Source organism: Phocoena phocoena, chromosome 12 (genome assembly GCF_963924675.1).
Source record: "Phocoena phocoena chromosome 12, mPhoPho1.1, whole genome shotgun sequence".
Lineage (NCBI taxonomy): Eukaryota > Metazoa > Chordata > Mammalia > Artiodactyla > Phocoenidae > Phocoena > Phocoena phocoena.
The window spans coordinates 34,589,862-34,734,040 of NC_089230.1; the positions used below are offsets into that span (position 1 = coordinate 34,589,862).

Genomic DNA, 144,179 nt, shown 5'->3' on the forward strand with positions numbered 1-144,179 from the left:
TGGAGGGGAGCATTTATGACAGATGCTGGATTTGACTGGACCTAAGCACATAGGTCATGTTAAGTGAAAGACAACTTTGTTGGCAAAGGCATGACAAATGGAATTCCTGAGGCCTCCACTGGAATTTGGAAAACAGTGAGTGGACCAGGTTGCCTGGAGGGGTGGCTTCAGGAGAGACTGGAATAATAAGGCTAAAATGTTTATACTTTATTAAGTAAACCAATGGGTACTAATGAAAATTTTGAAAGAAGCCAGTGACATTTTATCTTTGAAGAAAATGACAGTAGGCTTCAATAAAGTATATGAGTAAAAAACGTTCTTTATATTTTTAAGAAATTTCTTCTAGGAACTCGGGACTGCCATATTATGCCAGAATATATTTTCGGACCACTAAACTTGGCAAAAATGTTATAGGTATCAACTGTCAAAATCCCTTCCCAGATGCTCCTATTGTATTTGATAGTAGCTGAAGGATATCCGTTCATGTCAACTGTCTCTTTGTAGAAATGCCCCAAGATTCTGAGGACCATTTTTCTGGTTAAGAAACTTAGGTCATTGTTATCTTAATAAATAGACTTTGTTTTCAGGGACTTTGAACATACTCTGAGGCAGTGTTGATTCTCAATCCTTGAGATTCCAGGAAACTGGGAAGAGGCATGGCAGAGAGGAAGTGAATGGCACAACAGTGACATGGGTTTGGAGTCTACTGGGTGAGGCTTTAAGACAGCCAATAGATTCCAGTCTGGGGTTAGGGGACATTGCTTCTTTGTCTTTCTTTTCCAGGTCAGAGCTGACTAGCTTCCATCTTGCAATAGAATAAAGGTGTATAGCACTGGTTCTTTCTCAAACACAACTTTGTCCCTCTTCTAAAACTCTTTGTCAGTGAAGCACAGGGAGAATCTATGAGTCTGAAGGATTCACTAAAATTCTTCTTATGAATACTATGCCTGTTAATTTTATAACACTATATGGAAACAAGACACACCAGGATGGATAAGATTAATTAGCGTTCTGAAAATGTTCTCAATGCTTAAATAATTGGAGATAAAAGTTGAAGCAACATAATGGAAAGTTATTCTTTCACTTATTCTTTTTCTTCTATTCTCTGATTCCACATATCTTGATATTTTAAAAACATGCAAGATTTATTTGTTCTTATGTATGTCTTGAATAGCTTGGTATAATTGATACCCATGGAATATGATTATAATTTTTATGGCATTATTTGACTCTCAGAATTAAAAGACAGTCATCACTGAACCATAAATATGAATTAACCTATATTTTATTAAGCCTCTGCACACATCACCATTTTAGACATCATAGTAACCTGGGCCTTTGCCCTCGAGTATTAAAACATGGTTATAGAGAAAAACATACATGCTTTGAAGCATTTCCAAAGTTAGCAGTCAGTAAGCATAAAACAATACTGTAATAGCACAAATTAAATGCGTACACGTAGAAATGACAGACTAGACAGAGTAAGAATATTTCTGACAAACTAGACAGATTTGAGTAATAGTATTTCTGACCACATATGGTGCCTCTGTCCCACTCAGCAGATGGAGACTTGAAATTTCAAGTTCCCAGGATTTGCCAAACCCCATTCTATGACCTACATAAAATAGGTCATCTTTGTTCCATCTGATTAAAACCCTGATGACATTGCCAGTCCTGAATATAAAACAAGAATGAAGCTTCTAACACTGTAACCCAAAATATGCAGGGGGATGAAGAAATTCCTCTAGATTCATAGAAATCCATAAGAAGATTAGAGGTCATTTTAATAAGGTAGAAGACCCAAAGAAATGCTGTGCACGATATTCAGAGAATAAAAGATCTCATTTGTTTGGTTCAACAAATATTTATCAAGCACCTTTACGTATTAGGCATTGTTGTGGGTCTGGGTGAATACAAGCTGATAAAATCCCTTCCCTTGGCGCTTACAGTTTAATGAAGGAAGAAAAACCAAGAAAAAACATACAGAGAAAAGATTTTGGATGCCAGATGGGAAGTAAGATGTTGGGAAATGAACTAGAAAGAAGACAGAATGTGCTGGAATGGGGATTCAATTTAAACAGAGTGATTAATGAGGGCTCATTGGGAAGAGGATATTTGAGCCAGGATCATAAGAAGGCGAGGGAGTGAACTCTGTAGGTATCTGGGGGAAATGTGTTCTAGGGAGAAGGAATAACGAGACCAAATGTCCTGAGCCAGCGGAGTGTCTGGTGAGTGAGAGACCCAGTAAAGAGGCCAGTGTGGCTGGAGAAGAGCGAGCAAGAGAGAGAAAAATAGAAGAGACTGGAAGGGTCATGGGGAGCCAGGTTGTGTAAGGCCGGCTGAGATGTTTTAAAGGCTTACACTTCCACTCCAAGCAAAATAGAAAGCCCTGGCAGGACTTTAAGCAAAGGAACGACATGATCTTACACATGTTTTAAAAGCATGGCTCTGATGCTGTGTTGAGAATTTAAAAGAAAAATCTAAACAAATAATGCTCCGTTGCCTTGAAAACAAGGAGTCCATAGAAGTATCTATCAATCGAAAAAAGAAATGCCTTGTCCTTTGTACAAAGATGTGGATCCTTTGTTTGGGCATTTGGCAGAAAAATGGTGGTAGAGTTGGAGCTGATGCATCCACCCTGTCTAAGCCTGTCACTCTCCTGCCCAGTGCACACAGAGGAGCCAGCTGGCCAGGATTAGGTGCTTCCTCCCACACAGGGAATGAAGGAAGGCGTGGGCCTTGGGAGCTTATCATTGGCAAGTGCAAAGTGAACGAACTCTCTCTCTCCTCCTGTTCCTACTAAGATGAAAATCAGCTTAATCTCAAGAGCAAATAAACAGCATTTTTACTGATAAAAATAAGGTTTCTTTACTTCAATTACTTTCTCGAAAAATATATGCAGCACACAATCCTCAGAGTAAAATGCAAAATCCCAAACCTGACATCCAAGGCCTCATCACCACAGCCCTGCTCTGTCTCCCATCTTCTATTTTTTCTGAACACACACAGTGAGCATTAGCCAAACCAAACAGCCATTTTCTGCGCCTTTGCTCATGTTATTTGCTCTGGCTGAAAAGCTTCCCCAACTCCCACTTCTCCTGATCCAAAATGAAGCTACAAAATGAAGTTGAAAGAGCAAGAACTTAAAATGAGGAGCCTGGGTGACTAAATATTAAACTTTGACCCCCGTCTCTTAAACTTCCTCAGCCCATTTCCTTATTTGCCTCACATAGTGTGTTATATGCCAACTAGATGATATATGTGAAAGTCCTTATAGATTACAAAATAAAAACATCACATGAATTTATTTAGTCAATAAATATTTATTTCATTGAAGGGGACAGATTGAAGAGAATAGAGGGAATGTAGGAAGAATTTAGGAATAAGAAAGCTCAGTGATAAGTGCTGTCACAGAGGGGGTCTACGGCTGCCTAAGGATGTTCTCCTCCACTGCACCTAGTCATATGGTGGAGAGAAAATAGTCAGTCCCACCCTTAACCCTCATGGGGCCTGGGGCAATTGTACAAAATGGAAACCCATATTCTATGTGTCACATACCTTCATAACAACAAAATTGCAAAATACCTGTAAAACTATGGTTTTCATATAACTTGAAAATCTGAGAAACACCAAAGTTGGCTGAATTCAATTACTGTTACACATGTCCAGGATTCTATTTATAGACTGGTGGTGTGATGAGTAATAAAACAAAGGCAAGCATAATTAATGAATAACTTAATATATTCCATTAAATTTATTTTTCTTGTCTTCATTTTGAGAAAACCACTAATGCTGTGCTAGAAGTATAAAATACACACAGAATTTGAAGACTTGCTACCCCAGAAAAAGAATGTAAAATATCTCATTAATTTTTGTATTGATTAAATATTGATACAATATTTTGTAAAAATTGGATTAAGTAAAACACTATTGAAATTAAAAAAAATATATATATATAGTACGTATTGACTTTCAAATGTTTTTGATAAAACTAGGCACTGAGCAGTCTAACACTAATTTGGGATAAGTCCCCTTTCATTTTATTTCTGAGGCAGGGAAGATGATAGTGATCGTTGCTCCTTCAATCCTTTCCTTGAACAGACATAAGAAGAACACGGCAGGAACAGGGCTGGAGCTCAAGAACCTGACTCAGCCCAAGTCCACCTTTGGCCATGCTATGCCCTGTTACAAGAGAGTAACTCTGAGCCTGATTATTAGTGCAGAGGGAAGGTAGAGAGGACTGAATAATATCGGCTCTGTGAACAGGAAGAATCTGTAGCACCTGGAGGACGGCATGCTCTCACAGCTCCCAGAAAACCATACCCAGAAAACCCTCCTTCCTCACCGAAACTTGAAATCCTGGAAAGAATTTCTTTCTAAAGTCACAGGAGGAAAGGGATAGCATCCAAACTACCTCCCAGAAAACTGTATTTCATGTTTTATGTAAGTCAAAGAGTATCTGTGAAATCAAGGACTTAGGAAGTTCCCAGAAATAACCTTGAAATTGAAAAGTAGTTGTAAGTGACTTATAGTCTGTCAGATGGGTTTTGCATCTTTAAGCTGTGTTGATATTTGCCTTTTTTCATTACTTATTCGACAAATATTCACTGGTCTTTTTCTTCTGGTTAGCTCACAGTGAAAAACGAAAACAAGAAACTTTCTAATTTTTGGACTCATATCTTTTTACAGCATAATTTAAAAATAATTCTTCTAATTAAACATTTCTCAAAGAGGTGATATTTGAATGAGCACGTTGTAAGCTTTGAACATGGAGAATATTTACTCTGCTTTTTCTTCCAGTCCAACAGAGCAATTTTGAAAACTGTGCTAAAAGCATTTACTTACAAGATCATATCTGGGCCAAAGATACTTGATAATTTTCAAACTGGCTGCAAGAGAGGAATGAGATTAAGAAGACAGGCCATTCTGCATATTATCAAAAGGAGGGAAGGGATCAGGGGCACCTACCAATCATTTTCACTAAAGTATTGTAAATCTAAATTTTCCACATTCCTGAGACATAGTTTTATTATTGTAAAGGTTATCTTACATATGAAAAAATATACCTTTTTATAGATTAATTAATTTTTGTTATATAAACAATAAAACCATGTATTCGAAGGGCGTAAATAATTATACTACAGTGCTACTGGTATGTGTGTTCATGTGATGAGGTGTGTTCTTCCCTTGTTCCTCTGCTTTCTGAATTTTAGACTTTCTTCTATGATTTAAATAACACATATTAGGAGGACGGGGAGGTTCTCGCACCTAGCCATGACATTCACCTAGGAAAATCTGATTTATATCAACTTGTTGGTTTCTTTTCTCTCATCTACTGAGCAAGCTAGAGGAAATCCTACACCTCTGAAAGTTAGTATGTCGCCACAAGGGGCAACCGTCAAGCTTATCAGGGCCTCAGTGCCTGCCGCTCTTTTATTTTTCCCAAGCCATCTCTCTCCTACTGCCTTATGGGTATTTCAGTCCTACATTTTTCCAAAACCCTCTATTTCATATTCCTTCCTTATTTTCAACAGTTTATCTTATTTTTAACTGAAAGAAAAGAAAGATAGAAATCATTCTGCAAGAACAGTGTCACCTTTCTCCACATCACACCATCACTCCCTCCTCCTTTCAAAGGTTGGGTCTTTCTCCTGGTGCTCTAAAAACAATCTCTCGGGCTTCCCTGGTGGTGCAGTGGTTGAGAGTCTGCCTGCCGATGCAGGGGACATGGGTTCGTGCCCCGGTCCGGGAAGATCCCACGTGCCGCGGAGCAGCTGGGCCCGTGAGCCATGGCCGCTGAGCCTGCGCGTCCGGAGCCTGTGCTCCGCAACAGGAGAGGCCATAACAGTGAGAGGCCCGCGTACCACAAAAAAGTAAAAAATAAAAACAATCTCTTTTTCAGTCTCTAACCTGTTCTTGACAAGGGAGACGGTAGAGGTTATACTCTCTGCTTGAAAGTTCATTGTTAGCAAATCCAACTGTGAGGAAATCTAGGGTCATCTGTTCCCAGACATGAGTAGTACCTGCAGTAAACAGTTACTGGATCAGGAAAGGGTCTCAATAGGTACAGTACCTTCGTGTTATTCCTTAATTTATTTAACAAATGTCGAATGTCCTCAAAAATGTTTACAGTCAAGAGGGAGGAAACATATTAAGCCAGTAGTTGCACAGATCATTAATTATATTCTATTAAATGCTCTGAAGGAAAGATACAGGATGTTGAGAGTATATAACAGGGGACCTTGCCTAAACTACGGCATTAGAAAAGCCTTCCCTGAGAAAATGTCAGTTAATTGAGAGGTGGAGGATAAGTAGGAGTTAGTTAAACAAGCTGTTGGGGAAAGGGCCTTGTAGGCAAAGTGATCATAAAGCCTGGCATGAAACCTGAAAGCTATGAAAATTGAAAGTAGGTCAGTGTGGCTAGAGTTTATTGACCAAGGAGAAGAAAGGGTCAAGAAGGAGCTTCATAGGTATGCTGGGACCAGATCTTGGAGGGGCCTGGTCTTATCCTATGATCTTATCCTGCGGGAGCAATGGAAAGCCACTGAAGGATTTAAATCGATTGGCCTTATTTGCATTGTTTTTAAATGTAGATTTCAGATTTTTTGTTACCAGCACCAACTAAAACACTACTATTTTAACCCATAAAATGCATATTAAATTCCAAGAATACATTACTATTGGGTTTTTCTTTCTGGTTATCTAAATCCCACACCATTGAATGCACAGCTCACCTTTACTTCCATGAAGCCTTCTTTGAGCATTTCAGGGCTCAGTGATTTACAATTTTGTGAGTTCTTAGAGCCATTGCAGCCTTGTCGTTCCCTGTCGGAACATTAGCTTCGGGAGGACAGGGATTACTATCTGCTGACTTTACTGGTCTATCCCTATCACATAAAATAGGACCTGGCCATAGCTGGTACTCAGTAAATATTTGTTAAATGAAAGAATGTACTGCCCTCAGTAAGGTTTTGGGATTCAGGATTTGTAGTAGTCGTTTTGGAATTGTTATATTAATTTATTATTAAGCCTACTTTGCCTGAAAAAAAAAATTCTGGCAAAATACAGCAAATATACATATTTGTTTAAGGTATATATGTTGAGATCTTCATAAATGTCCTGCTTCACATATAGTTTATATATAATATAGTAAATTATACATATGTATTAAATATATATTTATGCAAAGCAGAACATTTTTAAATATACAAACTCATAGATTTGAAGGAAATGCCGAACAATCAGATTCCAAGGAATATAGGAAGCAGGGTAACTCTGGGGATCTCAGCCATGGAAACTCTCAGGTGGTCTTTTTAGGGCCCCGCCTTCTGTGTTTGTGTGGCTTCACTTCAGATTGAGATTTTTAGGAGATGACAATGAGCACAGATTGGAATACATGCATTGCTTGCACTCTACCCCTTTGAATCTGGGATGAGGGAGGGACAACTTCCAAAAGGAAAAGTGAGGTGCTCTTAACAGGCACCAGAACAGCTGACAAGGGAACATCTGCAATAAATAACAGATGTCCAACACACAGTTGTCCCTCCATATCCACAGGTTCCACATCCTCTGATTCAACCAAACACAGATCAAAAATATTCAGAAAAAAAATTCCAGAAAATTTCCAAAAGCAAAACTTGAAATTGCCCACATGCTGGCAACTGTTTAACTAGCATTTGCATTGTATTATAAGTAATCTAGGGATGATTTAACACGTACAGGAGAATGTACATGAGATATACGCAAATACTATGTCATTTTATATAGGGAACTTGAGTATCCTCAAATTTTGGTATCTGTGGGCCCGGGGTGGGGTGGGGAAGGAGGGTGGTAGGTCCTGGAACCAACTCCCCACAGAAACTGCAGAACAACTGTGCTCACTTTACCATGATGCAGTGTCTCTTCCTTTCATTAAATGCTATAATAGACAACAAGGTATAGGTACAAAGAGGCTTCAGTTCTTGAAAACTTAGAACAGTATGGAAGTATTATCTGTATTTATCTAAAAGAATAATTATTTATAATTAATAATTTATTTATAATTTTATATGATTCATATTAAAATGTAGACCAATGTGATGAATTCTAAAAGTGGCCACAAACTCTTTCTCTCCCTGAACCCATGTCTTTACAAGTTGACTTTACAGGTCCTCCCATTAATAGGTGGAATCTTTTCACCTTTGATTTGGACATTAGCAAAGGAGACACGAGCGGCAGAAGCTTGACAAGCAGTTGCAGATTGGAGCTTGACCATGTGAACAAGCACACATGGCTAGTCAAGACAAGGATGACAGATCGCATAAAGAAGACACAAGCCATACCAGCTGAGGCCTCCCAGACCAACCGCCAGCCAACCTGGGCTGACCGCAGACACACGGCTGACTGCAGACACATCAGAAAAGACCTACAGACTCAGACCAGTGGAGCCCAGGCCAAACAAAATTTCATGAGCCAAATAAATGTTTGTTGCTTCATGGAGCTAAGTTTTGGTGTAGTGTGCCATGAGGCGAAATCCAACATATATAATCGGTAAATTAACATTTTAAGCATAAGAAATAAAAATGAAAAAAGCAAGTCAAGCAAATTCAACCATAACCATGTATGTTGTCTCTCTTCCACGTTTGATCTGATAAGTGTTCTTTAAGACAAGATAGTATGTGAAAGTAAGCCAATTCCGAATTAACCTCTTAATCGCCTTTCGTGATTCATTCTCTTAGTAGGAACCATACTTTAGATTTCAGGTACTCCGATTCTTTTGTTCTCAGAGTAACTCGTACCTGTTTGATTCTAGATTTTGTTGTTGGTTGATGTGTCTCTTTTGTTTTAATTTACAAAATTAAAAAAAAAAAGAAGCTTCTCTTCCTCGCCGATGTTTAAAAAACATTTTACAGAGCTTCTTCTCACAGTTCTTTCTTGGATGAAGTCTACCATCTGAAAAAAAAGAAAGCAACTTTTCTCTTTCTGGCTCTCCTTTGCCTTTCACCTTTAATAGTGATGTTCTCTGATGATATTCTTGGTTGTTTTCAATGAATTTCACAGATGAGCACTCCCAGTCCCACTCAGAGTTCATTACAGCCCATGGAAATTTCTTTCCTCTTATAACACCTCATCTTTCTTCAGATTGTGAATGAAAATTAGCAAGACACATAACAAAGTTAACATTGAATACAGAAATTGAAGACAGAAGTCCCGCAGATCTAAGTTCAAACACCACCTTTGTCACTTAAAGACCTATGGCACATTATTTACATTTCCATTCTTCATTTTTCTCATTTGCAAAATGGAAGTAAGTTATAATTTATAGGATTTTTAAGAATAAATGAGTATTTATAAAAGTATTTTGATAGTGCTTGATGTAATAAAAATTCTCAGTAGAGGTGTTTTACTATGGTTTCATATGTTTAGTATTTGTCCAAGTGCATTGTTTCCAAAGTTATTTATTGACAATCCAGAGAAGATGAAGACAAGCCTATAACGTTAACATGAAGAAGAAGGAACAATTCAAAATATTCAGAACACTTTTATTAGTTTATCTCACCTAAACTTCACATAATCCTATGAAATGGTTACTGTCATCACCCACTTAATAGATTTGTAGAGTGAAATCTGTGAGTGTTAGTGTCCTTTGTAAATTCACAGAGTTTGAAGTGGTCACCACTCAAATAGAGACCCATTTGGCTCCCAGTCTCATGCTTTCTGACAACGGCATGCTGGCATACCCTCTGCTATCACAGAACAAGTGTCTCACATGTTGGGAGTAATCTTCAGGAAGGCAATGCTGAAAACCACTGTATACGCAGTCAGTCAAGCCTTGCTCAACTTTTAATTCAACTGATGAAATGGAAACTTTGGGTCTTCTATCCCCAAAGTTGCTGATGCCACATCAAAAGCTTAGAAAAAACCTTCAGAAGTTATCTAATATTTCTCATATCATATACTATCATACCATATCATATTCTTCCCTTTAGAAATATTGATTAAAATACTAAAAATGAAAAAAAATAATAGGATAATTCTTTGTCTTTGCTGTCTCTCAAACAGGTCCAGAAATATAAAAAAGCTTCTAGAAGCAAAAGTAGTACTCACAGGGTTTCCCTGGTGGCACAGTGGTTGCGAGTCCACCTGCCGATGCAGGGGACACGGGTTCGTGCCCCGGTCCGGGAAGATCCCACATGCCGCGGAGCGGCTGGGCCCGTGAGCCATGGCCGCTGAGCCTGCGCGTCCGGAGTCTGTGCTCTGCAACGGGAGAGGCCACAACAGTGAGAGGCCCGCGTACCGCCCCCCGCCAAAAAAAAAAAAAAACAGTACTCACAGAAAAGCCCAAGAACACTAATTTCAAAATTCTTCCTTTGTCTGCTGTAAGGTTTTATTCAGATGTGCATCCCACATTATATAAGTTGCATTACTTAAAGTACTAGCGTATGATCTCTATAACTTGCGTAATGCACTAAAGAAATGAAATGGGTCAGATTGCAATTTCATTTCATTGTGCAATAGCTTGTCTTAGAATCAGGGTCTATTACTCTATTCCCAAACTTACCCCATCTTTGTATTCTAATGTTACTTAACTGAGATATTTTTGATCGATGAATATACAGTATTTCATTTTGAGAAGCAGAAAGTCATTATTGGATCATGTGATAAAAAGATCATATTAAGAAAAATAACAGGTGGTGCTTCAAATTGTTTAAAAATTAGTCATGAAAGCAAATTTTTACTGCTGACAGTTTTGGCAGAATGCAAAGAGCTGCATCACCAGAACTGATAGATGTACCGAGCTAACGAGCAACAGATGTCGGGCAGAGAAACATAGATTCCACAGTTGCTCCCATCATTTGAGCAGTACTTAATTGTGTGATTAGCACCTCCAGTCCTTGTTAACATGCCCTAGAGGCCAAGGAAACTATTCTAATCCAGCATGATATTCTCTGATTTACAAGTCTATCAGAGATTTCTTAGTGTTGATATTTTTAATCCACAGAAGTGTGATTATATTTTTAAATGAGCTGTACATTTATTAGAAAGAGAACATTTTTAATATTCTTCCTAGCAAGAAATAATGAGGAATAGATCCAGAATGCCAGAGTAAATCTTTGGTTTATGTTTTGAATGTTAAAAAGTAAAATGTTTTAAATGGCGCCATAAAGCTGATAAAATAAGATGACTGATTCCAGAGTTGGGGCAAGGAAGGTACAAGATAAGCCTGGAACACATTGTTGTGCCAGAAATTAAGGAAGTACTCATCAGAAAGGAAACAAAACAAAAGAGAACAAAACAAAAAAACCCCACAATGGGGGCATAAATAAGTAATACAGAAGACAGCCTGAAGTGTCTCCACTTTGGCAATCTGAGACATTTTAATTATTCAAATACATAAAGGTGGTAATATCATCAAATAAAATAGGAATCCATGAGTCCACATTACAGATAGATAAATAGAGGAGAGGCAAAGCCCTTACTTAGAGTAGAATGACAACTAATACACGTGGAACGAGCACTGGAGTTGTGAAATCATTTTGCCTCCATTATAGTAAATATTGATTTGGGGAAGAATAGTCAATAGATGGATATGAAGGCAGGGGCTAGGGTTAAGTTTGATGAGTTTGTTGAATAGCAGAATTGTTTTAACCCCATAGACTATTTATCAGGATACAGTGGAGAAGCCAGACAACATACTGACCAGTGATCAAAATTAACATCACCAAGAAAGGGTTGGTGGATATCATGTGACTCCAGATATGACACCCTAAAAAGAACACAACATCACTTTTGTAGCATTCTGGCCAGGAAGGCACTACCTGTATCTAACTATGAAAAAAACATCAGACAAATAAATATTCAGGAATATTCTATGAAATAACTTGATCATAGTCTCCAAAATATCAACCTCATAGGCTGGTGAACTATTTCAGATGATTGAATACAGAGACGTGACAACTTCCTGCAATGTGTGAGCCTAGACTAGTTTTATACGGAAAAAAAAGACTACATAAACATTATGATAAAATTGTCCAAATGGTAATATAAATTGTTGATTTGATAAAGCTATTGTATCAGTGCTAAACTTACTGAGTGCAATATTGCGGTAGTGTAAGTTATTCAAAATTTTCTTGTAAAGTTCCTGTAATTTGAAACTATTTTAAAATAAAAAGTTTGAAAAAAGAAAACATATAAGAAATGTGTTATATTATTCTATTCCAATAGTTCATAGTACTTTATAATAGATTACTTCATGTAGATACATACATAAAACAAACATATTTACACCAAATTAGCAGAAAAGCAAATTTGTGATGTAAATCAGTTAACTTTTTAATATATATAATGGATTTATCTCCCCCATCACGATCTAATTTATTTTTTTTAACATCTTTATTGGAGTATAATTGCTTTACAATGGTATGTTAGTTTCTGCTGTATAACAAAGTGAAGCAGCTATACATATACATATATCCCCATATTCCCTCCCTCTTGCATCTCCCTCCCACCCTCCCTATCCCACCCCTCTAGGTGGTCACACAGCACCCAGCTGATCTCCCTGTGCGATGCAGCTGCTTCCCATTAGCTATCTACTTTACATTGGCAGTGTATATATGTCCATGCTACTCTTTCACTTCATCCCAGCTTACCTTTCCCCCTCCCCGTGTCCTCAAGTCCATTCTCTACGTCTGTCTTTATTTCTGTCCTACCCTTAGATTCTTCAGAACCATTTTTTTTTTTTTAGATTCCATATATGTGTGTTAGCATACGGTATTTGTTTTTCTCTTTCTGACTTACTTCACTCTGTATAACAGACTCTAGGTCCATCTACCTCACTACAAATAACTCAATTTCGTTTCTTTTTATGGCTGAGTAATATTCCATTGTATATATGTGCCACATCTTCTTTATCCATTCATCTGTCAATGGACACTTAGGTTGCTTCCATGTCCTGGCTGTTGTACATAGTGCTGCAATGAACATTGTGGTACATGACTCTTTGAATTATGGTTTTCTCGGGGTATATGCCCAGCAGTGGAATTGCTGGGCCATATGGTAGTTCTATTTTTAGTTTTTTAAGGAAGCTCCCTACTGTTCTCCATAGTGGCTGTATCAATTTACATTCCCACCAACAGTGCAAGAGGGTCTAATTTATTTTCAATATGTACATTACAACTTTGTTCTGGTCCTATCCATCTGCATCCATTCTAATTTCAATTATTTTAGTAACTAGCATTGCAAGTTATCTGTGTTACTGTTTCAATTAATTAAAAAATAGATAATACTGGAAAGCTGGACCACACTTCTATTTAAGCCCCCTGGGTTAATTAAATAAGTGCAGTAGAAATATGGTCCAGTTTTCCAATATTATTATCAATAGCAGGAAATAAAGTCTTTTTTTTTAAGCTAGTAGCTGTCACTATATTTACCTATTCTTTTATTTCCTGATTATTGAGAACAAAGCAAGACCATCTATACTAGTGAAAACTTTTCTTAACTACTGGAAAGGCAGAATAATAATTGTTCTACAAGTGACCTCAGGGTTTTATACAGTCTCAGATGTCCGAAACTGAACTCTATGCTATGTTCTTAGACTTGTTTAACACATTTCTACTATATGCAGTATTTATTCTATTTCCTGAGCTAGAAAACTTGGAGCTTATTTATCCAACATCCATCCAGTCAAATCTCTTGGTTACATCAGATGTATCTCTTTATTCTGCCCACATGAAACTGCTCATCATTTCCCAAACATCACAAGTTCCTGTTAGAACTTTGTGCTTTTGTACATGCTGTTACTTGCAAGGAAGTATTGTTCTTTCTGTCTGCCCAACTTTTCTCATCCTTCGTGTTCTGTCTCAAATGTCCCCAAGCATACTAAGCAACACCCTCCCCTGAGCTCCAGTAGCAATTCTATCATTTTTGTGGTATTCTGGTATTTTAATTTGTCTGTTTACAGGCCTGTCTGACACAGGAGACTATGAAATCCTTCAGAATAAGGAACATCTCTTATACATCTTTATATCTCAGTCAGGATGTGGAATGTGCATCGTAAAAAGCAAGTATTCAATAAATGTGGAATGGATGAATGTAAGAATAAATAAAAAACAAATGGATATATAGCAACAGAATGAAATTAAAAAGCTAACATCTCTGGGGGAAGCAGGGAAGAGGTAAGACTTTTCAGGAAATAAAGAGCTAGGAATGTTCAGTCATTTGAATTTACAGAATATCAATATACATATGTGTCTGGTCATATGTATATTGCATTTTTTTGAATGGAAGTTCTCTGGGGTCCAAAAGAAGAGTTCTTAGATAACTTGGAAACGACTCAAAGCAATGGCAGAAAAAAAGGGCTGAGAGTCTTGGTTCACGACAAGGTGAAATCTGCCAATCATGTCCGGGCAGGAGCAGGAAAGGCCTTCCTCTCAAAGATGACACCCCTCTTGCACAGCAAATCGCTGTGAGCTGTCTTTTGGCCTGTGACGATTCTTAGTCTTCATGCATTTTTATGGTTCAAGTCATCTGTCTTTATCATTCTTTGTCTACTACTCTGAGTCATGTACCTAAGAACTACATGGCCTTGTTCTGTATAAAACCCTACCACTTCACCTTGGTTCATGGGATAGTCTTGTAACTCACCAACACCTGGCCTGGCCTCAGCTTCCTCCTATCCAAATAAGGGAGAGGAACTCTAATAGTCCAGAAGCTTCCTTCTAGGTCTAAAATTGTGTGATTCTAATGATAATATCAGGTTATACTAGTAACACAGGTTATCTGGTATGTTGCCAGCTGAAAATCACTAGTCCATCCCATGGGTGAAGGCTCTGAGGTTGAGAGTGACATAATAACTCAAGGAGACTTTTGCAGTGGTTGAGCTGAGAGAAGCCACCCTCCTAGTGAGCCACCTGGCCTAGGTAGGCAGCTGCGTCACCAACAGTGTGCTGAGCTTTAACTACAGAAGACTAGCCTCTCAGATGTCCTTGAGTCCACGTGGTGAGCAGAGCTAAAAATCCTAAATAGCTCCTGGGTCTCCTAGGCTCTGTTTTTGTAGATGTAAAAATAGAAGAACATTGTGTATTAGGTCTTTTATAAACCATAAACTGGAAATACCAAAACACATGCTTCCACTGTAGAGATGGGGTAGGAGTTTGTCATCCACCTGGCCTGAGGGAGGCAACAGGATAATTGATATGCCCGTTATTTATAGCCGGGCCATAATACCATGTTGGTCATTTTAGTTGTATAAGAAAAGAATGTTTTTAAATTCCTGAATAAGTCCTGGACCATATTTAAATGATATCACGCATCCAAATAAGAAAAGCAATCTTTGTGTGATAAATGAGTGGGAAAATGAATGAACGCCTATCAGCTTGATGTTGTACAGGCAAAATAGCTTATAATGTGACGGAATATTACAGATCCACACAGATCATTCTTGACATTACACAGATGTGGCCTCAGGCTTTGTCAGAGGCAAACCGCTCAGAAAATTATGAGCTTTGGGAGACAGGGTGGTGAATGTGTTGTCTGAGCTGGTCGCATTGTTTATACATACCCTATTGTTATGAAGTTTTCATTTAGCTTACGTCAGGCAGCCACACTTGTCCTGCCAAGTGCACGATGACTCCAAGATATTGCATTCTTAGTCATGGAAATAGCTACAGCATTGCAAAAATGCATGATACTCTCTACCCCACACTATAGTTAGTGTCTTCTGGTCTTATTCAGTCACGTTAAAGTGCCCAGAGTTTTCTTGGCCTCATAAACTGTGTGTTCTCATCCAGACACAATTTCTGGCTTGTCTCTGTCCTCTTCTCACAAAAGGTACTCTGAGTTCATTTATTTTATTAGTTCTAGTAAAGAATAGAATATCAAAATCTGTCTGATATGCTGAATTAAATTCTAAGGGCAGTGTTATTAGTACATTTTTATGTAATGGAAATATTAAATAAATTAGGATGCCATATATCTCTTTCTTCAACATCTTTAAAAAACTGGTTGAAGTTTTCTTCTTTATTTTTATTAACTTATGCCACTGATGGCTTCAAAATGCAGCTCTTAAAAATATTGCTTCATTAATTTGCATTTATCTCATATAGGGAATTACCAGTGAATTGGTAACTTATGAACCCTGGAGATTCATTTTAAGTGAGTTTTTTAGATTTTGAAAGAAACTAAAACCAGAACTAAGACAGAAATCTTGTAAGAAAAGCATATGATAGAAAGACCATGATTTTAAAACCAGACATCTCTAGCTTTGAATTCTAAGTTTGCTGCTTACTAGTTCTGTGCAATGGGAAGAATTGAATGTCTGTTTCCTCACCTTTGAAATAAGAAAATACTTCGGGAAATATCTTTTTGAAAATTGAATGTGATAACCTGTCCAGCCCCTAGCACAGTGAGTCACAGACTAGCCACCAGTAAATGTTAGTTCCCCATCTACTACTCCTTCCTTCTTAGTAACATTAGATTTTATTAAGAAAAAAAAAACCCTTCTATCCCTTTAAATTCTACATGCAGTAGCATATTAATTGTTTCTAGACTGTACCTATTATTTTATTCAGCTCCAAAATGCTTCACAGAAGAAATTGGTTTGGAGTAGGTACTAAGCAGTCGCGTCTAGAGAACACTGGGTCACGATGCTGTGGAGAACTTGCTCTGTACCAGTTCATAAATGGAGATGAAGCTAGGGGTTCTTATAGTTGCACAGTCCCGATGTGCAGCTGTACAATAAGAAGAATGAGTTACAATCTCTCTACTGAAAATATTCTCAGAGGCTTTCCCTAAAAAGTTGCCGTTGTTATGGTTTCTGGCCAACAGCTCTGTGAAGCCATTTTCTTATGATTTAATTACCTTATTAAGTGAGAATCTCTTTCAAAAGCTATTCATTCAACCTTCCATACAATGTGTTCTTTATACAATTCTGCTCTCAATCCAGCTCTGACCTGGGGATGATAGAATATGAAGGATATTCTTTGTCGACACAGATATACTCAGCTCTACAGGGAAAGATTAGTGACCATTTGGATAGAGTGTGTAGGTAGTGGTAGGAAGAGAGACTATTCCTGCTTCTTCTGCTGTTACCACTATTGCTTTTTTGGGGGGGCCTCATCTTGCAGCGTGTGGGATCTTAGTGTCCGGACCAGGGATCGAATATGCACTCCCTGCAGTGGAAGCGCAGAGTCATAACCACTGGACCGCCAGGGAAGTCCCTGTTACCACTATTCTTTTTTTTTTTTTTTTTTTTTTTTTTTTTTTTTTTTTTTTTTGTTACCACTATTCTTGATGCAAGTCATGCCCAGCTGATGCGGTAATTCATTAACTCAATCCAGGAAGCAAGAGCTCTCTCTGCACTTCACAATCAAACGCCCAAACTTTCTGATTGTCTCCTGAATAACAGGGGGAGCTCTAACTCATCTCAGCTAAATTCTCTTGAAAATATATTTATGTCTATTAAATGAGGATAGAAAATAAAATTTTGTAAATCCAAAAATATGTATATGTGATATAAAACATATATGGAAATATGGTGATTTCAGTTTTCTGTCAAATCATAACTAACCTGTACCTAAGGAATAGGACATGCTAAAAAAATTAAGGTAATTATTGATATTTAATTTAATAAGGGTAAAATGTTGAAAATGTTTCCTGCCTTTGAGTGATGTATCTTGAGATATTTTTTAATGTGTGAGCATTATATGCAAGATAATAGTTCCTTGCTCTTGGTAAGTGGACTGATGCAATGCTGAGTTAAATAGACTAGTAAGCCCAGATTAGATAAAGTCTATGTTAGTGACGCTGTACGTTGTCCTGAGGGGAACAGAGAGCCTTTGGAGACACAACTAAGTATCACAGTGTAGATCTGACATGACAGATCTGATATCTGACTATTTCAACAAGGGATAATCAGTTCTGTAGACATTCCCAACGTTTCTGTTATTTTATACATAAAATAAAATGCATAAAATCTGATTGGTCCAACCTAGTTCATATGCCTGTACTGTAGATACAAAGGAGTTTGTGGGTGTGAATTTTCTGACTTCTACCTTCAGAAGGCAGGACTCATAGTGTGAGGAATTACAAAAATAAACGGAGGTATTCAAAGGAGTTGGCCAACTACAGATGACGAATGTCCACTCAAGAGCAGATTTGGAGAAGAAAATAGGTGAAGTAGATTTTCAAGGCAAGATGAAATTTCATCTGGAAATATTACATTTAAATGTTGGGGCAAACAGACAGGAAGACATATTTAATAGGCTCTTTGGAGCTAAGGTGAGATGTCTGAACTACAAGTACAGAGGTGAGAATATTTATAAATAATCTACAAATGTTGAAGATAAAATGTTGCAGGTAAAACTGCCTAGAAAGAGATGGTATTTAAAAAAAGGGAGCAGGGTGAAGGTGGGGAGAACTAGTAATGGAGCCTTGTGGAAGAGTTACACCCAAAAGAAATTTAGCAATTAGTAAGGACAGTTTCACAACGGGGAGAATAGAACCCAACTTCCATTGGAAGGATATAGGGAATATTAGGAAGTAAGGAGTTCTGAAAGGAAGAAGAGATAAAGTTTCACACTACCCCTGATTGAGGAATTTTTCTGACCCTCAACACGACGCAGACGAAAGGACTTGGGTATTAGCTGAGTGGTCACTAGCTGGCTCACTGCACTATCTAGAATGACAGCACAGGCAAAGGTCTTTACAGCAGATTCAAAGAATTCACACCCCATGGTCCACTTGGGTTTAATCTAGTAACAGACATGAGTCCTGTGTTCTACACAAAGTTGTTGTCTTTATTATTTTCTTCTCTTCAAGTATTCTTTTTTGATGTGAATTACACTAGCCTGTAAAAAAAAAAAAAAAGAATTGACTGAATGAACTGAGTTCTAAAGAACGCAACTGCTATTAAGGAGAAGACACAGTAAACTCTGCAAGCTTATGCTGCATCCTGATTCCAAAATAAATGGTATCAGAAAGTAAAGCCTCAGTAACAAAGTCCTTGAATGTGGCTAATTAATAGATCCTTCTGGGGGGGTTAGGAGTGAGAGTGCTGGTGCCCTTTACTTTTACTCTGCTGTTTCAACCCCTACTAGCTTATCGGTTTATCTGCCTCTTTGCTACATGCATTTCTAGTAGCATTGGTACTTTTGGCACTTACGGCACTTTCTGTGGTTAAATAAAACCCACCTTTCTCAGGGAACCAACCCCAACACCAGGAAGTAAGGGTTCCTAAGGACCCTTATCTGTGGAAAATATCATTGTCAACATAGCCATAGCTATTTGATCCAAGGATGGATTCCAGAGCTATCTGGAATGTCCTGTAAAACCTGACTTTTTATTTTTTTCCTTTTTTTTAATACAACTGCCTGAGTTAAGCTTGGATTGCTGAGGCATCCACTTTAAAGAGGCACCCACTTCAAAGATGGTTTTCTAGAATAAATTTGCCAGCCATAGGACTAGATAAAGAGCCAGGTCACCTTCTTCCACTGAGACCCCTTTGTTTTAGAGACCTTTGTTGATTTCAATAACTGACCAGTTGGACCACTTGTTTTTTCTCTTCCCAAACTTTAAATTCCAGCTCCTATACTTTAAATTCACCAAGAAAGAGTAGAGTGCACCCCTGAAACCCTAGGCCCCCATCCTTGACTCCAGTGAAGGCAGAACTCCAGGCCTGTTCTCTCTCTCTCTCTCCCCCCGCCCCCAAACAACCTCACCATTAGGCCCCAGGTGTGCCATGTGCTTTCCAGGACCTGTGGGTAATAAACCTTTTTTCTTTTTTTTTCAAAGTTTCCTGATGGTTATTGCTGAAAGGCATCTTGCAATAATAATAAGAACCACAGGGCTGATCCAGCCACAACATTGGTTATTGACAGGCTGGGATCGGCACAAAACAACTGGTCAATCAGAAGAAAGATTAGAGAGCCTGGGAGTTAGTTGAGCTGAGTTCTTTAAACGGCAGGGAGAATCTGGACCACAATGTTTACAGTCTCCTGCTACTGGGTTTCTGGATCTGCCTTCTTCCTTCCTTTCTTGCATCTTCATTTTTCTTTTGATTTTGTGAGATATGTCTGTCTTCCAACAAATTCCCTGTTTTTGTTTACGCTAGTCAGAATTGGTTCCTACTGCTCCCAACCAAAAGAATGTAATGAATGCTCTTAAAATAGAGATGCCTTGAAATTAAAGAAAGGCACATTCCTAGGAGATTGCATGGAAGAATTGGCATTCTCTGGTTTTCAGTGGAAGCTTGTGCCAGTGATTGTGTGCTGCCCCATCAGAGCACCTAACCATACACTATACTTGGATTGTCTGCTTCATTGTCAGATTCCCCACTAGACTGTAAGCTTCACAAAGGAAGGGAACATTAGTCATCTGCACATTAATGAATCCCATGCACTTAGCACAGGACCTGACATTTCATAGTCGTGCCAATATTATTGAGTGAAACACTTAATGAGCTAGGCACCTTATCATCCTTGCCATGGTTCATCTGGCAAAACTGGCTAAGTTCATTTTTTATTACCACCATATAATTGTTAATACTATGTTCTTTTATTGCAGGGCTTCCGTTTCTATTGGCATACAGGTTTCTTCTTCTACTAAATCTTAAACCTAGGTCAATTCCTTTGTTTTATAGAGCTATGTTCATCCTCAACTCATGAGTGTAAGATCATGACTTTACTCAGAAACTGAGTTTCAAACATGAAAAATGATGAAGATGAAGCGCTGACTAACAAAAAAATAACAAAAATGTACTTGCAACGAACTACAAACAGCTGACCCAACAGATTATTCTTTCTGATCCGTTCATTCATGTAAGAAAGAAGAGAGGTCCCTCTCCATCTGATTCTCTTGTTCAGTGGAAAGTCAGTCATCTGTTGGTGGGCTGGTGGGCATCTAGTGAAGCTAATGCAGTTTACAAAGCATTAGAAGTAGAAACCTCACATCCTGGGCTTAGCTGAAAGGAGTGAGGGAGGTTATTGTCTGGTAAGTGATCTGAGTCTAGATCAAAACAGCTGCAGAGCAACTAGATCCTGCCTATTTACAAAATTTTCCTTCCTTCCAGGATATAACATGTATAAACATCTGACCTAAGAGTTAGGGTTCCGAACGTGGGTGCTGGTAAATGTTTTACAACTGGTTTTCTGTGGGGGAAAAGTAAACAAAAAACGTGGTGATTGTAGCGTTTGCTGATTTCCACGGTGTACATTGCTTCTAACATGGCCAATTTCCAGGTACCAGTGTGATATCAAGTAGCTCACAAAATTCCTGAATATTTATCAGTTGACTCTCATGAGCTGGTATAGGTAAACTCCAACACACCACTAATCCTCGTCCTTGGAGGGTGTTTATCACACACCTCAGTCCGTTATGGTGTTTGGTTTCATTAACTGACACATGCATACTTATATTCATTTACTAAACTAACACTTATGAAGACATTGTGCAGAAGACATCTAACACAAGACATTGTGACAGAAATGGGAGATACAAAGACTAACTCTACTCTCTAAGGGTTAATAGTTTAACAGAGACAAATTTTTTAACAATAACAGGTAATATTAGAGGTATGTACAGGCTATATGGGGCCACAAACAAGAAAGTACTTAAATCTATGTGAGGAGGCAAAGGAAAATAATATTAACTATTTAGTCATTTAATGAGCATTCTTTTAGCAATGATTATTACCAGGAACTGCTAAGCATTTGATCATACAAAGGCAAATTAGATACTTCTAGAGAGGGCTTCACATTATAGCAGGAAAAATAAGTAAATAAATGACCATAATCTGGTATAAGTACAATTATGGAAGTGGATATTAGAAGCAGTGATGGCATATAAAAAGCATAAGGTCCACACAGCTTGGTATAACCCACAAGACCTCAGTCACGGGGCCCCTTTGTGTCTCTCCACACTCATTTCTGACATGCCGTGTAATCCATGCTCTGCTCTAACAGCGTCTTGAAACTCCTTTAAAATGCCCATTTCTTGCCACTGAAACTCGGGCTTTCCTCTTCTGGATTCAAGTGGTACTGAATATTTCCATATCACTTTTTTGAAGGGAAACATACTAGAAGAGTCTTTGTCTATCTTTCTGTCAGACATTCTTCTTTGCTTTGCTTTTTGAAAAATGTCATATTAATTTATATACTTTTCACATAATAAAACTTACCATTTTATTAGTTCAGCAAGCCTTTTGCATTCCAGACCATCTAAGATGAGCTTACTTCTTCTGAAGTGTGTCTTTAAATGCTGCTTTATGGTGGACTCTGGGAAGGTAGTAAACTCAGTTTTTTACTTGTAACTATTTTTATTTTCCTTTCATTTTAAAAGGTTTTGCTAAACATGCAATTCTAAGTTGAGAGTTATTTTCTCTCAATAATTTGAAGATGTTATTCCGCTCTCTTCTAGATTTCATTGCTGCTGTTGAAAAGTTTGCTGTAATCCTCTTATTGTTGTTACTCCTCTGTAGTTTGGATTGGAAAGAATAACAATGGGTCTGGAAGCCATTCCTTGCTCCACAAGGACACCAGAGGCAAGCTTGACCCTGAGCAGAACTCCTTGCAAATGTTAACTGGTGGAATTTTCTAAGAAATACATGAGGGTTATGCAGGGGTTTCGATGTGCTGATTACAGAGCTAGGAATGCTTTTAGCATGGTGAATCTGTTCCATGCAGACTGGTCACTGTAAATAACCTGCAATTTATATACTGCCATTGCACTGAAGAATGGAAGGTGTGCACAGTGGCTTTCCTGTGCTACCTTGGCCCATACTCAGTTCTCAACACTCTAAAAGCAGCCACATACTGGTGAGGGAAAGGGATTCTGAAAATGGGGTCTGACAGTTGGGGGTCTCCTGGATATTGATGCTGAATACACTTCAGTGTTTTGTGTGAGTCTGTTGAACAGTTTGAGTCTGTGATTATGCACAGGTATCTGTTCTTCCTCTTCAACTAACTTAAGAACTGCCCCCGACTTTGGTGTTATGCAGTTTCACAATGGTTCGCTATGTATGCATTTATTTTTTATAAATTACAGTATCTCTTGAATTGTTTTTTTTGCTTCCAGGATCTGTAGATTCATATTTTTCAATAGTTCTGGAATGTTTTCAGTCGTTATCTCATTGAACATTGTTATCCCTCCAGTCTATCAAATCTATCTTTTCTAGCTCTTCAATTAGATGAAAGTTAGACATTTTCATGCATTTCTTTTAAAAACTCTTTATTTGTTTTCCCTTTATCCTATAGTCCATAATTTTTTTTTCAGTTCTAAATTCCATTTAAGTAATTCTCTTCTAATTTACTGTTTAACTATCCATTTCGGTTTTGTTTTAACAAATACATTTTTTTGCTTCTGAAAGCTTCACTTACCTCTGTTTTCCAAATATTGTTTATTCTTGATAGATTTTTATTGCTTGCTTATCTTGTGTAATAATAAGCTATGTTCTTAAATTTTTATCAGTGTGATTTCTCATAGTTAGCTGTATTTGTGATGAGAAATGTGAAATACCAACACTTGAAGTATAGCATAAAAATCACCCCAAATTGACTGTGATTCGACACTTATCACAAGATTATTTGGGATATCTGAAATTGCAAAGGGAGTGTAGTGGACCTGCTCATTTTCCAAATCCTCTAATATCTCTAGTCTGCATCTATATTATAAATTAGCCCTCAGTGAAACAATAACAGTGTTATATTTCTATCATTTATTTATCACTTTCTACATCCTATATATTGATTCAAAGCTATTTTACAAGATACGTGCTGGTATTATTCTTATTTTACATATGCGAAAACTCAAACTTAATGTGTGTAACAGTTATACAACTAGCAGGACCCAAGATTCAAATTCAGGATTGCTCAACTCGAAATTCCAAAAGGATTTGAACAAAGCATGAAATTATTTACCAAAATAGTACCTAATTTCCCTTACATAACAACTGACTTGAAAATTTCTCTTTAAATGCAGCGTAAGAAAAAGATTGTCACTATAATCCAAATGACATGCTTTCTGCTATAGGATCACTAGAATTATAACACCTCTTCTGATTTCCTCTGTATCTTATCTGTCAGAAGTCTCAAAGTAAAACAGAATATCTACCTGCCATAATAAATTATAGTCAGATGCCTGGTAATAAATATCAATTTGCTTTTGTCAAGTGTTTTTTGCACTGTTTTAATTCTTTTACTTTTATATTTCCTTTAACTTTTAAAGAGTTTCAAATATTTTTATAATGTAGGCAAGATATCTTTAAAAACTCAAATTAATGTGCTTTGCATGAGAAATATTCATTGCCTCAACATTAATGGCAAGTTCAGTTTAGTTCAGTCAAAATTATTATTGTTTCAGAAGCCATCTTCAGCCTTAGTTGACTATAACAGTGGCTCAGTCTTTGAGGAGTTTGCAGACAACTTATGTGGTCAACTTACTTCCCAACAGAAGTGTGGTTTATTGTGTTTCTCTTAGGCTCAGACATTAAACATTACAGGTAGCAAGGAAACTTCTTTTCACCACCTACCATCCCCCCTGTATTTCCACAGTTATATGTATCCACCCTTGAAAAATTAGACCCAAAGTGTGTGCATTACCATCTTTTATTTAATCTTTGTTGAAAAATATTCTCAAATGTTGCCAAAAGCCAAGAAAGAAAATTATGGTTTTTGTTGTTGTCATTATTATCCCATTTGTAATCTTTTATCTTGATAACATTTCAACCCTTTGATCATTGCAAAATGTACATATTTTAGAATGAACTAAAATTATTTATTTCTAGATCACTAGTATTTGTTAAAGGCCTATTGTATCCATATTTGTACTAGATATTATGAAATTTAATAAAGCAATAAATAGATAAGTTCAAAACAATACAGATGAAAAGTATACTAAAATAAACAACCTGAATATAATTCTAAAGGTGAAGTTATATGATATAAGCAAGATAGAGAGGTATGTTTCTGGACACATCAAGTCAAATGTTAATGGATAACTTGGCATTAGTCAGACAGTGTAGCATTTTAATTGATAGTAAAAAGATGGGAGACTTCTCTGGTTGGGAGAACAGGATGAACAGAGAATATAAAGGGGAGAGAGAAGAAAGAGAGTAGTCTCTCTGAGAAGTATATCAGGGTACAAGGAATCACAGGCCATTGTAAGCCAGGCAAGGGGGAGGCAGAGTGGACAGGAGCACAGCACAGTGGGTAATAGCCCCAGTTCTACAGCTATGTAACTTGAGATAGAGTCTCGGAGGCTGATGAACAGAGGACTTAAACTTTAGGCTGGCACTTCTGAAAGATCATAAAGGATAATATTTCAATTAATTAAATTTCAAAGTGGGTGGTAGTTATATTTTGTTTGTCTTGCCATCTTTTAAAATATAAATTGCTACATTCACCTAAACAAAAACAGTTGGTGATCAATTTAAAGACAGATGGCACAAATATTTTTCCCTACAAGTATGGCTTTTTTCCAGTTGTGATATTTTCTTCCCTGAAATTCAATTTTTAAAGATCTCAAAGGAAGCATTTCTAAAATATAAATGATGACTGCAGTAGAGAAAAAAAAAAGCATACTGATTACTGAACTCAATTATAGCAAATGAGTTCCAGTGGGATATGGCTTGTGTGTCCAAATGTGTTCTAGCCATGAGGTCAAGAGGCCATGACCTCAAAGCCACCCTTACTTGTCTGAAGAGTCAGTGGCTGCCTAGGAAATGTTCCTTCAGGGATAACAGGAAAGGTACCTGTCACTCAAAACAACTCCCCTGTCTATAGACTGACTTCTGATGTCTTTTCATTCTCTCTAAAAAGAGGACTTTTAAGTGAAGATACTCTGCAATATAAGGAGTTGGTTTACATTTGCTTGAAGATATAAATGAATGAGGTTGATTCAGTCATGCCAGTCTCATGAATACTCACTTTTGATCTAATGAGATAATTTGACCACATATCACAGCTCTCTTTGCCCAGGGTAAGTTTGCATAGTATATCTATATACTCTGTACAGTGTGGAATAGCAGTAAACACTCTGGATCACTTATTTACTTATCTAAATGACTTATTGAAGATACATTAGCAAATGCAGCTTCAGATTTTCCTACCACCCAAAACAACAGAATCTGTGTTTTGAGTAAAATTTAAATTGTAACCCAAGGCCTTCAAACTTAAAAAAAAAAACAAATTTCCAGTTCTAAAGAGTATAGTCTCTGATCTTTAATAAGCACTATTTCTTAGATATCAAGGACTTCGTGCTATTTTAGGAAGAGAAAATGTCATATGAGAAAGAATCTAAAATGGATTTACTTTTAGATTCTATGTCTATTGCTGCAAAAGACAGTTACAGTTGGCATCTAAAAACCACACAGCTTTCAAACAGATACCATCTGGAACTGTGAGTAGTCTCCTCCAGGCAAAAGAAATGAGGGGATAATTCAACAGAAACAGCAGAATGAGGACATGGGAAGTTATTAAAACAATAACACGTGCATGTCCATCAATTTGGCAACTATCTTAGTGTCTTGTTACAACACAATTCTAGTGTGTATTTTATGAGCAACACCTGTACTTTAAGTATTACAGGTTGCAAACATGAGTTTCTGTTTTTAAAATTGAAGTAAACGCACCCAGAAATTACAGAAATGAGACAAACATGATCATGTACTGCTGGTGGAAGAGTAAATTGGTCTAACCTTTCTAGAAAACAGATTGGAATCAAATATCAAATGCCTTTAAAACTTATTCATGACATTTTAACACTTCTAGCAATCTATCTAAGGAATTTGTCAGTGATCTTTTAAAAAGGGAATATGACGTTTTGCACAGTACCCTTCTTAAGAGCAAAAATTAACTCTACAACAAGGGAATGGTTAAACAAATCATGCCATTTCCACATTATGTAATATTGTGGAGCCCATAACCATGTTTTGAAAACTTAGTATTATTTTTAAAGGTTTATGATTTAATGTTAATTTTTTTGCAATTTCATAAGTAAAATTTTACATATGTGACCATTAAAATTTGTAAAAAAGAAAGTAAACCAAATGATAATATTTCAGTTCTTTATATTTTCCACTGCCAGACAACAATAGCTGTAATATTCAATGGGGGGTCAGTCTTAATCCTGCTTATTTAAGTCACATAGAACAAATGTATTTCAACTTCTTCACCTTTCAAATATTCGAAACTAGGTAGAGAGAGCTGTCAGATGATCTGTCTACTCCTTCTCAATCCTGACAAAATGTCACAACTTCTCCACGTTAACTATTCCTGATACTATCAAAGATTTCCTACATGATATTTTCTATTTATTTACTCAATTCTATTTATATACAATGCTTTCTATCTGCTGGTTACTGTTCTGTGTGCTTTACAATGGTGAGTTAAAGTGGCCTTCAAGGTATTTTCTGATCTAGGTTATCTAGAAGTTTGTGTTCTAATTGTGTTCTAAATTCAGGAGCCAACAAAGAAATAAGACCTTGGGACTATTCCAGGTGGAGAGTTAAACTGAGTCTTGCCCTCCCACTCCTGCACAAAGTTGTGATCTTTGAAGGGCTGTGCCTTCTGAAAAATGATAAATGAGGCAAAATCTATACAACCAGAAAATGTGTCTGACTTAACTTGAGCTATGAGTGAGGAAAGAAATCTCCCTTGAGAATTTGTAAACACAGGCATAGTTCAAGCAGTCTTAGGGTTTTATTTTAAACCTCCTGGGTGGTTAAGTGCCAAGCTGAGAAATATACTTGCACTGGTCCTCATTGGCAGAGCCCTGGGTGTCTGGCAGAACATACTCCCTAAGGGCATAAATTTAATCCAGATTTGTGGATTAAACCTTGGATTCTCAGAAATCCAAAAGTCAAGCAGATAAAGTCAGGATAACATGACCTCACACCTCATAATTACAAAACTCTCGAAGTTAAAACAGTTTTTGTTTTAAATTTTTTAAAATTGGGGTATAGTTGCTTTTACAATTTTGTTTTAGTTTCTGCTGTACAATAACGTGAATCAGCTATATGTATACATGTATCCCCTCCCTCTTCGACCTCCCTCCCCCACCCATCCCACCCATCTAGGTCATCACAGAGCACCGAGCTGAGTTCCCGGTGCTATACAGCAGGTTCCCACTAGCTGCCTATTTTACACATGGTAGTGTATTTATGTCAAACTCAATCTCCCAATTCATCCTACCCTCCCCTTCCCCCCTTGTGTCCACACGTCCGTTCTCTACCTCTGCATCTTTATTCCTGCCCGACAAACAGGTTCATCTGTACCATTTTTCTAGATTCCATATATATGTGTTAGCATAAGGTATTTATTTTTCTCCTTCTGGCTTACTTCACTCTGTATAACAGACTCTAGGTCTATCCACATCTCTACAAATGACCCAATTTTGTTCCTTTTTATGGCTGAGTAATATTCCATTATATATATGTACCACATCTTCTTTATCCATTCATCTGTCGATGGACATTTAGGTTGCTTCCATGTCCCGGCCATTGTAAATAGTGCTGCAGTGAACATTGCAGTACATGTGACTTTTTGAATTATGGTTTTCTCAGCATATATGCCCTGTAGTGGGATTGCTGGGTGATACGGTAGTTCTATTTTTAGTTTTCTAAGGAATCTCCACACTGTTCTCCACAGTAGCTATGTCAATTTACATTCCCACCACCAGTGCAAGAGGGTTCCCTTTTCTCCACATCCTCTCCAGCATTTATTGTTTGTAGATTTTTTAATGATGGCCATTCTTACTGGTGTGAGGTGATATAAAAGTGTTTTAAATGCTTGAAGAAGTAGTAAGAAATTAAAACTGAGCAATTAACCAGGTATTATGCTTCTGACTATGGGCAGATGTGAAAAGTAAGCAAATAGAAGTTATAGAAAAAAATTTAATATGTATGTATATAGTGTTCCAGAAGAAAGGAACAAATAGATGAAAAAGGGCAATGTTTGAAGAGATAATAGTCAATAAATTTTTATAATTGATGAAAGACAAATCCACATAATTAGAATAAATAAAGAAAAGTTCTTCCATAACTTATCACAGTAAAAATAAAAAACAGCAAAGACAAAGAGATGATCTTTAAAGCAGTCAGAGGAAAAAGATTGCCTACAAAGAAATAACAGTTAGACTCAATGCAGACTTCTCAGTCTCAACAATGGAAAACAGAAATGTTTCAAAGTACTGATACAGATAAATTTCAGCCCGTAATTATATACACAGATGAATTATTATTCAAGAATGTGAAAAAATAAAAACGTTTCAGAATAACAACCAAAATAGGTTCATTCTCTTCCAACAAATCCTCAACAAAGGAAATTCCAAACTATATTTCAGAAAAAAGGAAAATGATTCCAGATAAGAGAAGGAATAATGATCAAGAAACTGATAAAAATAAAAAAGTGGTAAATCTTTCTTAAAGGACTGTATAAAATAATAATAATATCAATGTCTAACTCCAAGAACAAAAAAAGAAAATATAAAAAAAATTGGACAATTACATAGTAAGATAGAGTTCATCAGAGCTATATATTATATTTATTATAATTTTCAAAGGAAAAACCAAGATAAATAGAATTTATAATTTACAAGTCAGTGGGAGAAAAAACAACAACAACAATAGAAGTTTTTAAAAAAACTCCAGTAATCCAAAAGAAATTCAGAAGAAGAGGAGAACCTAAAAATCATGATATACAGAAAGCTTAAAATAAGAAAAATTTAATATGAAAACCAGTGAAGGACAGAATAAGAAAGAAAATCTGTCTTTTCCCAAGTCATAGATACAAAAACTTCTGTAGTAGTATCAGGAAACTGAATTAACAGTGTATTTAAAAATAATACATCCTGATCAAATTGGATTGATCCCAGGTAAGAATGCAAGAATACTTTAGCATTTGAAAGCTTATTAATAGAGTTCATCACATTAATATATTGAAGGAAAAAAATCATCTGATCATCTCATTAAATGGAGAAAAAAACATTAATAATAAAATTCATAATTTCTATCACAACAATTCGTAAGGAAATTAGGAATAGAAGAAAAATTCTTTCCTGATAAACAGAACCTATCATAAACTTGCAGACACTTACTATACCTGATGGTGAAATGTCAGCTTAATGCACATTAAAATTGAGACAACAATGCTCATATCATCAACATATTGGATGTCATAAAGAAAGCTGGAGCAGTACAGTTAGAAAAAGAAAAGAAAAAAGAGAAACTAATCAAGTAGTCATTATTTTAAAATGTGTTTGTAAAAAAATGTATAGAAAAGTATCTGATTTAATAAGATTAAAAACAGCAGCTGGATATAAGAATATATATATATATATATATATATATATATATATATATCTCCAGAAAAAAGACAACTAGAAAAGATAATTTTAAAGATATAGCATTCATAACAGCAACAAAACATAAAAATAGCAAGGAGGAATAAACCTAATAATATAAATGTATAACCTTAGTGGAGAAAATATGAACGCTTTGCTGGAAGATATTAAAAAGATAAATCAAGGACCTGAAGGAAAGACTCCTATATAGCAAAGCTGTTTATATAATCATATCTTAACCTGTAAATTTAATGTGAACTCCTTTCAAAATCCCACACAAGTTTGTTATGCAATTTGACAAACTGGTTTGAAAATGCAGATGTATCAGCTAATGGCCACGAACAGGCCAGATGATTATGAAAATGAAGAACAAGATAGAAGGACTTGCCTAGTTATATACCAATGCTTATTGCAAAGCAATAATAATTGAGACAATACTGTGTTGGCTCAGAAGAGGATCAAAGGAACAAAACAGTAAGCATAGAAAGAGAACCACACACAAACAAACTTCATATATGACAAGTGGCATTGCTAATCAGTGGTGAAAATGTGGACAATTCAATAAATGGTTAAATAATTGGTTATAACCATGGAAAATAAATTATATCTATAAGTCACACCATACATAAAACTCAATATCAAATTAAAGTCTTAAAGACGGTAAGCAGAAGCATAAGACTTTTGAATGATAAGGGAGCACCGTATGACTTTGGGACAGACAAGCATCAATAAAGAAGTTTAACATCCTTAAGGAGTTGAAAATTAACCCTAATACAGGAGGAAGACTTGCAGCATAAGAGGAGTCCGGCTCCTGGGTAAAACTCTTTGTGTGATGTTTCAAGCCTGACCACAGGCCGCATGGAGACAACTGCCCTCCCCACCTCAGATCTGGCACACAGCACTCCCTCTGCAGCTTCTCAAGGGAGTCGCAGTCAAGGACTCAGGCTCCTCTGGCAGGTGGTGCTCTCCACACGAGCCTTCATTCCCAAGCCTCTTTATCTGAGGCTTTGGGTGGGCTCTTCTTCAGGCACCTCTGCTGGGACCTCATTATCAGGGGGAGGAAGGGGAAGCATTGAAGACACTTTCCACCAGCCTGACTCAGTTACTCTGTACATTTCCACTCCTAGCCCTTCCCCCTTGCTCTCTCCTCATCGCAAGTTTCGTAAAACCTCCAGAGCCTTTTGCTGGGAATATTTAAATATTCCCAATTATCCTAAATTTTGGTTGATGAAATATGGGCATGATATTTGGAGATAGTAAAAGTGGGACCATTCTAATCAGCTTTCACTTGCCTCAGTGTTATAGAAAATGAGATGCTAAAATTTCAACCTAAAGTGCCAAGTAATAGGTTGATATGGTGTTTTAAAGATTCAGCTACTCATTTGTGAATGATGTTATTTTCAAAGTTTGAATCCTTCATAATGTGTGAATGATTATGGCAAAAAGTTGTTCAATTACATGGAGTTTTGATTCCTTCACAGCAATATTAATAAAGTTCTATGAAAGAATGGATATTTTTAGAAAATATATTCTGTGGAAAAATATAAAAAGAATGAGTACAAAGTAAAAGAAAGAAAGCAAGTCTGATGAGAAAGTATAAAACAAGATAATCTAAATATAATCAAAATCTCACTAATAACAATAAATGTCAATACATTAAGCCTTTCCCCAGCAAAAATTGTGCTATCTGTTTAAATTTATACACAACCTAACAGAAATAATATAATAGATGGATATAATTTTTAAAACTGATGTGATATTACAATTAGCAAGGAGAAAGGAATTCAAGGAAATTGCATTTAATGGAATTAAGCCAGTCATTTTATATTAATAAAATTCACAATAAACTCTGTGTATGTATGTGTGTGTGTGTGTGTGTGTGTGTGTGTGTGCGCTTGTGTGTTGAGAAATCTATATGTACCAAAATATTGCATCAAAATATATGATATCAAAACTATCTCAGTTGAAAGGAAAAAAAATTTCCAAACATAATAGTAATAGACAATATAAATGTAGCTTTCAGTCCATGATAAAGTAGGCAGAAATTATGATGAAGGTAATCTGATAATGTAATTAATAAAATATATTAATTTTTCTAAACTTGTGCCCTACAAACAAGACAACTTATTTCTTAAAAATCATGGAGAATTTACAAAAATTGAGTATTTATCAGGCCACAAAGGAAGCTCAAATTACAAAAAACATAAATGGCATAGGACATATTCTCTGAAAACAATGCATTGAAAACAATGATTTAAACCAATGCAATAGTAAAAGGATAAACAGCAACAAAAATCAATCACTTAAAAATTTAAAACTCAGAGGATTCATCATATTTTCATCCAAGAAGAAATCAAACCTGTATTTTATTTAAACTGTAATTTTACTTATGGGGTTTCCCTTGTATGTTATTTGTTGCTTTTCCCTTGCTGCTTTTAACATTTTCTCTTTGAATTTAATTTTTGATAGTTTGATTAATATGTATCTTGGCATGTTTCTCCTTGGATTTATCCTGTATGGGACTCTCTGTGCTTCCTGGACTTGATTGACTATTTCCTTTGCCATTTTAGGGAAGTTTTCAACTATAATCTCTTCAAATATTTTCTCAGACCCTTTCTTTTTCTCTTCTTCTGGGACCCCTATAATTCAAGTGTTGTTGCATTTAATGTTGTCTCAGAGATCTCTGAGACTGTCCTCAATTCTTTTCACTCTTTATTCTGCTCTGTGACAGTTATTTCCACTATTTTATCTTCCCGGTCACTTATCTGTTCTTCTGCCTCAGTCATTCTGCTATTGATTCCTTACAGAGAATTTTTAATTTCATTTATTGTGTTGTTCATCATTGTTTGTTTGGTCTTTAGTTCTTCTAGGTCCTTGTTTAACGTTTCTTGTATTTTCTCCATTCTATTTCCAAGATTTTGGATCATCTCTACTATCACTACTCTGAATTCATTTTCAGGTAGACTGCCTATTTCCTCCTCATTTGTTTGGTCTGGTGGGTTTTTACCTTGCTCCTTTATCTGCTGCATATGTCTCTGTCTTCTCATTTTGTTTGGGGTCTCCTTTTCACAGGCTGCAGGTTCGTAGTTCCTGTTATTTTTGGTGTCTGCCCCCAGTAGGTGAGATTGGCTCAGTGGGTTGTGTAGGCTTCCTTGTGCAGGGGACTGGTGCCAGTGTTCTGGTTGGTGGGGCTGTATCTTGTCCTTCTGGTGGGCAGTGCCACATCCACTGGTGTGTTTTGGAGTGTCTGTGGACTTATTATGACTTTAGGCAGCCTCTCTGCTAATGGGTGGGGTTGTATTCCTATCTTGCTAGTTGTTTGGCATGTGGCATCCAGCACTGGAACTTGCTGGCCATTGGGTGGAGCTGGGTCTTAGTGTTGAGATGAATTTCTCTGGGAGAGTTCTTGCCGACTGATATTACATGGGGCTGGGAGGGTTCTGGTGGTCCAGTATCCTGGACTCAGCCCTCCCACCTCGGAGTCTCAGGCCTGACACCCATCTGGATCACCAAGACCCTGCCAGCCACATGGCTCAGAAGAAATGGAAGACAGAGAGAAAACAAAAACAGAAACAAAAAACAGATTAAAAAAAAAAAAACGGAGAGAAACCTAGGATAAATGGTAAAAGCAAACCTATACAGACAAAATCACACAAAGAAGCATACACATACACTCTCACAAAAAGATAAAAAGGAAAAAATATATATATATAAAAACGAGGGCTTCCCTGGTAACTCAGGGGTTTAGAGTCTGCCTGCCGATGCAGGGGACACGGGATTGTGTCCCGGTCCAGGAAGATCCCACATGCCACAGAGCGGCTGGGCCCGTGAGCCATGGCTGCTGAGCCTGCGCATCCGGAGCCTGTGCTCCGCAACGGGAGAGGCCACAACAGTGAGAGCCCCGCGTACAGCAAAAAAAAAAAAAAAAAAAAAAAAGGAAGAGAGCAACCAAACCAATAAACAAATCCACCAATGATAATAAGCACTAAATACTACACTAAGATAAACATAAACCTGAAACAAATTAGACACAGAAAGCAAACTCCAAGTCTACAGTTGCTCCCAAAGTCCACCACCTGAATTTTGGGAACATTTGTTGTCTATTCGGTGTTCTTCAGATGCAGGGTTTATCAAGTTGACTGTGGGGATTTAATCTGCTGCTCCTGAGGCTGCACGGAGAAATTTCCCTTTCTCTTCTTTGTTCACACAGCTCCTGGGGTTCAGCTTTGGTTTGGGCCCTGACTCTGCATGTAGACTGCCCTCAGGAGTCTGTTCCCTGCCCAGAGAGGAGGGGGTTAATTCAGAAACGATTAGGGCTCTCTTGCTCACTCAGGCCACGGGATTGGTAGTCAGAATTGGAATGTGGGGAGAGCCTGAGGCAGCAGAGGCTGGCGTGATGTTGCAACAGCTCGAGGCGTGCCGTGTGTTTTCCCAGGGAACATGAGCCTGTATCATGGGACCCTGGCAGTGGCGTGTTGCACAGGCTCCCAGTGAGGTGTGGATAGTGACCTGCACTTGCACACAGGATTCTTGGTGGCAGCAGCAGCAGTGTTAGTGGTTCATGACTGTCCCTGGGGTCTGAGCTGATAGCTGCCGCTCACACCCATCTCTGGAGCTCACTTAGGCAGTGCTCTGTCTTCTGTGGGCACACTGGAAAGGAATACCCTCTCCTCGCACACCCTGAAACAAAGGTCTCTTGCCTCTCCAGCAGGTCCAGACTTTTTCCTGGACTCCTTCCCAGCTAGCTGTGGTGCACTAGTCCCCTTCAGGTTGTCTTCATGCAGCCAACCTCTTTCCTCTCCCTGGGGTCTGACCTCCGAAGCCCGAGCCTCAGCTTGTAGCCCCCACCTGCCCCAGCCAGTGAGCATACAAGCCTCTCAGGCTGGTGAGTGCTGGTTGGCACCCATCCTTTGTGCGGGAATCTCTCCACTTTGCCCTCTGCACTTCTGTTGCTGCGCTCTCCTCTGTGACGCCAAAGCTTCCCCCCCCAACCCCCATCCCCCCCAGTGAGGGAGCTCCCTAGTGTGTGGAAACTTTTCCTCCTTCACAGGTCCCTCCCAGAGGTGCAGGTCCTGTCCTTATTCTTTTGTCTCTGTTTTTTCTTTTTTCTTTTGCCCTACCCAGGTATGTGGGGATTTTCTTGCCTTTTGGGAAGGCTGAGGTCTTCTGCCAGCGTTCAGTATGTGTGTAGGAGTTGTTCCACATGTAGATGTATTTCTGATGTATTTATCAGGAGGAAGGTGATCTCCACGTCTTACTCCTCCGCCATCTTGAAGGTCTCTCCTCAGAAAAATGTTGTCTTCATTCTTTTTTCTGTTCCATGATAGTGAATTTCACCATTCTGTCTTCCAGTTCACTTATCCGTTCTTCTGCCTCAGTTATTCTGCTATTGATTCTTTCTAGTGTATTTTTCATTTCAGTTATTATATTGTTCATCACTGTTGTTTTGTTCTTTAATTCTTCTAGGTCTTTTTTAAGCATTTCATGCATCTTCTCGACCTTTGCCTCCATTCTTTTTCCGAGGTCCTGGATCATCTTCACTGTCATTATTCTGAATTCTTTTTCTGGAAGGTTGCCTATCTCCACTTCAATTAGTTGTTTTTCTGAGGTTTTATCTTGTTCCTTCATCAGGTACATAGTCCTCTGCCTCTTCATTTTGTCTGTCTTTCTGTGAATGTGGTTTTCATTCCACAGCCTGCAGGATTGTAGTTCTTCTTGTTTCTGCTGTCTGCCCTCTGGTGCACGAGGCTATCTAAGAGGCTTGTGCAAGCTTCCTGATGGGAGGGACTAGTGGTGGGTAGAGCTGGGTGTTGCTCTGGTGGGCAGAGCTCAGTAAAACTTTAATCTGCTTGTCTGCTGATGGGTGGGGCTGAGTTCCCTCCCTGTTGGTTGTTTGGCCTGAGGCAGCCCAGCACTGGAGCCTGCCTGGGCTCTTTGGTGGGGTTAATGGTGGACTCCAAGAGGGCTCACGCCAAGGAGTCCTTCCCAGAATTTCTGCTGTCAGTTTCCTTGTCCCTGCAGTGAGCCACAGCCACCCTCCACCTCTACAGGAGACCCTCCAACACTAGCAGGTAGGTCTGGTTCAGTCTCCTATGGGATCACTGCTCCTTCCCCTGGGTCCTGATGCGCACACTACTTTGTGTGTGCCCTCCAAGAGTGGAGTCTCTGTCCCCTGCAGTCCTGTCGAAGTCCTGTATTCAAATCCCACTAGCCTTCAAATTCTGATTCTCTGGGAATTCCCCCTCCCATTGCCAGACCCCCAGGTTGGGAAGCTTGACATGGGGCTCAGAACCTTCACTCCAGTGGGTAGACTTGTGTGGAATAAGTGTTGTCCAGTCTGTGAGTCACCCACCCAGCAGTTATGGGATTTGATTTATTGTGATTGTGCCCCTCCTACTGTCTCATTGCGGTTTCTCCTTTGTCTTTGGATGTGGGGTATCTTTTTTGGTGAGCTCCAGTGTCTTCCTCTCAATGAATGTTCAGCAGTTAGTAAACGTACATCCTTCTACTCTGCCATCTTGAACCACTCTCTCGATATGCCTGTATTTTACATTTAGACAATAGTTGGAAGTTCTCTTTACCTCTCCCTAAGTTGAGCATAAGAACACCAAGAGTAGCATTTCAGACATATCACTGACATAAGAGAATTTGAATTCCAGAGGGATATTTAACGTGCAATTTCTTTACACAAAGATCATTTTCAGCTCGTTGTTTTTGACATTGACCAAATGAGTTTTGCTTACTTTGAGTACTGCTTCACTTTCTGCCACTTAATTTTTGCAGCAACTGGGTTACTTTCTCTAAATCATGGCAAGAAAAAGACTGACTGACAACTACTTTCCTCCTCCCACCATGATCGCCTCCTGCTGTTCTCATAAAGAAGGAAAAGAAGGGAGGATAGAAGGTCCTCCAAAAATGTCAGGAGGATACATAGTGATCTCTGCTGAGATGAAAACAGATCTGAAAAATCCACAAGCACTGTCCAAACTGCGACTTCTGCAGAACTCATGACTTTGCACTCTGACCAAGTAAAACATATTTAAGATTTCTGAAATTTCAAAATAAATTCTCCCCTCTTTCCTACTAAAGTTGGTAAATAGTAATATTGTTTCAAACTATTTGAATCACTGGTATGACTCATTCAAATCCAAATTATTTGACAGGTAAAAAATGACAGGAAGAAACCAGTTCCATGTTAAAATAAAACTAGTGCAGTGCTCACTGGGTTTTCTTCTGGTTCTATAAAGCTACATCCTTAAGCTTTCTCTCTCTCAGCTTCTCAAGTGAGTTTCATAAAGCTTTTCCTTTGGTACATTCAAACAGTCCACTCTTATTTTAATTATGGTAGATGTTACTTGATTTTTGTGTGTGAGTTGACTTTGCTAGGTGCTTGAAAGACATGAGGAAGTGTCAGCAAGTATAGAACAAGAAGAACTTTGCTTTGTCTGTTATTTTACCTCATTTTTCCAAGGCAAGAATAAGAAATGAGGAGGTGACGGAGATAGTTTGAGGAGAGAAAAACAACTGCGCATCTTATTCATCCCTTCGTTCATTCAAAAATAATTATCCGGCACCTCTCATATGGTAATCATGGCAATTCAGAGCTAAAGGAGATAGTAATGGTCTCTGTCCTCATGAAACTTAGAGTTTGGCTAAGAAGACATTTATTAAATATATATTCACATGCACACTGAGCCTTAGAATAAAGTATAAAGTATACTGGGTGTGTGTGAGGAGCAAATCATGAAAACAAAAACCACTGAGTATTTAAAACAGCAGAAATTTATTGCAAAGGAATGGTGACACAGGTGATGAAAAACTGAGAAGTCCAACAGAGGACCCTGAGGCTATCTAGAGGCTGGCAACAATAGGAACCCATTATCTCCTCACTTCAGTCTGAAAGGACAAAAGGCAGAGGTGGCATTATGAGAGCACAGGGGCCAGGGTCACCTGGTGGGAACTGGAGCCACGTTAGGAAACACAACTTCCATCAATTATGACACCACGGGCCAGGAGATGTGGAAACGCTGTGGCTTTCCTTTTCCTCCCACCTTTCAGTTTCTCTACAGTAGTCATCATTGGCAGTAAACAAACTGGCATGGGAGTTTATCTTTTTGCTAAATAGAAAAGACCAAGAAGGAGATTTGAGGACAAATTGACCCAGGACCTGCACAGAGAATATAGAGAATTAGAAATATCTAACGTAGTACTGGGGATATCAGCTTTGAACCCTCTACTCACTTCCTACCTCTATCAGCCTGGCTATGTAGCCACACAATCAGAAATGTTCACTGCCAGTCTTAAAATACTCTTCCTTCTACTTACTCAGACATAGATCTGAGGAAAGGAGAAAAAGGAGGTGGAGGAAGCTCTAAAAATGGTATAAGAGACCAAATGGAGGGGGAGTTTTATATATATGCAGCTCAGTATAGATACAAAGGAGAAACGTAATCATTACTGAAGCACTATAAAGAAAACCCTCCGCAAGATTTAGGTTCAAATTATATCTTTTGCAATTACAAGCCATGAGCTCTTCGGCAGTTTATTTAACCAATTTGACCTCAGTTTCTTCATCTATAAAATGAAGTTAATAATATCAATACTTACCTTGAGTGGTTGCTGCAAGGATTTCCATGTATCAGACGTAGGGGTGGCAAGCTGGTTGGGGGTCGGAGAATGAGAGCTAAACTCATGTTTGCACAGAAAGCAGCAATTGCCCACTTTGGTACTGCCACCAATTAGTTAATGCCATGTTAATCTCTTGGATACATAGTAGGTGCTCAATAAAAAGTTACTTTTATTATGTTTATAAATCATTAAGTAAAACTTTGTGTGTAGTTTATTCATTTGGGATTCAGGTAGGTGTTGAAAGGAAAATTATTTATTTTCTCATCTCAATCTTCGTGTTCATCTTTTTACAGCCATTTGGAATAAACCGATGTAGAAACTTCTATAGAAAGAAACCCCTATTTCTTCTTTCAATGTCATCTCCTTCTCCTCCTATACACCTGCAACCGTGTCTATCTTGTTCACTATTTGATCTCCAGTGCCCAGAACAAGGCCTCTTAGGACGTGAAAGGTCCTGAAGTCATGTTGCTATGCAGGCTCCACTTTAGTAATTGATTGCTTAACTGGTAATTCTGAAATAATTAGGTTGTTGAAAGCAACCACTGAAATTTAAAGATCACTTCCCGACATGCCTTCACAGTTTGAAGACTGAACCTACTGTTTCCATATCGGAGCAAATGCTTTATGGGAGCCGACTATAAAATTCAAAAAGTTATTATTCCAATTAGTAAATCTTAAAACAATGGTTGAAATTAAAGAATTTATTCTTGGTTGAATTTCTTCTGTGTGAATCAGAAAGACTAATGTTGTGGGTAATACTAAATAAGACGGATTATGTCTCTGTGTCAAATATCAAAATAATTTTGATATGTGATGCATAATTTTCTGAATCTTTTTGCAACATCTCCTGGTTATGAAACATCCCAACATCCCACATCATCTCCTTTCACACCTTTAATACTAGGCTGAGAACTTTCTTTTTCCTTTCATCTCCTGCTGTTATATATGTATATAAATGACTCATCAGAAAGTCTAGCCTCATAATTTCTCAAGCTCCATATTTCCGAAACCTTTTATCTCCACTTCATTTCAGTCAGTCTTACAGCTCTGAATTGCTCCCCTTCGAAGATTAAATCTCAAGACTCCACTTCTATCTAATCCTTTCCTCCTGCTCTGTTTCCTCTCATATTTGTTGCATTTACTCTTCAGGAAGACCTCTGGTGTCCTTTCCCCTTCTGTATCTTTTCAGTACATTAGAGCTCCTTTTGGCTTCTCTTACTTTTCTATTTAGCCTAATTCCATGCTTGCACATCTCAACTCTGCCCTTCTTTCCCAGCACTTTTGAGTCCCTAGACTCTAACCTTCCACCAACTTACAAAATCAGGTCATAAACCTTGGTAACTGCTACACTCATCCCCTTCTTTTCCTTAGAATGCCTAATGTTCCTGTATGTCAAGTATGATCCTGAATCATATGAATTCTTGCAATTTTTACCTCAATTCCAGGAATATTTTGCTGTTTTTTTTAAATTTATTTTTTATTTGTTTATTTTGGCCGTGTGGTGTGGCATGCAGGATCTTAGCATGTGGGATCTCAGTTCCCTGACCAGGGATCGAACCCGTGCCCCCTGCATTGGGAGCACGGAGTCTTAACCACTGGACCACCAGAGAAGTCCCCCAGAAATCTTTTTTTTTTTTTTTTTTGTGGTACGCGGGTCCCTCATTGTTGCTGCCTCTCCCGTTGCGGAGCACAGGCTCCGGACGCGCAGGCTCAGTGGCCATGGCTCATGGGCCCAGCTGCTCCACGGCATGTGGGATCTTCCCGGACCAGGGCACGAACCCGTGTCCCTTGCATCGGCAGGCGGACGCACAACCACTGCGCCACCAGGGAAGCCCCCAGAAATCTTTTAATTCATTTCTTGTGGATTCAGAATCATATTTCCTAAGGAGACCTTAAAGAGTATTTTTCTCTCCCCCCTTGTCTCCCAGTCCCACCACGGCCTTGTTCAGTCTCAATGGAAACTTTTTCTCATTTAATTTCTATGGTCTTGAACCAATAAGTTTAGGCTATTAATCACTGGGACATCTTTACGAAGGAGACACATTTACATGCACCTCTCCCAATTGTGCCGTATACAAGGGTAGTCAGAATGCAAGGTGGTGGGCGAAGGGAAGAGAGGGGCACAGGCTGGTTTGTTTGAAAAACTCCCTAGTGTAGGAGGCACTATCAATATCCATAATTTCCATGCATACCATGATTGCTTCCAACATCTTGGGCTGCCTGAACTCACTTTGCTGGAGATCACAGCAGGCCAGAAGCGCCGGGAAAATGACTCGCTGGCGTGGGAAAACATATACTCCAGCTCTCAACATTCCCTGGATGGGACAATTTTGCACACGTGTTTTACACTGTCTTCTAGAGCTTCCTGGGGATTAGGCTCCATTTCCCCCACTGTGGTATCATGCTTAATTACTCCTCCTTCAATTCTCTGTATCACCTCACCTGTGTTCCTGGCTACTTTCAATAAACTGCTTGCGTGTGAATCCTTGGATTAAGGTATGCTTCTGATGAAGGCAAAAGAAGACGCTAGGAAATTCTAAAGTGCATACTCTTTTGGGAATCAGTGCCTTAGTGAGAAGATCAAACCCAGCTCTCATCAATTTATTTCATCTTTCCTGTTTTTCATCTCAAGACACATTGCCACACCACTCCCCTCATCAAAAAATATTCAGTAACCTCCCCAATTAACTTTTCCACTCTTGTTGACTTGGGAGAAAAGCTATCTTTTCTCCTTGTCAAGCCATGTTACTTCTTATCTACTTTCAACACTAAAATCCACTATTAAGAGATTGCTTTTATTTTAAAAAAAAAACCAAAAAGAAACCTCTCCACCCTTGTACTTCTTGTCTATGATTTTATAGCTACCCTACCTTGCATCAAAACATCTAAAAGAGTAGTTGCTAGCCAGTCTTTGCCTTCACTTCATTACCATCCTTTGAGTTTTTAATCATTTGCACTGCTTCTTCCCACCTTAATTAAAGCTGCTCTCTCAAAGGTGACCTATTTCAGGAGTCCCACCTCTGGAATGGCAGCACGAGGAGTTCCATGGACCCAGTCCCCAACCAAATAAGCATAAATTGTAAAACTTATTTTTAAAAAACATGACGTTTTAATGTATATGGAAATTGGCTTAAGGACATACAACAAACATTTATTCAAGAAAATCTACTAAAACTCAGTAAGAACAGTGAGAATCTGGACCATTTGAATCACAACCTGTCCCTTGCTCCACATCAGCATGAAAGAAAGTTCATTCCAGACAAGTGCAACCAAGAACATAGGGTTCCGTCTCCTCTTAAGTGCTGTGCAAGGGACAGGCTGCCAGTGTTTATCAAATACCCCAGCTACATTTTGCAGAGGCTAAATTCCAGGTGACTGCAGTAGAGGTCAGAGGCTCTCTTCTTTCACCCAGCCTCAATTCATAGGCCAGAGGCTCTACCACAAGTGCGGTAGGCTGAGAAGACTGGGCCCTTGATTTCTCTCATGCTAGCTGATTTCGAGGTGGAGGTTTCACTATAGGAGAGGCAAGCCAAGAGGACCAGAGGCTACTGCCTACACTTAGCGCCTTCCTCCTGAGGGAAAGATACCATACATAGAGAAGTCAGAGATTTTTTTTCCTCAGGAGGACAGATAGGCCTTTAGAACAGAAATTTCTGAAGCTCTACCAGATGAGCTAACTTTATATGAAATAGAGTGTGGGAAAGGTCAAACCTAAGGGTGCTCTTAGAAACAATGGAGCTGTTTGTTGGGAGTGAGAATGCCAAGCTAAAAGGCTGGCCAGCAAGTTTGCTAGAGGGAAACAGGGAAAGAGATGCCCAAGAAAATCACTCCTGGAGTCAGAGCAATCTTCATACACTGGCTTCAGACACTACCCCTAAAATGAGGCCCAAATTTAGTTGCATCTAACTGTGGAGCAATTTATGCCCAAGGGCACTATAAAACAATACAGCAGATCAGCCAGAAATTGAAGGAGTCTAACATCTGGGTGTGATCAGGGAAAGAGACAAAGAAAGCCCTGCTAAAACCACTATCATCTCAGCAACGTTTGCAGTACTCTCTTAGGAGCAACGTCAGAGCCTTCAAACTAAGATAGCAGCACCAGTAGCTAAAGAAAGAGACAAGCAAACAATGATAAGCACCAAATGGGTGGGGGAGAATCATATGCAGAGTTACTACAATATATTATCTAAAATGTAAAGTTAAAAAAAAAGGAGACACACAAGAAATTGGAAACGGTGACACATACAGTTTTTTTTTTTTAAAGCAGGCAATAGAAACTTTATTTGAGGGGGCCCAGATGTTGACCATAGCAGACTTCAAAGCAGCTCTCACAAATATCTTCAAAGAATCAAAGGAAATCATGCTTAAAGAATTAAAGGAAGGTACAATGATAACGCCTCACCAAAGAGAGAATATCAAAAAGGAGAAATTACAAAAAAGAAACAAATAGAAATTCTAACATTGAAAATACAATAACCAAAAAAAGAAAAATCACTACAGGGCTCAACCGCTGGCATTGAACTGAATGAACCGCAGAACTGAACTGGCAGAAGAAAAAATTAGCAAATATAAAGAAAGGTTGATAGAGAGTATACAATCCAAAAAAACAGAGAGGACAAAAAGAATGAAGGAAAAATGAACAGAGCCTAAGAGAAACGCATAACATCACTAAGCTCACCAACATACACGTAATAGGATTACCAGAGCAGAGAAGGGAGAGAGAAAAAAACAAGCAAACGAAACTGCAAAAACTTATTCAAAGAAATCATGAAAATTTCTCATATTTGATAAAAAACATTAATCTACACATCCAAGAGGCTCAACAAACTACAAGTAGGAAAAACACAAAGAGAGCTACCCAGCAACATGATAGTTAAATGTTCAAAGACATTTTTGTCTAAAGACATCTTTGTCTAAAGAGAAAAATTTGAAAGCAGCACAATGGAGCTGTAATAAAGACAATGTCAGGTAAACAAAAACTGAAAAAAATTCATTGTAAGTGAATCCAACTAACAAGAAATACTAGGAGAACCTCTTCAGGCTGAAAGCAAGTGACCTCAGACAGTAGCTGGAAACCATATGAAAAAAAGAAAAAAGATACTGATAAAATAATTATGTAATGATAAAACATTGAATATGTATTGTTTCTCCTTTCTTCTCTTAGTTGATTTAAAAAGCAATTATGTAAAACAGCATGTATAGAAGTAGGTCTATACCATAAAGAAATGTAATGTATTTGCCAATAATAGCACAGAGGAGATTGGTGGGAGCAAAGCTGTATTGGAATAAGGCTATGATACTAGATGGTAACTCAAATCTTAAAGAGAACCATAAATGATAAATAAGGTTAATATAATAAATGCTATAAATATACATTTGCTCTTTTCTTCTCTCAGTTTTTTTAAAAGATATACAACTATATAAATTAACACTTATAACAATGTACTGTGCAGTTTGTAACATTTATAAATGCAGTATGTATAATAATAATGGAACCAAAAGGCAGAAAAAAGAACTCTATAGGAGTAACATTTCTATATGTTACTGGAATTAAGTTGGTATAAATCTGAAGTAGACTCTGATAAGGTAAGATGTATATGGCAAACCCCAGAACAACCACTAAGAAAATAACCCCCAAATAATGAAAAAACTGTAAAAGGAAAAAAAAATGTAACAAGAGAAAACAATCATTAATGCAAAACTAAGAAGTGAAGGAAAAATAAAGGAAAGAAAGAAATGAGACAGAAAAAAAAAGGTAAAATGGCAGGTGTAAATCAACTATATTAATAATAACATTAAATGTGAGTGAATTAAAAAATCCAATAAAAAGACAGAGATTGTGACACTGGTTAAAAAAAACAAGAACCAAGTATATGTTGTGAGAGTGGACAAATTTGTGTTTATAGATACAAATAGGTTGAAGGTAATAAGATGGAAAAATATATATCATGTAAATAGTAACAATAAGAAAGCTGGAATGTGTATGCTGATATAAAGCAAATTGGACTTTTAAAAAATGTTACAAGAGACAAACAGGGACTTTAAAAATGATAACAGTGTCACCCTTAGGAAGATAAAACATTCATAACCACACGTTTACCTAAAGTTAGAGCCACAAAATACAGGAAGAATTTACAAAATTGAAGGGAGAAACAGACTTAGAAAAACACAATTCAACAGCAACAGTTGAAGGTGTCATTAACCTATTTCCTTCCCCCCCCAACTTCATGGAAGTATAATTGACAAATAAAATTGTATATACTTAATGTATACAATGTGATGTTTTAATATATGTATACATTGTGTTATGATTACCACAATCAAGCTAATTAACATCCATCACTTCACATTTACCGTGTGTGTGTGTGTGTGTGTGTGTGTGTGTGTGTGTGTGTGGTGAGAACATTTAAGATCTACTCTCTTAGCAAATTTCAAGTATACAATACAGTATTACTAGCCATAGTCATCATGTTATACATTAGATCTCCAGGATTTATTCATCCTATGTAATTTAAATTTTGTACCTTTTGACCAATATCTCCCCATTTTCCCCATCCCCCAGCCCCTTGTAACCAGCTTTCTGATCTCAGTTTCTATGACTTTGGCTTTTTTTCTATGACTTTGGCTTTTTTAGATTTCACAAATAAGTGATATCATACAGTATTTATCTTTCTCTGACTTATTTCACTTACTGTAATGCCCTCAGGATCCATTCATATTGTAGCAAATGGCAGGACTTCCCTTCTTTCTTATGGCTGAATAATATTCCTTTATATATATATATATATATATATATATATACATATATATACATATGGCCATCAGATATAGATATTGCTATAGATAGACTATATCAATTTATATTTTTAGAATATACTCAAATATTAGCAGTTATCTCTGTGAATGGGACTAGGGAAGGTTTTTGTTGTTCTTTAAAATTTTCATATGTGCACAGTAACATTATATTCCTAAATAGAAAAAACATTTTTTTCTAATGCCAACAGAGAATTACACTCTTTTAAAAATAGATGGGAGGGAATATCTCTTACTATCTAGGAAGTGAGGAAGTGTCGGAAAGAGAGAGGGAGAGGGGAAAGGCATGGAAGAGACAGAGGAGAGAAGAAAATTGCAAAGAAACAGAAGTTATAGTCACTTGATGCTTTTCATATTTGATAAAAATATCTCCTTTTATCTCTCAATTGGGTTTTTCTTGGACATCCAAACTCTTTAGAAAGGGATGAATGGTGACCTATCCAGATATAAAGTTGGGTCATAATACTTTTTAAGGTCCAAAAAGTCTTTTGGAAATGTTATAAAAATGCAGAAAAAAATTGCGACAGAAAATTTTATGTGCCTCAAGACTGAAAGCTATTTTGAGCCAATCTCTCAGAAGAGTAGATACTGAAAAGTCTTGACTGTAGAACATGAGATGGAGTAAAAGGAAGAAACGCAGTTTAACAGCAAGTCAAGTGAAGGAGGGGAAGAATAACTGGATATGTATTTTATGGAAACTCAAATGATTAAAGAAATGGCCATCCAATATTTGCAGATTGAGCCAGCAGTTAGACTAGGCACTGACATGCTAATATTACAGCACATTAACTTTGTAGTTCGGCACAACGGTTATTGTAGTAAAAGGTATTTTTACACTAAGTTGTATGCAAATGTACACTGAAATGCTATTCATACAGATGGGCGACCAGAACACTACTGGAAAATAAAAAAAAAAGTGAAAGACTAGCTCTTGGAATAGAAAACTTTTTCTATAGGATATGGGAAGCAAGTATCAGATATCCTGGTCTCAGCCCTCCCAGCTTCCACCTTCCTGTCCTCTCAGGACACTTAAATAAATAAATACTTTTTGTGGTTTAGCCTCATAGTAGATTCCAATTTATCAAGGCTAATTACAAATGTACACGTGTGTGTGTGTGTGTGTGTGTGTGTGTGTGCAGGGGGTGTGAGGGAATTTCAACATGAAATTCAAGTAAATATCAATATAATTCGTTATTTAGGCCCACTGCCTACCACCACTGACACGTCATTGCAGATTCCCATCTACTCTAACTATATAGCTGTGGGTGAAGAGGCACTTCTGTGGGTGAAGTGCGATTAGAGAAAAGAAATACTGGCCTATCAGCGTATTAGTCACTGTACTTAAATGCATAACTGTCATCTTCTGTGCTACCTTCCATGAATCTTCACTAGTTGCCAAACTTGTTCCCCTTCCTCCAAACTCCTGAGCACCTTTTCAGCTGCCTTCCAGCGCACTTCGGATTGGCAAATAATTTTAAGCTTGTTGAGCGTTACAATGACGCTATTACACGCGGTGCATATGCTATCTGGCAAAAACAAAAAACACAAAAATGCCTTCTCTCCACTCAATAACACAGATTACATGTGTAAGAAGGCACAGCCTGGGCTTCCCTGGTGGCGCAGTGGTTGAGAGTCCGCCTGCCAATGCAGGGGACGCGGGTTCGTGCCCCGGTCCGGGAAGATCCCACATGCCGCGGAGCGGCTGGGCCCGTGAGCCATGGCCGCTGGGCCTGCGCGTCCGGAGCCTGTGCTCCGCGGCGGGAGAGGCCACAGCATTGAGAGGCCCGCGTAACGCGAAAAAAAAAAAAAAGAAGGCACAGCCTAGATAACTTCCTCTCCCCTCCCGTTTCGAAATTCTCCTAAACTGGTCCTTCTCCTTCACTCTTTCCACATTTACACAGGAGCCTGAAACAGCGCAGGACTTCGGGGCTTCTGGGCACCAGCCCGGGCCCTGCGTCGCGAAGTTCGGCAGATAGGAGCCCGCTCTCAAGGGCTCGCTCACGACACGAGCACCCGGCCAACAACGGGGGCTTCTGGGTCTGGGATGCCCGCCCTGGAGCGGCACAGGGTCGCCGGGAGAAAGAGCCGACGCGTAAGATAGGTAACGGGCTATGGAGGATCGGAGGGCAGCGGGCGTTGCGGAGTCGGGGGCGGGGAAACGGAAGAGGATCTGGGCGGACCGGAAGAGGGGCGCGGCGGGGCGGAAGGGGAAGTCGGCGCTTCTGGGAGCTGCGGGACCTTGTGGCCGCAGGAGCTTCTCTTTAAGTAAGTACCGTCTAGGAGAGGGCCCTAGCTGTCTCTGCGTAACGGACTTTAGTGTTTCTCCACAGGGATTCCAGACGGCGACCCGCGGGGGTTCGGCGGCGCGGTCCGTGTGAAGCCGCCCCGCAGGCCCGCTGCCCTCTGCTGGGCTTGGGGACGCAGCGCACAGCGACGCAGAGCCCTTTGCCAGGTGAGGGGAGGGTGATAGGAAAAGACGAGTCGAACTTTCCTGGGAGAGTGGAGAAAAAGCTGACATAAACGTTTTCAAAAGAATAGGGAGACCTGATTTCAGTGCACTAATTTAAATGCTGAATACTTTCCAGGCCCTCTTCTCAGCAGTGTTAAAAAAAAAAAACCGACTAAAGAAAATAATTTAGGTGATACAGTTTAAGTTCACATTGACATGAAGTGGGCAGTCTCCTTTTGGAGACATGCAAAATAAGGTGGAAGGCATGAAGCTTTTAAGATAAAAGTAAAACAGCCGTTTATTTTACCAGCAAAATGGGCTTATTTGGGAATAGCAGAGGAATTGCAATTCGAGACAAGCGAACTATAGGAAAAGCCATAGATAAGTTCAGCAAACAAAGGAGAGGCCCATTCTGTTACAGAGAAAAAGGAGGAAGTTGGGAGGGGTTGTTCTGAAGGAAGTCCCCTGGTAGAAAGTGAGAGTTCAGGTGGTGATGGTTCCTCCTAGGCAAAGTTGCTGGGTGAACAGGAAATCTTCCCTCCTAGTAGGTCTGTGAATGATGCTTTCCTGTTGGAGTATGTAATTAACGGGAGTAGTTGATGCTTCCTGTGGTAGTGTGTGAGGGTTCCCCCTTCTGGACTCCCAGCTATTTTAAATGAGGTTTCTTCTATTCAGTTTGACATTTTCTGCTTTTCTCTGAAAGCATCGCTGATCAAGAGTCAGGTTTTCCATCTTCAGTGGCCTTTGTCCCTTGGTGCCAGGACTTTTCCTGGGTGTTGTGTCCCACCTTAAAGGAAAAGTGCACAATTGGAAACGACTGAGGTCATGTTCAAGTAACAAGGAGGAGTAGGAGGGAGAAATCTCAGGCACTTACCATCTAAAGTCTGTGTCTTCTTAAGGTCATAAGCGTTGCAGACCATTCTGATCATTTTGAAATGTTGAGCCAGCATTACCTGTTGGACACATCAGTTTTACAAAGGTGTTACAGGAAACAAAATACAGAACTTAAAATAGTTATACAAACCGGAATTAAAAGTAACATAACTCCAGGGCTTCCCTGGTGGTACAGTGGTTGAGAGTCCGCCTGCCGATGCAGGGGACGTGGGTTCGTGTCCCGGTCCGGGAAGATCCCGCATGCGGCGGAGCGGCTGGGCCCGTGAGCCATGGCCGCTGAGCCTGTGCGTCCGGAGCCTGTGCTCCGCAACGGGAGAGGCCACAGCAGTGAGAGGCCCGCATACAGCAAAAAAAAAAAAAAAAAAAAAGTAACATAACTCCAAATTTTATGATGGTCTAAACTAGGACCTTAGGCCTGCGGGTAGCCAGCTGAACAAATCATGGAGGGTCAGGTGAGACTTGTTGCAACCAGTGCTCTTTCTCCTCAATTCTTCTATGCAGTTGAGTTTCTGCTGCTCTAATCATGTTTTCTTTGGCACTTACTCGGACCTGAGGGAAAAAAGGCCCTTCCTGCAGAGGCAGACGTGGAGTCATGTATGCCTCCTGGAAGTTCCCACTCAAGGTGGCCATGAAGGTTTAGTAAAATGGATCAATGGGAGGCTTCTGTTTTGTATTGAAGAGAAAATGGAACAGTGAATACAGCAACAGCACAAACTGAAAGAATTAACTGAGCATGTTGGGAAGACAGGACAGGAATAAGTATGGAGCAATAGCTTATGAGCTCTTTGCAAAAACAGCAGAACTTCAAAGACGTATTAAAATAGTATTGTTATCCCAGAAGAGCTGTTTAGAACCAAGTGTGTTATCCAGTAACAGCCTGTAAGGTTGCAAATTCAAAGACTGTGAATCTAGGTAAGAATCCTGAAACAGTTAATAGTCCAGATGAAAGAAAGACTTCAGTGAATTCTAAACCTTCTAACTCTTAAAAAAAACCCAAAATGCAGGTGAAAAGACTAATTTGTTATGGGGTCGTGATGAGGTAGTTTCTGAAAGGCCATAGTCAGAAGAAGAGGATTTGGGAAATAGAAACAAGGGCATTGTCTTTCTGGGAAAGAGAGAGAGAGTAAAAAAAAAAGCAACAGTGAGAAAAAGGGTATGCAGGCCTGGTCAGTTCATCTTTGGAAAGCTGTATGCCTCCGTTGTCAGCTGCTTCTCTTCCTAGTCATTTCGATTTGGAGGTTTCCAGTGTTTGTGTAGGACCACATGTCAGGTGTGGTCTTCTCTAGCTGTGAGATGTGTACTCAAGGTTCGAGCCCCTGAAGTTTGGCTGCCTTCTAGGTAGTGAGGAGGACCTGGTGTAGTCCCTTCCAAGAGGATTCAAGGCAGTCTTTGTTCTTACTGATTTCAAATCAGAAGAGTGGAAGCAAATTGAAAACATTAGTCTGGAGAGGAGTAGCCAGACATTATTGGAGACTAGAAGAATTTAGGATCCAATCCAGTGTGCAGGTATATGACAAAACCTTGGAGATAATTGATAGGACTAGAACTTAATAGCTACGTAAGTGCAAACATGATTTTTCTCTCTATGATTGTCCTCACTTTTATCAAAGATAATCATAGTAAAACTAATTTGTTGGTATTAAACTTGGTTTGATTATTTACATAAATGCAGCAAGAATGGTGATTGACCATATAAGCTCTTTTTCAAAATTGTTTTGCTGGAATCTTGTAAGCAAGGTACCAGGCTGATCTATTCATTATTTTTGAGAAGTTCCTTAAAGCTGTCTGGTCATATCTGTCTATGTACGTCTTTCTTGAATATGATAATCCAGCCAAAGCCTTGGTAATATAGCCAATATTTCCAGTTGTGTCTTGTTATGAGGAGAACAGATTCTCATTGAATTTATGCAAGTACACATATTGTCATGAAAAACATACTTAAGTTTTTGAATTCTGGAGGGATCAGGACGGGAGAAAAAAAATATTTTAACCTTTGTTACAAAGATACGTTTTCTTTTTTTTTTTTTTTAATGCGGTACACGGGCCTCTCACTGCTGTGGCCGCTCCCGTTGTGGAGTACAGGCTCCGGACGCGCAGGCTCAGCGGCCATGGCTCACAGGCCCAGCCGCTCCGCGGCACGTGGGATCTTCCCAGACCGGGACACGAACCCGTGTCCCCTGCATCGGCAGGCGGACTCTCAACCACTGCGCCACCAGCAAAGCCCAAAGATACATTTTCTTAAAGGAGAGGAAGAAAAAGGTCCTTTAAAACTAGTTCTGTGTAATAGCTTACAGCTATCTAACACCTGCCTTCTAGAGTATTTGTCAGGATCTTTTCTGCGATGAAAGGTACTAGAAATGATATTTGCAAAAGCACCAGAGTAAGACAACAACTGTCTATGACTGACAAAAGACTTAAAAATAGTAATGATTAAAGATCTGATGAAGGTTCATTATGATGTAGTTGACAAGTCAATTTGGTTATTTCTGTGACTACATCTTTAAAATCATGGCTGATAACATTATGCCAGCACACATCAGAATCATAGGAATTTTCATACAATCTCTAGAACATTTAATAACATTCACATATACAACATAACCTAAGAAAGTTTATCATCATTTATTTGACAAAGCTTCCCATATAATCTGACATATCAGATAAACCTGATTAACATCTCCCTTTTTATAAGAAGAGAGAACAAGTCTCTGGAGATTCCCAAAGTTATTTTCAGGTCAAAACAACTTAATTTAGAGTTTGATTTTGGGGAAGTGTTTCAAAAATATCAAAAGGTTTTGGACATTTGACCAAATAAGATTACTGAAGATTACAAAACACCAAGTATCTATTTAATCAAAATGACAAAAAGATTTCAAAAGACAAATAGAGAAGGTTACATAGCTGCAAAACAAAAAAAACCAAACCCTTAGCTCTTCTTTATAAAAAAGACAGCTTTTTAGAAAAGCACAGGAAATAATTTTGATAAAACACAAAAAAGTAAGGAAAAACCTTTCACAATCTCTTATCAGGAGCAGACCAATAGCCCAAGCAAACTATGTCCTTTTAGCAGCTGAAAGAAAATTAAGTTCCAGTTTTACATAAGTACACTATTGATATTAAAGCTTACTTTTAAAACCCTTATAGCAAGTATATTTAATCTTATCCTACTTTATTGCATATAAAATTTCTTTCAAAAGATTCTTGTTTCACAAACCCTTCTACAGTTTTCTATTTACATTCAGATTTTGTCTTATCCTTTCCTTTTTATTCTGGCAACTATTTTACTTTAGGACAAAACTACTTCCTTTGCATACAGCAATGTTTTCCTTATCATTTCTAGTAGCTTTAATCATATTTATTAATCAGAATATATAACCCTTAGAAACTTTGATTTCTAGTGAAAACTAAGAAGTAAACAATTTTAGACTAGCAAATTTATAAATGTATTTTCTAGTTTCCAAAGGTATATGCCATTTTAAATAGTACAGTCTTTCAGTGTGACACAAGACGTGGTTACTAAAAGACAAAAATTTATCTTTGGTTTCTCTAAAATAGAAAGCCAAAAGCAATAGATCTGTGTTCAGTAATTAATGTTCTAGTAATTTATCATGTTTGGAGAATGATCCAGACATTCAATAAAGATTTGAGTATGCTATTTTTTTTAAGGACACATATCATAAAACATAATTGTTGTACCTAAAAACTCTTACCCCATTTTCATCTATCTGAATTATTTGTTCCCAACATTTATGTTTAAATTACTCACAAAAATTTTATAAGACATTAGACAAAGTCAGCCATCAACTCAAGCAAATTTTTTTTCTAACAAACTTGCAACAGAGATAACATGAACTTATTTGACTAGTAAACCCAAGTAGAATAAAAGTATTATATTTAATGCTGATAACTCTGAAGACATGCCTGTTTCAATTAGACTAACAAATTTAAACTAGCTTTAATGCCAGATATTTTCCCAGATCACATGAACCACAAAAGCATCTGTTTGAGTTTCTCTTATATTTCTGATAATTTAATTTATATAAGTACTTAATTTTTTTAGGCCAGTTAAATAGAACTTTTTTTTTTTTTTTTGCTGTACGTGGGCTTCTCACTGTTGTGGCCTCTCCCGTTGCGGAGCACAGGCTCCAGACGCGCAGGCTCAGCCACTTTGAGGCATGTGGGATCTTCCCGGACCGGGGCACGAACCCGTGTCCCCTGCATCGGCAGGCAGACTCTCAACCACTGTGCCACCAGGGAAGCCCAGAACTTTTTATAAATTAATTTTGGCAATACCATCTGGAGGTATAAAAAGAACACATATCTATAACACATATATGGACGCACATAACATACATACAGACACAGAGATCTTATAGCCTGGTACAAAACTCAAAGAGAATATTTGGATCCAAATTGTATTTCTGGCAGATGGACTAAGTTAACCTGTTTAATTGCGTACTGTAAGGATCCTCTTAGAGCTGTCATTTTGGAGTCCTCTTGTCTTTTTAGAAATTTCTGCATACCTATTAAAGAATGCATTCCACTGTCCTCGAGATCAGGTGTCCTAAATATTGAACGTGGGTTTGAGCAAACTGCAGTTTTTCTTTGGAGACATTACATCCCCTTAAGGTCAAACATTTTAACAGGTGGATGCTGTTTTTCTGTGAAGAAATTTGAGAAGGGGGGCAGAGAAACAGATTATCTACATAGTATAACAAAGTAGAGGATAGAAGAGTTTATCGAAAATTTTGATCTCAGTAGGAATGGATGTCAGTAGCTTGTAGGGATTAGGAACAATAGGGTACTGAGGGATAAAGGTGTTATTTATTGTTCAGAGGTTCTGGACAAAGCTCCATCCCTGCCCTCGGGTTTTCTCACAGGTAAATTAGGGGTATTACAAGGAATGAGTTTATTGCTTTGAAGGCTTATTATTTTTTTTTAACATCTTTATTGGGGTATAATTGCTTTACAATGGTGTGTTAGTTTCTGCTTTATAACAAAGTGAATCAGTTATACATATACATATATTCCCATATCTCTTCCCTCTTGCGTCTCCCTCCCTCCCACCCTCCCTATCCCACCCCTCTAGGTGGTCACAACCCCCGAGCTGATCTCCCTGTGCTATGCGGCTGCTTCCCACTAGCTATCTGTTTTACGTTTGGTAGTGTGTATATGTCCATGCCTCTCTCTTCGCTTTGTCACAGCTCACCCTTCCCCCTCCCCATATCCTCAAGTCCGTTCTCTAGTAGGTCTGTGTCTTTGTTCCTGTCTTACCCCTAGGTTCTTCATGACATTTTTTTTCTTAGATTCCATATATATGTGTTAGCATACGGTATTTGTCTTTCTCTTTCTGACTTCACTCTGTATGACAGACTCTAGGTCTGTCCACCCCATTACAAATAGCTCAATTTCGTTTCTTTTTATGGCTGATATTCCATTGTATATTGAAGGCTTATTTATCTACTGTCAAATTCTAGAATTATTATTTCCTTTATGGGGAGAAAGAAATCCCAGCATGATACTTTTCTAAAAAGTCTTGGCCTAATAAATGAATAGGGGGCAGAGGAAGTTAAGGAGGGAAGAGTGGGTATCTCTCAAAAGGCCTAAAAAAAGGCCTGTTGCAGAGACTCCCACTATCTGAACCGTGTTAGTACCCGTCTTGGAGAAGGGAAGGAGGAAGCTGGCACTGGAGGCAGGGCCTGAGACAAAGAAAATTGGAGGAGGGGAAAGAGAGACCTCAGAAGACACGTCTTTCTTTCTTCGTTTGAAACGTGCATGAGGTAGGACTGCAATTTTTAAATATAATACTGTCCAGAGTCCCTGAAAGGGCAGGGGGCGAACTCCAACATGTAGCTTACTGGGATCCCATTTCTCAGGGTTTTTTTGTTTGTTTGTTTGTTTTTTAAATTTATTTAATTAATTAATTAATTTATTTTTATTTTTGGCTGTGTTGGGTCTTCGTTTCTGTACGAGGGCTTTCTCTAGTTGCGGCAAGCAGGGGCCACTCTTCATCGCAGTGCGCAGGCCTCTCACTATCCCGGCCTCTCTTGTTGCGGAGCACAGGCTCCAGAAGCGCAGGCTCAGTAGTTGTGGCTCACGGGCCTAGCTGCTCCACGGCATGTGGGATCTTCCCAGACCAGGGATCGAACCTGTGGTCCCCTGCATTGGCAGGTAGATTCTCAACCACTGCGCCACCAGGGAAGCCCTTCTCAGGTTTTTTTCCTAGAGCAAAAGAAAATTCCTAAACAGTCTGCAGGTCAAATACCAGCACAGTTCCAGTAGGAACAGCCTCATTCCAAACGAGTTGGGCCAAATGCTAAGTGAGTGTGTGCTCACAGGAAGGATAAAGCCTTTATATAGAAAGTTATTTAATGGAGGTTGTCTAAGTTTTGGTTTGCTGGTGTGGCACCCATGGCAGGAACAGCTCTATTTTGGGCCTAGCAATTGATTTCAACAGTAGGTAATGTTCCCTGGGAACTCTGTAATTGTCCTTCTCACTACCTGTATTAAATTATCTTGCTTAAGTAAAATTTGCATCCTTCGTTTCATGCAGCCAGCTTTTCAACAACAACAAAAATGACTAACTCATTTTTGGTAAATGTTCTTTCATTCTAGAATTCTTTTGAGCCTCATTAATCCTTTTAACGCTACACACACATATAACTGCGAAATCTGCTGGGGGAGGAAGGAGCGTGGTAATAAAACAGAACATCTTTTCTTGATATTTTATTGGTCTGATCTGAAAGGTGAGCAGATCTCCATTAGTTGGGGCACAGGCAGTGATCAGCATTCCAAGAAGAGAGACCAGCTTGCAAGGAAGAATGGAACCGAAACAGGGTGAGTGGTGGGAATAATAAACAGGGTAGGTAGAGTTGGTTTGTGGACAGCTTCTTAAGCCTTGTATGGCATTATGGATTCTCAGGCATTGTGTGCCAAATTATTACTGGTGAATATTATTTGTCAAGTACTGTACTAGGCACTGCAAATGTCCTCTTGCAACTAAATCTAGTGGGAAGATTTGGTTAAAGAAGTAATTAGAGGAAAGCGTGATTGAGGGTTAATAAAGGATATAAATATTGTGAGAACAGATAGTAAAAGTATTTTGTATAGTTTAGAGTATTAAAGGAGATGACTTGGAGTTACTGTGAGGAAGAAAAAAGTGTAATGGGTGGGGGAAGCACATATTCAGAGGCTTGGAATGAAGAGAACACCTGAAGGATTTGAAAAACTGAAAGAAGTTCATGTCGGCTGAGAGGAAGAAGGGTATGTGTGGCACATAATTAAACTTGAAAGGTAGGATAATAAATGACAGCCTAAAACCAAACTAAAATACGAAAAACAGGTCATATACTGACAGTCTAAAGTAGAATAGTTTTGATTTTTTGTTTACTCCCTGCGTTAAGCTAATTGTTTTCTTACTAAGTATGCGTTTGTGTTTATTGTCTAGATTTAGCAGTTACAGCACATGGTAAAACGGGTTATGCCTTCTAAGAGAACAGCTAGCTTAGATCCTGTGCAGGGAAGGGAGCTATTTGATCACCTTTGAAGAACTTTAAAACAAAAGTGGAGAAAGTGAAACCTTTGATCTCAGATGTACACAGGGCTCTCTTCTCTTTTCCTTTTCCCATGGTACGGTTGTAAGCTTGTTCAGCTGGGCTGAATCTGCTTGTGGTAGGACAGCAAATTTAAACATACTTTTTGTCCTGAAGAAAATTTATAAAATCAAAAATGCCTCCGAACCTTTTGGTTGCCTCTGATCCTGGGACAAATCCAAAATGCCGATTGCTTAACTACATGCTTATAAAAGACCAGAATCTCAGCCCTTGTTTGTTCACTTATACTTTCAGATAATATGGTAGTTTAATAGTGGTTTACACCTTGTCATCTTCTAAGTACTGAACTATTGTCTAATTTAATCTCTGAGTTTAGAATTGGGATGAAAGTATCCATAATAGGCTATTTCAAATGTCAAGAATTGGATCCCTAAACTTGAGATCAGCAAACCTAATAGGCTTAAGCAGTGCCCTTGAGTTTCTCTGGTACTAGTGTGTGGCACAGACAAGGGGATATGAGGGGAGGAGAGAAGAGAAAGGAGAGTTAGTGGAAGGGGGACAAGAGTGAGGGGGAAAAGAAAAAAAATATGGAATCAATAGAGAAAAAGGATAATGAGGTTTTTATTATAAGGTTTCCATGGAAAAATCAGCATATCAAAGTTGTCCAATGAGGCAAAAATATTAATAACATGAATATTTAAATTTGTAATGATTTAAGTATGAGGAGATACAGATCTGATGATGTCTATACTAATTGCCCTTGTTTTGGTTATTGGAGGTAGGGAAGTGTGTGAAGACAGAACAGACTCCTTACAATGAAAGAAGATAACGTTTATTGAATCTATTATCCCTTCATAATACTTAAAAATGCTAATTATTTTATAAGCCTTACCCCTTCTTATTTTCTAGTTTAACTCCTTATTCTTTTCCCTAAACAGAATACTATGGAAAACAGGGAAATATATTTATTTTTTTAAATAGCCATTTAAGTTCTCATCAAGTTTCTTTGGCACAATTCTTTTATACTGAAGTCATGGTCAATGTGGAAGAGACCTCTGCCCCAACTGAATTTTCCATTGAGTGGTCTCTTCTATATATGACTTATCCCCAGGGGCAAAACATGCATAGAGCATATTCTAGGCAAAAGCAAGCCTGGTCATATTGTGTTTGGCTCTTACCCTCTATGTAGACCTCTCAGTTTTGTGAACTGATCTGGCAGGTGACCTTGAGAGCTTATTTTTCTTAGACTAGAAGCAGGCCTAAGGAACCCTGAGCCCTACTGCCTTTAACCTTCTTCAGATGCCTTCCGAAGATAAAGGCAGCCCCTGCTTCCATGTACCACACAAGCTGAAAAAGAAAGGAGAGAGAGAGAGAACCCAGTAGAGAGGAAAAGGAGGAAAGGAGGGAGATGAGAACAAAGAAATCCAAAGTGGCAGCAGAGCCAATGGAAACAGTTTCACTCTGTTGCCTTCTACAGAAAGCTGTGGTACTTTGAATGTCGTTGGCTCAAAACCAATAGCATCTTCCTTTGAAGGAGGAGTGGGGAAGGTAGGGCAAAATAGGTCAAGTCATGGGCTCCCCATTTAAATTTGCCACGAACAGTTACTAGGTCTTTTTTAAAATTAATTTTTATTTATTTTGGTTGCACCGGGTCTTAGTTGTGACATGGTCTTAACCTCAGTACTCACTGGGTAAATTGCCTTTCATTCCTAGAAAGTTAGAGAATGTAACAGGCTAGTCCTAACCCTTGTGAGGGAAATCTGGTTATATAGTTAAAGTATGAAGAATACTACTAACCAGACCCTTGTAAAATATGTATTACCAACTACAGACATTATAAATAGGTAGAGCGATGTTTTGTTATCTATCACTTACCATCATTTCTTAAAAAGTGTTAGTATTTTCATTAATGATCCAATAGAGATTGTGTTGTATGCAAACCCAAGCTGTAAACATGAAAAGAAAAAAAATATCAGACCCAAAGCTCTTGTCTGTTTTGTGAAAAGGAGCAGGGGCTCCTAAGCTAGGACTGACGGTGGAGTGGTGGTCCTGGATCAAACTGACCAGGGGCCAGTGAAAAGGAGATCTCCTTCTCTGGCTGACTGTAATACCCTTAAGCACTTGGAGCTACATATCCTGGACTTGCATTTCCTAGAATTCCAACAATGAAATAAACTTTTTCTATCTGGCAAATAGAGATCTTTTATTTAGTTTGGGAAATGATGGTTAGGTACAGTAATCCCTGTATGGTAATAACCACGTTAGGTATCATTTAGTACCGCAAATATTAAATGTAAATCTCTGTATGCTAAAGCCATGAATAAGATGTGGTCCCTACCCATAAGAGTTTTTGAATTTACTGGAGGCAGGAGCTTCATCTCTAATTCTTTCTTATCTGGTTTCTGGTTGTACATCCATTTTTAAGAAATATCATTACCTTTAATAAGGACACTTGCTCAGTTGTCAGACCTGCCAGAACCTTCAGACACTTATGTGGCCACCAATGGCAATATTTGTGTTCTTTATTAAATATCTTCTATGCAAAAAACAGAGTACTTAGAAAACTAGTCTTGAAATTGGCAGTTTAGAAGGTTGGGAGAGATTACTGGCAAAGGTAGAGACCATCCCCTCTAAATTTGGAATGATATCCTTCAGTTAAAAAAATGTTTAGTGAGAAATGTAGCATACATGCATATAGTGAAAAGATCATAAGAAGAGTTTAAAGAAAGGCAACAACAAAAAGAAATACCTGTGTATCCATTACTTAGGTTAAGAACTACAACACATTCATTCTGAAACCTAACTTTTTCAAAAGTATGTTAGGTTAGCTTTCTTCATTCTTCATGTCTACATTTATTTTCATTCTGGCTAACTGTAATACAACCTGATTTCAAAGTAAGTAAATGAAAGCCATCTTTTATAGAAGTAATACATGAATAGTAGTGTCGCACAGTTTCATATAACCTCATAAATGTTTTGATTTCATCCGATAGCCTTTATGTAAAGTATGTTCTTGTCTATTCAAAAGACTTATGATTCTAGGCAGCTATTTAGTTACCTAAAATACTGTCTCAAGTTTTAAAGGTTTTTATAAATTGATAATTTGTTTTAAAAAATTACATGTATTTATTTGGAGAAAAAGCAGAGTGAGAACTTCAAGAGCTTTCCTGTTGTTTCAGAATTTGACAGTAAGCAGGTCACTCTCTAGAGGAAAAGCTTCACATAAAGGTAAGCTTTCACTTGTAAAATGGAAATGTGGGCCCTGTTTTCTGTTTGTCTGTTTTCTAGATTTGTTTTGGGGGGGTAGTGGGACTATATAATTTTCATTCTAATAGATTAGTGCTAACATAATCAGGTGAAGAACTGATACTCTGGAAATATGTAAGATGAAAGGGTTTTGAAAGTAGAGCCCTCTGCCAATATTTTGGCCACAAGACACTGCAAGAAAAGAGCTGATCTGAGTTTACTTTTTTCTTTGGTTACTCCCCAGCAGAACTAGGATGTTGCTTGATTTTTGTTCTACTTCTGCTTAGAATGTTAAAACTTGGAAAGAATGAAGGGAAATAAAGTATAATCCCATGCACTGATTTAATGTCTTTGGATCCATTTCTGCCTATAGAAAATTCTTAGACTTCGTGATAAAAGTTTATTGGTGAAGAGAAAAAAATCCTTTTATGAAGTTATGGCTATATTTTAAATTTGATGCAGGTCTCTAATAGAGCTTAATAAAATGAGGGATTTTGTTCTATTTTCAACTAGAGAGTTGAACATTATTGCTGAGTGTGTATGTATTTTGTTTCTTTGATAAAACTAAAAATACTTTTTTTTCTCTCTGAAATAGCTAGTTAGCAAAGGGGAGATCACTAAATAGGAACTCAATAAATACCAATTGAATTGTTACCAATTATATCTTACCAAATGCTCTTATCATATGCATGTATGTTTATATACTAGGATCCCAGTCCTTTGAACTTCTTGGCTATAAAAACCTATATACACATGGTGTAATTTACTTAATGGCTTTTATGCAAAGAAACTATTCAACCATTTTTTATTCTTAGAATGAAGCTATTTACTTTAAATAATCCAAGAAAGAATACTGTCCTGTTTTAAAAGATTTATCTTAATTGCTAATCTAGTTATTATGTATGTTTTTTGCAATTTGTCTTTTAAAAAGCAAGGAAGGCTTCCAAACTCATTTTGAATGATATATTTTGACCTATTTTTCCCACAGACTTTGATCACTGAACTTGAATCTAGGGATAGTGAAAGGGGAGATGAAAAAGAAGAAACAGTGGTTGGGGATGAGAGGGCTTTTTTGCACATTGCTGGAGTTGTGAGCATACATGTAAATATACATATATATCTTGTCCTGAGAATATAAGTTTTGCTAATTTAATTTATTTCTAGCCCCATTGCTTGTAATTTCTCAATAACTCCTGAAAGTTTTAGTGTAGATTTCCTCTGCTAGCTAAGAGAATCTTGAGAGAACTTGATACTTATATTTAGTTGATAATTTAGGAAGCCTCCAAAATCCTTGTGTTTTTTCATAACTATTTCGTACTTTTTAATTAGTAAAAACATTGTATTTCCCCCCCCCCCATCCCTTTCATTTCCCATAGACCTAAATTTTCCTACCTTAATCACTTTATTTCCCCTTCAGGTTCATTTTTTAGGTTCATGTTCAAGTCCTGAGAAGGACTAATTTTAAATCTTTTCAATTTCTTTGAAAATGTATATGAAGATTTGTACTTCTGGGGGCATACAGTAGAAAGATAGCTCTGATTTTAAGGTGTAGTATACAACTAATTGGTGACCACTGTATTCATCCAGGTACATAGGTTTGAACTATGTTAGTCATAGAAGAAGTAAAGGATGAGAAAAATAAAAAAGGTTGCATATGAGAAATGAAGGTGGGGAAGGAGATTGGGTTTTCTGCTGTGGCTTTCTGGGTTGAGGATACTATGGATAGTTAAGGGAAGGAATAAAGTAGTTACAGGTTTTAAAAGTGTGAGTTAGGTTTAAACAGTGATTTTGAGAAACCTGTGGTACATCTAGAGGTGAGGAGTAAGAAGTAGATTTTTGTTTGATTTAGGAGTACTTGGGCATAAGGTCTCAACTAGAGATGGAAATGTAGAATTTGTTGTCTTATGAGTTTTAATAAAAACTGTAGGCAAATGAATAAAAGAATTCCAACAAATTAGTACTAAAAAGGCAAAAAAATGAGCAAGAAAACTTGAAGAGGCACTTTATAAAAGATGATATGCAAATAACAAGCATATGAAAATGGAGCTTGACTTCATTAGACATCATAGAAATGCAAAGTGATACCACAATGATATACCACTCTCTAGAATGCCTAAAATGGAAAGAAAGGAAAAAAAAGACATTGGCAAGTGATAACAAGGTTGTGGAACAACTGGAACGTTCACTAGCTGTGGATGTGAAAACTCTTAGGCAGTATCTTTTAAAGTGAAATAAATGAACAAATGTGATCATTATGACCAGTGGTGTACCCGGAAAATGGCTGTGGGGGGGGGGCGGGGAGAGATTGATATGTAGAGTTTGCTAGTACTCTCACCATGGTTAATTTCAAGCTACCTGTGGTTTAAAAAGCAACTTGCAAAATTCTTCAGTGTTTAACAAGCAGTTTTAGCCAGCTGCTGCCTGACCCACTAATTCCATTTCTAGATATAGCCAGCAGAAATGCATACTTGTTGACCCAAAAGACAGATACTAAAATGTTCACAGCAGCTCTACTTGTAATGCCAAAACCCAGAAACAACCCAGGTGACTATTTACATTAGAATAGGTGAATTGTGGTATATTCATATAATAAAATACAACAATGAAAAGAATGGACTATTTAGAATCTAATTACACATAATAATAGTAATGGGTGTCACAAACGTAGTTGAAACCAGACACAAAAGAATATTTACTATATTTTTCAATTTATATAAAGTTCAGTAGCAGGCAAGCTAATGTTGGGTATTAGAAGTCAAGATAGTTGTTATATTTATTTGGAGTCATGTTCAGTTTCTTGATCTGAGTGCTATTTACTTGAATGTATTTACCTTGTGAAAATTCATTGAACTGTAACCTATGATTTGTATAATTTTCTGAACGTATTTTTTATGTGAACAAAAGTACTTACATAGGGCAAAAAAGCATTTGGGCAGATAGGAGATTACCCAGAGATGAGATATATAAAGTGAGAAGAGTGACAGAAGTTTGGGGAATACAGAAACCACACACATACATTCCTATTTCTTTGCCCACTTTCCTCAGGACCCATTCCAGCTTTTTCTATAAAGCATTACATAAGGTAAGGATAATGCTAAAAATAAATTTTCTGTTAGAGACTGGAACTGCTCTGTAGCATTTCTGCATAGAGATTGTTTCCAAGGGGACTTCTGGACTGAATTTATTCTTAGATTTAGAGTTAAAGGAAGAAGAACTGCTGTCATGAGGAAGACTCCCTGAAGGCAGGAGATGGTGCTAACTACAGAACAGCAACATTTTTCTAAATCCTCCTAGTGTGTTGGATCTCAGTAAATGCCCTATAACTACGTCATCATCTCCTTATGATATACTGAAATAATGTAACTTATATCCTTTGGTTTGAGAAGCGGGGGGGAAGGGAAGCAATCCTGTATACTTCTCAGAGAGTGTTTTGAGAAGTAGGGAAGTCCTCCCAATAAACAGAAAGGTCTCTCACTAAAGCCTATTAATGTATAATATTCTAAAAGTCTAAAAGTCTTTGAGCTTTTTGCCAAAGCTCAAAGTCTGTTTATCCAGACTACTGCATACTTATCTCTCTTTTCCAGAAATGGCAAGACATGTTTTGAAGACATCACCTATCCCTATGAAGACAAAATTGCTACATCAAATAGGATTGTCACTTTATAATACCTCTCATGGCTTCCATGAGGAAGAAGTGAAAAGAAAACTTGAGCAGTTTCCTGGTGGATCCATTGACCTTCAGAAGGAAGACAGTGGCATTGGCATTCTTACTCTGAACAATCCAAGTAAAATGAATGCCTTCTCAGGTATAGAGAGCTTTCTTTTGTTAGTTAAAAAATGACACTAAATCTAACTTGCTATCCCATGCTTTTATCCTTAAATCTGTTGAAGAATTCTTGAAAGTCATGGTACTCTTTGTAGAACATGAGAAAACAAAACAATCACCTGAACCAGGAACTCTTTTACTAATTGTGAATATTTTAATGTTTTTAAAAAATCCGTGATTATGGATGTTGGTAAAAAGGGAACCATCAAATTAATCTTGATTATTTTTTCCATTGAAATTTTAAGTGCTTAATAACTTCATTTGTTTGTGTTCAGCTAATGTCACTGGGAGACAAAGGGAAGGATGTTTCAAAGATTTTAAAACCTAAAGAGAAAAGCCTAAAATGAAAAAAAAATTATTTAGCTTAAATTTTTTTTTCTATGAACTGAAATAAGACTGTCATTTTAACCATGTAGTTCCAATAATCACTGAAAACACTGCACTTGCCTACTTGTTACCCCTTTCTAACTCTGAGATACAGGTAAATACCTTCTATTTACTAGGCAGCGCTCTTGGCATATAAGAATTTTATATTTAAGAGACCTCGAGGTCCAGGACCTGTGATAATTTGTAATTTTTTGCCAAAGCTCAAATTTGAATTATCCTACCGTGATGTTACACAAGAGCTCATGAGTTACCTTCCTGACTACCCAGCACTCGTGTTTCCAGGTGATTTTGGCAATCTGTGTTTATTAGTTACATACTTATTGTGGGGGGAGTGATTTATATTTTATAGTAGCATTTGAAATATTGGGTTCAAAAATATCCCAGTAAAGCTTCTTGTGTCTATATATAATCATACTCATACACATAATTCAGTAGACTGTAAACTTTGTAAATTATTAGTGGTGGGTCTTCAAACACAAGATGACTTTTCTTTACATTCAGCAGAATTCAGAGATGTCTCTATTAATGTTAACCAATAGAAGCAGGACACAAGTGTCAGCTACATATGTAATTTAAAATTTTCTAATAGCCATATTTTTAAAAAGGAAAAAGAAAGGTAAAATTAATTTTAATAACATATTTAACCCAGTGTACTCAAAATATTTCAACAAATGACTGATACAAAAATTATTAATGACGTATTTTCCTCTTTTCTTTTTTCATACCAATTCTCTGAAATCTGGTATGTATTTTACACTACTGTTACCAAATCAGGTCTGGTTGCTTGCCACTCAAAAATCAATACTCAAGAGACAGATGTTGGTAGAAAGGAAAGTAGCTTTTAATCAGAATGCTGGCAATCTGGGGAGATGTTGGACTCAGTTGTCCCCCAAAAACCACCTCTGAAGATTCTGCTCAGCCATGAAAGTTTTAAAGGGAAAAGGGGAAGTAATCTCAGTCGAGATAAGGGGTCAGAATCGTCACCATCCCCCAGTGTGTGCAGGCTTGTTGACTTCTTGTGATTTTTCTTTAGATGCTATCTTGTTCACACAGATTTGTTCTCGAGATTTCTGAAGGGGAAGCTAGGGAAGAGATCTGGTCATGTCTTAATTACTTATTCTTCATTTCTACTTCTTTGATCTACGGAAAGAGCCAACAGGTTAGGCAACGTATTGTGTGATCAAAAGATCTGAAAGTTGTGCTAGGGCCAGAGATGAGTAGAGGATGAGGGTGCCTGGCTTAAGGTTAGTGACAAGACAAAAGGGGCCTCCTGTAGAGAGCTCTTTCCTGCAAAGAGGCCTTTCCTGCCCAAAGCTGTTCACACTACTGCACATCTCAGTTTAGGCTAGCCATGTTTCAAGTGCTCAATGACTACATGTGCGTGGTGGCTACTTTACTGGAGAGTGCAGCTGCATGCCCTCAACTGGTTCAGAGAATAAAAGCCAGTTTTTATATTAGCCTAGGAAAAATAAAATTAGACAGGTAAGACTGCTCTAGAGATTTAGACTGGATAAATACTTGTTTTAACTTACTACTGAATAGCTACAATTTATAATTTATATTAGTAAAACTTTTTATTTAAAGAGAAACAAGTATTAATTTGATGCCTAATATTTAAAACTAATACAAGCAGAACTGCTTTGATTTGGATGATGGTGGTTGGGTTGGGTTGGGTTGTGAGATGATGAATTAGCCCCACACTACACAACTCTCAAGGCCCTTGTTTGAAAATCAGCCAACCAGATACTCTTTAAGGTCTGTTTCAACTCTTATGTTTATTTTACAAAGTCAAAAAGATTATTTTATACTGGTACAGATTTCTCATACTTAGGGCCAGCATTATTTTTTCTACCTAACCACATATTTACGTGACTTCTTAATTAAGGGAGAGAGAGAGAGAAAGAGGTCACTATCAAGTTGTAAACTTTTAAAGCAGAGACTGTCATGCTTGCCTCTTTTGTATATACTCCTTAGTACCAACATGATAGGCATTTGATAGACATTCAGTAAATATTTGTAAAATTTGTGACCTAAGAGTCTTGTTTGACACCTTACAGTTTCTAAATTATTTCTATTTGTCCAATATTTTATGTGTTTTTGACTCCCCCTCCCCTCTGACAGGTGTTATGATGCTACAACTTCTGGAAAAAGTGATTGAGTTGGAAAATTGGACAGAGGGGAAAGGTCTCATTGTCCACGGAGCAAAAAATACTTTCTCCTCAGGATCTGATCTGAATGCTGTGAAAGCACTAGGAACTCCAGAGGCAAGTATTGTATGAATTATGCAGTAGGTTCTACATGTTTGTCAGACATCTGGGCTAAGATACTTATATTCTACTTATATGGTTATTATCATGACAGCTTTTCTTTAATAGCTTTCCAAGGATCCGAGTTTTTGTTTTGCTTCTTAAAGATTAGCTTGTAATAGTGTGAAGTAATGAGGAATAAAATGAAGGACAGGAAGACTAGCAATAAAAAGTTAATTATTAAAGCCAGCAAGGATTTTAATTTTTTAAGTGGAAGTCCCTTAGCATCTCATGATAAGGAGTTTTCCATGAGGTACCTAGCATAGCTTTGGCACATGGTAGACTTCAAAAAATGCTAACAGTTAAAAATTTTTCTTTTGAATTATGATTACAGAAAAGGAATCCGAATCATCTCTCATTATCTGTCCTCCAAGCAACCTGTTTTTCTTGAATTCAGCTGTCCAGTAACATCCCCTAGGCAGAAAAAAAAAAAAGAGAGAGAGTGAGAGAGAGGGAGGGAGAGAGAGAGAGAGAGAGGAGAGAGAGAGAAGAAAAAGAAAAAAAAACTGTTGCCATTTAATTATAGATGTGAGCTGTACGTAGGTAATAATGTTTTAATGTTATTGCACAGCTCTCATACCACTCTATGTAGTATAATGATCTCTATTTGCATAATATATGAGGAAGGATCTCTCTTTTGGAAATTTTGATAGATTTGTATTTGAATGCTGGTTTCAACATTTTCTGGCTAAGTGATTGGGTGAATCACTTACTCTTTCTAAGTCTTATTTTCCTAATCTATAAATAAGAATTGTATATTTCACAGAGCTATCGTGAGGATTTAAGATAATATATATAAAGTGCCTACTAGCATGGTGTCTGAAAAAGGTAGCTATTATTTTTATTTCAAAGATCATCATCCATGATGATCTGTAATTTGTAGCAGCACTAGCCTTAAATTTGTAATGCCTCTGAACGGTTAGAGTGAAACTGCAGAAATGCATCTTGGGGCAGGGGGCTCCGAGGAGCTCTGGTTCTTTATGTCTCAGATCGGAAAGAATTCAGCAAGAGGCAAAGTGATAGATAAGAAATGATTTATTAGAATAGGATGCTTATAGGTTTACAAGCAGGCAGGCAGGAGGGTGCTGCCCTGAGAACTTAGTGGGCTACAGTTTTATAATCAAAGGAAAAGTGGGGAGGGGGAGATGACCACCTTCTTCCTCATTCTTGAGTAGACATCACGCTTCCAACATTGGTTCCTCCTCCATGTCGGGTGGGGGATTTTTCTTGTCCCTACATGGTCAAACTGGGGCTGTCATGGTGTAATGGAAATGAGCAAAAAGGTGGTAACATATACTAAAATATGGTAAATCATCTCAGCTTTCAGTATAATGTCACCTTTTCCTTATATTTTTATTTTCAGTGTATGCAGAGAAGCATGTCCTAGAAATCATTAACTTACTGACCTCACTGGACAGGATGTGGGTCTCAATCCACCATTATTTTATTGTTTGGGGCATGTCTCATGCTTCTGTTGCATGATTTTGCTGCTAAGCAAGCCTGCTTGGTTTTGTGGTGAAGCAAACCTGCTTTCTTGAGTGATCATTACCTTACAGGGTCTCCCATGCTTTGTCTTTACTTACAATCCCCTAGTGGGATTAACTATTTAATCACCTACTTTGTCCCTTTAATCTGTCCCTATCAAGAGCACTAAGCTGGGGATCTGAATATATGGATTCTTGCCCAGGCTTTACTGATAATTAACTATGTGACCTGCAAGTCATTTGATTATAATTTTTCATTTCTAGAATAATCGTATTGCTAAGCACTTTAGTTTGTTCACAAAAGATACTATAAAGATACTGTAGAGTGAGATAATAGATTACTGTGGGTCTGGTGTGTTGTCAGCATTGGGCTGCACCCTGCAGGCCTGCAAGACCTGTATTTGCCCAGCTTTTAAGACCTAAGAAAGAGCCCGGAGTCAGTGACAGAGACATCAGTGGTTCAGTGGATAGGGGGAGCGTCTGAAGCAAGGTCCTGGAGTGACACCCCACCATCTGCAGCAGATGGTGGGTGGGACAGGGCAGGACAGTCTTCACTCCAAGGGCAAGGGGAGATGGGAGATTGCCAGTTTTAAGGGGAATTAACCTCAGGTTGGCTCATTGGTTACCAGGGAAACTAGCAGAGGGGCACGCCCCTCACCACCCCTTTGTTAGGAACAGTCACTAGCTGGGGCCTGGGGCAAGTATGTAGGAAGGTCAGTCATGTGAGTAGGGTGTAGGTAAAGCAGGCACTGGTGGAGCAGGGAATGTATAGAGAGCCAGAGAACAGCTATCTTGAGTGGCCTGACCTTACAGTCAGATAGGAAAACACCCCTAAAAATGTGAAAGGTTATTTTGCTTTCTTCTAGTTAGAAGGTTGTTGCTGTCTAACTAGATCATGTGGCCAGGAATTTTTTTCCCTATAAATGTAAAAACTAAAAGAGGAGATATGCTAATTGTTTCACATATATGTAGCCAGCCTGATGTAAATCATGTAGGAAAATATATATCATTTTTATTCAGACTTCAGGTAAGGGATCACTAAATAAAGTTTATTCTTTCCAGTAAGGACATTCTCCAAGTAATCTGCGGTCTTGAATGCCTGCAGTAGAGTAAGATTGACTTTTGATCAACAGCTGAGAACTCGGGTGGTGTTACCCCAATGCTTAAATAACACTGCCGGTGTTCGTCCCTTGTAGTTATGCACATCTGCCAGTCTCATTAAAAAAAAAAATCTGGAATTGTGATTCTGCTTTACAGTGTGTATGCTTCAAGCCCAGATTGGTATTTAAAATACCTTATTTTATTTAAAGCATTTTTTTGTGTAGATGGTTCCTTTATTGTACTTTTATGAAACGTTCTTAGTCATAGTTATAGGAAATATATAGCATGGAAATAAACAATTTGAGTAAATTCTCTTTATGGATAATATTAAGAAACAGTAATATTTATAAAGTATGGTGTATTTGTCACATGATGATTTTTAGAATTAATAAGAAGTGGAAGCAGCTTACATAAAGTTCCTGTTAACTATTTCCATTTCTCATCTAGAACATATTCCTGTATGCCTGAGAAGTAACTATAAATATGTGTAAAACTGAAATTTTCAATGGCCTTGGGACTTTTGAGGCTCATACATGTTTATGAATTGCAGCTGCACATATAAACGCATCTGTCCCTCACAGCTGAGAGATTCTGAGATGCTTAACATGACTTTAAGTATAAACAGCCCTTCTCTCAACAAAGCTCTTCTTTATCTAATATACTTACTCTTTGTTGTTGCAAATGCGTCATTGCATCTGCTTATTTGGTGAATTTGCTCTTCTGAGGATGATGAGATGAGTAGAATAGATGATTTTAGTAATTGGGTTACTTTCCCTTCTCATTATAATAAGATACATGAAAGTGATTATTAAATGGCTTTTTTTAAAAAGATAATTATGTTGATGTTTTTGCCACTGTATGTTTTCAGTTTTGAAAAAATATTTTATTAATGAAAATTACCAAATATAAACAAAAGTAGACATGTCGACTGAAAAAAAGTGCATGACCTAAAAGTTGAGAGTTATGTATTTTTCAGCAGACATTCTTAGGACTTCAAGCCTGGAGACAGCATCTCAAATAACCCTGAGAAACTGCTCCGAGGAGGTGAGGGGGAACCGGAATATATAGGAGTATTTCAGCAAAGGGCAGGTAGTCGGAATGTCAAAAGATTATTGTTAATTAAAGAAAACCAGATATATCAAGTTAAGGAATTTACTGCTTTTCTATGTATAGGGAGGTGCAAGAGTCTACGCTCATTGAAATCATTCCTTTGATAGGCACTTCAGCTATCTGGGGCCAGTGTTCTGTGTTTTCTCATCCTGAGTTTCCTTAAATCTGCAGTGTTGGGGTGGCTGCAGTTTAATGACTGCTAGATGGGGGCCATTCCTTGTTTCCATCCCGAGTTCCCTCAGGGCTCACCATCAGCAGTGGCTGCTGTGACTGATGGCTGTGACATCCTTTGTTTAGTGATATGACAGGCAATATTTTTCTTCTCAGACTAATACGTTGAAACCCTCATGTACTCATAATAGTATCAACAGTCATCAACATTTTATTTGCTTATCTGTCATTCTAGTTTTTTTTTCTTTATGTATGTGTTCTTCTAAGAGGTTGGTTTCATATTGGTACCCTTTGTTTAATGAGCAGGAAAAGAGCTCTGATTGTTCCTATTAGGCAGTTAATCCTTGGTTGAGAAGGTCCAGGCAGGGAGATGAATTAGCATAACACAAGCGTTAGCCCTGAAAAGTTATGGGACAGAAAAAAAGAATAAAATAGGAAAAAATCTAGTGTAAGTATTAACCCATTTATAAGATTTGAATTGATACTACCAATGTTCTGCAGACTAAAAGAAGTCTTTTTTCAGAGGGCAGAAATAATCAAAATCCAATTAGAAGCTGTAAGATTTGGGGTAATAAAAACCTGCTTACTCTGCAGTGAATGGGTTTAATGCCTCCAGGAAAAGTCTGGCGTTTTAGAAACCTTTATACTCTTAATCTAGCTGGAAGATAATATCCTCCTTTGTCCGCTGACTTCCCTTGTTACTTTTCTACCAATCTGTTGTCCCCTATTTCTCTGTTGCTTAAATTTCCACAGCGACCTCAAAGTTCTTGTCTACTTTGCTTTTGCTATGACTGTTGTACAGTTCCATTGTAGCCTTATTAATTTGTAGACAAGCTATTATAATTTTCTTGAAACCCTTCCATGTATTTTGAGGAAATTAATATATACAACAAGCACTTAGGGAAAAAAAAAGAGGCTCATTTATGGTTATGTTACTGTAAGGGGCACCCCTTCCAGGGCCCAAGAGTGGACTCTTGTCTAACACTCGGAATTGAATTGTCCAAGGAGACACCTGTACTGACAAAGCAAAAGACTTTACTAGGAAGGGGTGCCTGGGCGGAGAACAGCCGGGTATAAGGAACCCAGGAGAGCTGCTCTGCCACGTGGCTTGTAGTCTCAGGTTTTATGGTAATGGGGTTAGCTTTCCAGGTTGTCTCTGGATAATCGGCTTGCTTGTGCCCATATTTGGTCCACTTCCTGGCAGCACATACATCTCTCAGTCAAGATGGTTTCCAGCGTGAGGATTTCTGGGAGGTTGGCAGGACATATTATGGGCTGGCATCTCCTCCCTCATTTAGGCCTCTCTTCCGGCTGGTGGTAGCTTGTCAGTTCTGTTTTCCTTATCGGGACCTCCTGTTGTGAGAGAATTCATTCAAGCAGTTATTACCCTGCATGGCCAGGGCAGATGATTTCTGTCAGTGGTTCCCTAACAGTTCTAGGATAAGATATGTTTACAGGCTGGGCATTTTTCCACTCAGTATACATGTGGTTTAGAGTAAATATGACGTTGATAGTTCCCTTTGGCACTTAGGCTGGGCATTGTGCGTCTTATCTTTGTTATTCTAGGAGGAGCTGGAGGAGGAAGGTTGGGTCTCAGGGTATCATCCAGATAGGATGGAAGTATCCCCTTCTGCAGCAGCTCTGAAAACCTTTATTAAGTTTAAGTTCCAAGCTCCCATCTTTCATTCATCAGAGTAGGTCTAGATTTTCATTGGTTCCTTTCTTTCAGTTTATTCTATCACAAGTCAGGGTTTCTCTGTCACTGGCTTATTTTCATCCTGTAGCCTAGGAAGAAGCCTGAACATTTAGTCATTGTTGGCTCAATAGCTTTGGGGAATAAATTTAATAAATTAAATATTTCTTCTCCCTAGGTCATGTTGGCTAGTGCAGTGTAATCTCTATGATACGTTTAAAGCCAAAGCATACCTTATTATCTGATTGCTATTACTGATATTAATTATAATGATGATAGATAACATTCTTGTTCTGGTACTGTATGTCAGGCACTGTTCTAAGCTCTTCTGTGTTGTAACTTATTTATTACTAATTCCCCTAATGAGATATAGGTACTATTACTAGCACCATTTTACAGGTGAGGAGACTGAGGCACAGAGAGGTTAAGTATCTTGCCAAAATTCAAACTAGCTATTAAGTGGTAGAGCCCAGATTCAAACCTAGGCAGTTTAGCTCTAGAGTCTGTATTGTTATCTATTATTCCATATTGCTTTTAAACATTTTTAGTGTGACTTTTATCTTTTGAATGAGAAGCATAATAGTACATAGGTTAATACCGGCTTCACTTTTATTTCTACCAATTCTAAATAATTCCATCAGTATTTTAAGTACTCTAAAATCTAGTAATAGAAAATAAGCCCATTAAAATTACTTTGTTGAGATAATTTAACAGGCTTTATAGGACAGATTTTTAATAGAATATAAACTATTCTAGTTTTAAACCTTCTAGCTCTTTGTGCTTGTGTTAATTTTCTCATCACTTTATTGTATAGACTGACCTTCCTGATAAAGGCTTTCAGTTAGGAAATTTGTATCATACTGGTTTTTACTACTCATTGACTGCCTTTGTTTTATGAATCAACATAGTTCTCCATCTTAAATTCATCTGAGTCAGTTAACTTCAGCAAGCACATACTATATGCAGAACATTGTACTACTAGCTTCTGAGGATAAAGAAGGCATTTTGTTAGCCTCAAAGACTTTATTATCTAGGCCTAGCAAATGCCATCTCCCCTTCTCCTCTATAAAACCTTCTCGACTACCCCAACCTAGTTGAAATGAATTGTTTCCTATTTGCCACTGTTCTCAGCTTGTTCAAGCATTTCTTAAAATACTTATTATACTATACCTTGATGCATGTTGCATTTCTTTATTTCTCACAAGATTTTTGAGGACTGGGAACTGGGACCACATTCTACTGATTATGTTCCCTATCCTTATTTTGTAGAGATGATGTGACTGATAATAAATCCAAACACAGTGTATACAATCTATAAATTCTGTAGTTAAGTTAGAAAAATAAAAATACTGCAGAAACACAAAGGAGAAAACTATTACTGTGGGATTTAGAAACTCCTGATGGAAAAATATTTGATCTGGGCATTCCTTGAAATAGGTAGAGAAAAGGACAGGCTGTCCCAAATAGTGGGAATGATGTAAGCAAAGACACAGGAACAACCGTAACTGTAAGGTGTTAAAAGAATGACAAATAGTTTGTTGTTGCAGAAGTTAAGATGCTTGGATGAGGGGTGCAGTAGTCAATAAAGTTGGTAAAATAGTTTGGGATTAATCCTTCCCAAGGAATTTAGACTTCATTTTATTGGTGATATGAAATTATCATCCTACAGGGAGGTTTTTCAGGCAGGATGCAAGATATATCACAGAGGAAAAAGAAATTAAATATAGAGAGACCAGTTAGGAAGCAAGGCTGTTGGTAATAATCTAAGCATGAGTAACACAAGTCTGAGCTAGTGTTGCGGCAGAGAAAATAGAAAAAGAAGGGATTTGCATTGGAAATATTTCAAAGGAAGGATTGAGGGGACATGCTTGTTAACTCATCGAGCATGGGAGAACTGTGAAATGGAAGAGTTAAAGATAATACCAAAATTCTGAGCCTTTTGGACCAGAAAACCTTTCCTATTAACTCAGAACTCACTCTGTGACCTTTTACAGAGTATCTAGGTACATTTTCATCTTTCCAACCATTCTTTAAGTCAAATAGAACAGGTTTTTAAAATTTTCATTCCTTCCTTATGGATGAGAAAACCGAAGTTCATAGTTATGACCTGCTCAAGTTTATGTTATTATTATGTGGCAGTGCTAGGATTAAAACCCAGGTTTTTCACAACCAGTTGGTTTTGCCATGCTGAATTTGAAGTATTAGCAGAATGTGAAATTTCTAGCAGGTTTTGGGACTCTACATGAAAACAGTAGTTGAAGCAATGGGAATGGTTGAGACTTCCAAGGGAACAATTGTAGATAAAGGAGAGAAAGAGAATCATGGATTGGATTTTTGGTAATAGCATTTAGCTGAATAAAAAGAGAGAAAGAAGAAAACTGGAAAATAACAATCAAAGAAATAGGAAGGGGATCAGGAGTGGAAGATGTTGCTAGAAACTGAGACTATCAAAATGCAGAAACTGGTCAAAGCAAGATGCTATGTATACTATGGAGACACAGAGGAAGATGAGGATAAGGAAAAGCCATTTAATTTAACAATTAGGAGATTATTAGAAACCTTTGAGGAGAGTCTTTTGAGAGAAGGCTGAAGACCACATTATACTAGTTGAAGAAAGTATATGAGGGAAAAAAGAAGGGGCAGTGAGTTTACACTACTATTAGGAAACTTGTTTTTTATGTTTATATTCTTAGGGGATCAGAGTTTGGGATAATAGGTGGGTTTGTCTTATGCCTCTTCCCTCCAAATTACCCTGAGTAGAACTCCCCTCTTTTCTGGGGTATATGACTTAGGTGTGAGAGTTACTCTCTCTCACATCTAAGTCTTTACTAATAGCGCATGCAAAGCTGAGCTCAAGGAAGATCCACACAGTTAAATACTGCATCATTTGCATTTCAGACAGCTTCAAAGAGTTTTAAATGATAACCTCATTTTATAAAGTTTGGTATATTTTTGACTTTATTACTTTCTAAATCCTGAAAGTGTTTTTTAATAATTTCTTATATAATACATTTGCATTGTATCTTTGTGCTTATTCTTATTTAAAGGATGGAATGGCCGTATGCATGTTCATGCAAAACACCTTAACAAGATTTATGAGGTAATGTATCTTTGTTTTTAAAATATAATTTCTAATAAACCAAAAATAGCTCTTCATTCTGTGATTTGCAGTAGTTAAAAAGCAGTCACTGACTTTCTAATCATATTTATTCTAATGATGAACTATTTGTGCCATCAAGGATTGTCATATAATTAAATGTTACTGAAGGACATACAAGAATATCTCTTAAAAAATAAGAGATGAGAGATAAAAAGAATTAAAGACATAGCACTTTTCCCTAAAGAGCTGATACTTAGGTATAATCTGGTTATATATAGGTATAGACATGGGAAGGTTAAATACTGTTACTAGAGCAGAATAGACACTGGTCAAGAGATGACACATAAAGATTACCTAATATTCAAAATTAGTAGAATGTATAGTGAAGTGGTCTGTATCTGCAAGGAGATAGAAAAAGAGTTCCCAATTGGAGAAGGCTTTTACAGATTTCTGAAGAAGATGGATTCACTTTGCACCTAGATGAGGAAGAAAAATGAGAAAATTTTGGGCCTGTCATTTTGTATTTGGGGTTACAAACTGTGAAATGATAGGGCTGATTAGCTTTCTACTTCTATATTCTGAATGTAAACAATTTAAATATAATTATAACTAAGGAAATTCATATTTATTTAGCATACTTGTTTATTGGACATCACTGTATTTTTGGTACTCTTTGTATGTGAGTCTAGAAAAGAAAAGTGAAATCAACATTACTGTTTAAAATACCTTCTTCATTGTCTTAGCTCCTATTCACCTACTTCTCCCTATTACATACATTTGACTTTTTCTTAAATAAATCTTAAAACTTGGGTGTTTTTTTTTTAATAATCCTTTTTAGGGACTTCCCTGGTGGTCCAGTGGTAAAGAATCCACCTTACAATGCAGAGGACGTGGGTTCTATCCCTGGTCAGGGAACTAAGATCCCACATGCTGCAGGGTAACTAAGCCCATGTGCCACAACTACTGAACTCACGCACCTCAACTAGAGAGCCTGCGTGCCGCAAACTACAGAGCCCACGTGCTGTGGAGCCCGTGTGCCACAACTAGAGAGAGAAAAAAACCCACATGCCACAAATATAAGCCCGTGCCCTGCCAGGAAGAGCCCGCGTGCTGCAACGAAAGATCCTGCATGCCTCGACGAAGATCGTGCATGCTGCCAGTAAGACCTGATGCAGCCAAAAAAAAAAAAAAATCCTTTTTTTTTTTTTCTTTGCGGTACACGGGCCTCTCACTCTTGTGGCCTCTCCCATTGCAGAGCATAGGCTCCGGGCATGCAGGCTCAGCGGCCATGGCTCACGGGCCCAGCCGCTCCGCGGCATGTGGGATCTTCCCAGACCGGGGCACGAACTCGTGTCCCCTGCATCGGCAGGCGGACTCTCAACCACTGCACCACCAGGGAAGCCCAAAAAAATCCTTTTTATTTGGATGCAGTGTGTGTTAAGAAATTTGCAATTACTTTAGACCTGCACCTTTTCATTTTGGTTAGACCTACAAAAAATTCTGTACTTTCAAAACATTTTAAATTCACCGTTTAAATACACTTTGCAAAGTGGGTCTTTGCAAACACAAAATGTTAAGACTTTTTTTTTTTTTTTGGTACGCGGGCCTCTCACTATTGCGGCCTCTCCCGTCGCGGAGCACAGGCTCCAGACGCGCAGGCTCAGTGGCCATGGCTCACAGCACTAGCCGCTCCTCAGCATGTGGGACCTTCCCAGACCGGGGCACGAACCTGTGTCACCTGCATTGGCAGGTGGACTCTCAACCACTGTGCCACCAGGGAAGCCCAAGACTTATTTTTACTTCAGAACCATTCTTTTATATAGGATCAGTCTCTGGATCATTTTAGTGAGTAATGAAAACATTTTTGATAGGAACCTTCAATAACAGTTCTGGAGCTCAATCTTCTGTACCACAATTCTTCCTTTTGGATACAGCCTTAATTTTCCCATCCATAATTTGATACCAATAAAAATGGACTAAGTATCACATTGAATTATTCCCGATTGCCAGCTGCTGAAAAGTTCCAGGAGCTGTATCCAGGCCTACCTCAGATATATTGCAGGTTAGGTTCCAGACCACTGCATAAAGCGATATTGAAATAAAGCAAGTCACAAGAAGTTTTTGGTTTCCCAGTGCATATAAAAGTTATGTTTACACTCTACCATAGTCTATTAAAGTATGCGATAGCATTATGTCTAAAAAAAATGTACATACCTTAATTTAAAAATACTTTATTGCTAAAAAATGCTAACCATCATCTGAGCCTTCAGTGAATCGTAAACTTTTTGCTGGTGGAAGGTCTTGTCTCAGTGTTGACGGCGACTTACTGATCAAGGTGGTGGCTGCTGAGGGCTGGGATGGCTGCGGTAATTTCTTAAAACAAGACACCAGTGAAGTTTCCTGCATCAGTTGACTCTTCCTTTCATGAATGATTTCTCTGTAACATACAGTGCTGTTTGATAGCATTTTACCCATAGAGGAACTTCTTTCAAAATTGGAGTCAGTCCTCTCAAACATTGCCGCTCTTTATCAAATAAGTTTATTTCACATTTTAAATCCTTTGTTGTCATTTCAACAGTCTTCACATCTTCACCAGGGTAGATTCCATCTCAAGAAACCACCTTCTTTGCTCATCCATGAGAAGTAAGTCCTCATCTGTTAAAGTTTATCATGAGATTGCAGCAACTCAGTCACATTTTCAGGCTTCAGTTCTAGTTCTCTTGCTGTTTCCACCACATCTGCAGTTACTTCCTCCACTGATGTCTTAAACCCCTCAAAGTCATCCAAGAGATTTGGAATCAACTTCTTCAAACTCATGTTAATGTTGATATGTTGACCTCTTCCCATAAATCGCAAATGTTCTTAATGGCATCTAGAATGGTGAATCCTTTCCAGAAGGTTTTCAAGTGACTTTGCCTAGATCCATCAGAGGGATCACTATCTATGGCAGCTATAGCCTTATGAAATGTATTTCTTAAATAATGAGACTTGAAAGTCAAAATTATTACTAGATCCACAGACTGCAGAATGGATGTTGTGTTAGCAGGCATGAAAACAGCATTAATTTCATTGTACACTTTCATCAGAGCTCTTGGGTGACCAGGGGCATTGTCAGTGGGCAGTAATAGTTTGGTTTTTATAAATTTATTTATTTTTGGCTGCATTGGGTCTTTGTTGCTGTGTGCGGGCTTTCTATAGTTGCAGTGAGCAGGGGCTACTCTTTGTCGTGGTGCGCTGTCTTCTCATTGCAGTGGCTTCTCTTGTTGCGGAGCACAGGCTCTAGGTGCGCGGGCTTCAGTAGTTGTGGCATGTGGGCTCAGTAGTTGTGGCCTGTGGGCTGTAGAGCGCAGGCTCAGTAGTTGTGGCACACGGGCTTAGTTGCTCTGCGGCATGTGGGATCTATCCGGATCAGGGCTTGAACCCATGCCCCCTGCATTGGCAGGTGGGTTCTTAACCACTGTGCCACCAGGGAAGCCCTGGGCAGTAATAGTTTGAATCTTTTTTTTCTGAGCAGTAAATCAGCAGTGGGCTTAAAATATTCAGTAAAACATGTTGTAAACAGATGTGCTGTCACCCAGGCTTTGTTGTTCCATTTATAGAGCACAGAGTAGATTGAGCATAATTCTTAAAAGCCCTAAGATTTTCGGAATGGTAAATAAACATTAGCTTCAACTAGTAGTCACCAGCTGCATTAGCCCCTGACAAGAGAGTCAGCCTGTCCTTTGAAACTTTGAAGCCAGGCATTGACTTCTCTCTAGCCATGAATGTCTTAGATGGCATCTTCTTCTAATATAAGGTTGTTTTGTCTACATTGAAAATCTGTTGTTTGGTGTAGCCACCTTCATAAATTATCTTAGTTAGATCTTCTGGATAACTTGCTGCAGCTTCTGTATCAGCACTTGCTGTTTTATCTGGCACATTTATGTTACGGAAATGGCTTCTTTCCTGAATTCTCATGAACCAACCTCTGCTAGCATCACACTTTTCTTCTGTATCTGCCTCACCTCTCTCAGTCTTCATAGAATTGAACAGAGTGAGGACCTTGCTCTGGATTAGGCTTTGACTTAAGGAAATGTGGCTGATTTGATCTTCTATCTAGACCAATAAAACTTTCTTCCTATCAACAGTAAGGTTGTTTTGCTTTCTTATCATTCATATATTCACTGGAGTAGCCCTTTTAATTTCCTTCAAGAACTTTTCCTCTGTATTCACAACTTGGCTAACTGTTAGCCAAAGCCTAATCCAACGCAATAAAGCGAAGCACAATGAAATGAGGAGTGCCTGCATTATACAAAAACATCCATTTATTTGGAACAAAGTTGATATGTCTATAGTTTAAAAATATATAATGATTTAGGGAGGTATTTTGATAACCTTACATAGCATTTAGTATGAATTATTTTGTCTTCATTATTATACTGTTTTGCTCATGATACATTGGCTAATAGTTCTATACTTTGAGGTGTGGTTATTTTTATAAACATAGTTCAGTAATTTTGTTTCTACTGCATCTTAAGTTTTAAAAGTATTTGTAAATTAATATCAAAATTAAAAATATTAACATCCATTTTTCCTTTTTCCTTCAATATACAGACTTCCTTTAATAAGTGTTGCACTAGTTCAAGGTCGGGCCCTGGGTGGAGGAGCAGAGGTTACTACAGCATGTGATTTCAGGTAGGGTAAGAATTGTATGACTCCTTGCACAGGTGTAATTAACATGCTCAAATTCATTTTTTGCCTAAATATCAATATTTTATTTATTCTTAAAGAGGATAATCAGTTAGTGAATATTTTCTTTTTGCCAATCATTAAAGTAGATAATTTTAGTCAGTCTAGTATAACTCCATAATTATTTCATTACTATGCATTTCAAAAAGTTAACAAAAGGATTTGAATAAATCAAATCCATATTAGCAAAGTCCCTGGGGAAGGAAACCAAGAAAATATATGAAACTTTAAGATTCCCAAGAATTATACAAGAAAAGTAAAGAACTAAAAAAACCCAGAGAAATAAAGAGAATAGAGAAAGAGACTGCTTAAGTCTTCCTCTTACAAGAGGTTTTCTGAGAACTATTTCCTATCTTTACTGTGATTTGTAGTAACTTTGTGGGGATTTTGGGCTGATTAGGGAATTCAATTAGAGAAAGTTATTTGGGACCAATTAACCTTTCAATCCCTAGAATTCTTTTTAGTATTGGCTAGCTGTACTTTATAGGAATGACACAGTTTTGATAAGGCCTTCTGTATTTTGGTTTTGTGTGTATAAAAGATAAATGTTCAGTTTAATGACTGGCTACAAAATAGGAACCTATGTAACCATATTATAGGTCAAGAATTGAAATATTGGGGCTTCCCTGGTGGCACAGTGGTTGAGAGTCCGCCTGCCGATGCAGGAGACATGGGTTCGTGCCCCGGTGTGGGAAGATCCCACATGCCGCGGAGCGGCTGGGCCCGTGAGCCATGGCTGCTGAGCCTGCGCGCCCGGAGCCTATGCTCCGCAATGGGAGAGGCCACAAGAGTGAGAGGCCCGTGTACCGCAAAAAAAAAAAAAAAAGAATTGAAAGATTACCGGTACTCCTGAACCCCCATACATGCACCTTCTAAGTCATAGACCCTTCATTTCCATCTATAGGAAACTATTACCCTGTAATTTATGATAATTACATTCTTACTTTCCTGTATAGTTTTATAAGTTAACTATTCTGTAACCAATATATTCTGTTTTTTTCTTTTTGAACTTAATATAAATGGCATCATATACTAATAGAAATACTATGAGGAAAGATTCAGTAAGCTAATTCATGCAAAGTAGTAACATTTTATTGATATATTAATTTTTAATAAAATTTATGACAGGTTTCAATTTATAAGTTGAAATATATCACTTTATATTCACATAAGTCAGGATTTTAAAATAGTTTTGGTGTATAAGACAATTTACAAAGATCCCAGTCTCTCTGAAAACTAGTACTTACTAACTGGGGAGGATTCTTGTACACAACGAAAAATGGCGATTTCACATGACAGTGACCCCTGCTGTCATCAGTGCAGATTGCATCAGGAAGCTACATTTCATTCTGTGAGGAGGAAGCAGTTACTGGCTTCATGGACAGTATGAGACTAAATATAAATGCTCTGTGTGTGAAAGGATTAAATGCTTTCTCACTTTACCCTGAAACACAGGTACTTGTGGAATATATAATTTAAATATATAATTATATAAGATATATAAGATATAAAGTATATATTTAAGTATAATTTAATATATTTAAAGAATCCTAAGGTATATGTGAGTATACATTATTACACTTAAAAATTCTCTACATAAAAAAAAAACATTCTTTGCATAAAAGTAAGTGCAAGTTAAAACTTTATAGATGCACTCTGGAGAAAGTGTACCCTCTAACATAGTCTGTTGTTCATCTTTAAGCATTTATTAGACTTTTGCATCATCCTTTATATTCATTCCTGACCTGTGTTTGGGTGTAGTTAGGATTTAGGCCAAAAGGCAAAATCAAAGAAAAAAATAGAGATTATTTGGTCCTTTAATACTGCTAATTTACCTTGCTATGTTATTCTCTGAATGAAGTGTCATGTGTTCCTAGAGCCTCATAAAATATTTAGTTTTTTTGATTATGAGTTGTCTGAGGGTACTGCCCTCATCAGATATATTCAGTAACATAACCAGATACAGTCACTTTTCCAATGAAGACATATTCATTTGTGGACCAACTACTTGGCATATACAGACCCTCATATTAAATTGCATTCAGTAGAGTCATTCATTAAACATAGTTTAGCACCATGGCTATCTAGGCACTGCCATTTAAGAAACTTGTATGTTTTGGGTTTTTGTTTAGTTTTTCTAGTAATACAGTTTTATTACATTTTATAAAATTTCTGATTCACAACTGATAAGAAATTAAAAAAGAAACTGATCCTTCACAATAGAAGTGTGAAAAGCACTGTCCTAGACTATTCAGCCCTTTTAAATCTTTATACTAAATGCAAGAGTTCTTAAAAGATAAAGGCTAATAGAGAGGGTTGTATACTGAAGTACATTACTAGCCACAGTTACAAGGTAGTGATAAATCAACACAAATTACGCTAGCTCATTTTCCCCCCAACTTGATCAGTACCCTGTCAGTTATCTTCTATGACAAATTATATTATAAAAATACCTGCTTGTTATTAAAAAAACACCAAAAGCTTTCATAGCATTCTGCTAAAAAGATAAGTTCCTTCCGTAGGTTGGCTCTTTTTAGCTTAACTTTCTTACCTTGGAGAGTTGCCTGGAATTCACTCAACTGACAGAAGAAGAGAAATAATCTTAATATGAATATTCCAAAGAATTGAGCTCATGCACCATTCTAGCATTATCCTACTCCCTGCCCCAAAACCCTTTAAGCACCAGCTGATAATACATGTAATGAATTAATATGTCAGAAACAGGTCTACATGGCATATATAGACCCTCATACTAAATTGCCTTCAATTGAGTCATAATTTTCATTTAAACTTTCTTAAAGAAAATGGCTTTTTAAAAACATTTTCTAAAGCAAAACATTAACTTACGAATTAAAAAATGACATTCTACAGTGCTCACAATCTCGTCACTCTAACATTATCTTTCCCTTTAGTGACAAAATTGATGAGGAAATAAAAAGCTAGAATTGTATTAAAATCATTTGCTTCAAATTTTTAAATTTGTCTTGATTAATTAAAATATCTAGAATGAAATATAAATTAAGAAAATATTTGAGTATTAGTTTTCTATTGCAGCCATAACAAATTACCACAAATTTAGTGGCTTTTAACAACATCAGTTTATCTCACAGATGTATAGGTTGGAAATCTGGCTGGGCTCAACTGGGTTCTCTAAACCTGGTCACACAAGGCCCAGATCAATATGTTGGCTGGACTGGGCTCTGAGGGATCATCTACTTCCAGGTCCATCCTGGTTACAGCTGGCAGAATTCAGCCCCATGCACTTGTAATTCTGAGGTCCCTGTTTTTCTGTCAGCCTGTCAGCCAGGGGCCAGTCTTTGCTCTTGGAGGATGCCTGCATTCCTTCTCATGTTTTCCATGTGGCCCCCCTTCAGCAGTGGTGGGTTAAGTTCCTTTCGTACTTTGAATCTTTCTCACTTTCCCCTCTGCTGCATCCCTCTGACTCCAGTTGGAGAAAGTTTTCTGCTTTTAAGAGCTTATGTGGTTAGATTAGGCCCACTCAGGTAATCAAGGATAATGCCCCTATTTTGGTGTATATAACCTTAATTACATTTGCACAGTCCCTTTTACTATGTTTACTATGCACAGCTTCCAGGGATTAGGGCCCTGGACATCTTTGTGGGACCATTCTACCTACATCGTATGGGCTTGGCATAGAGAATATTGCCAGATTTTTTGCTTTTATATTCCTATTTGATCACCAATTAAAATTGGTAACTTTGTTACTCTAAGCTACCTTTGTAACTCTTTTTAAACTTTTATTTAGGTACTTTTTAGACAACATTAATAAGAGTTCCTATATATACCAAATTAATAAAGGTTCGTTGATATAAACATTATTTTAAGTGTAGCTGTAGTATGGTTTCTTAGATTGGTTTCAAGCTCAAGTTTCCAGAATGTGTTTTAGGAGGTACTTAGAACACTCATTCCTTGATTCTGCTTTCTGTCTTATTCCATATCATTCAGAAAAAGGGGGTCGGGGTGGGACAAAGGGGAGAGAAAAGAAAATCTCTCAGAACTACCCTAGAAAATAGAAAATGACAAACTCAGACTGCTTGGCTTTTCAGCATCAACTTTTGGCAATCAAAAGCATGTAAACAGTTTAATTACATGTCTAATATTTAGTTTTTGCTACTTAATTTGGAAACTGGAATTGCATTTTTTGTTTGGAAATATAGTCAGCCCTCTGTATCTGCGGGTTCCAAATTCAAGGATTCAACCAAGGATTGAAAATATTCTGGAAAAACATCCAGAAAGTTTCAAAAAGCAAAACTTCAGTTTGCCACGTGCTTGCAGCTGTTGACATAGCATTTACATTGTATTAGCTATAAATAATCTAGAGATGATTTAAAGTATATGGGAGGATGTGTGTAGGTTACATAAAAATACTACCCTATTTTATATGAAGAAATTGAGCATCTGAGGATTTGATATATGTGGGGAGTCCCGGAACCAATCGTGGAATGAACAGAGAATTTTCCTATAACATATTATCACTTAAATTTACCGATTTCTAACACCTTGCTGTTTTGTTTTTCACCTCGTGTGTGTGTGTGTGTGTGTGTGTGTGTGTGTGTATATGTATGTTTTATATATATATATATAATACTGAGAAATTTGAGTAGGTTGCAAACATCTTGCCCTTTTACTCCTTTAAACACACATGTACTCACATAAATATATATTATTTTTTAAGAACTAGAGTATTTCCTTATTTAACCACAGCATAGTTGTCAAATGCAGGAAATTTAACATCAGTGCCATACTTTTATCGAACATACTATCCATATTCCAGTTGTGTCGATTCAGCAGTAATACCCAGTAGAGCACTCCTGGACTTTTCCTCCACTGCGAGGTCATGTACTGCACTTAGTTGTCAGAGTTCTTCACATTCAGAACTGAGATTATTTATTTATTTTGAGATAATTTATTTTTAAGCCAATAAGTTTGTGTTATAACATCAATAGTAAATAATACAGGTGATGATAGTTTAAAAATGTTTATCGTGCTTTCTGGTTGTAAAAGGATATGTGTGCATGCTGGTGAATATGACTCACCTGGGGATTTTATTAATATGCAGTTCTGATTTCATCTCAGGGGTGAAGCCTGAGGTGATGCTGATGTTGCTGGTCCACAGACCACACATTGAATAACAAGGTCTAGATTATTTTGAAAATACTTATTTCAAAAATATTTTACATATTGTAAAATATACCTTACTGTACAGTAAAAAAATTTTTTTAATGTACAGTTAGTTATAGACTAAAAATTAAAGTTGTTGCCATTCAGAGATAATTAGCATTAGCACTGTGGTGTGCTTTCTTCACATCTTTTTAAAACAGACGTATAACTATTTTTTAAAAATTAGGATCATATGACATATAGTTTATATTTAATGTACTTGGAAAACATGAATTTAATAAATTTAAAATATTCCATCAGTTTGGATTACTAAAATATCCTCCTTTGGTTGTTCCTAATTTTTCTCTATTATGATTAATGCTGTGATAACTGCCTTATAAATAAGGCTTTGTCCTTTTGGATTATTTCCTTAGAATAAATCCTAGTACTTATTAAGTACTTCAAGTACTTAGTCAAGGGATGTGAAAATGTTTAAGGTGTTTGATATATGGTGCCAAGTTATCCTCCAGGAAAGATTCTGCCAATTTATACAACTACCAGCAGTATATGAGTGTCTGTTTGAGAGCATCCTTTCTTACAATGAGTATTACTCTTTTAAAAGATCTTTTCTAATTTTGATAATTAAATTTTATTTTAATTTGCAATTTTTAAAGGTTTCAGTGAGGCATAAATTTTCACATGTTCATTGATGTGTATTTGTGTGTGTGTGTGTGTGTGTGTGTGTGTGTGTGTGTGTGTGTGTGAATTGTCTGCATTTTCTTTTTGCTCTTCTTTGGAGTATCCAAGATTTAGCTGTTTATACACTGGATGAAAAACATTTTTATTCCTCCATCTCCCTAGACAAATAAGATTCTCAATTATGCAGTTTAGAGCCTGCCTATCTAATTTGTTTTCAATCTCTAACATTGCTTTCATGAATATAAATAACCCTCAGCCAAAGGTATTAGCATTTCCAGCTGCTACCCATTAGTTCAAAGTATATTACAAAGAAAGGGAGCTACTGTAGGTAGCTCTTTTCTTAAAATACTAACTTAACAAGTAAAACACAAAATACACATACACACTTGCACAAATGTGCACGTGCACACACCAACCAGCACGTCCCAGAGTCATTAGAAAAGAAATTCCTTTTTTTTTTTTTGTACGTGGGCCTCTCACTCTTGTGGCCTCTCCCGTTGCGGAGCACAGACTCCGGACGCGCAGGCTCTGCGGCTATGGCTCACAGGCCCAGCCGCTCCGTGGCATGTGGGATCTTCCCGGACCGGGGCACGAACCCGCGTCCCCTGCATCGGCAGGCGGACTCTCAACCACTGCGCCACCAGGGAAGCCCACAAATTCCATTTTTGCTGTGGCAGTGCCTGTTCTCTAAATATGAGATGTCCACCTTAGGAAGCAGTCACGCTGCCCACGCATGTTGCTTTGTTTTGTAGTTATCACTGTATTATGCGGAAAGACTTATTTTAGAGCCTGTGATATCAAGAAAATGCACCTCTGAGCATGCTAGGATTACTGAGTATTAAAACCAGACTATATTCCCAAAACATGTTACTGTCTGTTTCTATCTCACTGTACCACCACACACACACACGCACGCACACACACACACAATATTCACTCATTCAACCACATACTCTCTTAGTCAAGCAGTCTCTTTGCATAAAATACACGGAGCCTCATGAGAACAGTCAGCTGAGAGCAGGAAATCAGAACAGTGAGCTATGGGGAGAATCTTTGGAGTCTTTCCTTCTGTTTTCCATAATTTGTCTTATGTTGTGATGGCAGGTAGAAAACATGAGGAAGGAGGTGCTAGGAAAGGACATGCACAAACAAATAAGTGTCTGTGTTCAAAGCATGATTTTAAAGTATTGTTTGTGGTCAGATATGTTGTTGCTATTATATAATTTTATGTGCCATATTTCCCCATATCACCAGTTTGCTTTGTTGTATTTGGGTCTTCGTTTCTGTGCGAGGGCTTTCTCTAGTTGCGGCGAGCAGGGGCCACTCTTCATCGCGGTGCGTGGGCGTCTCACTGTCGCGGCCTCTCTTGTTGCAGAGCACAGGCTCCAGACGCGCAGGCTCAGTAGTTGTGGCTCACGGGCCTAGTTGCTCCACAGCATTTGGGATCTTCCCAGACCAGGGCTCAAACCCGTGTCCCCTGCATTGGCAGGCAGATTCTCAACCACTGCACCACCAGGGAAGCCTGGTTCGTTCTTAATACCATGTAAAAGGACCAGCAATTTCTGGCCCTACAGTTTTATTTAAATCAGTGATTTCAGACTTCAAATTTATATCATGTGATTTAATTTTGTAACAGGACTGCCTTCTTTAAAATTTTTAAATATTTCAGCTTTTACTTATATTGCACGATATTCCTTAAGTTAGTCTTAGATATATGTCTATTTTTCTTTTTTTAAATCACCTTGGAATCTTCTGCTTCAGCCATATCTATAACAGAACACAGTATTATTTCTACCTTTATTTGGAAATGAAAAATTGTATATATTTTGTATTCTCCATTAACAGATATTGAGGAAAGGTAGTATATCATTATTTGCTGGACTTCAGTGCGAGTATAGCTCTTACTTTAGGGACTGAGTGAGTTTAGTCCAGGAAACAACTTTATAATGTCTTTCTAGCAGAAACACTGCTGTATTTGTAGTGACTTATCTATTAATGTAACCAACTTGATAATAATAAAAGCTAGTACACATAGTTTAATATGTACATTGTGAGGCTACAAAATACAATTTTTATATTCCAAATAAAAGTCTAAATAATACTGTGTTCTATAGATGTGGCTCAGACAGAAAATTTCACACTGATTTTTTTTTAAACATATATAAACACAATTCCTCTAAGATTCTGTTTAAAACAATAGTGGTGTATATATGTTCTAAGTAACTTTCATATATTAACCATTTAATACTCATGGTAATTCTATGGCATAAGTACTATTGTTATATCTATTTTATAAACAAGCATACTGAGGCCCAGGGATGTTAAGTAATCTACGCTTCCTCATCCTCTTTATACCATGTGTCCTTTTACTTTGCTGTATTTTACGAGGTGTAAAATGCAGCCGGTCTAGTGGCCAAGGCAGGCAGTCAGTCTGGTTTACATTTATGCACTTCACATCAAAGCTCCTACTCTATCCCAATGCAGTTATTTATGTGTTTCTAACTCTTTGCCACAGAGATCAGTAAAAGTACCTTTCTTTAATAATAAACAGTTTTTAAAAACTTTTTTATAACTTTTACTAAAAATCTTCCTGTTTTAGTAAAATTTGGTAATTGTTTTAAAATTGTTTTTCTTGAATACATTTGTCCAGACTCCTGCAACTTATAGCTAACTCATCAGAAAGTAGTAGCACAATGAACAGTCCTTTCAGGTATCAACATTGACTTTGCAACACCTGTCAAAGGTGATACTCTTCCTCAAGTTATGGGTAGTTTTTCCTATAACACTGATGCATCCATACTGTAACACCAGGTATATCCATATTTGATTAAATTTCCTCATCTCCCCTCTCCCAAGGTGTCGCAGGAAATTTTCAACTTTGCTAATAATAATGACACTAATAAACAGATGATACTTGTAATTCTTTTACTTTTCAAAATAAAAGAGTTTAACATGGTTTTATAAATGAGTCGGCTATAAGGCTTCAGAATCTTAAGATTCAGGTCTTCCAGTTTTCTACATAGATTAATAGATTATCCCTTGCAATAAATTACATTACATACAGGTAACTGCATCTAAACTCTAGCAGTAATTAGTGTATAATCCTATAAGGCCTATCAGGAAGCAGTTTCTGTTTTTGGATGCATCTTGCTGATATGACGTTTTCTTCATAAATTCTGGTTATCACCATTGAAGATTTAACTTTTAGGTTAACAAAGAGTATTGTGGAAGGTTATCATCTGAATGTTCCATATTTCTTTCATTGTTAGACTGAACTACTTTGTGTTCTTTTGTCACTAATACATTTTTTGGTCATATTTTCTAATGTATTGATAATATGTACATCAGTACACAAGTACACCCTAGGCATGACATGTAAAGAATGGATGTCAGAGTTTGATCACAATAGGTATTTTTATAAAGATCACCTCAGGATTTGTTAAGAGTTATATGATTCAAAAAATCATACCTCACCTTATAAAATAAGGCAAAAGGGAAAAACCACACATGGTATAAAGATGGTAATAAACATTCTTCTTTAGAAGCAAATAATTCCAAATATAAATATGCTTACATATATAATAACTTTTGTTGTCATAAGTTCATCTACATTATCCCAACATCTAGAACTTTAACCAACTTTTATGTTCAGCTGATTTTAAATGAATTTTTCCCTGACATAATCCTTTTCTGTACTGTAGGCATAGATCTGAGCCATCAGTGTCAATTCCAGTATATAATGAGGAACTGTGACACATTTATTCTGTGAAAAGCTTTATAGGATTTTCAATATTAACAATATTCCTATTTCCAAGTCTATTAGACATTATTGTAATGTCTATTCTACCTTCTTAATTTTTGACCTTGATTTCTGTTTATTATAAGACAGTACTCCTCTCACAACTTGGGGCTAGATTCAGATTAAGACACTTGTTCTTTCTTCCCTCCCATTTAAAAATAATTTATTGAAAACTACTATTTTCATGGCTATTTGCTTCTAATAGCAGTTGTCCATAATAGAGGCAGATTTTCTCTTACAGGAATTCACAGCTGTGAAGAGAAAGTTCTTTCCCAGTGGGTTAGTAAATAGGCTTTTGTGAGAATTCTCTACTGGAATATTTCTCTTGATTAAAGGGTCAGAGACTGAAAGTCTATTGTTCTTGGTACTAAAAGAACCAAACCACCTGCAGCTAAGCATTGAACTCTTTGGAAAACCAGAACTATCTTAAAGTCTTCGTTTTTGTAATGAGTAGTTTGAAAGCAATAATTTTTCCTAAAAAATTAAAATTCAGACATGACTTTTGGTCCAAATTAGAGATTTTAACATAGTGAATGCATTGAAGAATGCAGTCCAAATAAAACTCATACGCTGCATTCTCTAAACAGTATAGCTTTATGCAGCCTATTAATACTATACACATATTTAACTGGCAAATGTGACTGCTGTGCCCACTGATCTCTTTGTGTTTATTCCCTTTTATTGTTCCACTTGATTATTAATCCCCCTATTCATAAAAGTCCCAAGATTTGGGGGAAATGAATCCCTGCTATAGGAAATCACTCAAGTCCAACCCAAGCCACTATCAACTTTAATGGTATCCCTGCTTCCACTCATCTAGTTAACTATTTTATGTACTGTGAGGTTAAGAGCACACATAATGAAGCTAACTTACTTGGATTTAAAATTCTGGTCCTGCTATAGCTGCATGGCCTTGGGTGTGCTATTTATTTAATCGCTGTTGCCTCTGTTTCCCTCTGTAAAATGAGCATATTACTGTACCTCGTGGTGGTTCTGAGGATTAGTTAACATAAAGTTCCTTAAATAGTCGGTGTGCTATTAAATGCTACATAGGCTACTCTTACAAAACAAATCAGATACTACTCCTTTGGTCAGCCTCCTCCTAAAGAGCTTCACACTTAAAAAAAAAAAACCTGACCTCCTGAGTGCCTATAAGCTTACCTGTCTGATTTCATCCCCCATTACTCTCTGTTGGCTCTATTCAAGCTACATTAGCCTGTTCCCCAGAGATACTAAGCAGTTCTACTTCAAGGCCTTTGCACTTGCAATTCCCTCTTCCTGGAATTCCCTCCCAGAATTTTGCATCGCTCACTCACCTGGGTAGCTGCTCAAATATTCAGAGGACTCCATCTAAAATAGCACACACACAACACACATTGCCTCATTCTCTAGTTCCTTGCCTCATTTTCTTTATAGCATTTATCACCACTGACATTATATTGTCCAGTGTCTTTCCTAACAGGAATGTAAACTCAGCATAGGGATTTTATTTTGGTCATTCCTGTAGTCCCGCATCTAGCATTGGTAGTGCTTAGGAAATATTTGTTGGAAGAGTGGATCAATCAATTGAGTTAAAAAAAAAAACAAACATTTTGTTTTCCCCTGAGGACTACTGAGTTTAACTTACTATGCATTTTTTTCATGGTATGCACCTAACATTCCTTACTCCCATATTTTCACTTTAATCCAGGTTTTCCCAGTACGCCACCACTCACTTGAGAAAGATACACTTTGGGCTTTTAGAAGTAAACATAAAGATTAGATTCTTATATGCAAAGTAAAAGATACGCGAGCACAAGAATGTTGACCATGTTTTCAAAGGGAAGTGCTAAATACTGTGCAATAAATTGAATTCTGTACTTAGCCAGGTTCTTTGAACATTGTTTTTAATACAACACATCTACCTGTAAAGATCTATGGAGATTTCAGATCAGATTATGAATAGGTAGTACTTTGTGACTAAAGCGTATATAGTTTCAATTAAGATTTTTCTTTTTTCTTCTGCAGATTAATGACTACCGAGAGTGAGATCAGATTTGTCCACAAGGAGATGGGTGTAATACCAAGCTGGGGAGGTGCTACCCGGCTAGTTGAAATAATTGGCAGTAGACAAGCCCTCAAAGTGTTAAGTGGGGCCCTTAAGCTGGATTCAAAAAAGGCTTTACAAATAGGAATGGTTGAGGAGGTCTTGCAGTCTTCAGATGAAACCGAATGTCTCAGAGAGGCACAAGAGTGGCTACAGCAGTTTATCAAAGGGCCACCAGAAGTAATTAGAGCTTTGAAAACATCTGTTTCTTCAAGCAAAGAGCTTTGTTTAGAGGAGGCATTACAGACTGAAAGAGATCTTTTAGGAACAGTTTGGGGTGGACCTGCAAATTTAGAGGCTATTGCTAGGAAAGGAAAGTTTAATAAATAGTTTAAAAAAATATGTACTACAGGTAAAACTCCAATGATTAATATGTATAAAAGTTAAATGATATTAAATATGAATGTCAGAACTACTTTGAAGGCTACTATTAGTATTTCAGTTTTAAACAACTGTTTGAATACCTGAACTCATTGGCCTAGTTTTCAGTCTATTTGGATACTCACCAAGTAATTTCGAACATCTGACTAAAATATGCAACACTTTCAGCTTAAAAATTATTAGCAATTCCCAAATTCCCATATTAGTTCTTAGGCTATAACCAAAGACCAGTTTTTAAAAGAAAAAACTACACAAAATCTCTTGTGTTATTTTTCATGAAGTCTTTGTCTTGCCTTACCTGGAAATTATTTACAAAAATAGCTTAATGAAACTTAGCAAAAGTGGAGAGGGGTCAGGGACAGGAAAATACGCAAAGGTATGATTAGTCCTCTTCTGCTCCAAGCAGCTGCAGTAAAGAAGTCATGGGTAACAGCCCTTCTTTTAAATAAAGATGCTCCTCACCTCAACCCTCTACAAATCTGGACCTTATTTATTTGATCTTTTAAATAATTGTTAGATTTCTATTTTAAATTATCTACGAAACAATGATAGCCACCACAAAGAAAGTCTACTAACTACAAAATTGGCCAGTTCATTTGTGTGCTCCAGAATTTCCAAACCAGTAGTTAAGAAGTACTGTAGTTTACGTAGTAATCAAATTGAACTTTGATCAAAACTGCCAAAGACTGCAGAGACTGAGGAAGCATCCTGTAACACATTTGCATTTTACATCAGATTTCTATTTTTTTCTGAAAAGTAGCTAGCATTTCTTCTTTTATAACTAGCTATCTTTTAAAAGTAAATAACAATGTGCAACTCAAACTTTTATGATCTCAGTAATACAGACTTTAAAAAACATAAGTCAAAGAATTGAGTCCTAATTCTAACCTATCATCACAACAAGAGGTAAAAGGATGGACCTAGAGTCTGTCATACAGAGTGAAGTAAGTCAGAAAGAGAAAAACAAATACTACCACATTTGTATATGTATGCTAACACATTACATGGAATCTAAAAAAAAAAAAAATGGTTCTGACGAACCTAGGGACAGGGCAGGTATAAAGACGCAGATGTAGAGAATGGACTTGAGGATGCAGTGGGGGAAGGGGAAGCTGGGACAGAGAGAGTAGCACTGACATATATACACTACCAAATGTAAAATAGCTAGTGGGAAGCTGCTGCATAGCACAGGGAGATCAGCTCAATGCTTTGTGACCACCTAGAGGGGTGGGATAGGGAGGGTGGGAGGGAGGCTTAAGAGGGAGAGGATATGGGGATATATGTATACATATAGCTGATTCACTTTGTTGTACAGCAGAAACTAACAACATTGAAAGCAATTATACTCCAATAAATATGTAAAAAAATAAATAAAAATAGTGACAATTTATATTTGCTATTGTAACATTCAATTCACCTTTGAAAAATCATATTAAAGACAACTTACGTATGCTTTGTGATCCTGCTGTTTTACTTAGGAAAATACAGAAGAGAAACTCGTTACTTTTCTTCAGAATCAAATTCTGGATTACCAAGTTAACCCAATGCTTCCTACCTTGCTATATAGATTGTACAACATCTTGTGTTGAATCACTTTGTGTCTACTAATGCTGTTTAAAAATAAGCCTACCATTTAATTCAGATTAGGGTTAGCCATTAATGAATACTGGCAAAGAAAATCTAATATATATACACGGTCTCTGCTATCAGTTATTTAAGGCCTTTAATTAAGTCTCACAGGCTTTAGGTTTATTTCCATACATATTTATTCCATGAACATTCCCTGTAGACTCTGTTTAAATATTCTCTATGAAGAAATCAAACTTTTCTGAGCAGGTGACTATGTAAGCTGAATACACCACCAATTCAAATCACCCCCTTTTTAGTGACCTTTTGGCCATAGATGTCAAAATGTTTCCATCCCCTTCCAGACTCAAACAAGAGACAGATTATTTTTGATAAACTCTAGTATTTATTAAATTATAAAGTCTGTAATCAAAAAGAAAAATGTGGATCAAGACACCTCAAACTACAAGGACTAGACAGCAAAGCCTATGGGAACGCCATGAAGTGTGTTACAAGATTCTGAAACATAAGCTGTTTTCTTTACATTTCCATTTCAGTAACTTTACTATTAAATAGTTGTTATTCATCTATTTTAAAACCCCAAATTCACATCTATGCTCACATTAATTAAGCTGCTTGTTCATACTGATCCCAGACATCTCATAGGTGCCAAATTTTAGTTATGGTTTTATGTCATTCCATGCAGAAAAATATGACAATGCAAGAGTCAGATGAGGATCGTTAATGCACAAATAATACACGCTGGCCAAAAGAACTGAAGATATTTTAAAAAACTATAAAGACCTCAAGAAAACTGGGTTACTACTAAACAGCTCTCAACTATTAACACCCAAGTTCCTTATATTAAATAAATTTCTCAACAGAGACATGTTAGACATTTTAATTACAGGTCTATCCTTACCATACCCCTTCCCACCCCAACTCCCAAAATGCACTACTAGGGATGAGTATAATGTTATGTGGGCAGAAATTTACAGATAACCATTTTTACCTTGAGCATGGATCTGAAAACTTTTTTACTTAAACTTCAGTTACTGTGCACTGTCCATCAGGCCTTCTGGATCTGACACTGACACCCACTGTTCCACCCCCTGCCACAGATCGATCAGTTCCTGATAGATCAGATCGATCAGATACTGTCTGGTTGGGATTAGGAACCAAAAGTCTCTGTTGGGTCAAGGAGTGTTGCGCAACAAGCGCAGATCCATCCTCACTATCACTACTGGCATCTGATTCGGTTTCTTCAATGGAAGTGTCTGGTGCTGGTACCCTGCCTGAAGATGGTGACTCATGATCTTCTTCTCCTTCCCCCCTATGACTCCTTTCAGCTATGCTGTCTCCACCGAGTTGTAAATGTGCAAAAGAGTCTTCCAGCGAAGTGCTTGCATCAGGGGATGGTGTTGCAGGGCTTGTTAACTGACCATCTACTGACGTCAGGGGCCTTACAGAAGAAGACACTAGAGGCTGAACAGAAGCTCCACTCTGTGCTGATACACTGTCCGCTCCATCAGCAGAGCTCTCTCTTGCTAGGTTTACGGTATTAGCATCACAGTCCAGCCTAAGTCCGGCTACTCCCTTCTTTGGTATATCTATTATATCCCGCTTAATCTTCCTGCGACGTCCATGTTCATTTCTCCTATATTGAACCATATTTTCAAGATCGGCAACATACAGAAACCCGGCAATTAACATTTCGGTGCTCTTTTTACCTTTGGAAAAAGCATCTTCCAGCTCTCTACTAGTGCGCTCATCATACTGCCACCACCCATTTCTTCCTTCATAATACCATGCATATTCACCATTTCCTCTACTTGCTGCCTTGAGTTCTTCTGGTGACAATAAGGTTGGCTTATCAAGGAAATCCTCGGGAATTTCTTGTCGACAGAGGGCACATCGCTTTCCAAGCCATGATGCTCCCTTCACACATAGATAGCAGAAAACATGCTTGCAAGGCAGACTGACTGGGTGAACACATGTTTGCAGACAAATGGCACATTCAGGGACAGTTAGAGAAGGTGCAGTATTAGAACAGGACTCATTTGCTTTCCTGTTCGTAGGAAGCATATTTATTGAGTGATCAATCTCACCACAGCCAGCCATCCTGAGAAAATGAGAGAAAATACATATAGTATTAAAATCTTGTTTTAACTCTTCCAATATCTTAATTCAACAATTCAGAAAACATTAAGTACCTGTTACATGCAAGCCACATCCTAGACAATGGGGATACAAAAATGAAAGAGAAAAAAACTCTAACTTGTACAGAAAAATCTTTTTGATTTGTATTAATTTTTACTTGTGGGTGGCAATGAGGCACACAAATGTTAAGCCAAGAATAAAAACATACAACCAAAGTATAGATTTCAAATAAATACACCATTTCTATTTATTCACAGAACTTACATGATAGAACTAAATGCAAAGATTTTAAAATGTATCAATACAACCCATCTAGACTTTTACAATCAGTCTGGAAAGTAGAAAAACAGAAAATTGCTAAAAGTAATTCAGCTTACAATTGCAGAAAGTAACAAATTTTGTAGCCTTTTAAGATACTACTAGGTGCAGTTTTGCAAATATTGCCATGTATTAATGTACTTTTGGTACTTGACAAGGAGACCATATGAAATCAATACCAGAGTTTAAATTCTAGAAATTCCCTTTCTCTGCTGTATAATCTGAAAACACTGGTTAAATCAGTCATTTCGTTCCCCCTCTGTGAAACACTTCTTATGGCGTTTTCTGTTGTTGCTGCCTCTTTCTAAACCATATATATGCTCTTCTTGCTATACTCTTTCAAGATAATCTCATCTATATTCATGGCTTCAACTGTTACCGACTCATAAGTTGACAATCACCAGCCCAGGTCTCTCCTTTCAGCCCTATACCTATACTTTTAATTGCCTATTTTAGATCTCTTCTTGGATGTCTTGAAGGCACAAAAACTGAATTTATGATCTGCTTCCTCCTTATTTACTCACTCCCTAAATGCCACTCTGGAGACACCTCTATTCATCTGCCTTTCAAGCCAGAAATCCATCCTTGAAGCTGTCCTTCTCCTAACCCCTCCCCAACCAAAACATCAGCAAGTTTTATATTTTATCTCCTAAATATCCCCTAAATCTATCTACTATCCACCTCTACCCTTCCCTAGTCACCAAGCAAACACTATTTATTAAATTACTGCATATGCCTTTTAATGGGTCCAGCCTTACCCCTTTTTAAAAGGTTGATTTTAGGTTAAAGACCAGGATCTATATGCCCTGCATGGTCTGGATGCCAGCTCCCACGCCAGCCTCATCTCACATCAAACTTCCCCTTGATCAGGCTTCCAGCCACAGTCGCTACTCCCTCCAATAATAGGTTTTCTCTATATGGAATATTTCTTCACTTCTTGCCTCTCATACCCCTCCATGGACAAACTACTACCCATCTTATATCTTTCTTGAGAAAGCCTCCATGAATTCATGAAACTTAGGTGGGAAACCACCCCACCAAAAAAAAAAAGCTCAACAAATGTTACAATCATATAAGACCATGGGAGAAAATGACATGAATACCGAAGTTGCCCTGAAGAGGAAGGAGAGAGGAAAAAAACCCAAAGATTTGTCAAACTATCTACAAACAGTAAATGCTGGAAAGGGTGTGGAGAAAAGGGAACCCTCCTACACTGTTGGTGGGAATGTAAACTGGTGCAGCCACTATGGAAAACAGTATGGAGGCTCCTTAAAAAACTAAAAATAGAACTACCACACCACCCAGCAATCCCACTACTGGGCATATACCCTGAGAAAACCGTAATTCAAAAAGATACATGCACCCTGATGTTCACTGCAGCACTATGTACAACAGCCAGGACATGGAAGCAACCTAAGTGTCCATCAACAGAGGAATGTATAAAAAAGATATGGTACATATATACAATGGAATATTAGCCATAAAAAAGAACAAAATAATGCCATGTGTGGTAAAATGGATGGATCTAGAGTTGTCATAGTGAAGTCAGACAAATATCATATGATATCACTTATAGGTGGAATCCAAAAAAAAAAAGGGGTACAAATGAACTTATTTACAAAACAGAAGTAGAGTCACAGATGTAGAAAACTTATGGTTACCAGGGGATAAGGTACCATAAGCTTGAGGGATAAATTGGGAGATTGGGACTGACATATACACACTACTATATATAAAATAGGTAACTAATAGGAATCTGCTGTATAGCACAGGGAACTCCACTCAATGCTCTGTAAGGGCCTATATGAGAAAAAAATCTTAAAAAAAATAGTGGATATATGTGTATGTATAACTGATTCCCTTTGTTATGCACCTGAAACTAACACAACTCTGTAAATCAACTATACTCCAATAAAAATTTTAAAAAATTAAAAAAAAAAAAAGATTTGTCAAACTGGATGTATAAAGCTTAAACACTGGTATAAAAATTGGAGCTTCCACCTTACTGATTCAGATAAACATTTATTAAACTACTACTATGGTCCGTATACAATTCTGAGTATTGATGGATCTAAAGATGAATAAGACGCATACCTACTCTGTTAAATAAGGAAACGTACATGCAAACAAGCAGATATTCACAATGTGACCTGATTCCTGCAATAACTGAAATGTGTTAGGATATTTATTAAAAGTAACAATGATAAGAGAGATGAGAGCATAGACATAGGTTAGAAAATTTGGGGTGCAGGAGGCTGGGGAGTGGAGGAGATTCAAGGCAGAGACATGTGCAAAGCACTGAGTCATAAGCAATGGAGCAGCAGGAAATTAAGCTGAAAAGGTAACCAGATGCCCAACCTGAAAACCTTATTGTGCCCTGCTAAAGAAACATCTGATTTGGTTTAATCCCACAGTAATAGGAAACCACAGATATTTTAAAGGGGGAGAAAATGATAAGAGGGTATATATGAGTGATAAGTGAAAGACTGAGAAATGGAGGTGAAGACCTCACAGAGATTAGCAACCCTTAATTAACTGCTGCTTAAAGTGAGTGGCAATCTCTCTCTACTAGTTGGTTCTACCATTTTAAATACGGAATATTTAGAATTTAATCACCATAAGGATATTTGCTTTTTTCCCAAGCTCAAGTTCTCAAAAATGGGTTCAATGGTTACAAAAGGTATAGTCAGTAAAAATGTTTACACTTATCTCTTAGGCTTTCATCACAGTACATCTAATCAAACAAAAATACATTCTCTTACTGCTTTTTCTGTGTCCTTGGTTCCTCAACAGGCAAGGTTCAAAATGATAGTAAGTTTTTGAAAAGACTGCACTGATCTAGAAAAGGAAGCAACACACAGTCTCAAGGGAAAGAACTGATCTCCATGAAATGCTTAATTTCCAATCTTTTTTTTTCAACCTTTAATTTCACTTCCAATCAACTCCTTTACCAGAAATTCTAAGTTACAGAACCTAGTAAAATACAACTTTTTCCTAACCTATGGTAAATTCTAAGTCAACCAAATATGACCTCTTAATATATGTTATTAGGCACTACAGGAGCTTCAGAGTATTCTGAGATACACTTATGCCTTCAAAGATTTTGTAATTTAACAATCTGAGTTATAAGTGAAAGCACATGCTTCTCAACCAGTCAATTAATATCCCCCACCTATTTCCCCTAAAATGATTGGCTGTACACAGAATATTTTGTTAGGCTCTCAAAAACTCATATGTATTTCTTGAATACAAAATCTAAGTACTTTCCAAAATGGCAAGAGACAGAATACCACATATTTCATTTGTCATTTAGCAAAAGATTCAGAATACTTTTGTCTGCCCCAGGTAGTCTTACACTGTGGTAACAGTTTATGTACACTACTTTCAATTTGGCCAAATACTATACTCAGTGCCCAATGTACCTTTAAGAGATTTAAAAGAAAAAATATCTCACACACCATGCTTCTGGGACTTCAGTTTTCTCATCAGTAAAACAGGAAAAATTCATGTTTTGACTCAAAATTCCCTTTTCTAAGATATCTAATACATGCTCATCACACAGTACATAATAAATACTTGCTAACTGAATTTAGCTTCTCACTTTTCTGTTTGTTGGCAAAAGCTATATATAGGCCGTGCTCAGGAAAATAACTCTGAAAACAGTTGTAAGGCACTGGCTACCTAGTTTTAATTCATCAGGTCCTATCGCTACATTTAAATCTCAGGATAACTTTAAACATTTTCATAACAAAAAGAACTAAAATCAGCTGTAGAAAGAGTGAACAATTAGTACATATATTCTTTCATCCCTTTCAATTTAAGTTAAAGAAATCAGTTGTCAATGAAATTCTTGAAAATCTTTTTTTAAATCTCCATATTTATTTGAAGCCCAAGTAAGAAAAAGAAAATAAGGACGCCCTTCATCCACAAGTAATAATTTAACTGAGTAAGACAGATGTTTGATTCTATTCGGAAGACAAAATGTTGAAATGGGCTAATGCTCATCAGTACTTTGAAAAAACGATAGCAACATCTCATATACAATAAGTCCATATCCTAAACTATCTAGGTACCCTCTGGGCAAAGGACAGGCCAATAAATTTAAAATTTTAAAAAGAAAATGTCTAGTAAAATGTAAATAAAATATCCAACAGTGCAACCTGGATGAATGCCATACTTTAAAAAGATACATAATCCCAAACCCTGTTGTACTTAAGTAAAATTAACTCAAAAGTCGATCTTCCATTAGATGCAGTTATCTACAAAAAGCAAGTTTTCAACCTAAAAACATTACTCTCCATCTTGTTTAACATGATCAATATTTTATATGACTCTTACTCTTGCATGCACAAATAAACATAAACATATAATTAACAAACTAAAAAACGCAATTACAGTCATCCCAGGGGAAGACATGAACTGTGAAAGCAACATGCTTATTTAGAAAGGCAAAACAATTCTTTTGGGGCAGGTATTTTGGTTCCCTCATTAGAATGAAGTAAAATTGGATAAACTTCATCAGAAAACAGAGAGACACAAGATAGTTAAAGTTTCATTCACCTAAAGCACTTTCAACTATCAATTTGCCATAGCAAACATCAAATTGTAATTCTGTTTAGCCCACCAAGTACACTCCTAGTCTATCACCAACTAAGAAACGGAGAGAACTTATAAATACGTTTTACATAGCTCTGGATGAGGCACATACAGTGGACAAGATACCATTAAGATATTTAACAAGATAAAGACAAAGCAACCCACTAGCCTGCCTATCTATAGACACACTTCAAGGTAATTTTCATGACCATTTTAATCTACTCTACAAAACAGATTTTTTTTCTTTGCATAGTTTCAATGATCTTCAAATAGGTTGGAGACTGAATATGTTCAGAGGATCATACTGGTGTGTAAGAAATGCTTTTTTTCCTTTCCTTTTTGTAGAGCAAGGATTTGATAAAGAGAATGCTAATCAAAGAGTAGTATTCCCTAACTAGTAAATGTCTCAGGAAACTTCAGAGATCATTTTGAAAAAGGGAATTTATTTCCTGGTTACTAAATTAAGAATAATATGTAGAAATTTGGAATGACGTTAGTCCAACTCTGCTGAAGAACATAGTAAATGTTTCTTTCACTCATTTTCCAAGACTTTCTTACTAACTGAACTCTTAACGTGATATGACTTTTAAGCATAAATCCCATTCTTCTTCTAAACTATGTAAAATATTTCCGGAAGACAAATAAACATCTATTAATGCTAGTAAGGCTTCTCTCTTCAACAAGACCAAATATAGAGGGATATGGGCAGATTCAGTGGAAATCTCCAAGTATTCAGATTTTGTTTAATCTTCTTAAAAACATTTCATTAGTCAAAAGAAAGGTAAAATAACTATAAATGAAAAAGACCTTTAGCTTACATAGTATTGAAGAAATTTCTGCCAGCACTTAAAAACTACAAATATTAAAAGTCAGGTTTTTAATTCTGGGCTCAGAATCCAATTAAAAACATAAAAAAGGGAATAAAGAATAAGGTACTGCAACATCTTTTGCACAGACCTACCAAAAAAGAATGTCATCTTCCTTCCCAAAACTTTGACTATTTTTTAAAAGAAAAAAAAATTCCTCAAGGGCTTCCCTGGTGGCGCAGTGGTTGAGAGTCCGCCTGTCGATGCAGGGGACACGGGTTCGTGCCCCGGTCCAGGAGATCCCACATGCCGCGGAGCGGCTGGGCCCGTGAGCCATGGCCGCTAAGCCTGCACATACGGAACCTGTGCTCCACAACAGGAGAGGCCACAACAGTGAGAGGCCTGCGTACCGCAAAAAAAAAAAAAAAAAAAAAAAAAAAAATCCTCAAATCTTTAGTTCTGCTGGAATATAAAGAGTTTGAGGTTTAATACAAGTTAAAAATATAACATTAAAATTTTAACAATGACCATTCCTAAGTCCTTAAGACAAAATTCTTAACTTTTCCTATTGTACAGTGTGTTGTAATTGGTGGGTGTTTAATTTCTGTTGGATGTCTGTTGATGCATAGCTCATCACATTAAAATATAACAACTAACATTTACTGATTGCATAATATGTGGCAGATACTTTGCGAAGCACTTTATATCTAATCCTCTTATCACCCTATGAAATGGGTCCACTATTTTCCTTATTTTACAGATGAGGAAAGTGAGGTACAGAAAGTTCAGGTGAAGAAATACCCAAAGCCACAGTTCATTAAGTGATGGAGCCAGGCTCAAATCTAGGTTTCATAATCCAGGTGATCTGACTTCATAGTCTTTACCCTTAACTGTTACAGAATGCCTCTAAAATAATCATGACTATCCAAATATAAGAACCACCATCAATAATTTTAGGAAAGACTTCAGGAAGTTACTAAGAAATTTCACAGACTGATAAAGGAATGACATTTTTATCACCTGCTGCAAGAGCTGTCACGTATTTCTCCTTACTCCTTTTCAGTTTTGAACAGAGAAAGTGTCTGAGCATCTACCATGCCCATGGCGGTAGCAGAGAAATGGAAAATAAAACTGCCATCAAAGTTAAGTTGAAGAACACTACATTACCTAATGGTTTCTGATAAGTGTAACAGATACCATTTCTTCCTTTGTACTCCCCAGTAACTAGCAGGGAGGGGATAGATGCATTTTGAATGGATGAAATGTACTATGCACGAAGTATTGCAAAGACCTTGTACATTACGCTATCTTAGTAAGTTTAAACACTTATTTTAAATACAAATGGTTCTTAAACATTTTTAGGTCACAGTCTTATTAAGGAAATCTTACATATAACATCAAGGAGTTCAAGGATCTCTATGAAGCTGGTCCATATATGAACCCTTAAGGAGGCAACAGGAATTCACTGAAAGGTTTTATGTTAGGAAGTGACAGTTTAGTAGTTTATCAAGACCATTTGGACAGAAGTTTGGAGGAAGACTTGGTGTCATGGGGCTAAAAGGAAACTAAAGTTTAGAGTAATCCAGGTATAAGATAATTGGGGGGGGGGGACGACAGATGTAAGGTTCCAACAATAGAATATAAGAAATACTAAGGAAACAGAAATGAAAGCATTTAGTTACTGATGGATGATGGCATCATTCATCAAGATTCGGAACTTGAGGCGAGTTCTGACATAATGACTTTGAGATATTTATAAAGTCTTCAGATGAAGACAGGTAGATGACAGTTGAGTTTACTACATAGGTGCTCTGAAGAAATCTAAGCAGAAAGAAGTCTCATGAGTCACCAACACATACACGGTTCTTGGGACATGAAAATGTACGAATGCCCAAATTAAACCTGTTAGAGCACACAAAAGGGCCAGCGATAGAATCTTGGATTACTCCAACAATTAAGAGTGAGGCAAAGGATGGGAGGAATGGTCAGAGAGGAATGCGGAATAAAGTAAGACTGCCACCTCGAAAGCCACAAGGGGAGACATTTGCAAAAAAGAAGGGTCAAGCAAGGAGAGAACTTATAAAAGTTACTCTTCAACTTATGAAAATTTCCATATTTGTAGTGAAATATATGGTGCAAAAATTGTGAGCACCATACACTGATTAGTTATTTTGATTCCCAGAATCCATCAAGCCTGCTATCAATTACTTTTTACTCAGCTAAGACATCTTTCTTTCCCTATTCCCACAAAGACTATTACAAAACTTCTCCAACCTCTTAGTAAAGAGATATTCTGGACTCCCTTATTAAGAAATTAGGTATGAATGACTCCTCAAATTTTATTTTTATCTTCACTCTACCTTATCATCATTCCTCTTGGCTCAGGATGGGGTACTGCTAGTTTTCAAAGCTAAACTATCCCAATTCCTCCCAGATTTCAATTAATATTCTCCATCCCTAAATTTCAAAATCAACTAACATGCTAAGTCTAATGACCTCTTCCAGTCTGATCTATTCGATCCCATTGAACTAAATGATATTATTAACCATTGACTCTTTTTCTAAAAATTTATATTATTCATTTCCATGATGGTACTCTCTCCTAATTCTCCGTTATCATTTTTTTTCTACCTTCTTTAGCTTCCCTTAAATACCAGTATTCCTCACAGGGGCTCTGTGAGTGACCAAATTTTCATACTACATTCTATGCCTAGACAATCTACTGAATATACCAAATTTATATATATGTATTAGTTTGGAATACTCAGTAGATATATAGTATGTATATATAAACCCCCCATGAGTCCCCAAATCTAATATCCAGAACTGTTCTGGATTCCTAAAATCTGTATTTCCAATTCTGTATTCAAAAAGTCTACCTCAGTATTCTCCAGTCACCTGAAATCAAACATTAATAAAACCAAAATTATCTGCTCCCCTAAACCTACACCCTCTTCCTTTGGTCTCTATCTTGGATAAAACTTGGGAGTCATCCTCAGTGCTCCCCTATTCCTTGGCCACTTTTGCTTTTCTGCAACAGAAACTTCTTTAGAATGTGTTCCCTTTAAAGCTGTGACCTTAATTCTGGCCTCTTGGACACACTCTTATACAAAATACTGACCTCCTAAGTGGCCTTCCTGACCTCAGTCCTTTCTTCTTCATCTTTCCTCAGTTCAATTATGTCTAATTAGTCTCCCCTCCACTCAATCTTCAATAGTTTTCTATTGCCTACATAATCCCACAGAAATTCCTAAACACTGGCTTTCAATTACACTGACATAGCCTTCAGAGTATAACAGACTTAGTTAAAATCTATCATTTATTCTTACTGTTGACCTAGAACAGTGTTTCCCAAACTTCTCTAAAGATAAGAATTAGCTGGTGTGCTCTCTCCTGGAAATCTGTACACATCTGGGTTAGAGTCTAAAACTCAGTTTTCAACAAGTGCCCTAGTAGATTATTCTCAGAGATATTTGGTAAACACTGACCCAGGGAAAATGACTTCATCTCTGTTTCTTCATCAGTAGATAAGGCTACTACCATCTTGTGACTGAATTCAGTAATCCAAGTAAAATACCCAGTAAGCACCTGGCAATAAGTAGGCACTAAATAAACACTCATTCCCTGTGAAGTCTCTATTTCCCACTCCACCTTCACACATAGGACTGCTCCCCGACTCCCCTAAGATACCTTGATATTTAGGCAGCTGTGCCCTTCCCCATTCCCTTGGCTTAAAATATAATTCCTAGTTTTCTGATTGTTAAAATTCTATTCATTCTTTAAGACCAAACCAAAAGTTCCCTGTTCACTCTGAACCCTTCAGATGGAATAAATCCTCTCAGTTCTGAAAGCATTGTATTGTTGCCTCAATACAGTATTTCTTCCACTATGTAATTATTAATTACATATGTGTCTTACTGACTACACCAGTCTAGTTCCTTGATGGCCATGATAGTCTGATGGTCAGACTATCTGACCTACAGGATTAAAAAATATACATATGTATATAGATAGACAATACATGAACAGAGTTAAATAAAAAATATATTTGTTCCAATTTTAAAGAAAAATGCTTACTGGTTTCAACTGTCTTTTATCAAATTCTCAACATTGACTAAGAATGATATGGTCATACTTTTAATGGGAATATATAATCAAAGCACCATATTGGAAAAGTAGATAACAATAGTTATATGTCAAACTGGGAGAACATATGAAATAGTATCTACAAGGGTCACTCTCTGGTCAAGTATATTAAACACTGTTATCACCAAAACTGTAAAAGTAAAGTGTTCACTGCATTTTTCATGAATGACTCAAGTTGGATATTTTTCATATCAACTTGGAAGACGGAAATATGATGTTCATTGTGTGAAAAAGTTTCATCAATAACAGAATGAAGTTCAATATGGGCAAGATCAAGGTAGTAGCAACATTTTAAAGCATACTTCACAAAGAGAAACTGATAGGAAAACAAAACTGGGGACTACAGTGACTCCAATAGGAATTAAAATGCATGTACTAACTTGTTAAAAGAACCAATTAATTAAAAAAACCTATTTATTTTACTGAAACATGTTTTTAATAACTAGTATTTTATAACCCATAAGTCTTTCTTATTTATAAAGGCTGATATTATCTCCTTAGTTGGTTATTTAAGTAAATTACTATGTAAAGAAAAAGTAGAACCTAGAAGACCTGGAGATCTTTCCAGTTTTTTTTTAGCCTTCTATGAGCAAATTTCTCTGTCTTCAGTTCCACTTTTTAATAGAGATTTTTCCCTATGAAGAGATTTTTTTTTGGAAATCTACATTAATAATAATTTAATGTGAATAAAATTGTCAACTCAAAGATCTAAAAGTCTATATAAAATGCTCATTTTGTATAATTAAAACTAACTATGACAGATACTTGATTTATTACATTTTATACCAGTCTACTTAATTTACTGCAGCTTTGGAACAAACATGATGCCATACTTACATTTCTACTACAGATCCCACAGATGTCTGTCACAAAAATAAAACATCTTCTTCACGAGCAATCAGCCAGTTTGCAGTATTTTCTCCTCCATTGCTGGATCATCCTGTGCTGCAAAAGAAAAATTTCAACATCAACTTCTCTACAGACTAAGATCAACAACATTAAAAATTAATTTCAGTCAATTATGTATGATTCTTCATTTAACAAAATTCACTAGCAAATTTTATCTCAAAAGTGGAAAAATTTCAAGACAAGGACGCCTGCTTTCTCCACTGCTATTCAACACTTTACTGGAAGTTCTAGCCAGAGCAATTAGACCAGAAAAAGATATGAAAAGCATACAAATTGGTAAGGAAGAAGTAAAACCATTAACTATTTGCAGAGACAGTAAAATTTTCTCTTCTCTATATAGAAAATTCTGGAGAATCCCCAAGAAAGCTACTAAAGTAATAAACAAATTCAGCAAAATTGCAGTTTATTATAAGTTCAAAGCACAAAAAAATCAGTTCTGTATCTAGCAGTCAACAATTCAAACAGGAAATCAAGAAAGCAATTCCATTTATAATAGCATCTAAAAGAATGAAATACCTAGAAATCAACTTAACCAAGGAGGTGAAAGACTTGTACATTGAAAACTACAAAGCACTGCTGAAAGAAATTAAAGAAGAGTTAAATAATGGAAAGACAACTGGTGTTCATGGATTGGAAGACTATGAAGATGACAGAACTATCCAAAGTGATCTACAGATTAAACATAATTCTTATCAAAATTCCAAGAGCCTTTTTTTCAGAAATGAAGAAACAAATCTTCAAATTCATATGGAATTGTGAGGGGCCCCAAATAGCCAAAAATAATCTTGAAAAAGAACAAAGTTGGTGAGTTCAAGCTTCTCGATTTCAAAACTTACTACAAAGCTATAGTAATCAAGACAGGGTGGTACTGGCATAAGGACAGACAAAGATACCAACAGAAGAGAGAGTCCAGAAATAAACCCATCTATGGCCAACTGATATATTTTACCACAAGAAAAAAAATTTAAGTGAAACAAGTTCTTTATGGACAAAGTAGCCCACATGGAATGTATTCCATAGCCACTGCCTTCCTACAAGAAGGTAACGTATGGGAATTCGCAAGGTCATCATCACATTAACTAGGACCTCCTGGTATTTATATGTATGTCCAAGTTTAAGCCAACCTTCTCTCAAGATGCCTGTTGTCCAGGAAGTCCAGAGTCACCAACTAAAGCATCATCTCAGCCATTAATCCTCTTTCTTCTCATTTAGTATTTCCTCCTTCCACTTCATCATGCCCACTGTGGGAGGCTCATTTCACCACACAGAAATTAGAATCAAGCATACATGATGACTAAAGAGATGACGGGCTTCACAGTAACCACAAGACAGGAGAGACAAATACTCTTTCAGTTCCATGTGCCGCTCAGTGTGGGAATCCATCTCCCTAAAAAATTTGTAATTTTAGTATTTAAGACGATATATGGCCTTTAAATACAAGCCAGCCTATCTCACCAAATGTTTAACAGACCAAACAGTATGCAATCTGTTTCAAAACTGGAGAACTTTCAGAAGTAACTGACTAGAAAGGGTTTCTAAACAACTTGACTTTTTGTTTTACTCTGACTTTAGAACTTAGTCTTTACATGATAAGGACTCCACTGTCCTGACTTTCCACCACAGCGCTTTCACTTTACCCTCCAAGAGCCTACAACTTCAATGGCACCAAAGAATACTCCATCATTCACTTCCCTCCTGTAGCCTACTCAAAATAGAAACTGTCCAGTTTCACACACAGGACAGCAGGAAACACTCTACTATTCTAACATCATTACTCTTAAAAACAAACAAAAAAACCCCACTTATTCTTTGAAGTCTCCAACCATCGGCTATAATCCCCTATAGGTATTCTCTCTTAACCCTTAAGGTACTGACTTAATCTACTCACCACTGGTCATCCTATTCATCTTATCTCCTGACATCTCACTATGAACCTATTTAAATATCCTTGAGAATAAACCACTCAACACCTAACTCAGAGGTTCCTGAACTTGCCCCACAGAGGTGGCTTGTTAGAAATACACATTCTCAGGCTCTAACCCGAGATACTGTAGGCCAGTAGAGATGGGTTTCAGCCCAGGAATCTCACCTCAAGTGATGCTGATGCAGGTAGTCCATCGAATACAATTTGAGAAACACTGTCCTTGTTTTTCAATTCCTAAAATCCTAAATTCAATTAACTTCATCACTCCCCTCCCCCCCAAAAAATATGATGGCCACATTTGGAACTAGATGCGTCCTAAAACTACTGCCTCTCTAAAATCTTAATCTTACTCTCAGATCACAAGCTCCGGTCCTTTCAGCTCACTTATTCATTCCCACACCCACTCTTTAATTTCAAGGGGCCCTCCAGTCTCTTGACCACCTCCTTTCCTTTCTCCAATACCTGATCTCATTTCCTTTCCTGCCCAATCTGGAGCCCAACCATTTTAACTTCTTAAGAGAATGCTTGGTTCTCTCATATCTCTGTCTCTCATCTACACATACTCTACACACCCCCATCTCTGCATATATCTAACAATGTGACATCTCAGCTTCCATGCCTTAACCAATGAGTGCTGACAGAGAAAAACAAAATTCTTCTTCTCATTCCCCTCCTAACACATCACACCAAATTCTGTCAACTTTCATCCCTAACACCTTTGGAATCTATCCTCCATTCTCTTGCCATTGCTAGTCCCCTAGTTTAGAATTTTGTCCTCTCTCTCCTGGACTACTGTTCAGCCTGATTATCTTGCTTCAGTATCACCCCTTAAATTTATTCACCAAGTCTCTGAGTGTGATAGACTTAAAAAGAAAAATGAAGCCTTCCATACGCGAAGCCCTATATGGGCTCTCCAGCCTATACAACAAAGGTAAAGCTCCTTAGAACAATATTCAAAAGTCTTAAAGACCTGAAACCTAAATAACTCTCTAGTCTTATCTCTCTCTCACAAATTAATACTCTACTTACACCTAATTACTCAGTTCTCCAAACTTCCCTTTGTAGTTCTGTATTTCCTCCTGCCTGGTATAGTCTCCCTCTTTTAAGGCTAAAAAGAATGCTACTACCTTTCTCTGACTACCTCCAAAAAACTGTTCCCTCCCCTCTATTTTGTAATTCTTCTATTACTGAATTTATCATATGCACTGCAATCATCTGTTCGCTTCTGACTCTTCTAATAAACCATGAGCCCCCTGAAGACAAGGACAATTTATATCTCTAAGCGGCCAGTAAACTGCCAATCAGTTGTTGACAACTTGAACTGGTATTTCTTGGATGAATGAAAAACTAAATTTATTTACTAACATAACACAACATTTGCATTCTAATTGTGAATAGGCACCCAACCACAAAAGACATAAAGATATCTAAGCTCTAATCCTTTCTTTAAACAACTTAAAATCTAACAGAGGGAGTTACTACATTTACAAATATAAAATTCATGCCATCTTTATATCTTTTGACAAGTACATCATTTATCCAGCTTTATTTGCTGGCAATGAATTCTACAGAATGCAGATAAAAATCTAGGAATAAAACCAATTTTAGTAAATCTTGCAAGCTACGGGGACTTTTCCAATTCCTGTATCCCACGGCTAAATTTCAAAGCTGACTCTAAATGGATAATGGTTGAGGGGAGGAAAATGAACTAAAACCTATGTAGTCATCTAGATCCTAGCTATGACAACTGTGGTCCTCAACTAGCAACATCAGCATTACCTGGGAGTTCCTTACAAACAAAATATCTGAAGCCCCACTCCCTACCAAGAGAATCAGATCTCAGGTATTTCATATGCATACTAAAGTTCAGGAAGCACTAGTAGACCCATTATATCATCGAATCCTCAAAATGACTCTGTGAGAAATTTTATAAATGAGGAAACCCAAGCCCACAAGAATTTAACCCCAAATCACGAAACTATCAATACTGGGAGATGAGATTCAAGCTCAAGTATATCTTTAAAAAAATATTTTCCTCAATGTGCTGTATCTCAAAGAAAAGGTCTAGAATAGCACTGTCTAATAGAAAGATGATGCAAGCCACATATGTAATTTCACATTTTCTATTAGCCACATTAACAATAATAAGAAAACAGGTAGATTTAATTTAAAGAATATATTTTATTTAACCCAATATATTCTAAACATTACCATTTCCACTGGTATTTAATATAAATTAATTATTAATGTGATATTTTACACTCGTGTGTGTGTACACTCTTTGAAATCTAGTGTGTATTTTACTTATAGCACAACTCAATTCAGACTAGCCACATAGTTTGCTCAATAGCTCCATGTGGCTAGTGGCTACTGGCAATGCAGGTTTAGAATGTCTTGCATACCAACAGGTTTTTTCCAACACAAAACTGGCAATTTACTACAAGAATTGTTGAATAAAGAAAATGAACTCCATGTTACTTTACTCACACCTTTGCTGGCACAGATGAAAAATAAAATTGCATATTTTGCTGTGATCAAAACTGACTGGTTTAGCTAGTCTCAATTCTACCAAATAGATCCATCAACTCTAGCCTCTGAGAATTACAATGCCAATTGGGCACAACATAGGGTATGGCATGTATCAGTAATATTCAGAACAGTCATGTAAAGTAGCCCTCAGAAAACTTCTACATTTGAAACCAAATATTTTTTCTTTAATGGAAGGAGGGGGAGGCTTTTACTTTCAACTAAAGATAAAAGAATAGTATAATTCCAACTACAGGCCAGAATTAATTTGGCAAACATACATAATTCCTTCTGCAACGAATGATTTGTAAATTATCACCAAAGTCAACACAATTTATGAATTATTACAGTAAAATTTGCCACAATATTTTGACATGCAAATACCAATTAGCTAATGGGTTAAGGTTCCTTCTTAAGGTGTAAACTTATACAGAAATGAACCATTAGGAAGGTAACATAGAAAGAGAAAACATATGAAACTAAATGAGATATTTCTGCCCCTTAACAATTCTAAAGAAAAAAAGTGGCAGACTGAATTTAAAAATATATAAAAGAGATTAGAGAGTATCAGTTAATTTAAATCATCTACCCATTCAACCAGTTAAGTATAACTGAAAATGAATATTGTACTACTTATAATTTGTGACCACTCAACAAATTCATGCTCCTATTATTTGTACCTACTGGTATTTTCTCTGAAAACAGGCTTAATTACAAGTCTACTTTTCAAGTCAGTCATGGAGTCAAAAAAAAAAAAAAGTTTTTTTTAGATTACAGATTCAAATAAATGATTATCTTTTTTTAAAGAACTCATCAAAGAAAAAGATAAGCATGTAACAGTTAAAATATCAAATTACAAAGATCTGAAGATTTCCTGTATTTTTCCAATTATACTAACAGCTAATGTTTAATAAAATAGTTCTTACTCTTTATTCAAAATACACAAAACAGGAAATGTTCTATATAAAAGATATCAGTGCCAGAAAAGAAAAATACTACAAATCTTACAACTTTTGGTATACAAAGTCAAAAAAGAAAAAGCAAGGACCAGTAAAAGAAGGAACAGAGAGAGAGAGATCGGGTGTAATTCAGCAGATACATCTTAATATTTCTTAAGAAAGAGTCCCAAATTGAGAGATGTAACTAAATGCCCTAATGTTTCCATTTTTAGCTTTCCTTCTCATCTCCTGCTAAAACTCAGCTTACTGAAAGCACACTTCATACTGGGAGACAAAAGTCTTCAGTCAAAACTCATTTCAACTAAATGGGGTCCAATATTTTACAGTACTCTATGTTAAAGAATTATTTCCACCACTGTGTTTAACACTTCCCATAAAAAACATTATGACAACCTCCGGCCTTCACAATCTTCATACCCAAGAATTAAATCTTTATATTTTCCACCCAAAAAGGTGGGCTTTGCATTTTATTTTAACAAAACATTAAATGTGAATGTGAACAAGTACTGTCTTTTAATCACATAAACCAGAAGTTGCATAGCCTGCAACCATTTTGTAAATAAGAAAAGCTCTGCTGCTAATTATCTGTGTGACCTTGGTCAAGTCACAACTCCCATGTCTTTGTTATTTCACCCTACTCTACACTTCCATAATTCTAAATACTTTAATTAATACGATTTAACAACGGGTTTTGTTTTAACTAACTCAAAGGGTAATAAGCCATGAACACTCAACAGTCCATAAATAGCACAGGTGGTTGTAGCAGAATGTAAATAAGATGGATTCCATACCCACAAAGACAGTTTCTAATCCAGCTGGTCGCACAAAATCAGTTCCTTGGGCACAATCAAAAACCAGGCAAGAGGATGGAAAAGGTTCACCTTGTTACTAACACTGGGGGAAAAAAAGCATTCAAATACCCAACTGACAGTGTGTCAGGTGTTTTATGCTAGTAAATTGCTAATACATGATATAATATTCTCTATGCAGATCAATATTGTGAAAAGAAAAAATTTAATACTATATTTTTCTTCTACTAACTCAAGAAATCATTTTTACATCCTTTCAAAAAAAAAAAAATCTGCCCTATCCTTGCGACAACTCAAAAACAAAATACTTTACCAGTTGACACATGTCTCCTACCAAAAAAAAAAAAAAAATTCTTTTTTTCTTCCTCTTGTCTAATGATCAGCTATTTGGAAAAACAGTTTTCCTGATGATTATAATTCTACCAAGTTTTTAACAACCGAGTAAATAACAAAATCCTACAAATGTTTACCATTATTTTCATTTTGCCCACAATTTACACTGGCCCACTTGAAACATAAATTCTAAATCAAAGATTCGGCTTAACAAAATGCTCCAATTTAAGATGTACAAGCTAAAACAAACACATCCAAAATCTATTTCTAAAGTGGTTTTTCACTTTTCCGGTTTGCTCTTTAAAATTGGATTACTTGACGTATTTTCATGATTTTTAGAGCACTCCCAGACATTCAACACGAACAGTATTTGCTGGTCACAAAAACAGCAAAGCCAACATCATAAATCCTGTTAGTTGTGCAGGTCATTTTCCTCCTGGGTCTTATATGCCACGTCTTTTAAAGGTCTAAATATAGATTCACTTATTAAAAAAACAAAAACAGTTTTAAGTCTTCCAGTTTCCATAAGTATATACTGCTTTTAACGCCAATGTCATACTTTCAAATTCTATTTTAAAAGTACACACATTGGAGGGGTACCTGAAATGTCAATCATCCAAAGACAACGCGTTTTTCTATCATTTCTTGGCTTTCTTCTCTCAATTCCACAGTTTTAATATTACTTAATAAACAAAATATTACTTAACAAACAAAATGTACGTACTTTAGAAACTTGAGAAATAAGTGCTCACTAAAATGGCACTTAGGGAAAAGAAAAACATATTAAAAGCGATATCAAGCGGAAAAGATCTAGTTGCCAGAAGTGTGTGTAAACTCAAAACAATTTTTCAGCCTTTCTCTAGATGCCCACGGAAAACAAAACAGCGGCAACAATTTAAGACCCGTACTCTTTCAGTCGGGATGGGGGGTAGGGAGAGAATTCCGCACCCAGCAACCAGAAGAACAAAGCAACAGCCTCCGCTGTTAAGATGCACCGAGGTTTTTGGAGGCTCAACGGGTATTGAGAGATCTCTTAATGATTCTGATGCTTTAATAACAGCGCTGGGCTTAACGAGAGCAAGGCGAGGGACTGCTCGTCATATTAGGCCATACCCAGAAACTGAACCGGAGGAGGAGGGAAAGAGGGAAGAGAAAGAAGCCAAAGACACTCCGGAAAAAGACAAAATGCAGTAACTCTACGCCCTGACCCAAGGCCCGGGTAGAAGCCTCCGCACGGGAAATTTGGGAGTAGGATACCCCTTAAACCATTGCCGCCCCTAAATCTTGAGGCCCAAAGTCCCCGTGTAGAGGCCTGACACCACCGATGAGGGGAAAGGAGAGGGACCTGGCTGCCACCAAAGGCAGCGACGAGGACCCCGGCGGAAGAGGCTGCGCAGTAATGGCCGCTGCTCCGCCTCTCGCACCCGGACCGTGACCAGCTCCGGGCTGTCGCCCAGGGCAGGGGCTGCGGCGGCCCCAGGCAACGCAGAGCCCGTCACCGTCTTCTTGCCTGTGACAGCAGCCAAGCTGGGAGCGACGGAAAGGGCTGAGCTGTCCCACCCCGGCTCGGCGCAACAGCCGCGGTCCCCCCGGCCCAAGGGCGTCCACCTACGTACCGGCCCCTGACCCCGCCGCCGCCGCCCCTCTCAGGCCCGGAGCGCAGGGCCGACCCAGAGTGTGTCGCCGTTGGAGGTGACACCGCGGGCCATCACTTCTCTCCCCAACTTAGGATCCCGGAGCGGCTAACTTTCACCCTGCCCCTCAATTGGGCTTCGCCCCTACTCGCACCTCTGTGGCCACAGCCGCGGTCGCCTCGCGGTCTTTTCTCTTCGGCCTCGGGGCCCGCAGCGGCCGGGGACGCGCGCGCGGCCGTCACGTGACCGCCGGTAGCGTCGCGGGGGGCGGGGCCGCGCGATGCGGAAGCAGTGCCGCGCACCCGTGAGCTCGCTCAAGCCCAGCTCCCCCTAGTTCCCCACGCCCCGTTCCTGACGCACGCCGCAGGTTGCCTACCTTCTCCTATCTTTGGGGAGCTGCAGTTTCGCCGCTTCTAACTGCTTTATATTTTGCTTTACTTGTAATTAGGTGCCGAAGAATTCCGAAAGAATGCAAGTCCACCAGAGAAAGATTTGGGGCCGAGGAAGTAAGACACGTGTACAACCAGCAGGTGGTGCTGCTCAGAAACCCAGCTTCGAGATCCAGGAGAAGCCCTTTGGGCGCCTAGCTGGATTTGGGGGTGAAGAGTCCTTGGCAAAACTACTGGTTCTCTTTCAAAAAAAAAGGAAGTTCCAATTTATTCATCTTTTGAACCACTGAGCAATTTAATAGGAAAAAAAATCTTACTTTCCTTTGGGCTCATTTTTCTTAGAGCAGGGCGCAGGAAGCTGCAGGAAGAGATTAATCAGCATAAGAATCTAAAGCTAAAGAAATGGCTTTATTTTATTGCACGTGTTTGGTTTCAAACATCAGAATCCTGGCAGTACCCTCCATTTCAATTTAGAATATACATCATCTGTTTTTGGAACTGATTGTATTTTCTTAATTTGTAGTAAAATGAAAAAGGTGGAAGAGCATGCTTTTTTATTTTTAAAAGAATATATGTTTCAACATTCCTTGCCAGCATCTTCTTAATTTGCAATGCTGTTGCATTTTGAACTCTCATTAACTGTTTATGGTTAATTTTCAAGGTTGGAAATTTTTCAGAGTTTCAGAGTTTATATATATGTGTATTTTCTTTTATTCTGTCTGTCTACCTATCTGTCTGCTGATCTGTCTATCCATCTGCGTGCAAGAAAGGAATTAATCAACAGGAGTCTCACTAAAACGCCATTACAGGCTTCAAACTCTCAGCCACAGCCATAGTCTTAGTCATTTCAGTGAATAGCTCTTGCTCACATCATCTTTCCTTGCTCACACCTATCTGTACTTTCTCTCTTTCTCTCATGCCCCGTATCCACTTTGCAAATAATCTGCTGGCTCTTCGTTCAAAACACGTTTTGAATTGGACTACTGACCGCCTCTACTACAACCTACATTATCTCTTAGACCAGGGACTGGTTTTCTTGCTTCTGTCCTTGCTTTCCTTTGAGTCTGTTCTCCACCCAGAGGCCACAGTAAACTTATTAAAAAGGAAGTCAGTCATACCACATCTTTGTTGGAAGTCTCCCCTAGCTTCCCAAAACAAAGTAAAAACCAAAGTCCTTAACAGTGGTGCTAAGACTCTCCCCTCATTACCTCCCTGACCTCACAAACTGCTTGTTTAGCTTTGTGTTCCAAGAAGATTCTACAAAGTTTCTCAACCTCGGTGTCTGCAGTTGCTCTTTCCTCTGCTCGGAAAACTCTTCACCATAGTGGCTTTCTCCCTCTGTCTGGGCTCAAATGCCATCTTTTCAGTCAGGCCTCTACTTGCCAAACTATTTTAAATCGTGACATTCCCCCATTCCCAATATTTCTTATTCCTCTCACCTTTTTCTCTCTAATACTTAGCACAATGTAAAGGATGACTTAGTTTACCTGTTTATCTCTACTGTGTGTCTCTGCACACTAGAACATAAGTCTCTCGGGGTCAAGAATTTGTGTTCTATTTTGTATTCCAACTGCCAGGAATAGTACCTAACACACTTAGAGAGGCTCTCTGGAAAATATATGTTGAATGATTGAATGAATATGTGCACACACATTTATATACTAAATAATATATAAATGAATAAAAACTTATTTGTCAGCAGTTGTATATAGAGAGGAAAATTGAGTGTATGGAATGTTATGCACCCCACCTTCACCACACCTGAAAGATAGTATGAGTTTCTGTCTATGAGTAATACAGGAGGGCACCTCTCAACATGGACAGAATTATTTGAAAAGTAATTGGTTTCCAGTAATTGTCACGATGCCCAAACTTTCAAATGGTTTACATAAAGAAATAAATCAGAGCCCAACAGATTCAAGGTATCTCTGTAATAATGTTATTATCATTTTCATTCTATTTTGCTTCATTGAATCAAGAAGTTGCAAAAGACTGCTAGGAATTGCTCATTATTCATAACTGTCTATTTCCCACAAGCATATAAAATGTGTTCATGAATACCACACGTCTCAGGTACCCCCTCCTCCCTGTACTATCCCCCCCAACATATAAAAATGTTTGATGTTGTTAGTTTAATGGTCAAAATATTCTGTTTAGTTAACATCTGAAGACATCCATGAAAACATGCATGAGAAAATTGTATGTGTCACAGTGGAAAATGTTTTGAAAACAATTGATATAGCTAGTCTAGGGCAGTGGTTTTCAGAGTGTTTTCCAGTGTTCCCTGGGGGTCCTTGAGATCCTTTCAGAGGATCCTAGAGGTAAAAATTATTTGGATAATAATATATACAAAGACTCTAGCTGCCTTGTTTCTCCCCCACCCCCTTTCACTTTAGTACAGTGGAGTTTTCCAGAGGCCACATGATATGGGATGTAACAACAGGTTGAATGTAGAAGCAGATTCTAGAATTTGGCTATATTAATTAGGCCAGGGATTAAATAAATTTGCAAAACATAAAATAATACTGCTCTTTTCACTAAGTTAACTTTGGTTTTAAAAATAGTTATTTATCAGGAAATATTTATGGGGTTATTAATGTTAACATTAATGGGGTTATTTTTAATGAATTAATTTTAATTGATGAATTAATTTTAATGAATTAATAAATATTTTAAACAGTTCTCAGTTTTAGTTTGGTAAATACTGATAAATTAACATATATAAACAATACTTCTTCTGAGCCTTCTATAGGTTTTAAGAGTATAAAGGGGTCCCAAGACCAAGAACTTTGAGAACACTAGTTCTAGTGTAATGTAAAATAGACTGGGACTATTTTGTGCACCAACCCTGAGCTAGATTTCTTCCCACATGCCAGCAGTCATCTGATAACTGTGGACACAACTTTCTCATGTTTCTGGAAACAGAACAAACCAGATTCAGGAATGTACTAGTCATTATAGCTAACAGATGAATAGAAATAAAGCCAAGGGGAAGTTTTAGAAAGCAAACTTTTCCATTTCAGTTGAAGATTTTGCTCCAAGAGCTGATATATATCTTGCTCTCTGTCCTACCATTTGACATGTTCTTCAGTTATCAAAAATATGTACTTTTCTACTAGAATTCCTTTGTAAATAGTAGTAGACTAGACAGTTTTGCTGGTGCTCGTCCTTTACCTAATGTGATAATCAGTTCTCTCTCTTTGGCTCATTCCTAGTGCTTCTACAGCAGCCGTGGAAGTTACAACTGAGTTATGACAATTGTATGCCTGGGAAATAGCCCAACACGAAACAGTCACTGAGTCAGATTTTATAGTTTGTAAAGGCAAGCACGCCTTTCCTAACCCTGATTGTATCTGTACATGAATGTATGTATTGATTTTTAGTTGTCTTATATTGGCAATATTAGCTATTATATTATTTCCAAAGTCCATGCTTGTTTCATTGGACATGACCTCATTGAGCATTGTATTGAATAAATGCTCTATTTATTGGCAAAGTCATTTATTATTTTATTTTTATTTATTTTTTTCTTTTTTTTGCGGTACGCGGGCCTCTCACTGTTGTGGCCTCTGCCGTTGCGGAGCACAGGCTCCGGACGCGCAGGCTCAGCGGCCATGGCTCACGGGCCCAGCCACTCCGCGGCATGTGGGATCTTCCCGGACCAGGGCACGAACCCGTGTCCCCTGCATCGGCAGGTGGACTCTCAACCACTGCGCCACCAGGGAAGCCCTCATTTACTATTTTAAAGCTAGATTATTATTTTAATAAAACTGACACTTAAACAGTGCGCCCTATTACATAAAGGAAATAGCTTACAGTCATATGGGCAGCAAATATGTTTTGCAATGCCACATTTGCCTCCAAATGGTTAGGTTAGGAAATCAATGTTAAATGGTTTTATAATCATGCATATTTGAATTTTAATTTATTAATTATGGAATTATATGTCTATCAATGATCAGTTTAATACAACTATAACCTAGAAACTTGAAATATTTTTCACAGTGGTGTATCAGGGTCCTGTTTGGAAAACAGACACCACCTTAAGTATTTCAAACAAAGGGAATTTAATGCAGTGAACCGCATTAAAAGTATTATGAAACTGGAGGACCAAAAGAGGGAAGATGAGGATACCCTGAAATCAGTAACTGCAGAAACTCACTAACTCTCCTAAGGTTGGAGGAGCAAAGGGTTTATTGATGTTCCCAGGAGCCTATTCACATACCCCCATAGGCTGCTATAGAGCACTTCTGTATGAATTGCTGCAGTAGGAAGCCAGAACCCATATGCTCACTGAGCCTACAGGAATCCAGGAACTCATGGTGACCAGCAATCACCAACCCCACCACTGCCAGAGCCAGGAACAAGAAAAAAATCACATTCTCCCTCCCCCTCCTTCTATTTTCATATAAGTACCTTCCATTGAAAGAACCATGCAGGAAACCAGTGGTCAGTGGATTCTGGAAAATAACTTTTCCAGCTCCCGTAGATATAAAGCAGAATATACAAGTGCCAATGTGAGGCTGGGCATCAACAGGCAAGGAATTTGCTGGAACTCCGACTAGAACTGAGTTTTCCCCTTTTGTTCTTCCCACTGTCCCTGATATCCATAGGGATCCATGAGATTCTAGGAAATATTACTTCATCCTCGTAAGTGGAGGATGTGAAATTCTGAGACTTTTACAGAGAGTTTTGGAATACAGACCCTCTCCTCCTTTGGATGGCATCAAGTGCAGGTGTCACACCTTTAACTGCCTCATCCTTATTGTTACCCTGAGGAAAACCGGCTGAAGATGAAACTGATAGATGGAGGAGAGCAAGACTTAGAGAATGGCAGAGGCCTCATTGAAGCACATTGAAAAGCTGTCTTTTCTCTGAACTTCTCAATTATGCGAGCTCATATACAGCCCCTATATTGTTTGTCAGTTTGAGTTAGCTTTTTGTGTAGTATTTGCAACAAGAAACAACCTGATACATGATTCATTTCCTAGTACTGGCAACAAACAATCCTATAGTCTAGCTACAAACTTTCATATTTCTGGCTCTCACACTTTCACAATCCTTCTAAACTGTTAGAAATATAAGGCAAGTGTGAAAAAAAACTCTTTTGCACAACTGATACATCTTTCAACCTTCGACAGAGTACATAGTAAAAAAAAAGATAATGACAAAGAGAAACTGCATGATAGTTTAAGGCTGAATCAATGGATATACAGTAAACTTTATATCTATAAGAGAAGATATACCTTATATTCAAATGTCCATGTAGTAATTACCAAACAGAGAAAGAGAAAAATAAAAAACTCATATACTTAGACTGCAAAGAATATTTCAATAAATTTCTCAGAAGTTTATTGGGCCATATTTTTCTGATAAACAATGTAGTTAAATTAGGTATTAATAACAAAGTATTAAATGGGAAAAAATTCATTTCAAAGTTCCAAGTAAAGTCTCTAAATCTTGGACCAACAATAAAATCAGTATTATAATTCGAGACAATCTTGAAACAAGAATAACAAGAACACAATGTATTAGCACTTTTTGAACATGGGCAAAACTAACCTCAGAGAAAATTTCATAAACTTAAAATGTTTTATTACTAAAAATAAAGAACAAAACCAAGAATTTTTTAAAGGACACAAGAATAGAGAAATAAAATCCTAGATACAAAAATCAAAGTAGAATCAATAATCCAAAAGTTTTGTTTGAGTTAAAAATAAATGCACAATATAATAGATAAATTTTATTAAGAAAAGTGTAAAATATAAATAAGCATTATTATTAAGAATAAGAAAGAAAAACCGTCATATATAATGGAAGAAGTTAACATCACTTGAAAACACTATACTAATGAATTTGAAAATTCCAGTGACATGAATAACTTGGAACACACTAATTTCTGTGTACACACAGAAATTTTTCCTGAACTTTGGACTAACTGTGCCTTCTACATAAAATCTTGCTATGGTCTGAATAACTGTGTCTCCCCAAAACTCATGTTGAAATCCTAAATTCATAAAGGTGATGATATTAGTGGGAGGGGCCTTTGGGAGGAGATTAGGTCGTGAGGGTGGAGCCCTCATGAATGGGATTGGTGTTCTATAAACGAGACCCTACAGAGCTCCCTAGCCCTTCCACCTGTGAGGCTGCAAGGAGAGGTCTGCAACCTGGTAGAGAGCTCTCACCCAATTATGCTAGCACCCTGATCTTGGACTTAAAACCTCCAGAACTGTGAGTAGTAAGTTTCAGTTGTTTATAAGCTAACCAATCCGTGGTATTTTGGTATAGCAGCGCAGATGGACTACGACAAACTTCTTCCCCTGGATCTTTGGTGGTTCTTTCTTGTCAATGATGTCTTCGCCTTAAATGTCACTTCCTCAGAGAAGTTTTTTTCTGGCTACTCATAATTCTCCAACCGTCCCTCAGCCTGTCATTCTCTATCATATCACATTCTTAATTTCACCAAAGCATTTTTTGTTACATGATATTTGAAAAATTTATTTCTTGGTTTATTACCTGTTTTTGCTTCTGAGAATGTAAGTTCCTTGAGAATAGGGGCCTTGTATGTCTTTACTGCCCAAAGCTCATAGAACAGAGGCACATAGCTGGTATCAATAAAAGGCTTAAATAAATAAAATATTTTTTTAGGAAAGTAAAAGGTGATAAGAATCACAAAACATATATCCAATAATCATGGAATTACTTCAAAAAATAGTTCCAAGGCATGACAGTTTTAATGTTGAGCTCTTTAAACTTTCAATAAATGGAAACTCTCCATGTTATATAAAATGTCTGATAGCCCAGAAAATGATGCCCACTTATTCAGTTATACATTTAGAAAACCTAAAAGAATAAATTGCAAAATTCTTAGAACTAGAAAAAACTTGTCAAATATTTAGATATAAAATAGATTATTAAAATTAATATTTTATTAAAATAGTAAAATAAGTATTATTTATTTAATTAATATTATTTAAAATTTCAAATTAATAAGGATTTACATTGAAATTAAAATTTCAAATCAAAATCTGAAAGGACGTTGTTGGAGATGGACAAGTTAGTCTTAAATTTACCCAAATGTGCAGGAAAAAATTGACAGCTGCTAGTAAACAAGTGTACAGTGTTTGATGAAGGAAGAATAAGATCTTAACAAGAAAGGCTGTGTGTTTTTAACAAACAGTTTTGGGGAAAAATTGCGTACTTGGAGGAAAAAATATCTACTCTCTACCTCTTATACTGTAAAGCAAAGATTGCAAGCTGGCCACCCTTGTACCATAATTGGGCCACAAATGTATACTGCCTGTTGCATTGTATTTTAAAAATCAGAAAATTTTACATCAAAATATAAAAGTTGAAAAAAAAACAGCTTGGGAAGAAAAAGTAAATCGGAAGATAGAGCAGTGCTGGACCCACATTCCCAGATGGAAGCAGTTGGCAGGAGCAGAGGGGTGGTGGCTCCCCTCGTGCTCAGCAACTCAGCACAGTTCTTCCTGCCTCCCATTTTTATTTCTTTTTTTTTAATTTTTTTTTTTTTTTTTGGTACGCGGGCCTCTCACTGTTGTGGCCTCTCCCGTTGCGGAGCACAGGCTCCGGACACACAGGCTCAGCAGCCATGGCTCACGGGCCCAGCCGCTCCGCGGCATGTGGGGTCTTCCCGGACCGGGGCACGCACCCGTGTCCCCTGCATCGGCAGGCGGACTCTCAACCACTGCGCCACCAGGGAAGCCCCTGCCTCCCATTTTATGCCAGCTTGCCTCACGCATTCAGACGAGTGGCTCCAGTCCTGTAGCCATTTGAGGTGAAAAACTCTGGATGGATCAAGAGTTAGATATAAAAGATAAAACCATGAAATAAATTAAAAGAAAACACAGGTGGATATTAAACTGGTTCTTGTGAGTTGGCCTAACTCTTGGGTTATTTTTGTTAAAGAATGGTAACCTCCAGGGGTTAGAGGTAGGTGAAGGTTAACTATTTCGTCACAACCTCTCTATCAGATTATAGAGAAAGCAAGTCTCAGACCAAATTCTTCCCCACAAGCAGCCATTTATCCAATTTTTATTAGAAAGTAGGCAAAACATCTCAGGGATCAAGTTTTGGTGTCATCCCTAAGCAAACAGGATATAGGGCTCCCTAAATTCTTACATACTATTTAAGAAAGGGTAGGAAGTGTCTCTGAAATTTTTTATCCAACACACATATCTCAAATGCCATTAGCTTTCTAATCTCTTGGATTGGACCCTTATTTTCTTGTCATTATTTTGTACTAATTTTGTGAAAACACTCAAGAGTTTTGATTTCCCTATGAGGAATTTTTTAAGGAGAGGTATATGTCTTGAATATCATTTTCTTAGTTTTCATTTGTAGCATTGCTCTTTGTCTGTTCTTCTGTATCTGTTTTTTAATCTAGAGGTATATGATGACAAGAGAGCTGCAAGGCAGAATTGAGAAAAAGGAAACACTGCCAAGAAATATCACATACATCTTTTTTAAAAAGAAATTTTATAAGGGTATAGTTGATTTACAATGTTGTGTTAGCTTCAGGTGTACAGCAAAGTGAATCTGTTATACATATATCCAATCTTTTTTAGCTTCTTTCCCCATATAGGCCATTACAAAGTATTGAGTAGAATTCCCTGTGCTATATGGTAGGTCCTTATTAGTTATCTATTTTATATGTAGTAGTGTGTATGTGTCAATCCCAATCTTCCAATTTATCCCTCCCCCGCCTTACCCCCTGGTAACCATAAGTTTATTTTCTACATCTGCAATTCTATTTCTGTTATGTAGATACATTCATTTGTAGCCTTTTTTTAGATTCCACATGTAAGCGATATCATATGATATTTGTCTTTCTCTGTCTGACTTACTTCACTCAGTATGACAATCTCTAGGGTCCATCCATGTTGCTGCAAATGGCATTTTTGTTTTTTTTTATGGCTGAGTAATACTCCATTGTATAAATGTACCACATCTTCTTCCATTCCTCTGTTGATGGACATTTAGGTTGCTTCCATGTCCTGGCTATTGTAAATAATGCTGTAGCGAATGTTGGGATGTATGTGTCTTTTCGAATTATGGTTTTCTCCAGATATATGCCAAGGAGTGGGATTGCTGGATCATATGGTAGTTCTATTTTTAGTTTTTTAAGGAACCTCATACTGTTATCCATAGTGGCTGTACCGGTTTACATTCCCACCAACACTGTAGGAGGGTTCCCTTTTCTCCATACATTTATTTATTCTTAGTAGATTTTTTGATGATGGCCATTCTGACCAGTGTGAGGTGATACCTCATTGCAGTTTTGATTTACATTTCTCTAATAATTAGTGATGTTGAGCATCTTTTCATGTGCTTTTTAACCATCTGTATGTCTTCTTTGGAAAAATGTCTATTTAGATCTTCCACCCATTTTTTGATTGGGTTGTTTGTTTCTTTTGATATTGAGCTACATAAGCTGTTTGTACATTTGGAGATTGATCCCTTGTCAGTTGCTTTGTTTGCAAATGTAATATCACATACATCTTGGTGAAAATTACAGTTTTCAGAGCTTCAAAGTAATTGTTTAAAAGCTAAGTCCTTCATGTGTCTATAAATTCTCAGAATTTTAAAAGGGGAAATTAGCTTTTATTTATGTTTTTAAAAGTTTATGAGCACATAATTATTTGTTTAAAAATACACTTTAAAAATTTTAACTAGAAGTTCCTCTTCTAGTCAAGATGAACTAATAGAGACCAGATTTTACCCACATCTATTGTCTTAAACAACTACAAAAAGAGACACACAGGAAATGTAAGTTTTTGGACATTGGATAGCAAATAGCACAGGACTATGACCCCTGAGAGAAGGGAAATAAGCAGTGCAAGACTTATGTTTTTACCAGCTTATTGCCCAGAGACAGTTTTCATGCTGCAATACAGTTATAGGAACCTGAACAGCCTAAGTGTCTTGCTAAATTGAAGAGAAAAAAAGTAAAAGTTTGGGGGGCTGAGTTGGCTAGAATTTGCTCGTGAAATTTCTGAAGAGAAAAAAACTGTGCAAAAAGAGTTCCAGAAGTTTTCAGAGGGATCTCTGGAGTCTTTAGTTGAGAAGTGACCTTCTCAGAGAAAAACTATCTGAGGAACATAGAGAGAACCACCATGAAGGAGTAGGCAGAATAATTCCTAGAAATCACTCAGGGTTGGGAACTGTTCATGTTCATATCAACAAACATGTAAACACCATACAACCCAGAGTTCATCAGAAAGAATTCTCAGAAGAGTATCTCCTTAGTGGGACGACATTAGCCCTAGACTGAAGGCTGCTTTGGACACTGTTCAACAGTATCCTTCACTCTAAATAGTATGAGGTAGCCAAACACATGGCACTCAACAATGGACAGAGGAGATTGGCAGAGGCTTATTGGCCATGTATACTCACAGCTTGGGAGTGGACACCATATGCCATGCAGGGACACATGGGGGCTGAGCCTGGGGACAAAGTAACCCCAAAGGGCTGGGGGGAGCAGTTTCCAGGCCATGAAGAAGGGAGGAAATTTTAAAATTGAAAGACATTAATTACCAAAGCTCACTCAAGCAGGAATAAATTTGAATACCTCTGTATCTGTTAAAGAGACAGATTGTAGTTATAACACTTTCTACAAAGATAATTCCAGCCTCATCTTGCTTACCTGGTGAGGGAAAAACAACACTAATTCTACACAAACTATTCCAAAAATTAATGAGTAAGGAATACTTTCCAACTTGTGCATTAAAGTGATACCAAAACCAGGCAAGGCATTCCAAGAAGCTAAACAAAACAAGCAAATAAGAAAAAACACTCATCAATATGCCTCATAAGCATCTATACAAAAAATCCAAACAAAATTTTAGCAAATTGAGCCCCTAAATATATTAAATGGGTAATACATCATAATCAAGTGGGCTTTATCCCAGGAATATAAAGCTGGTTTAACAGAAAATAAATCAATGTATTCACTAAATTACAAGATAAAAAAGAAAACTCATATCGAAAACATCTCAACAAATGGAAAAAGCACTTGACAGAATTCGACATCTATTCCTGATAAAAATACTCAGCAAATAAATAACACAAGCATACTCCCAGAGCCTGAAAAGGAAATCCATAAAAACCTACAGCTGACATAATACTTAGTGGTAAAAGAACAAATGTTTTCCCTCTAAAGTCAGAAACAAGACATAAATATTGGCTCTTCCTAAATCCATCATTGGGAGGAAGGGCTACATCATGACGGAGTTGCATATCTGGAGTGAAATTTCCCTCATTTATAACTGTGAGAGCACATGCAAGTGCCTAATTGTTTATTGCTCAGTGATAGAATGAATAGAAAGGTCACATACTGCCATATTCCATACCCTGAGAAAACCATAATTCAAAAAGAGACATGTATCATAATGTTCTTTGCAGCACTATTTACAATAACCAGGACATGGAACCAACCTAAATGTCCATCAACAGATGAATGGATAAAGAAGATGTGGCAATATATACAATGGAATATTACTAAGTCATAAAAAGAAACAAAATTGAGTTATTTGTAGTGAGGTGGATGGACCTGGAGACTGTCATACAGAATGAAGTAAGTCAGAAACAGAAAAACAAATACTGTATGCTAACACATATATAGGGAATCTAAAAAAAAAACTGTACTGATGAACCTAGTGGCAGGGCAGGAATAAAGACATAGACATGGAGAATGGACTTGAGGACACGGGTGGTGGGAAAGGGGAAGCTGGGATGAAGTGAAAGAGTGTCATGGACATATATACACTACCAAATGTAAAATAGATAGCTAGTGGGAAGCAACAGCATAGCACAGGGAGATCAGCTCGGTGCTTTGCGATGGATGACCTAGAGGGGTGGGATAGGGAGGGTGGGAGGGAGATGCAAGAGGGAAGGATATGGGGATATATGTATGCATATGGCTGATTCACTTTGTTGTACAACAGAAACTAACACTGCATTGTGAAGCAATTATACTCCAATAAAGATGTATATATGTAAAAAAGGAATACAACCTTTCCATGCTTCTCTTTATTTAATAACTTTTGGTTAACTTCTCAATTTGTAACAAATGATGAATATATTTTGTATCCCAAATTCTACCTAGCATTGATTCAAATTCCATGTAGTATTATCCCAAAGCCTATGTGTTTTGTTTTAAGAGAAAATGATTTTTTTTTAGGGAGGTTACCGTGAAAAAAATAATAAAACAGTGGTCTGGAATCAAAAGTTCTGATTGTGGTCTTGGCTCCACCATTCAGGCAATTACCTTATCCCTTCTTGGCCTCAATTTCTCATCCAACAAATAAGTAAAGGGCTAGACTAAAAGACCCTCTAATTCTCTTCCAGGTTAGAGGTGTTTTGTTTGTTTGTTTTGTTTTAATAAGTACTTAGAACAGTATCTCTCATACTTTAGCATGCCTCAAAATCACCCAGTGAATTTGTACACAGATTCCTGATTCCTGCATACAGAGATTCTGATTAAGTAGATCTGTGGTGAAGTCAGATACTTTGTATTTCTGACAAGTTCTGAGGTCATGATGTTATTGCTGGTCTTCAGACTACACTTGGAGTAGTAACTCTTATCTAAACTCTAGAAATTATACTAGTTGCAATTCTGTTTCAAGACACTAGATGATATATTTTTGGATTAAAACTAGTCAGAAATACTTTAGTAGGGATATGTGTTTTAAATAGTCCATCATAAAAAAATATTTCTGTTGCTATAAAAAGTCAGTATTTATTGTTTTATATTATCATCTGGTTTTGGCTGGTTAATGAAGTACATGATTGGTTTATTTGTATGTGTTAGCAAATTTAATCTGTTTTATTGAATAACTTTTATATACAAAGTCTTTTGATTTGTATTTTGGTTTGTATTTTGAACATAGGTTAAGGGTCTTCTATCTTTCATGAATTCATTAGCAAGTGGGGAAGGCAGGCAAAAACACAAACAACTTTAAATAAAGCATCAAATTAAGATGTCAAAATAGTTCTTAAGAAAACACAACATAACCCCCCTTACAAACAAGGGAGAATGAAGGAGAGATTAATTCTAACTGGAGGGTACAGAGAGGAGGAAACAAATAATATGTTATGACCTGATGACCAGATTCTGTTAATAAAGAAAATAGGAGCTGCCAGACTAAGGGAACCTATGTAATAGATATGGGGACCTATTTTAAATTCTCTTCTATATTAGAAGACAACTAATATATTTGGAACTTTCTTTTGCAGTACTACATGCATTTTTCAAGTGTATTACTTTTAAATACACTAGGAAAAATTAAGAAATAACACCAAGCAGTCATTGCGGTCATAAAAGTCACTTTTAAATCTATTTCAAAGATTTAAAGATTTTAAATCATTGACAATAATATCTTCTAAATTTTCGTGTTCATGAAGAGGATAAGCAAACATAATTAGTCAACTCAGACACTGGTCAAATCAAATTTACAGTAGAATGAACGATATTTCTAAAAATAAATTTTGGTAAAAACTACAATGTAACATATATTTTCTGATTTAATACAATACATAATCATATGAGTTATACATATAAACTATTCACATAATATCTGTGTAATTATATGAGTTACACACATAAAATAAATAAAATACTTAGAAGTTAAGGTTCTAGAGGCAAAGAGGTTCAACCAGATCCTAGGGCTGCACCTTTGAGTTTTATTCTTTTTTTTTTCTTTTTGCGGTATGCGGGCCTCTCACTGCTGTGGCCTTTCCCGTTGCGGAGCACAGGCTCCGGACGCGCAGGCTCAGCGGCCATGGCTCACGGGCCCAGCCGCTCCGCGGCACGTGGGATCTTCCCGGACCGGGGCACGAACTCGTGTCCCCTGCATCGGCAGGCGGACTCTCAACCACTGTGCCACCAGGGAAGCCCCTATTCTTTTATTCTAGTTCTCTACTTGTTTTATGATATTAAGAATTGTGGTGATATTCATAATGATTGCTATAATTTGTTGAATGACTATTATGTGCTATCCACATAATACACATTTTCTTGAATAATCCCAACAATCCTAGAAAATAAGTAGTACTAATGTCATATTAAATATGGAATAAGCAAGTCACCTTTCAAATGGTGTGGTAGATTTATACTTGACACCAGAGTGAGCACTTTGCCCACATCAATTACTTTACTTCGAACGATTCTGTTTTTGCCTTGGAAGTAGAAATTTCTGCTTATTTAATTACTTATCGGTCAGTCCTGTTACCAGGCACATATCCACTCCTTGCTTTGTGTGTGTCTTCTCGTGATGGTGCTATGTACTAGTAATGAATCGCATGGGCCCAGATATATTTACAGAATGAAGATGTATCAGAAATACAAAGGACAATGAAACATACCAGAACTGACAATCTTAAAAACATGGCTGTAGAGTCTGAATGAGAAAGCTATGTAGGAAGTCAAGCCAATATGCACAATGTAAACATGTGATTTAGGACTTGAAGACAACCTTTTGGGCCAAGTAACGCAGCATGTTTAATTAGTTCTAAATGAAGTATGGGACTGTAACCACATAGTCTGTCATTTTCTTTCTTTCTTTTTTCATAATTATCCAACCCTCAGTTTGCCTCAGAGACATTTTCTGCTCTTAAACTCTAGCTTCCCATGACACCTCCTTCTGCAAAATGTCCAAGGCTTCAGCTTTTGCTGGTTTCTCCGACACCTGTGCATTACTAGCCTGTTTCTGCTTGGATGGTGTGACAGATGAATGACAGCCACAAAATTTTTGACCCTCCTTCTATCACGAGATAGGGTCTACTTGCCCTCTTCTTGAATCTGGGCTGGCATGAGGTTTTTTTGACTAATAGAGTTCAGTGAGAGACTATGGCCATTCTAGACCTTGTTTTTAGGAGGCTAGCAGCTTCTGCTTTGGTTTCCTGAAGCCCCAGACCACAAAATAAGAAGTCAGACTACACTGCTGGAGAGATCGCATGGCAAAGCCTGTGAATGCAAGGAGAGGGACAGACGGGTCTAGCTGAGCCCAGCCCTCCCATTGACTGTGGCAAGATGTTAAGAGTGACAGTGAAGCTACCTTAGACCTTCCAGCACAGCCCAGGACAGCCCAGCACAGCACCAGGTGAAAACCCGTGAGTCAGCACCCCGTGGAGCAAAACAATTGCTCAGCTGAGTGTATGCAAATTCCTGACTCACAAAATGATGACATGCAACAACGCGGTTATTGTTTAAGCCGTTAAGTTTCAGAGTCATTTTTAACACAGCAGTAGATAATGGACATTCTGAACCTTGGACTTAATTTTCCTTTTTAGGATAGTTAATGTCAGTTCTTCTCCTCTATCTATCCAGGAAGATGGATGATTCCCTTCAAATCACGCCAACAAAGCCATTCCTGCAATAGGTAAAGGTCTGTCTGCCTGAATTCCAGTTCCCAGTCTCTTGTAGCTGGTCCATCCCATTCTTCCTGAGTCCTGCTTATTTATATGTATGCCTTTTCCTACCTTGGTTTGTATATTGGTCTGTCTTTATAAAGTCTGCATGCCTTTTTTGTGTGTATGGATCTCTCTCTGTGATTGTGTTACAGTATGAATCTTTTTATATCCATTTCCCATTGCCTCTGTGGGATGTGTGTGTGTGTTTCTCTCTGTTGATACCCTTCTGCCCAATCCTTTATGTATGGGTCAATTTTTACATGTTAAATTAACTTTCCATTTTTCCTTTTCTGTCTCTGCCACTTTCTACTTACTTCTCTCACTCACTCCCAGGACAGGTAGTACAGCAGAGCAGATTCAAGTACAGACATTGGAGCCAGATTGCCTGGGACCAGACCTCAGCTCTGCCATATACTGAGCGATGACCTTGGACCAATAACTTCACATCTCAGTGTTACAGTTTTCCCATTTGAAGTATGAAGATGATAATAGTGCCCAATCATAGAATTGTTGGGAGGATAAATATGTACCTACACACATACATATGTATAGGTATATGTATATGTGTGTCTGTGTACACATACAAATGTGTGTGCATATGAAAATGATAATTGGTCCCCAAGAAGCACTCTCTAAGCATAGGCAGGATTATAAGTTTTGTTTCTCACTGTGTCTCCTTGTCTGCATTCCCTGTATTCTGCTCTTTTCCTCCTCTGTTTTTCACCTTTCTCTAGAAAGTAACTGAAGTGGAAATTTAATTATTTTCAGAATAAATCAATAGAATTCAACATTCCCATTAATAATTTTAAAAGATAAGTAGATTATGATACATTTCTCTCTCTTCAAAATTTCAATTGATATAAGAATCTTTAAGCTCATATGGACACTAACTTTTTTTCTCTCTTCTGAGGCACAAAGACTGAATATATAAAAAGAATCCTCAACTAGGCTTAATTTGTGGAGGGATTTCAACCCTTTTTTTTGGAGTGACACGTCTAACAGATGGCATTTCTATGAAGGACGGTTCTGTGGGTGAACTTGGAGCCCTGTGCAGTTTCTGACAGACCATCTCCATGTTTAGCATTTTCTCTTCTATTCAAGACGGCATATTGTCTAAGGCTAGGTTTCTCGGAAGGATAGCAGCCCCAGCCGTGTGATTTGTACAGGAAGTGCTCAGGAGACACTGGGAAGAGAGTCAGGCTAGCAGGACAGGGAAGCAAAAGAAGCCGGGGGCGGGGGGGCCTTAGCCTGATCTGGGGGAATGTCAAATTCTCTGGAAGGTGAAATTCACCTCGACATATGTCCTGACTGGAAGGGGAAAGAGCTAGGCCTTCACAGTTCTGTGTCGGTAAGTAAATGGCCAAGGGCTGGGGCTGTGAGAGGTACATAAGCTCTCAGGCACCTTCAGCTCCTTTGCTCCAAGTGTGTGGGCAAAGCAGCTTCAGTTGGCCTTAGGCAATTTCCAAAAGAGGTTGAGGTACAGACAGGAAACTGGCAGAGGGCAGGTAATGGGGATCCAACGTGCTCTGGGCAGAACACTGAGAGTGTCCCCAGCCCTGCACATATCAAAATGCAGGAAATGGGAGTGATAACATTTTAGGAATAAAATTTGAATTGGTTCAAATTTACATTTAAATTTTAGTCCCTCATAGGTGTTGGTGCTTTAACAGATAGCAGGTGGCATTTTCCACATCTGTTTGCTCTACTTCTTGTGTCATGACGACACAGTTTATATGTAACTAGATTAGACACTAGTTTGCCCATTTTTTTTAAGAACAGTAACTATTGTCTGCCTGCAACTTAATTCAATCTCATTTTTCTTACATTCTAATTATACTTACAAGTTGGCACAAGTAATAATGATGTAATAAAGAGAAGAGGTTTTCCAAGGTTAACACATATCACAGACTCATTGACATTTTCAGGTCAAGAAGACTTCTAAATGAGCGGGCAATAGCTAACTTGTTCTGACTGTGTTAGGATTTCTGACATGACCCAGGCCACCATGAAACAATGGAAGTTAAGGGAGATGTCATCTCTTACTGATTCTCTGATTTCAAAGGTGCCAAATGGACCATTAAATTCACTCCTACGTCCTGCAAAGCCTCTCCCCGACTCATTCGTAAGGTCCTGAAAAGGCCAAGTAGTGAGGCAGTAAAGTTTGTACTCAGCAGCCTCAGTCTCTTTTTTCAGAGACTCTTTTTGCCACTGCTGGGGCTCCTGTGAATCTATCACCTTTGTGTTTATCCTCAACCAATAGAGAAGGAAACTGAGTATTAACTATGTCTAACCTGTATGGTGTTGTATGTGAAATTGTTAAATAGATACATGCTCAGATGCTGTAGTCAGTGTCGACATAGGACATGTCATATACGATATTCATGTTTTAGTCAATATCAAAGTTGTTATCAACCCATCTGGAGATAACCCTTCTTACCAATGTCTTTGGAACATAATACCAGTGCTTTCCGAGAACTTTCTCTTTCTTTGTTACTGTCTTTGTTCCCTTCCTTCCTTCTTCCTTCCCTTCCTTCCTTCCTTCCTTTATCTTCCTTTCTTCCTTCCTTTCTCTCTCTCTTTCTTTCTTTCTCTCTCTTTCTCCCTCCCTCCTTTCCTCCCTTTCTTCTTATCCATCCACGAGCCATCCATTCATCCATCCAAAAAAGAGACAGAGAGAGAGAGAGAGAGAGAGAGAGGGGACAGAGAGAGAGAGAGAGAGAGAGAGAGGGAGGGAGAGAGGGAGCATTTCAAGGTTAAGAAGTAAAACAGGCTGAAAGTATTTTATGGAACAAATTAGAGGAATCAACTCTCCATAGAAATCAACTGGTAGTAAAATTTGAGCATGTAGATATATATAAAAAAAGATACTCTGAAAATAGTAATGAGGGCTTTTAAATAAGAAAAACACAAATCCCAATGTAGGTGGCCTGATAAAAACTATCACAGCCGTAGAAGAGAATATAAGAGGATTCCAGATTGAAGCAGTACATATACTGTATATTCTCATCCACACTGGCTAAAGGACTCTCATAAGCTCCTTAGTAAAAAGGAATTAAATGTCTAGTTTAGAACTTTACTATATTAGTATATCAGAATCCCATATGTATGCATATATATAGTTGTAAAAAGGTATATGAGTGTGTGAGTGTGCATAATATACGCATGTGTGAACTGCAACTTTTATGGAAAGAGATAAGGTTAGCCATGACAGAGCATCCCAAGCACTTTGATTCTATTCTTAACAGGTACCCATACTCACAAAACAAAAACAAAAACAAACAAACAAATGAAAAATGGAGCACAGAAACAAAGAAACAGTTTATTGCTATCTGGTGTTGATTCCAAACTCCCATGGAGAGCTTCAGTGGCTGGGCTAGCCTAGACCGTACTCTAATTCTTTGGACTTGGTTAATTGGTCCTCAGTGACGAAGTCCAGCAGAAGACCTACTTGTTTTCTTTGCTTCTACTCCAAAGTTCAGATCTGAATTCTGAATGTCAGCCCTCTGAGTCAAGGAAAGCATACCGTCAAGCAACAAACAGGAAGAAAGCACAAAAGCCAAGAAAATGTTTGGCCCAAGGCATAGGGCAGAGCTGGTTGTATTCACTCCCTCTGCATTTTTTTGGGTTGGCTGGGAGAGGAACTCAAGGAAGATCCCTTCCTTGGTTTTTCTTATGCAGCTGGGTGGAAGAACTAACCAGTTAGGCAACATACACCAGATAAAAGCCTAATTTATCTCAGTTACATGAGGCCAGAAATATAAAGTGTCTGAAAACTGTTTTCTTTCTATAAAACTAAGCAAAATGAACTTCTTCTCTTAATCAAGAACACCTTTGTTCCCACAGAGAAATGAAAAGTCCCTTAAATAGGTCTTACTCTTGATTTACTCCTGAAGAAATATCAAAATTCTAAACTATATACAGAAACATCTATTCTCTTTTTGCCTCTTTTTGCCTGAACTGATGTTCAGGACTTCCAAAGCTGTAGTATATCAGCTCCATGTCCAGCAGACCTTTGTTGAGTTTTTTTGCTCAGTTGCTTTCCTCCTTCTTCATGTAAAGCACCCATTCATTCCTGTTTGCATCTACCTGGTTCACTTGGGGGCTGAGAGTGATTGGTCCATGGATGGGAATATTTCCCAAACTGGGCAAATCAGAGTCTCTTTCCAGGAATTTAATCTTTTTCTATCTCCTCTCTAGTCAGAAACTGTAGGATGTGACTGAATAGTCAGGAGGCATTCTACATATTGACCATAATGAGAAACCCAGGAAAATAAAGCTAATTCCCACTCCCTAAAATAGAGGTGAGAAGTAGGGAGAATGTCTTGAGAATATTGCCATATACAGAAGAGTCCTCCAGTATCTGGTTTATTCCTGAGGCAAGTTCAACCCTTATTCTTCCAAAGTCTAGGTTGTTTGGTATTTTTCTAAGTTCTGAACATTAGACAAATATCTTTCCAATAAAACCTCCCCTTTTGCTTAAGCTAGTTCAAGGTGGGTTTCTGTCACTTATATGTGATAGAATCCTGACTAATACATCAAGACTTTCAATTGTTCTATTTTTTTTTACATAAAACGTTGCTCTACCAGTCCTAGTTGGGCTTCAACTTCAAATTCTATATTGAGAATGCTAGTTGATGGGGCTGGCCCAGGTAGAGCACCCCTTTTGTCTAGACTGAGTTAGCCTGAGTGGCCCAAAATAAAACTGGCCCAACGCAGAGGACTTTGCCTATTCCACTCAAATTCATGTCTTGGCTTAGACCACATGGCAGAGACTGCTAGTTGCCTACTCCAGTTTTCATTTCCCTTTTCTTCCTGTAATGGAAACCCTGGATTTTATTTAGAAATATGACTGCCTGGAAAAAAAGGCTCCATTTTCTAATCTTCCCTGCAGCTAGGTATGGCATGCAATTGAGGTGAATGGTATGTAAGCAGAAGGTTTCTTGGTTTGCTTGTTTTTGTTTTTACAGCTTCTCAAAAACCTTCTTTCATGATCAGCTGGCATGTGCTCTTTGCCCATTTCTTCTTCACGCCTCCTTCTTCTCAACTGGCCGTTCCCTTGTACCAATTCCGAGGGAATTTGACTCATTCCCTTGGACCATGAGGTGGAAGGCATGAGCTGAAGCTGATGAAACCTCGGTCTATGATATCATGGAGCTCCATATCAGCCCCGGAACACATATCTTCAGGCTTTTTTAAAAACAAGATAGAAATAAATGTATTTCTTTTTTAAGTCAATATTATTATGTTATATGCAGCCAAACTAATCCTAAAGGATGAGCTATTGCAGTTGGAGAAAATTCTAATTGGGATCACATTTACCGGCAAAAGTATACAGAGATTAAAGAAGGGACTTGAGTGACTAGACTGGGGCAGACGCGTCTTAATCCCCTTACTAGGACTGTGGCCCAAGCTCAGTGCCCTGAGGCTTGAATAAAATTAGACTAGAGTTATTCTTCATTGTGAGTAGAATTTAAGGTAGGCTTATGCAAGAGTCTTGAGCTCTCCCTAAGGCCAACATATTTATGTTTATTTGGGGTAAATAATCCCAAATTCTCATTTCATGAATGGGTCCAGTCAATCTCAATAAACATTCATCTCAATAATGTTCAGTGTCATTTTCTAAAAATGCCATCTGAATAACGTCACTTTTCTGCTAAAATCCCTTTAATGACTGAAAGCTCTTACCATAATTTGCAAAGATTGTATCTATGTGTTTCCTTATTTGTTTGTTTGTTTTGTTTATTTGGTTTATTCTTTCAGGACTAAGTATAAGCTCCGTGATGGCTGAGACTATGCCTGTCTTACTATGACACCAGTGCCTAGCACTGTGCATAGCATATAGTGGATAGTCAACAAATATTTGCTAAATGAATGACAGAGATGAATGAAGAAAGCAAAAAATTCAGGAATTGGAGAAATCCTTAAGGTAATATTGTTCTATAGTGGTACCCAGACTGAACCAGTCAAGATCTGGTGTGCCAAAAGATTAAACCAAGTTGCACTTTTTATAAAAACTTGTTTTAATTGTTTTATATGTGGGGAGTGGGTGTTACGTACAACAGGCAGAGTTCTAGGCTAATCCCCAATGACCCATGACTTTGTATCTCATGGGTCATGAGTGTGGGTGAAGCTGTGAATATGATGGGGTATCACTCTTATGATAAGGTTATTAACTAGTTGACTGATCAATCTCAAATGGAGATTATCCTCAGTGAGCTTGACCTAACTGAGTGAGCTCACAAAAGAGATAAGAAGCATCAGCAAATACACTCCTACTGACTTAGAAGAAAGCAAACTTCTGTGCTGTGAACTGACTATGGGAGCCACATGGCAAGGAACTTCAAGTGGCTTTTGATTACCAGCCAATAGCTAGAAAGAAAATGGGTACCTCAGTCTTACAACTGCAAGGAGCTGAATTCTCTCACCAATGACTAAGCTCCAAATGAGAACAGCATCATGACCAGCACCTTGATTACAGTTTTATGAGACCCTGAGCAGTGGATCCAGTTAAGCTATGCCCAGACACTTCACCCTGGAGAATTTGAGATAATAAATTTGGGTTGTTTTAAGCCTCTAGGTTTGTGGCAGTATGGTTATATAGTAATAGAGAACTATTACAGACACTTTCACATCTGTTATTTCATTCTTGTAGAAATGCCCAGATTTATGTTTTTATTTTAGTGTTTACAGATAATGAAACTGATTTCAGAGAGGTTAAACAACTTAATGTTTACCGACCTCATAAGTGTGTGGAAGGATAGGGAGAGTTTTAGAAAGACCATATTAGGAATGGAAACAAACACTTGCATCATGTGTGCAAGTGATGGAGTAGACTGAGAACTGAGGCTGCAAACACCTCCATAAAGTGGTGTAGTTGCTTCTCTCCAGCTGACAGTGTTGATTGAATATCTTTATTCTAATCGAAGCATAGTAACCTAAGCTAAATCTTTTCAATTTTAATTGCTTAGAGATCAACTATTACAGCTCTGTTGGTGCTTTTTAGGTTACTTATTTGTACTCTTGGCTTCCTATTCCTATTTTCATTTTTCTATTTTTTATTGGGCATGTTTTTATTGAAAGCTCTCTCAAATTCTATATAGTATGAAGTATAATAGGAAGAAAGGAAGCAGGAAAAGAAGAAAGAAAGAAGGAAGGAAGGAAGGGAGAGAGAAAGAGAAGAGGTGGAGAGAGGAAGTGAAAGAAAGTACAGATGAATGGAAGAAATAAATAAGATAAACAGGAAGGAAAAAAAGACAAAAACTATAGAATGATGCCTTGTAGCTGAGGAAGCTATGACTCAGAGAGGTTAAATGACTTGCCCAAAGTTAGTTTACAAGATATAATGTGCAGTTCCCAAGTCTTCTGACTTTAAAATTTATGCTTTTTTTTTTTCCAGACTGACATAAATATTTGATTATCCTCATCCTGGGACTTTCTATTTTTAAAGCAGTGTGTGTATTTTGCTTGAGCAAATAATAAAGCAAGTACCTATTATGCTTACTCTCAATGAAAAGAATCATCAGTGCCCCTCTGTTACCAGTTAGGCTTTGTAGTAGATTTGGGTCTTTTTGTATCGCTAACAGAAAGAGGCTGATGAAAATAAAACATGATGATTTGGATGAACTCTAATCCACACATGCTTCAGAAATCACATTTTAACTTAAGTATAAAACCAACGCCTTGAAAATTTAATAGATCAAAGAGAAACCAAGAAAAAAATGCAATTTTAGAAAGGAGAAAAGAATAACAAAGTAGAAGGCAATAGAAGAGAGGATGAAGAGGAAAAAGAAGGTTATAAAACAAAACTAAAGGAAAATGGATTTTTCACAATAAATCTCAAAATCCACTCTGGTATTTATATTTTATTTTTTCCAAGTCTTAAACAGCTCCTGTTTGTGACTCATTATTATGGATGCAATTTGGATTGTACTGTGCTTTAGACCATATGGAATATCAGAGTATCTAGAACACACTGATCCACCCAACTTGTAATTATTTCACTGTATAATTTGAGATGCTTGGTTTGGATTATTTTTTCTCCAGGGATCAAGGTATGTTTTCAAAGCTTTGGTACACAATAACAATTACTGTTCATTGAGGAGAAAGGTTAAGCTTGAAGAGAAAGAATAAATGCTAAGACCTTACCTAAAGTCTTCCCTATCACAGTTAATGGCCACTCCATCTTTCTAGATGCTGAGACCAAAACATATTGGAGTCATTCATAACTCCTTTGTTTCTTTCACACCCTACTTAATAACCTATGAGCAAATCTGGTAGCTCTGTTTTCAAAATACTCTAGAATCTGTCCTTCTATCACCAGCTCCGTTGGTATCACCCTATTCTAGGGCACCATCTTTTCTCAGCTGCTTCCCTTGTTCTTTATCCTCTAAATCTGTTCTTAACCTAGAAGCTAGAGTTATTCTGTTGAAATTTTGGTCAGATCATGGCATGTCTCTGCTCACTCCCTCCATTGGCTCCTCATTCATCCTAGAGTAAAATCCCAAACTCATTCACGTGTCTCCGCCCTGAAATCTATTTAAAATTGCCAACTCACCCTTATACCCCTCTGGAATGAAGCTTCACAGGTATCGGTGTGTGTGTGTCCATTTTATTCACTGATCTACCTTGAGTACCTAGAAGAATGTCAAGCACAGGGTACGTATGTGCTAAATATTTGTTGAAGGAATAAATGAATGATTGTTGACTTGAGCCTCTGAAGAATACAGCATAAACAGTTAACTAACCTTTTATTAACCTTGGTTGATTTAAATTTTTCTACTGATATTTGGGTATTATTTTATTATCCCAATAAAGAATTTATCATAGAACCAACATGAGACAGAATACAGCCATTTGAGGAAATGCAATTAATAAGGTACTGTTGGATTGTAGCAGGTACAAAGAAAAGTACCTGCAAGAAGTGAGGCTGGAGAAGTAGACCAGATGGTGAGTTCTCTGATATGCTCTGCTAAAAATGTTGGGTTTTATCCTGAAAGAAGTATAATATGGCCATTGCCCAGGTTAAATGAATTTAGCGCTCATCAAGGAAAAAAATATGTTCACGAGAGACAGTAACACAGGGCAAGCTTTATTAGGCAGTGCTTGGACAGTGTTGCATGAGAAGGGAAGTCTGTCACATGATGAGACTCTCCAGAGGCTTCTGGGCAAAGGGGCCCATAAGTACTTACTTATAAAAGTAAGAAAGGATAAATAGCAATATTTATTTGAATATGGCTCCAGTGAGTTTCAGCAGAAATGATGAGGAACATCTTGTAGAAAACCACATGGAAGGCCAGTGTTTGACAGTAATCATGGAGTAATAATAATAACAAAATTATGGCTTTAAGGAACATTAAGAAAAAAATTGAGAGGACTTAATCACTGGATAAATGTGAAGGTTGAATGCCACTTCTGACTTTAAAAAATGGATGAGGGGCTTCCCTGGTGGTGCAGTGGTTGAGAGTCCGCCTGCCGATGCAGGGGACACGGGTTCGTGCCCCGGTCAGCGAAGATCCCACGTGCCGCGGAGTGGCTGGGCCCGTGAGCCATGGCCACTGAGCCTGCGAGTCCGGAGCCTGTGCTCCGCGGTGGGAGAGGCCACAGCAGTGAAAGGCCCGCGTACCGAAAAAAAAAAAAAAAAAAAAGTAACAGGAAATCTCATTTTTCTGGCTCTTCTCCATGCACATCCCTCTTATCCTTGGTCACCTCCCCCAAACTGGATCCTTTCTCTGTATAAACTATGTTGCTTCAAGTCTAATTATCCACTCCTCCCTTTCATCTCTCCCAACCCCATACTTAGAATGCAACATGTTACCAAATTCTTCATAAATTGAGCTCTCCATTTCTTTGCTTTAGTTGAAATTTGACTAATTTTCTCAAAGACAGGGGTGGCCTGGAGAGAGAGAGAGAGAGTTGGTATTTAATCAGGCAAACCTGAGTCCTCTCCCCTCCTGAGAAAATCCCACCTATGTTCTGGGATTCGCTGACCTCCCATTTCCCCATAGAGCTCAGGGGTGAACTTGAACAGGCAGTGGCTTGAGGACATGAGTGAAATGTCACTTTTCAAGATTCTAAGCTAACTGATAAGGGGATTTTATTGTGGGTCTCTGAAGACATTCTAGTCCAGGTGTGCAGACACTCAGATTAGCTAATTCCAAGGACCTGCCCTTGAGGTGGAAATAGCAGCAGCCCTGAGGGATGGCCGGTCCACAGTACCATCCTTCATTAGCTCCTTTATATACCATATCAAACTCTTAGCCCTATGAAGCTTGTGGTCAACTAGAACCTCTATGGGTTGATTTTTTCCATGCCAATGGCTATTAATTCCCTTGCTTCTTTTTAGTTTGTTGTACTTTAATGTAGGTCTGTGCTTTCTTTTCTTCTTGATTTTATCATTTTGGTGCCAGACTGACATAGCAGTTTATTTGGCTGTTTTCCAATTCTTATTTTCTCATCCAAAGCATCAGTTATTTCTCCCAGCATTCTCTTATATTTTTTTTCAAATTTCTTTAGCTTCATCCAACTTATTGAGATGAAATAACAGTAAAGGATGAAGGATAAAGATTTGGTGCACCATCATAGAAACTGCAGGTTGACACAGAGAATTTTACCAATATTCCTTCTATAATGTTGCTCAGCTAGAAATGGGTCCATCTAATTGTAGCCACTTCTGTAAATTTATTCATGAAAATATCCAGAGAAACTCTGTTGAAATTCAAGACAGTGTTTGAAATTTCCCTAATTTATTACTTTATAAACTCTAAAAACAAAACAAAACAAAACCCCCCAAAACCTCCTACACCATAAAACATGACAGGAAAGGAAAAGTGTGATTTGTAAGGCAGAGCCTGATGTCTGGGAGCTGTGGTAATTCCTCGATGGCCTGTACAGTCTCCCCTGAAAGAAATGTCTGGTCTTCTTGCTTCTGAGTCAATAGCTAAACATGAGTTTTATAATCTTGTTAGATATAAACGCATGACTTTGGTGTAGTCTTCAGAATCTACATTTGTTCCTCAGGGCAGGCCCTGTTATTTAGACAAAAGAAAATATGTTTTGAAAATAAAGTAATTTTTAAAAAGGAGCTGTTTTGAGGAGGTGATAAAACATAATTGATGTTGTTTTTCAAAAGAATGTACAACAGATTTAAGAAAATTCTTAAAATCTGACTTGAAAGCAAGTTTTTCTCTTTTTTATTTAGGAGGAGCTGTGAAGATATGTGATTTTTACTGGCTATCTGAGTTTCTATCGGGCAGAAAACTAGAATTCTATACTTACCATTGGATCTATACAGTAAGCATTACATTAGGTTTCTGCTCCTAGACATCAAGTAAGTTAATGGAGACAATTTAGCCCAATTTTTTGCTGCATATGCTGAGCACAAGATGCTTCCTCTCAGCAACTAAACACATGGGTAAAACATCTAATTTTTAATTGAATAGATGAAACTGTGCCAATATGTGAAAGACAGAGTTACAAACTGCAACAAAATATAACTGGTTTCATTAAACAGGATTGCATACGTTGGACTGCTGCTGCATGTATTTGAAAAAAGGAAAGCAAATATAGAGCCAAAAATTTATGCTTCATAGACTATATATTATGCCTAGTAGGTTTAAACTTTTCTTTGTAAAAATTTTCAACTAGGTAGTGATAAGGTGACTTGGACAGCTTTCCTCTTGTCAATGACTTGTACTCATGATTCAAACACTGACTTACAATTTGATGGAGGAGGAGATATGGCATCCTTAAAGTGATACTAATAATATATTATACTTTATTATTATACTTCAAGTTCTGCAGTCTTTTATATTTTTAAAAGGACTCATCCTTTTTTGATTTTACTTGTAATTCATTTATAAAGTAACATACAAAAAATAGAAATTAATATAGTATATACAAGTTTTGGGCAAAAAGTTGAGTAGGCAATATTGTCTAAAAGTTGAGAAACTTGACCTGGGTGTTAAAGAGGGCAGTGATATAGATTGATTTTGGATAGAAAAATCAGTTAAGGTGAAATAGCATTACCGAATGCATTTTTGTGGAAAAAGAGACAAATAAAGGAGAAGACAAAAAAAAAAAAAAAGATCTTGCTGAGAATTACAAAGTGATATGGGGATTTGAGAGAGAGTTGGAAGATGTGTTGGGAGAAGGATGTTAAAATGGAAGTACTGTTTAAATTGCTATTTGTCCTCCATGCTTATTACGATATCTTTTGTTGCACTTTTACTTTTATTACAGGTTAGCATAATTGTACTCCTTGTCTGTTAAGCCAGGAAAATCCTTTTTCTCCTTTGCTTTAGCAGGTGAACATGCTCTAGTCCAATTTCTTTCTTTGAAAGCAGACCTAAGTAAAAGATAACTTGATTCTGTGTGGGCCCTACTCTGGGTTCCCTTTCTCATCCACCAAGAGGAGAGCTTCCCCACTGCTTTGCTTCCACATCTGCAGTTCCCTACTTCCCATTCTGTTCTCAACACATTGGAATCTGAATTCTGTCCGTGCAACTTTGAGGAAACAAGTTGAAAGATTACCAGATTTGCAAACCCTGGCAACATGGGGCCTTTAGATTAACTGATTTTGTTTCAGCGTTTGATATTATCACAGCTTCTTTTGATTTCCACCCCTAAATGTTTCTGTGTTGTCACTTTCTTTGTTCTTTATTTACCTCACAGACTGACTTTCACAGTTCCCTTCATAACTTCCCTTTTCTCTACTCACTCTTTAAATATTGCTGAGTGTGTTCAATCTTTTTTCTTTTCTTTTAATGTATTCTGCTCAGATCCACTCACTCATGCCCTCTTGTTTATTTATTTGATAATTACTCCTAATTCGATATTTCTACATTTTATACATTTTAATGAGACAGACCTGTATTTCAGACTACTTTGAGTTCATCCCTATTGAATGCCTCACACATCTCAAAATCAACAAAGCAAAGAAGCAATCCACTTTTACCTGTGGTCAATTCTCTGGGTAGTGACACCTCTATCCTCAGACACAGCGAGAGAAACATGGGATTCACTTCACTCACCAGCTTCTCCCTACTGGTCACCGCATTTTGTAGCTCCTACTTTCAAGTGATGTTTGATATCTATTCCCTACTCTCCTTCACCTTTCTCTCTTCATTAATTCAGGCTCTATTTATTTTTGAGTTCAGTAATATAATTTTATACCCCACACTTAAAACTGCTGCTCATCTGAGTCTTCTTTTGTTCATTCTTTTAAAAAGTTCATCCTTTCTTTGTCACCAAAAGCATCTTTGTAAACCAAATAGAATCATTCCATTGCCCTTCTTACAACCCTTCCCAGACTCATCACTCTTTTCAAGATAAAGTCCTAAGTCTTTCACATAGCTTATAAGGCCATTTGTCACCTGTTCCCTGCCCACACACCCACCAAATCTCTTGCCAGGGAACACAAAAGCTACTTGGATTTCCGCAAACAGCATATGAATGCTCTTTTATGCCAGACTCTTCTCATGGCCTGTGACTCCATCACTTCTCTCCTACCTTGTTTCACTGGCAAAGAACTACATTAGTCTCCCCTTATTCACAGGGGATGCCTGAAACTGCAGATAGTACCAAACCCTATCTATACTATGTTTTTTTCCTATACATACATACCTATGATAAAGTTTAATCTATAAATTAGGCACAGTAAGAGATTAAAAGCAATAACATAATAAAATCAAATAATTGTAACATATACTGTAATAAAAGTTAAATGAATGTGATTATTCCCTCTTTCTCTCTGAATGTCTTATTGTGCAAACTTAATGCCTTTTTTATCTT

General features: G+C 37.5%; 2 protein-coding genes across 4 annotated transcripts; one reads left to right on the top strand and one right to left on the bottom strand.

Moving 5' to 3' along the window:
- Positions 1-55,914: 55,914 nt before the first annotated feature.
- Positions 55,915-92,189, top strand: ECHDC1 (ethylmalonyl-CoA decarboxylase 1). 2 transcript variants are annotated; one of them, XM_065888997.1, is made up of 6 exons: positions 55,915-55,930; positions 63,477-63,698; positions 66,227-66,369; positions 75,018-75,070; positions 79,664-79,744; positions 91,425-92,189. In XM_065888997.1, the coding sequence occupies exons 1-6, from the start codon at positions 55,915-55,917 to the stop codon at positions 91,831-91,833; spliced, it is 924 nt and encodes a 307-aa protein (XP_065745069.1). In that variant the 3' UTR covers positions 91,834-92,189. The 2 variants fall into 2 exon arrangements, with proteins under 2 accessions (XP_065745069.1, XP_065745070.1); XM_065888998.1 differs by lacking the exons at positions 55,915-55,930; positions 75,018-75,070; positions 91,425-92,189 and having other exon boundaries at positions 63,479-63,698; positions 79,664-79,738.
- A 1,647-nt stretch (positions 92,190-93,836) lies between these two features.
- On the bottom strand, positions 93,837-114,814 carry RNF146 (ring finger protein 146). 2 transcript variants are annotated; one of them, XM_065888937.1, is made up of 3 exons: positions 114,725-114,814; positions 106,314-106,421; positions 93,837-95,572 (listed from the first exon to the last, which is right to left on the bottom strand). In XM_065888937.1, coding segments are annotated over exons 2-3 (1,083 nt in total). In that variant the 5' UTR covers positions 106,316-106,421; positions 114,725-114,814; the 3' UTR covers positions 93,837-94,491. The 2 variants fall into 2 exon arrangements, with proteins under 2 accessions (XP_065745009.1, XP_065745010.1); XM_065888938.1 differs by having other exon boundaries at positions 106,314-106,416; positions 114,725-114,766.
- Between the last annotated feature and the right edge of the window lie 29,365 nt (positions 114,815-144,179).

Bases quoted from the DNA above. Each gene is read 5' to 3' on its own strand.
- ECHDC1 (XM_065888997.1), top strand. The intron at 63,699-66,226 runs GTATAGAGAGCT...CCCCTCTGACAG, and splicing joins TAAAATGAATGCCTTCTCAG to GTGTTATGATGCTACAACTT. The intron at 66,370-75,017 runs GCAAGTATTGTA...TCTTATTTAAAG, and splicing joins AAGCACTAGGAACTCCAGAG to GATGGAATGGCCGTATGCAT.